Below are 125624 nucleotides of genomic sequence, written 5' to 3' on the forward strand. Positions count from 1 at the left end.
AAATAAAGTAAAGGTGCCCAATTTCAAAAGAGCTAACTTCGTAGAAATCCGACAAAAACTAACAGAAATACAACTATCAGATGACGGCAACGTAGAGGAAGCCTGGCTAAGCCTTAAAAATCACTTACTCACTCAGCAGAACACATTCGTCCCCTTGTGCGAGAAGCGAATTAACACTAATAAAAGCCCACCGTGGTTTAATAGCGAAATTAAACAATCAGTCAGTGAGAGAAAATTGTTTTACAGGTTAAAGAAAGAACAAAGCACGCCCGAAAACATTAGACTTTATAATGATGCCAGGCGACGAGTAAAAAGACTAGTAGGTCAGGCAAAGCGTAGATATGAAGAAAATATTGCAGCCAACTGTAAAAATAATCCGAAATCTTTCTTCAGTTACATAAACAACAGAAAGGCGATCAAAAGTGGTATTGGACCTTTAACAAACAGCGACGGTGCACTAGTGACTGACAGCCAACACATTGCAAACCTCTTAAACAATTACTTTTCCTCGGTGTTTAATACTAACAGTCTTCCTCTCGCTACCACCAACACCAGTACTATTGTAAATCTCGAGCATGCATTGCCTAATTTTGAAATAACAACCGATGAAGTCCTTAAAGCTCTCCATTCACTTAAAACAAATAAAAGTCCTGGACCTGACAAAGTATATCCAACTCTGCTTAAAGAAACAAAGAGCGAAATACTCTCCTCCCTCACAACCGTATTCAATATGTCCTTGCGACAAGGCATCGTCCCTTCAGATTGGAAAAAGGCTAACGTGACACCAATTTTCAAGAAAGGAGATAAAAAAGTACCAGGTAATTACAGGCCCATTAGTCTAACTTCGGTTGTAGGTAAGCTACTTGAGGGCATAATTAGAGACAAAATTGTGAGTTACCTTGAAAGCCACTCATTGATTGGGGACTCACAACATGGCTTCCGAAACAAAAGATCCTGCCTATCAAACCTATTAACCTCTTATAACGACCTCTTCACTGTTTATGACGTAACCAAATCACTGGACGTAGTCTATCTTGATTTCCAGAAAGCGTTTGATAAAGTCCCGCATCATAAATTACTTTACAAATTAAAGCAAATAGGTATTGACGGTCAAGTAAACCAATGGATCGCGAATTGGTTGAGCAACAGACAACAAAGAGTAGTGATTGACGGATTTAACTCAGAGTGGGCGCCTGTCACTAGTGGCGTCCCTCAGGGCTCGGTCCTTGGCCCAGTGCTCTTCATTATTTACATCAACGACGTGGATGTTGGACTCAATAACCGCATTAGTAAATTTGCAGACGACACAAAGATTGGTAACTTGGTTCTCACTGACGAAGACAGGCAAAGCCTCCAAGAGGATTTGCACAAAATTTCAGCTTGGTCGGATAGATGGGAGATGCCCTTTAACGTAGATAAGGGATCTTTTCCGTTTGGCGTACAGCGCTAAAATTAATTTTAATATAGATTTTCTTATGTATTTTTGTCCGTAGAATCCGAATATGACAACCGTTTTATGGAGAAACGAACAGTTTTTAAGTTATTTTCCTTTGAAGTTATTTTCTCCCTTTTTTTTACTCTTGAAAATAGGGGATAATGTTTACGAAAGTGCGTCGCCTCCTCTGCTGGCCGCGGCAACGCTGCAGCCGCCGCAGCCTCAAAATAGCTCGCAGAGGGCTTAGGGTCGGGGAGCATATTTAAACTACTCCAACCGAACTTTACGACCTACTAACGGGGGGGCTGCGCCCCCCTCGACCCCCCCTAATAACCAGGGGGGGCTACGCCCCTCCCTGGACCCCCCCCTCATGTATATGTGACTTATTTCAGCGAGGAGGTATTTCTCGCAACACCCGCTGCAGCCTCGCCGCGGCCAGCACCAGAGGCGACGCGCTTTCGTAAACATTATCCCATATTTTCAAGAGTAAAAAAAAAGTCCTTGAATTGGATTTTCAAAGCGTTTCCATGACTGCTGAAGGTTTGCAAACGGAAAAGATCCATAAATTGTATATAATACTGAATATTACGACTTTTTAAAGTTTGAATTCCTTCAGTAATAGATAGGAAGAAAATAACTTTAAAGGCAAATAACTCAAAAACTGTTAATTTCTCCAAAAAAATAATGTGATATTCTGATTCTACGGACAAAAATACATAGAAAAATCTATATTAAAATTACTTTTAGCGCTGTACGCCAAACGGAAAAGACCCTAGATAAGTGCCAGGTCCTTCAAGTTGGAACGAGGAATAAGAAGTTCGAATACGAAATGCGCGGCGTTAAACTCAAAAGCGTTCAATGCGTCAAAGACTTGGGGGTCAAAATCGCGTCAAACCTCAAATTCTCACAGCAATGCATCGATGCAGCAAATAAAGCGAACAGAATGTTGGGCTTCATTTAAAGAAACTTTGTATTCAAGAATAAAGATGTAATACTCCCGCTCTACAACAGTTTAGTCAGACCCCACTTGGAATATGCGGTACAGTTTTGGTCCCCCCACCATGCAAAGGATATTGCTAAATTAGAAGGTGTTCAGCGTCGGACAACGAAAATGATCCCTTCCTTGCGCAACAAATCCTACGAAGAAAGGCTTTCTACCCTTAACATGTTCTCTCTTGAGAAACGTCGCCTCCGAGGAAAACTGATCGAATGTTTTAAAATACTTAATGGTTTCACGAATGTAGACAGATCAACATTGTTTATGATCGATGACACTCTGCGCACGAGGAACAATGGCGTAAAACTCAGATGTAGACAAGTAAATTCAGACTGCACCAAATTTTTCTTCACCAACGTTGTAGTGCGAGAATGGAATAAGCTTCCACCGTCAGTGGTCCAGTGTAACACGATTGACTCCTTCAAAAATAAGTTCGACCGTCACTTCCTTCAACTTAATATCAACTAGAGTAGAAATGCAACGTTTTGGAGTCTTCTGATTAATGTAAAATCACTTAGGTTTAAGGACAGACCACCAAGTCTGGACCATGGGGTCTGTGTGGTCTGATTTTCTATGTAAATCTATGTAAATCTCTCTCTCTCTCTCTCTCTCTCTCTCTCTCTCTCTCTCTCTCTCTCTCTCTCTCTCTCTCTCTCTCTCTCTCTCTCTCTCTCTCTCTCTCTCTCTCTCTCTCTCTCTCTCTCTCTCCCCCCTCCCCCCGCCTAACGACCTTGTTTTATACTCCAGTAGTGAGGTAGTTAGATATACTTTTTGATGGTCACTTTGCATTTTGAGTAACTTATTTCAGTGATGTAACCTCATTTATATGCTTGTATCTTCGTAATTTTACTCCAACTTGAGAAAAATATGTTTGTCAAGTTTCCTTCGTATTCTTCAGGCAGAGGATTCGAATGCTTCACATGGAGGACTCGAACACGGTGCACGCGGTTCATCAGCTTCGCCTGGTACTACTGCATTTGGACGCTGGCTGCAGTGGAGGTGAGTCACGTGAACCAAACTCTCCTCATTTTCCTGTGTCCTTAATGTTATCAGGTGTCGCAGGTTGATTAGAGTACACTACATGGTGATATTGTTCGTTCAAGGAAATGACAATACTCTCTAGATAAGATATTAGTAAGGACGACAATTAAATAATGAGAAAGTATACGTAACTTCTTAATGTGGCTCAACAAGCATTAATCTCCTTGTAGTACTAATATCCCATTCTTTCTTCGTCAGCCCTGAGAGGAGTAGGCCTGCAGGGTATTCAAGGCAGCCACTGATCTTCCGTCTTGTAAGTGGGGCCAAGCAAGCAGCGGATGAGCAGTGCAGGTTCAAGGATCGTGTGGAGCTTTGCGGCTGGTAAGATAACGCTTGAAATACTTTTGCCATTTTTTGTGTGTGTGAAACGAGGAACCGTGTTAAGAGTCATCAGCCTAGTTAAGTGCATTACCTGCATTTGTGGTTAAATGTGATGTGCGGTGTTTTTTTTTTTTTTTTTATTGGAACACATCGGTTGCCTCTTTGGGTTAAGATTCGTATTAGGTCCGTGCCAGTATCTCATGATCTACTTTATGAAACATCACTATCTCTTCATATATCTTTTCTACAAACCTTCAACAGTCATGGAAACGCTTTGAAGATCCAATTCAAGGACTTTTTTTTTTACTCTTGAAAATAGCCCCCCCTGGTTAGAAGGGGGGGTCGAGGGGGGCGCAGCCCCCCCGTTAGTAGGTCGTAAAGTTCGGTTGGAGTAGTTTAAATATGCTCCCCGACCCTAAGTCCTCTGCGAGCTATTTTGCGGCTGCGGCGGCTGCAGCGTCGCTAGAGGAGGCGACGCGCTTTCGTAAACATTATCCCCTATTTTCAAGAGTAAAAAAAAAGTCCTTGAATTGGATTTTCAAAGCGTTTCCATGACTGTTGAAGGTTTGTAGAAAAGATATATGAAGAGATAGTGATGTTTCATAAAGTAGATCATGAGATACTGGCACGGACCTAATACGAATCTTTACCTCTCTTTGTAACATCTTTTGGGGAAGCCACGCAAATTAGGTCGCAAGGAAACAATCCAGAGCCCTAAGCCATCATAAGGGGAATGTTGGTGAAATTGAAGTTTAAGGCAATAGTGCTCCTTATCTTTTTTTCCCCTATCCACAACAAACTAGGGGTCCTGGTGGCAAAGTGGATTTGAGCGACGTTATTATTAATTTCTGACGGGAGATGTAGAGGTTAGATATACTGGAAATGATCGGACCTTTTATATGAGGACGACTTTAACTACGTGCCTTGTATTGTCTGAAACAGCAATTATACCTCTCTCTCTCTCTCTCTCTCTCTCTCTCTCTCTCTCTCTCTCTCTCTCTCTCTCTCTCTTCCCCCCACCCACCCACCCCGACCATACGACCTTGTATTTTTATGGAGTCCGATAGTGAAACAGTTAAAATACTTCTTGATGATGACTCCTTGCGTTCAGTGAGGTTAATTTTATAGTGGTCCCATCTGTGCTTGTCTTTTCTGATTTTAATCCAGCTTGAAAAAAAAACGGTAATCGTTTCCTTCGCATGCCTCACGAAGGGGGATTCCTATGCTTCACATGGACGAGTCCAACGCGGCGCTCGGTTCATATGGTATTGCATTTGGACGCTGGCGGCGGTGGAGTCTCGCAAACTTGGCTCGTTTTCATATATTGTTGAAACCGTGTCGTAGCTTTACTTAATATTACATGAAGATATTGTTCTTGTAAGGAAATAGTAGTTTTGTTGAGGCAAGGTATTGGTAAGGGTGAAAAAAGGAGGCTTTTTAACTCAACGTGGCTGTTCAGGGCAAACGGTGGGTAGTCTGCCTGGGCTCACCCGGTGATACTTATCACCTCCTCCCATTACTTCGTGAGTCCTGAGAGAAGTTGGTCTTCTTGGTACCCTAGCCAGCCACTGATCTTCCGTCTCTAGGATTATCTTGCACGTGGGGCCCGGCAGGTGGTGGATGTGAAGTGCTGGGTCAAGGGTTGTGTGGAGCTTTGTGACAGGAAATGTAACTCGCCTAATCAAACAAACGGGAAGCACACGCCAAGAGGCGCCTCGCTTCACTCACCCACCGACGCCACCCCAGACGGTCATAAGCTATACCTTCAATATCATCATAAGTTCAATATTTTTTTTTAAATCTTCATTGCTGTATTAATATTTCCTCAACAGCTGCTTTTTGGATTGTAAAGTCACACCCAGCAGACTACTGACACTGTCATCTTGGGGGCGCGTCGCCTCGCCCACCTTACGCCGGTCGATTTTAATGTCCTATTCATCACTCTGGTAGCCATTTCCTTCACAAATTGCTCTTTTCAGACATTTCAATTGCTAACTGGATGGATTTAGAGATACATTACTATTATTTGGTTCACTACATGGGTCTGTTTATGTATTGCCAAGTTCCTCATAGCTTGGGCCTTCACCTAAATTTAATGTTATATTTTCATATAATTCTGTACACTAATTGGGCTAAGAAATACCCATTCGTGGAATTTTAGATTAGCAATATTTGCTTCTACTGTAGCCTGATATATTGTTTGGATTAAAATTACACAATTGCATGAAAGGTTTTAGTTGGCTTAGTCCGCACACCAAACTTGTAAAAGACATCTTAATTTATTGTGAAAAAAAAAGTCACATGAGGAGGCTGATGGCAGACCCATGTCCCTTGAGGAAATGCATTTGAATACAAGCTCAGACAAGGTATTGTTAATTACATAGATACTACAGGCTACATACCAGAAAGTGTAGCATATTATCAGATCTTCTTGACATAGTATTTTAGTGTCTCTAAAAGGCTCAGTTATAGCCTACTTAATTGCCAGCACTTGATGCAATTTAAGTACTAAAATTTGGATAATATCATCAGATCTTTCTGAGTGTGATTAATGACCTTGTAAGCTGTAGCAACCTTTGTTGCAATGTGTACATGCTAGATATTGTAACTTTTTATCCGAATTCTCTGAAAGACAGTGTCCAATGACCTTGTAAGTTGTATCAACATTTATTGCATGTCCTAGTATCGTGTTGAGCTCGGTTCACTGGCTCATTGGATTTGTAGGGTTTTTTTTCTCAACCGAGCAGTGATAATTTTTTTTTTTATTCTATAACAATCTAAATGGACAGAAATAGCAGTTTTTACTTATTTGTACATGTTTGTGGTTAAATCTAGTACATTATATTGCTGGCACTCAGGTGAGTAATGTCACTTACACCTTCCTTGCAAGCCTGGTGTGCAGCAAAGTTAATACTAGTGCAGAGCCAAATTTAAAGTAGTACACACTATGAAGAGCGGGTGGTAATAATTGTACTCGATTCTTTTATCCAGCTGCTGCTTCTGACCATATAGATGTGAAGTAATAGTAACATGGCATGATGAAAACACTATTTTCAGACTGGACAAACGGGTACCTGAAGCTGAGAGTTCATCCCTCAATTCCCCAAGTCCCCACTTAAGCCAAGTTATCACCCTGGTGCCATGAACCACATCAATATGAACCTCAAGTGCTAAATGCTGATGGAGTCTCCAGATGGAATCACAGGTCTGTTGCCTGCATATGTCAGCTGAGTTACATGATAATGTCTAGCAGCTAATTGAAGTGATGCCCTGTTCCCTCTGGAATTCCCTGTGGCTGTGGCAGGAAGGCAATCAATTCTTCCTTTTCCTCTGAAACATTGACTCATCCCCATTTCTTTCTCAGGTAATAAGTGTCTACTCAGAATCGAGGCACAATGTAATCTATGGCAGTGCTCTTTATCTTTCTCCACCGCAGACATGTAGACATTGAAAAAGGTATCTACTTCAGATGGTCACCCCAGCTTCATTCTTTTGACGAAATCAAAGCTTGTTAAATTTAGAAGACTAAAGTAGATTCACTTTTCTTTACCAAACAACCTAGCCTGTGATTCCCTATAATCACCTTCAGCCATTACGAGTCTTCTGCAGGACGAAGACCTCTCCCAATGTTAGTGTACTCCATCCTGTTGCAGTAAATGCTTTAATTTCATCTCCACCTCATCCTTTGCCTGTTCTTACCTTTTTTAGAATTTAGCTACCACTCATTTACTTTCATCGTCCATCTGTTAACAGTTCTAAGCATAATATGACCTTCCCAAGTCTATTTCTTATTCCTGAGTCATTAAAATTTCAACCTCTGCCTGTTCTCTAATCCATGATGCTCGCTTACTCACTGTTATACCCAGTATTTTTCTCTGTTCCTTATCTACAAACAACAGTATAAGTCCAATAATCCCAGTGGCAGTAGACAGAAGCTGGAAGGTCATTCAGATTCATCATTAATTGGGTTATCTCCTTAAAACTTATTGTACTTGTCACTTTGTCATCATTCTCAATGCTTGTCTTGAGACTACCACTTGTAAAGCCGTGGGAGCTATCTTTCCAGTGATATAGGGCTCTATGCAGTTTGAAAAGCTCCTTTATTGCAACATATTAACAAAGCATGTCATAAGGGATAACAGAAAATGTAATTCAAGTATTTTACCTTCTAGAGTCTAGACTGCAGCAATGCTAAGAAGGATATTATTTGAGGGATAATTTAATAAATAAATGTCAACAAAAAATGTATATCATAATTATATAAATTTATTTAACCGGCACCAGGAGTACCTTACTAATTTGAGCATACAGATGCACCACCAAAGACATGATGCGTCTGGGTTGCCACTGGTGCCAACCTAACTCTCACACCATGTCTATTGGTTCCAAGGACCCATGGGTGTTCAATAGTTTCTTGCTGAATGTACTTTTTTGGAGGCATAATAGATGGTAGAGGGAGTTGCTGTGTCCATATTGGTATTTGACTGCTGCTTTTTTTTCAGGTATGGTGCAATGTGGACCCTGCCAGGAGTCAGCTGTACTGGCAAGGATCTTAAAAATGGTACTACAATACACCACTCCCTGTAGCTCCAATGGGGAAATTGTGTAATCAGTTGATGGTGGCATTGCCAAATGATTGTGAGGAAGACTTTCCCCTTCCTCCCTTGGTGGATATTGTAACTCTTCTGGAGGTTATTATTACCCTGCTAATACTACTATTGGGATTTTTAAGAAAAGCATTCACATGAGTGTGTGTGGCAGGAGTAGAGTGGGAGACCGTGACAATCTGTGAGTGGTAAAGAAGTGAGCACAGTGGAGGTGGCACCCAGTGATGGTCCGTGTGCGGCTGCCGCCCTCACCACCAGCTGAAACTTCTCCCTCATGTTCTATTTGCCTGAAACTACAATGTGAGACTTTCCTTGGTGCTGCATAGTGAAGGGCAGACCAGTAGCCTTCTTCCTCCATACATCCTCCTGCTTCAGTACTCCTAAGAGGAGGTTATGGCCACTTGCATTCAGCACACACACATGCACAGCTGACATGGTCAGCTGGCTGCATCACCTGTGAATATACATGTGTATGTGTGTGTGCATGGGTGCTGGATTCAAGTGACCATAGCCTCCTCTTAGGAGGACTGAAGCAGGAGGATGTGTGAAGGAAGAAGGCTACTGGCCTGCCCTTCACTATGCAGCCCCAAGTAAAGTCTCACATTGTAGTTTCAAGTAAATATAATATGAGGAATAGACTTCATTTGGTGGTGAGTCGGCAGCCACACACAAGTCTCCACTGTGCCACCCACGGACTGTCACGGTGTCACTCTACTCCCACCACAACAGAGACTATCTCACGTGAGTACTTTTCATCAAAATCCCCAATGACTGCTGGATCAACAGGGTAATAAACATCTCCGGGAGACAAGAGTTACCATGTTCACCAAGGAAGGATGAGGAAAATTCTTCATCACAGCCATTTGGCAGCGCCATTATCAATCGGATACAAAATCCCAATCAGACCTCTACGGCAAGTGGTGTATCTTCTTACCATTTTCATAAGATCTGTTTGGTATTTGGCCTGGATGGAGAAGACGTCTGGCACATTGTGGTGGGACAAATCTGCAAGGCAAACTTCTGAAGCTGAGCATTTTAAGAATATATTTAATATTCTTTAAAATAGTTTCATTTAAAACAACCACATGCTTGCAGTGGTCTTCTGGAGGGTCTTTGAAGTATTTGACTAATACTGCCAAAAACGGCAGGAAATGCATTTTACTGGACCAGTAACAAGAATTGTAAAATCATATCTACTATATAGCCTATGACTGAGACAGTACTACAATAATAGAAGAGGAAGAGTAAAGGTGCCACACCGTATCATCTACAATAGTTGTCCATTCACTTGAAGTTGGATACCTTAGTTACTAGTTGGCAGGCAGGGTAGGTTCACAAAATATTTGTTAAATCATCAGTTACAGAAAATAGGTAAATTTTGTTAATATTATTAGATAAAGCAGTGATTGTATAGCTATAAAATTATCATCAAACATGACGAGGTGAGAAAACAGTAATTAACGTGAGTAGAAATCTGAGAATAACCATTACTGTTTATACCACCTTTTATTTATCCAAATTCGCAGCAATTATGGAATCCATTTTAAAATATAACATTTGGTCTCTTACATAAAATTATTCTGAATATGATGGTAGTTTCATATTTTAGACAAGGAAGGTTTTGTATAAGGTGGTATTAACATTGTTATTCTCTTAACTTCTCACCAGAATTATTTCATTACTTCTCACCAGAATTATTTCATTTTTCCACCCTATCAAGTTTGAAATAAATTTATAGCTGCACAACCACTGCTTTAATAATAACAAAATTTACCTACTCGTATCTTGTATAACATGAGCTACGTAATATATATTTTGTGCACCTACCCCGCCTTCCTACAGGCAGTTAGCAGCATCCTTACTTACTTGCCTAGGAAATAATGGATCTAGCTGTAAGTGAATGAACAACTACAGTAGATGATACGGTTTGTTACTTCTGTACTCTTCCTGTTCTATTACTGTTACTGCTCTCAGTGATTATGGACCATAGTCGACATGACTTTGTATTCTTCCTGCTCTGTTCTCCACTCAGTTGTTGACAGGAGTGGTATTTCACTACACAGACATGATGAAGAATACACAACAATAGTATAGGTAAAGCAGGGGGCAAACTTATAAAATGGTGAGAAATGTAGGATTAGCATTCCACTACATGGATAAGGATATGATGAAAAAGTTAATAACCACTATGATTAGACCAAAATTGAAATATGCAGAGGTGGTTTGGTCTCCTTATATGAAGAAACACAAAAAATCTAGAAAGAATACAAAGGATGGGAACAAAAATGGTTCCGAAACTGGAGGGATTGACATATGAAGAAAAATTAAAGGAAATTGACCTACGAACACTGGAACAAAGAAGAGAAAGGGGAGACCTAATACAAATTTATAAATTATTCAGTAAAATGGAAGAAGAAGATAATGAGGAGTTACTACTAAAAGAAGGAATAAACACCAGGAACACAAGAGGACACAGTAAAAAATTGAGAAATTGATGAATGGAAGATGTTTGAGAGACAAAAAGAAATATAGAGGTTTGGAACAGACTAAGTGAGGATGTAGTATCGGCAAAGAGTGTGCAAATCTTTAAGGAAAAGTTGGACAAACACAGATACGGAGATGGGACCACACGAGCGTAAGCCCAGGCCCTGTAAAACTACAACTAGGTAAATACACACTACCCTTTCTTACACTGGAACAAAGAAGGGAGAGAGGTGATCTTATCATGCTGTATAGGTAAGTTGGTAAATAAGTTTGATGAGGTGGATGGAGATGACCTCTTCTTAACTGCAAGAACACAGGGGCTGAGAGGACATAGGAAGAAACTTAATAAAGAAACCTGTTTGAGTGACTTAAAAAGTATAGTTTTCCACATTGAAGTGTTGACTTAAAAAGTATAGTTTTCCACATTGAAGTGTTAACACATGGAACAGCTTGCGGGAAGAGGTGGTGGAGGCTAGCAGTGTCCAACAAACGAAGGAAAGGCTGGATAAATGTAGATATGGAGACAGGACTATTAAAGCTTAGCTCAGGCTTGGTAGACTACAAATAGGTAAATACACACACACACACACACCCACCCACACACACACACACACTACCCTTACTTTACTTATTTTCTCTCTTTCCCACATTTCATCTCTTTGCATCCTTGAGCCTTACATCTTTCTTCTCCTCTTGCTCCTATACATCACTTTTTGCCTTCTTGCTTAGTTTGCTTTCTTTGCCTGATTCCTTCACCAGTCTTACCCATCTCTTGTCATCCATCCCTTTCTTTATTCTTGCTACCTTATCCATCTCTTTTGGACACCTCTGGTATCACTTCCATTATTCCAATTACCATTTTCACAGTAGGCTAGCTTTCAACCAATCTTAAATTATCCATTAATGTTCTCATGCTTTAAAGTTATTCTGTGCTACTTTCCTTTCATCTCTCTCTCTCTCTCTCTCTCTCTCTCTCTCTCTCTCTCTCTCTCTCTCTCTCTCTCTCTCTCCTACAACTACTACTGTTACTACTACAATCCCAAAAGGAACCCACCCACCCACTAGCATCCCAGTGCTGATGGCTAGACTCACCTCTATGAGGGCCAGACTGAGATGCTGATGTCTACATATCGAGAGATGCATTCAGGAGATATTAGAAGCCTGGTTGGAGGCTGCAGTGGTGCAGGCTACCTCCGGGGTTGGTAGGGTTCTGGAAGGTCATGCATGGTGATGGCTGTTCATCCTCCTGCAAGACCAGAATGTCTTAATTGGGGATTAACATTGTGCGCGCGCGCATGTGTGTGTGTGTACCTTATTGTAGTTTTATGTAAAAATGTTGCTTTTATTAACTTGTAGTTTTCTATAATCTACATAGGCCTTCCATTTTTTTTCAATCTAGTAGGGAATTTTAACCATATATGCAAAAGGGGGTATGGAGGGAAGAATCAATTCCTATATATAGAAGGGTGGTGGTGGTAGTAAAAAGGTAAAGAGCTACAGCTCTAAGCTTTCCGCACACGCACGTAGAGTTGTAGTGCGGCGACTATGCCTGATGAACGAGCCTCCCATAACCCACTTAGCCAGTGGGGTGTCTCTTTGGCCGACTCGGTAAAGGAGTGGCCGCGGGTTCAATCCCAGGCAGCCGGCGAATACCCTCACTTTGTCTTGATTAATTTCTCGTGTGTTTCGATACACGCAGAGGACGTGTAGGAAAATAGAAAAACAGAAAAATAAAATCCCGGGGCATGACAGAGTGACCTCGAGTGTGTCTAGAATATAAAAATTAGTGACTACACTGACTGTTCGAAATCTTCGTCTTAAAAATACCACAATACAGCATTGTAGTGACTGCAGTACTTTGGATGTCTCTATGCAGATGAAACAAGACAAAAAAAAAAAAAAAACGGTAGGCCACATCATAAAATCTGGTGCTACCTTCGAACCTCGAGGCTAGACAATTAAGGCAAAAACCAGCCCTTTTAGTAATGCACATTAAATACTATTCAGTTAATTGAATTAGTTTACAGCTGTGAAGTTAATAACAGCACACTGAGGGTGTGAAACGTATACCATCAACTATTATTACACTTACCAACATAAGGAGGGTTTAAGCGTCCCGAAAACGGTACCTCGATCTGCAGCTCATATGGAAGCTCGCGAGACGAACATGCGGATTTATCAACTATCTCAAACGTAAAACAGTGTGGCAAGGGGTAATACCAGCACCATCATTGGGTGCTGCGTGGAGGCCATACGGGTTGAAAAGCGTCCACGGAAAATAAACAACAGGTAGGAAGATACCGCTATTCATTCGACCCAGGCTAGTTCGAACCACTTCCTGGACGGTTCGAGCCAATGGCGGATTCGGACCTCATTGTGTTTTACTTACTAGTTTGATAAGCACGGAACGAGCTATGCCCTTGTTAGGCGTACATTATATGGCGAGTTTAATATGTCAGGGTCAGCCAAGTCATTAGTTCGAATCGGTCATAATGAGCTTGCATAAAGACGATGAAGGTGTAGGAGGGAAAGAAAAAATATGCGACAACCAGCACCGGACACTCCACAGCCACGCACATCACCTCGCCCAGCCTCCTCCAGCCCGTGACGCCCAACGATACACCTTACATTACAGGAGTATGATAAAAAGCTGCATACTCACCGCCATGATGACAAATCTCTGCGCTTCGTCGTCAGGGATGCGTTGAAGAGCGTCCGGCCCGTGCTCGCCATGCCTCTGGTCCGAGTGGCCTCCTCAGTGTTCAACCCTCACTGCGCAGGCGTTGGTTCAGTTCAGTTCACTTGTGCAGTTTCCACACTTCTTGTCGTACACAGCACAATGTATTTTCCGGTTTGTGACACATAACGACTGCCAAAACTAAAACACATTAACGATTAACGGTCCTGACAATATATAACGAATTGAATATCGTAAGTTGTGTGGGTATGACATTTTTTGGTATGAAACCGAGAAGTACAATGTTATGAGTACGACAATCTGTTAACTTATGACTATGGGAGGTATTTTTAAACATTTCGGCGTAGGAGTTATGGGCATTTCTAGGGGTAGTTTAGTGATCCTAGTGGTAGTTTAACCTTTCTTTTCTGTGCCATGGACCTACAAAAACTCTCACTAGAACCCGACTGATCTCCTTTTCGACCTCTGGAGATAGTTATGTGAGCAAAAGCGTCTAAGAACACCACTATCTATATATATATATATATATATATATATATATATATATATATATATATATATATATATATATATATATATATATATATATATATATATATATATATATATATATATATATATATATATATATATATATATATATATATATATATATATATATATATATATATATATATATATATATATATATATAAAGAATCAAGCACCCCATGCCCCCCCTCTGCCTGCTTTACTGATTGGCGGAATAGGTAGAGCGCTGACTTTCTCGCATCAGAACATTAATTTGTGCTACTGCTTCAGTTATGCCTCATCCTCTGTTCTGAGATAAAAAATAAAAAAATTGGAAATTACCTGGCCATGCTAAAGCTGATTAAACCAAATGCACTAGGCTAAAACAAAGAGAGGCTGTAGTTCAGTATTGCTCCTGCTATGTTCTGAAGCGATTCGAATAGAGGTTGGGGTAACTGAAAAACAAATTCACAAAATTCTTGTATTTTCACCAACATCGTTAGAACAAATCTACCTTTTACCTGAAGAAAGGGTATTACAGAGGTGAGCCTGAACACCACAGCCCCTCCAGAGCAGAAAATTTCAATCTTATAGATAAGAAAATCAAACTAATATACCACACTATCCATATAAATTTCTGAGCTTAAATCTTTCCTGAAACACCTTCAGATGACAATAATAGAATAATCCTTTAATCACTATCATTTCATTTACATTATTCTAGTAGGTTAACTTGTTTCAAATTATATTTGAGGCATAGATAATGCAAGAAGCCATAAATAATACCACTGGTCAAATATAAGAGTTCATTTCTTTTTCTCTAATGTGAAAAATCGTGTTACTAGCCATTTATGGGTCCCTTTGATCTACTTAACATAGAGACCTAAAATACTAGATTTAATCAAAATTATTTCTACTGGCTTGCTTTTCAACCACTTTAAATAGCTATCTTTGTCTTGGCAATATCATTGGGAGGTTGGACAACATTCTACAGTATTTGTGCTTCTGAAGTTGAACTACATTCATCAGCAGCGTTGTTACCAAGTTGTTTTAGCCAGTGAATGGCTTTTAGACCCAATTTTTTTTGTTTTATGTAAGTGTGTGTTGTAATGCAACTTTTTTTTCTTGTTTATTTTAAGTAAGTACTTTTGCATTCCAGCCATCCTAATGACCTGGGACTGAGTCTTCAAGTTGCCAGTGGCCCTCTACATGGGAAGAGAACATGCAATACCAGACAGTGTGGAAGAATTTTCTAGTAAGGGTAGGAGGTGCAAATTCTTAAGGTGAGTTCTTCCAATGTGAATGAAATAGAGGATGAGAATGAGTGAAGAGAGACAAATGAAAGTTTCAAAAGAGGAAGGTTGGATGTAATGGTTATTACAGTACTGAGAATGAAAAGGTCAGGGGTAAAAGTATGTTGGTGAGCCTGTGATCAAGTTGTAGGAAGGCAATTAAGGGACAAGATTTAAGAGAAGAAAGAAAGAGATTACCTGATATGGAGAGGTGTAGATGAGCAAGACTGGTGGGACTCTTAGGAGTAGTAAGACAAGGACAGGAAAGACAGTGACTAATAAGTAAGGATGTGTGTGTGTGTGTGTGTGTGTGTGTGTGTGTCCATAATCTCCAGTATATGATGACAGTAAAAAAGGCAAACATGAAACTGATAAATTTTGTTAGGAGATATATGATTGAATGATGGCTGTTCAAAACTACAGGGTTGCGTGAGAGCCCAGAGTGACTCATGATACACTGAAACAAATACCCTCTTGAAATCTGTCATTAGCTGCAAACATCCTGTCAAAACTCATGCTAGCATCTGGCTTGAGTGGCATGACATCTTGCACTTCATGGGTTGTATACTATATCATAGTATGTAATTATGAGAACTCAAATATTCTTCCAGATTTCCCTACATCACTCATAATTAAGAGGAACTAGCAGGCAGTATTTATCAACACACTGAGGGAAACTCCCAAGAAAGAACAGGAGTGAAGTTGGGTAAAGTTTGTTACTGAGAGAAGCCACTGTAGTTGGCAACAAAAGCAAACCAATATCTCAATAAGTAAAATAAAACAACATTTAAATGAATGGTTATGGAGCCCTGTATAAAAATGAATTAAATGTGTTAACAAGTTAATGAATTAGAACTGAGTGGAAGGGACAAGTAAATGTAAAATGACAATATCATGGCTCCAACATGTAGGCTATAACTGGCAAACTGTATATTATTGGCAATAAAACATTGACCAATTTATTTCTTTAACCCGGTAGCAGCGACGGGCCAAATTTGTGGCTTTACCGTGTAGCAGCAATGGGCCAAATTTGTGGCTTTACTGTGTTGCAGTGACGGGCCAAATTTGTCCCATGATATAAACCCCAAAAAATAGATGATGCATAAGCTGATCACAAATGCTTTGATATATATTATGAAATGGTTTGTGTGAGTGATGATTTTTTCTCATTTTTCTCGCTTAGAGGGACCTTAAGAAACATAATCCCCGCTGCTACCAGGTTAAACTACTTTCATTCTAACTTTTCCCCCATATTAGGGCTTCATGTATGTACTTTCACAAAAGTTTCCCCAATAAACTTAACAACACCTTATTCATGATTTGTTTAGCTCTGTGTAGAATGATAATAATTAATTAAATATTACACTGGACAACAACAAATTTATCATCTAAATTTTTTAGCTAATTTAGGATAATTTTGATGTGCTGAATCCAAAAATCACATTGGTTTTGCTCAATCAGATCAACTTTTTTTATCTATCACCTCATGATGTTTTTTCCGTTATTTTACACGCACAGGTATTTTCTATTTATATAAGGCAAAATTCTTTCTTATTTCTTTAAATAAACGAATTCTGAAGAGTTTACATGCGCCAATTTTTGAGTAACTGATATTTTTTGTATTATGTTGGGACAACAGTCCGGGTTCACCAAGTACCCGTGCTTTCTGTGCATGTTGGGATAGTAGGGATAAAGCTCAGCATTACACGAAGAAGGACTGGCCTGTATGGGAGGAACTGCTGCCTTGCAGGGCAGGGAACGTCATAAACAACCCTCTGGTGGACAGAGACAGGATGTTCTTCCCACCGCTGCACATTAAGCTTGGCTTGATCAAACAGTTCACCAAAGCTCTGGACAAGGATGGTGGCTGCTTCACTTACTTGTGCCACGCTTTTCCAGGATTGACCATGGAGAAGTTGAAAGCTGGCATCTTTGACGGTCCTCAACTCCATCAGCTCATCAGAGATCCAGAGTTTAAAACTCAATGAACGAAGTGGAACTGGAAGCATGGAAGGCTTTTGTTCTTGTCGTGAAGAACTTTATTGGCAACAAGAAGGCCAGGAACTACGCAGAACTTGTCACCAATATGCTGACTGCTTTCAGAAACCTCGGATGCAACATGAGCATCAAAATACATTACTTATTCTCACATATGGATTGGTTTCCTGAGAATCTGGGATCAATGAGCGACGAACAGGGGGAGAGATTCCATCAGTACATGAAAGAGATGGAAACCAGGTATCAGGGATGCAGTCATGATGGCTGATTACTGTTGGACTCTGAAGAGAGACATCCCTACCGCTGAGCATTCTAGGAGTTCGAAGAAACGGAAGTTCATTACCTGAATTTTGAACAATGACCACCTAATATCCAATTTACATGTACTTACCTTTATCAGTGTCTACTATTCAATGTATACTTATCAATTTTTGTAACATTTAATTAATGAATTGTATTAGAGAACGATATTTTATCAAAAAAACTATTTCGGATGAGAAATATTAACAAAAATCAACCGAAAATGTCACAAAAATGTAATCGATTTAGTTAAAAGATTGGATTTTTTTAAATCGACTTAGCACAAAAACCTAACCTGATCGAGAGAAACGGGTGTCATTTTCGGATTCAGTGGTGCAAATTTGTCCTAAATCAGTTGAAAAAACTTGCTTTTTTTTTTTTTTTGTAATCCCGTGTTATGCATTCCTTCTCTTAGTTAAAAAAATATTTAATTCATGGCACTTCATTGCTAGGTGCTCAAAAGGGAAGGTCAAGGCTCAAATTATGTCTGCAAGGCAGACTTATGGTTTCTCCTTTTATCTCCTCCAGCATGTTGATTATTTGTCACCTAATGCTTATTACTGTGAATCTTCCACCTTTGTACAGCACTGTAAAAAGAGTATTGGTCCAGAACATAATCCCAGAGTAGGGAAATTGTGAATCCAATGGGTTCCTTTTTATAAAACCCTCTGTTAAACATCTTCAATGTGCCTTAGAGCATTGTCTTGAAATGGGGTCAAAGGATAGAATCTTCTATCTTGCATTAGATGATGTGGTTTGATACGGATATACTTTCCCTCCCTGATCTTTACAAATCAAAAGATTACTTAGACTACCTTTATAGTACCTGCTCTACATTTTTGCATAGGTATTAACTTCATAGGAAGACCATTACTTAATGATGACCTTTACCCAATACACCCCACAATTTTTTTCACTGTATATATAATACGTAGTACAGTAAAAATGTTAATCTGAATTCTACTTGTTCAAAAATCCCAACAGTCTGAATTTTGAAAGCAGATTATAAGCACCCCCCAAAGTGTCAGAATTTTTAAAGGCAATAAAATATAACCCCCACAAAAAATCTGAATTTTGGAGTGAAGAAATTATACAAAATAATTCAAATCTTGATAAAAGCAAAATATAATAAAGAAATTCAATGAATATAATTTTGAAAATACATGAAGGTAAGCAGGTGATTACTTTTGTTTTGGCTGTGGCATCCCCGAGATGCATGATAATGATGTATAAAATTGATCTTATTTTGTGCAGTAACTAGGAAACCCAAGGAGGGCAAGAAAAAATACAAGTAACTAATTATGCAATAATATAAGTCATTTAGTAACTGCTAAGTGGCATGAGTCTGGAATATCACATAACAGATTATAGTCTACTGGGTCAAAACTGCAATCAAAAAAGAAGTTTTGTGTAATTAAAGTTAGGTCAACAAACGACTATACTGTGTGTAATTCACCTCTTGGTCCGCTGCGGGTCTCTCTCGAGACAGCCAGCCGTTCCCCTACGTGTGTATTTACCTAGTTGTAATTTTACAGGGCCTGGGCTTACACTCGTGTGGTTCCGTCTCCGTATCTATAATTATCCAACTTTTCCTTGAAGCTCTGCACACTTTTCGCCAATACTATTTCTTCACTTAGTCTGTTCCAAATTTCTATATTTCTTTGTGGGAAGCCATATTTCTTTATGTCTCTTGAGCATCTTCCCTTCCTCAACTTTTTACTATGTCCTCTAGTATTCCTGCTGGAAGGTTCTTCATTTAGTAGCAATTTCTCATTATCCACTTCTTCCATTTTACTCAATAGCCTATATATTTGTATAAGGTCTCCTCTTTCTCTTCTTTGTTCTAGTGTTGGTAAGTCCATTTCCTTTAGTCTCTCTTCATATGTCAGTCCCTCCAGCTCTGGAACCATTTTTGTTGCCATCCTCTATATTCTTTCTAGTTCTTTTATGTGTTTCTTCATATGTGGAGACCACACTGTTTCTGCGTATTCTAGTTTAGGTCTGATCATAGAAGTAATGAATTTTTTCATCATTTCTTTGTCCATGTAGTGGAATGCTATACCTATATTTCTCACCATGTTATATGTATCACCGAAGATCTGATTTATATGACTTTCTGGTTACATATAATCTTGCATTATTACTCCCAGGTCTCTCTCTTCATTTACTTTCTTTAATATTTCACCATCTCCCATTTTATATGAACATTTTGGTCTTTCTACACTTTTTCCCATTTCCATAACATGACATTTCTTCACGTTGAATTTCATCTCCCATTTCTGACTTCATTTCCAAATCTTGTTTAGGTCTTCTTGCAGCTCCTTGCAGTCTTCACTGTTTCTTATATGTCTTTGCAGTTTAGCATCATCTGCGAACAGGCTCATGTAGCTGTTTATTCCCTCGGGCATATCATTAATATAGACTAGGAAGAGTACTGGTACTAAAACCGACCCCTGGGGCACTCCACTTTCCACTGTTCTCCATTCCGATCTAGTGTCCTTAACCACGGTTCTCATCTCTCTTCCTCTTAAGTAGCTGTCCATCTAGCACTTCATTTTCCCTCTCAATCCTCCTTTATTTTCAAGTTTCCACAGCAGTCTTGAATGTGGAACTTTGTCAAATGCCTTCCTTAAGTCTAGGTAAATGCAATCCACCCATCCGTCTCTTTCCTGTAATTTGTCCGTCACTCTTGAGTAAAAGCTCAGCAAGTTTGTCACACATGAGCGGCCTTTCCTAAACCCATTTTGATTGTTTGTGATTAGATTATGTTCTTCTAGTGTGTGTGTGTGTGTGTGTGTGTGTGTGTGTGTGTGTGTGTGTGTGTGTATTTACCTAGTTGTAGTTTTACAGGGCCTGGGCTTACGCTCGTGTGGTCCCATCTCCGTATCTGTATTTGTCCAACTTTTCCTTAAAGTTTTGCACATTCTTCGCTGATACTACATCCTCACTTAGTCTGTTCCAAACCTCTATATTTCTTTGCAGGAAGCTTTACTTTGTCTTTGTCTCTCAAACATCTTCCCTTCCTCTATTTTTTACCGTGTCCTCTTGTGTTCCTGGCGTTTATTCCTTCTCTTAGTAGTACCTCCTCATTATATCTACTTTCATTTTACTCAACAATTTATATATTTGTATTAGGTCTCCTTTTTCTCTTCTTTGTTCTAGTGTTGGTTAATCTTTCTTCATATGTCAATCCCTCCAGTTCTGGAACCATTTTTGTTGCCAGGGTGTGTGTGTGTGTGTGTGTGTGTGTGTGTGTGTGTGTAATTCACCTCTTTGTCTGCTGCGGGTCTCTCTCGAGACAGCCAGCCGTTCCCCTACGGAAGAGCACAGAGCTCGTAGTACCAATTTTTGGGTAGGACTGAGACCACTCCGTGTGTGTGTGTGTGTGTGTGTGTGTGTGTGTGTGTGTGTGTGTGTGTGTACATATATTATGAATGATATTGCACATTTTTGTACTTACTATTTGTGCCATACAATTTAAAAGCAAGATGATTCACAAGATGCCATCTATCTAATGTTAAAGCAATACACCTTAACTGACCCTGATGACATAAAATACTCAATTTTTGACACACATTTTGTCCTGTTGATAAGCAAAATATTTTTTTCTAGATAACCCTGACACTTCATTATGCAAGGTATCTAAATCAATCACTCAGATATGAAATCAGTTTGTTTGCATGTAAAATCAAACTAAGTAATAAAGAGTATTATGTACCAATGATGTTGATTCTCCCAGTCTGCAAGGTCCCATTTCTAAAGAAATGTCAAAATGATCTATTATAATGCACCAACAAAGAAACTTACATGTAATCCTGTACCTCTAAACTCTAAAAAAATGACAATGAATACATATAATACATTATATTTGTGAATGAATATGAATGAAATGCTGGAGGTCGACAGTTTTCATAAAAATCAGATCTTTCTCTATGAAATGACTAAATTTAAAACAACTGGACTGTACATTCCAAAATAAGAATTTTATTACTTTCTAAAATTCATTACCACTGTAGGTCATCATAATACTGCAGTAGCTCACCCTATTCGAGAGCTTCATACTTCATCACACACCAAAACCAGCAGAGAAGCCTCCAGAGAGCCATATTTAAAGACAGAGGACAGACCATCCACTGTATTGAACTGCAGTGAGCAGTAATTTCTCCTCTGACATTAAATTGATAAATACACATTATCATATTGGTTGTACATCACATTAACACCTACTTCATTTAACAATGTATACCTGCAAAGATATCTGGTGAAGCATCAGACTAAGAGGTCATGGCAAAGATGGAAAATTATTAATAAGAAGAAATGTGGGAAAAGGTACTGACTGATTCAGTTGAATTTCTAAACATAATAATTTTGTAATTAAGTAAATAGTGCTTAGTCATATTGTATCATTATGATTTGGTTATTGAATTAAAGTTCAAACTGAACCTTTGATTGAAATTTTAAATAATATAACGAGACATAATTTTTTACTGCAGCAAATTAAATCATTCATAGGCAATTGATATGAAGTATAAGTATGATTAGCTAATTAAGGTCAAATGTGCCTATGGTAAAACATAAGTAGGAGATGCAGTACAAATTGTCTCTTAAACAAAACACAAGTTTCACAGGTAAGAAGCTGTAGCAAAAGCCCCTCTTGACATCTGATTCAACAGTTGCAATAAAAAAGTTGTACATTCAAATATATTGATTTTTTGCAGTGCAATGCCTGTGGACGGGTTGTGTGTTGCTGCCTCAAGAAATGTATTTGTTTTAATTATGTAGAAATGTTATGAATGAAAAATATGAAAAAACAATTAAAAATGGCTATACTAAATACTTCCCCTTATTCTTCCTTAAAAGTAGAACTAATAACTAAAATGTAAAGCTGAAATAATATCAATTAGATTTCAAAATTCTAAACAATATGAAGAACTTAAAGCTATGTATGTATGTCTAGATGTATCTGACAGGAAAAACATGTGATGTAGCTTCAATAAACCACAGGCTCATAACTTAAATGTCCAGAAGCAGACTAAAAACATCTTAAAATTATGAAGCATTGCACTAAAAAAAGTCTGAAACGGATTGATTTATTACTTGTTTGTTTTCTCGGTCTAAGAAAATTCTCTCATCTGTTGCTTCATATATGAATGCAAAGTCTGTTCAGGAGTGTTCAGATCAAAAAATATAAGTTACAACCATTCCAAATATAAGCAGCAGCATTTTCTTTTATATATAGTAGATCTTTCATATGTATTGAGCACAAAGCATTGCAAAATATAACTCAAAGTTGCTACACTTGCAGATGATAGAAGTGAATGACATCAACTAGTTTAACCTGGCACATTTTTTAACCAAATACCTAAATGAAAACTATTCATCTTGGCAGAGCATTTATAATGCATCTTGAAACTGTTGCTACAATTTGTTGGGGACTGCAGAGTTAATCAAACAAAAACAGCCAAGAGACTGCTCCATCATCACACTTACGAATCATTATATATATTTTTTTTTCTTCTTCTTTGTTTTAGTTCTCAAGGTGTGACCAGAGCCTGATAAAGTCCAGCACCTCTTAGCCAATGTTCTTCCTGAGTCTGTACATTTAGAAATATTTTCATTCATTCATGCATTCAAGGTCCACTTTAATGCTTTTCAACTCTGACCTCCTTATATAATAAGTACTGCACTCTTTTCTTTACTCTAAAGTCATTACTGCAATGTGTTAGACACTCATGCTTACTCAGTACTCTTTGTCAATCTTACGGAAAGCCAACAAACTATCAGTTTACAATTAAGTACCACAATGTTCTCATTTCCCTACTTTTATACTTGTCAACTGTACACAATAATAATATTCTTAAACAAATATGATCTGCAATCAATATCTTCCTTAATACCAAACTATCACTCAAAATGGCATCTAAATTTCATGAAATGCACCATCTCAATAAAGGCTTTGATAACACAAAAATACATACTATTAATAACTCATCTTAAATACTAACACTTTCACTGACTGCTTTCCAAGGTACACATTCAGTAACTAGTTTTGTCTTCAAAACTTACGGGGAAAATATCTTAAAACACTACTAGGATTCATGCCAGGGATAACTTCCTACTTTGGCCCACCACATTTTAAAGCTATAATTATGTATCACAAACATAAAAACTTGAAAAGGTATTTAAGAACATAAACTATTAGCAAATTAATAAATAACTATAAAATAAGACTACAATACAAATTAATCTGTTAAACTTGGGAGAGGCTGCAGCACAGTTCAATTATGAGATCATTTAATGAGCACACAGGGTCAGGCATCATGTGTTCTGCCACATGTCTATAAAGCCTTCAAGGAAAGGACTCTTTCAATTTTATAAATTACAAACTTGTTAGAGAAAACTGTAAAAAATGTATTAAATAATTCTGTAAAGGTAAAAGCCTAGTATCACATCATCTGGCCCTTTGGATGCCAACTGAGCACCTTGTGAACACGAAGCTGTCTGCACCTACGGCAGATGTATCAAGTTTTTTTTCAACATCTCGTTTCTTCCTACAAACCACACAAGCCAAATTAGATATATATTATTATATTACATCGGTTATTATCTAGATACACTTTACACAATAGAATAAAAAAAATACTACAATTGTTATCTACACATACTGAAGCAACACATATCACAGGACACTGAAGGTCATAAGTCTTTCCACCTTCCCCAAATGACAAACTAATTTCTAACAAAATGCTAAGTGCAGCACATGAACAGAGTCAAGTGCAACCCTCCATACAAATGCTGTTTGAGATATCAGCTATGATAATATGACAAGAAAAATAAATAAACATGGCAGTACCATGGTGTGCACCTTTTGCGCACTTCACTGATTACAAAAATGGGGTTGGATTCTACATTATCAAACAATAGTGTAGAATGTTTATATGTACCTGATTACCTGTCTCCAAAGACATCTATTCTTTAATGACTTCCTCAGACTTGACAATAAGAAATTTTACATTTTTAACCTATGACCAAGCTTGCTTTATAGTTGAGACAAGATTTATAGACCTTTCATTACAGTTTCATAATTCAAGACATTCTTAGAATTAATGAAAGTGAATTTCCCTGCTAAGCAGGGAACTACATCTCAACATCAGACTTTGATAGTTATTTTAGAGATTTCAGAAGGACTATAAGGACTCTGTATATTCTAAAAGACCATGACAAAATTGAAGATATCAGTAAAGAATGACAACTGATAAATGTGGAATGGTAGTTTTAAGTAATGAGTCTGGAAAATTATAAACTGCAATGGCAAATTTTACATGATTAGGCAGATATAAAAAAAAACTGCCTATTTCTGAATATTAGCAATATCATAGTGATTATGATAACCTCACCTATACTATAATAACAAAAACAAAAACAAAAAAAACAAAAAATCTGTAATGTCCACTGAGCAAAGCAATATATTTTTTTTCAGAACTAAGTATATCTCCTATCTGCAGAATTTAATTAATTTTCATTTGTTTTATTATATTCTGGGAATATATCTAAAACATTGTGAAAAAATGGCTTCCATATTTGGTTTTTGATTCAAATTAATATTAATTTGTTACAAACCAAGGTACTGCCATTACTATATAAGTAGTCAATCAAACTTCATTAATGTCAAAATAAATAATGACTTGAGGTAAAGAGAGCACAAATATAATCTTAGGGTAAAATACCCAACACCCTTAATTGTTCACTTGTTCAAAGAAACTGTCCTTTCCTTCATTTAGCTAAATATCATTCTATTTAAACAACTTTCTTTTACATAATTGGAAAGGTGAACTAAACTGCTCCAAAATGAACAAGTTCTTGAATGTATAAACATTTACAAAGTCTGACTGCTGAACATCACAGCCTCTTATCTTACCTACATATTTAACAAAGTTTCTTATTGCTTGACACTGATAATTTATGATAACCGTTGATCATCTGCCCTCTTGTCTCCTTCAGAAGCAATTTTCTGATATTCTTAAGTTAATGTGGAGAAGTGAATAAAAGAATTAAATTCCTCAAAATAATATAAATAATTTGAAGTGAATTCAACATTTTAGCAGTTAGTAATATTAATGCAGAGCTGAGTATGTGTCTGCAAAATACATATTAACTACTGCTTACAGATGAGTAATGAAAAGTTCTGCATTTCAAGCAAAAATGGTAATTATTCATATTATTCAAACATGAAACTTCTGCCCCAAACCTTTTGTATTTACTACTTATTGATAAAAAAAATTGTTTATTCTGATAATTTGACAAAACAAAAACCTCTTTTGTCATATTTTCAACCTCTTCCACCACTTAAACTATTCCTCTTTTTTACATGAGCTGTTTAGCTCATGTTTTGTTCCTTATACAGTTTACATAGTGCATCACACAGAACAGTTCTCAAGTAATCCATTTTGTATATATATATATATATATATATATATATATGTGTATATGTGTGTGTGTGTGTGTATGTGTGTGTGTGTGTGTGTATATATATATATATATATATATATATATATATATATATATATATATATATATATATATATATATATATATATATATATATATATATATATATATATATATATATATATATATATATATATATATATATATATAGTTTCCAATAGATAGTTTTCGGTTTTATACAGATTGTCAAGGAAGATCTTGTAGGATTTTTAAATTTCCTGCTCATTGGGATATTTAACAATCCTTAATTATCTTCTCAGAAACTGCACTTAAAACCAAAACTGACCTATTGGAAACCGTACTAGTTGTGGGTTGACTGTATATATATATATATATATATATAGATCTATATATATATATATATATATATATATATATATATATATATATATATATATATATATATATATATATATATCATTACTGTTCCATGAACATAAAAAAAAATAATCGAGTAAAGATATGATAGAAGAACTGTGTAGTACCAATAAGATTAGTGGTCGAGGAGAGTGAATACAGAGGAGCAGACATGATATTGTGAGGGTTGCCAAACACTTTAGTGATGGAGGCACCCTTACTCTTGGGGCAGTAAATGGTGATGATTCCTACTTACAACTTATTTAGGAATCCTTATTGCTTTTTATAATGACTATGATAGTATGATGCAAAACAAGACCCAAAATTAAATCTGACAGTCTTTTTGTTTAATGTAAACAATAATGATCAAACAGAATACAGACTGTAATAACTCAGCTCACAAAGAAAAGGATATCATTGTGTCACTCCATGACTGTAAAAAGGTTTTCTTAAATTTTTGTGGGCAGAAAACCAAGGGTTAATTTCATCAGTAATGTAATAGTTTTATTCATGTGTAATGTTCTTAATGCAGTTTTAATCCTATACTCAGTATGCAAGTGAATTAAAAGAATGCATGCCTAATGTAAATTTTCAGCACTCATTACAAGCCTACCGTACTGAGAACTAAGACATCTGTAATCAACCCTCCCAGCAACAACAGCAACAACAACAACAACAAAAATACAAGACACATTTAAGTACTTACAGTATCTTTGAGAACTTACTAAGCCTCTGATGAGCATTGATGGCTCTCGCCCACCTCTGGTGAACAAGATTATTTGAAAAAATTGTTTGACCTTGTAAATCACTTGATTCTTCTGGTCTTGTGCTTCTTGGACTCTACATGTTGAGCAAACTGACTCTCAGAGTTTAGTGTGAGGTCACACGGGGAACAGTAGTATTTTCCTGAAGAGAAAAGACAAATTGTCTCCTTAGATCACTCAAGAATATATATTACATCTGGAAAGTGAAGCAAAATGTATTTTTCTATATTTTTTTCCAGATAAAGCCAATACAGAACAATAAAAGCTTCTGGAAAAAAGAAAAGTATATTATATAGGTGTTGAAGTGCTATATAAAGAAAATTACTGTAATTAGAAATTCAGAAAAAAAATTGACTAATCCTGTAAAATACTACTGGGTAAGAATATAGCAACACCCTGCCCCCTATATATTCCTATCCAAAACTATCTATATGTATGTATCTATTGATCTATCCATCAATCCATTCATCTACCATTTTGGATCTCTTTCGAAGGAACAAGCACATAAAAAAAATCACAGTTCTCTCACATTATGAAGCCCTTTTTACAACACCAATACCACTGCCCTCCTACCACTCACATACCTCTAGACCAGACCAATCCATTCAGCCGTCGTCACTCAACGCATCTTCTACTTGGCTTTGATGCACATTACCCTCTTCACAAACTCTATTCTGCATCTTCATCATGTACCCAAACCACCTCAGTTGTATCATACTATCACTATAATATGCTGCCCTTATTTTTTCATCCATACCATGTCTTCTGTACACATACTCTTTTCTCTCACCATCCCACTTCATCAGCCAAAATGTTGTTCTATGGTAGTTTATCTCATGCTGTATTTCATTCCATACCAATCTTTAAGGAGCATAGGTAGCATAGGTAAAGGTCCACTGAACTGAATTATTCCTCTATCCCCTCATTTCCTTAATTATTCCATCTTTACCTCTCATAATTCAAATGATTAAAAAGTGCAGAATCCCCCCAAACCATTTAGCTAAACCATACAGCTCTGCTAGGGTTGCAAGAGAGCACTACCTCTTCCATTGAGAAGCGGCTGTGAGCTGGGATTGAACTCGCAACCTTTAGAAATCCAGCCAACCACCACATCCACTGAGCCACCTGGACCTCAATGCAAATGATGCCAATACCTTAAGTGATTTCATATTTTCTCTATACACTCATCCCCCAACAATTGCTGATTCAACATGTCTGGACTAGCAAATTCGCAGGGTATCCTGCAAACATCTTCATTACATCAAGATGATATGCACTTTTAAGATTGTTATCTATTAAAGTGCTGGATATAGTTCTGATGGAAAATTTTGGTATCACATCCCTTTAGTGCATTAAAAGGGGAATAGGCCTGCCACAACTGGCATAAGCCAGTGAGGTATACACCATGGGTGAGGGGGTGTTGCAAACCTATCAAAGACCCTCCACTTTGTCTCAAGCAACACTGGAGAGTAGTTAAGCATTCCCTCTATGTACAAATTCATTTACTTTGCACACCAAACTACATGCACATAATACACACTATTTCCTAAAAAAAATGTTTCAAAATTGTTAAATTATGGTGGAGAATAAAGACCAGCCTTGGAGTCCTCATCTCTGGAGGGCACCATAGATGTCCCAAAGTTGAACCTCATACTGAGTTTCACCTCAATCAGTGAGAAGACCTGTAAATGTACTTTTCTGATTTCCCGTGGAATGGTCACTGCTTCCAGATGAGAGACCCCTCTGTGTGTGCTTTGCGCATTATGAAGGTGATTGTCCCTGGATGGAGCACACATTCCACATTCCTAATGCTAAAAAGTCCTGGTTCAATCACATAATTATGTTCTTGTGCTACTGGAGATAGAGACTGCTCAGAAATGTACCTGAGCCTTCACATTAAGCATTTTGTATTGTACAGCAACAGCTGCCCAGGCTGGGATTTGAACCCAGGTCTGCAGATTTGTAGCTACATGTGCTAACAACTGCAGCATGAAAGCAAAGTGTGCAAGATCTAAAATTTCTTGAATTGGTGGCTATATCCCAATTATTTCATATTCATACATACAACTGAGACTTGCAAGTAAACAATGTAAATGCCACAAAAAATACATCTGTAACAGTATCTGATAAGTTAATAAAATAGCCGATAAATTTAGCACATTTTGAGCATGGAACTGTAAGTGTAGATTGGGTATCAGAGACAGAGGGTCAGATCTATAACCTTAGACACTAAACATATTTTCTACATTTTCAGACTGTACTCTAAAGAATGAGGATTAAAAATGATGAAGTCTTATGAAATACATCAACTACAAAATACATATAAAGAAAATACTGAAAATGTATTAAGAGAGGTTACACCAATACCCCAATAACAGATGCATTTGCAAATTTTCTGACTAGACATGCATTACACTTCTTAAGAGGTGCTGAATGAGAACTATTGTGCACTGTATACCTGAGGGTGTCCGGTATATGGACAAATCTTTGGATTTGGTCTTCTTGGCTTCATCAGCTTTTATTACACTTGCCAAGATGCTATCACTAGGACCTGAAAAGAGTTTTACAGAAGTGAATGCTTTTCTTTCAACACAAAATTAAACTAATTTCTAGCAAAACCAATTTTAAATTATTTAAGTTCTAATTACACTTACGCAGAAGGTACCACCAGTTTCCTATAAAGGGTTTGAACTGAATTTACAATTTCATTGAGTAATGTTCTATATAATCACATCTATATCAACTTAAGAAAGCCACTCCATAACTAATTGATTTATCAGCTACACAACTGATCAATATTTCCATAACTAGCAGACTGACTTCCATGTTCTCTGTGCCAACTCTGACCTAGTCACCCCTGAGAGGAACTTCACATGAGATATAAGGCATTAGATGTAATCAATCATTCAGTCAATGGGAGCATACATTTCAGGAGTCCCCTCAAGAAAGTCACCATGCAGGTGCCTTTACCATACCAAGTATCTCCAAGCAGGATCCATTGACTTTCTCTAGCCGAGAGATTTAAGGGTACCGCATTGGCCTCCTCTACTCAGGGTAGTCTCTTACAAAGACAACCCTGTGAGCAGAGTTGACTTCTGGGTAGTGTACAACATAGCCTCGATCAGAGCCTCAACCTTCAATTTTGTATTGGGCAGGGTTGATTTTAAGGGGGAGTTGCAGCCCTCATTCCAACCAATTCATATCAGGGACAGGGCTGACTGCTAGCCATGGGCAGAGACAGAACCCCTAAGAGATAGAATCCAAAGGCCAACACAGCTCAGCATTCCAGCATACATAATATGTATACATACATTTTTTTTTTTTTTTACTTTTTTACACGCAACAAATGTAGCATTCACGTTCTTTCTCCTCCATAGCCATGTGTAAGTTTGTTTGCATATGAGTAAGTGACACTCTATTAAAGCCAAAAAAAAAAATCAATGAAGTCAAGCTTAATAGTAATTATAATTGAACAAGCTGCATTCTTTATTCTTTGAAAGGTGAAGGATTAGAATCTTCTATTTTCAATAGCTAGCTTATTTATTTCCAATAAACACCAGCATTAAACTAAACAAATAAATGAAAGTCTCATAAACAAGCTTAAAAATCTTCAAAGCAAGAACTAAGGGATGAGACAAAGTTGATTGAACTGACAAAGTTTATCAGCAACAGGAAAGTTAGTGATATCTGTAAATTCTATATGGGCAAGATCAAAGAAACTCTAAAAAATGTAAGAAACAGAACATCGACAGAGAAGATTGGGCACTGGCAGAAATCAGTTGTATCCTTTAAGACAGCGGTTCCCAAACTTTTCAGGCCACGCACCACCTCCCAGGCTGTGACCGAGTCCACGCACCCCCGTTAAGATTTGAGCAGTACTAAAGTCCCGTCAATTTCCTGAAATTTCGTCCATTTTTTACGAATTTTGTGCTCGCAGAGTATGAGGCTCTAAACAATGGCTATCAAAACTGAACGAAAATGTACCTGGGGGGGTGGATGAATGTGCTCAGAGTCCGGTTAAGTTTCAAACAAAGAACAGACAACTCCGCTGAAGCGTAGAGCATACGTTAGTTTTAAAACAATGGCAGTTAATGATGTGTTTGAAATTTTAATGAGACATAAAATCCGCCATTACATATTTTTTTCCTTATGCACCCCTCGTGATCGACTCACGCACCCCCATGGGTGTGACCACCACACTTTGGGAACCGCTGCTTTAAGAGATGCAAATGCCAATGTCACAAATGAAATAAAAGTGGTAACTGAAGTTGCAGAAAAATACTACATTGAAATGTACAGTAATCAGCGAGCAGGAGGATGGTGGTGAGGAAAATGAAGTTTCCAAACTTGAAAATTCTTAATGTAACCATAGATGAAGTAAAGAAAACTTTGAAAAGAATGAGTTGGGGTAAAGCAGGGGATGGTCTAACTGTACTTGAAGATACAGACAATTTGATAATTAATAAACTAGCTTAAATATATAGGAAATACTTGCAGAGTCACAGAGTCCCTAGAGCCTGGAAAAATGCCACCATTACATCAATTAAAATAAGGCAACATGAAAGACTTAAACAACTACTGACCAGATAGTCTTCCCACTGTACTCTATAAACTTTCCACTACAATCATAACAAACAGAATGTGTGCAACAGTGAACTTAAAGTAGCCATGATTAATAAACACTTTCTCTATTGCCACACTCAGCTTCTTATCCAAACACAGGTGTAGTAGGTAGGAACAGTTTTAATCTGAGTGGATGTAATGTTGCCACTACTGACTAGTACCTACAACTCCTGTGCACGGATAATGAAGTTGTGGGGGTCTAGTATTAACTGAAAATTTAGGTGACCGAGAGGCTCAGATTAATATATGACTGCTGTGAATGACTCATTTTAGGTTATTTTTTAATTTTATTTTTCTATGTTGAGATGTTATATTCCAATACTACAATGAGCTGTAGAATATATATATATATATATATATATATATATATATATATATATATATATATATATATATATATATATATATATATATATATATATATATATATATATATATATATATATATATATATATATATATATATATATATATATATATATATATATATATATATATATATATATATATATATATATATATATATATATATATATATATATATATATATATATATATATATATATATATATATATATTTAGAAAGATATGGTTTTATCTTGAAATATGAGATAGTAGAACTTTTTTCTAAATAGCGACCCAATTGAAAACAACCTTATTCATGTGATGCTTGGAGCTAATCATCTGTGAGTACTTAACTAAAGGGAACGGTCTGATCTGGTGTGCAGGTGTGGCAGAACAATATGATGGGGAAGCATCAAAACTAAGTTTTCAATATCCACAATATATATATAGATGTATATAAATAGTATTGGTTCAAATACATAAAAACTGCATATATAATAAATAAATAAATGATTATGATTTCTCATAGTCATATGATTATATAATTATTAACTTAATTACCATCCATAAATCAATGCTCTCAATAATATTCAAAGTGCACCAAAATATCTGAATTCTCTGGCATAGGAAACATTAATTTCCTTGTATATATAACAAATATTTCTTAGTTCCAATGACAACAGTAATCAGTGGCAGTTGTTTTAATACACTCTATCCCGCAATGTATTTGGTGACTCTAGGATGCTCTCATAGGGCAGTCACAAGGAATCATCATCTTCTATGGGTCCTTCGTTTTCCCAACTGAAAAAAAATTAAAAATCTAGCTCTAAAGCTATCCATGACATTATACCACTGCACTTAGCTGCTGATCCCAGAAACTACTATGCAATGTTTATAGTGGAACCAAAGTCACACTCATAGTACTAAAAATTAGGTTGCCATAAGACTCTTTTGGAGTAGGAAAGAATAATTTCATTATGGCAAAATATGAAAGTACCTTTTCCCCTCTATATTAAATAAAATCTGTAATAATTATGAATGATGTGTAAGACAAATTATGCTAAATGCATTGAAAGGAAACTAATTTTAAAAAATAAACACCCTGAGTGTACTGTACCTCTGATGATTACATCATGCAAAACAAAAGTTTTAAAGCAGCAACACAATCTGGTTACAAAATATATGCCAATACTAATGATTGCTTCTCTTCTTTCCACTTAACTGTCTTACATTTCAATCTAGTAAACTTCCACTTTTATACAGTTACACACATGCATGCACACACACACACACACACACACACACACACAAAAGGAAAAGTTGGATAATTATAGATACGGAGACGGGACCACACGAGCGTAAGCCCAGGCCCTGTAAAAAAAAAAATTACAACTAGGTAAATACACACACAAGAACGCACACACACACATACACCTGTACACTACACTACACTACAGACCTGTATCATTGACCAGTGTAGTATGTAAAATATGTGAGAAAGTGATAAAGAACCAATGGACAAGATTTCTAGAAGAGCATAATATAATCACAAGTACACAATATGACTTCAGAAAAGGGCGCTAATATGTAACAAACTTACTGAGCTTTTATTCAAGAGTAACAGATGAAATACAGGAAAGGGACGGATGGGTTGATTGCATTTACTTGGACCTGAAGAAGGCGTTCGACAAAGTTCCACATACAAGACTGCTATGGAAGCTGGAGAATAGAGGAGGATTGAAAGGGAAAATGATGAACTGGATGGAAAGCTACTTAATGGGAAGAGAGATGAGAACAGTGGTAAAGGACATAAAATCAGAATGGAGAATTGTAGAGAGTGGAGTGCCTCAGGGATCAGTATTGGCACCAGTACTTTTCCTAGTATATGTAAATGATATGACAGAGGGAGTAAACAGTTATATGAGCCTGTTTGCAGATGATGCAAAACTGCTAAGACATATAAGAAACAGTAAAGACTGTGAAATTCTGCAAGATTACCTGAACAAGATTTAGAAATGGAGTATTGAATGGGAGATGGAATTCAATGTGAAGAAATGTCATGCAATGGAAATGGGAAAGAGTGAAGAGAGACCAAAATGGACATATAAAATGGGAAATGGAGAAATATTAAAGAAAGTTCAAGAAAAGAGAGATCTGGGAGTGACAATACAAGATAATCAACAGCCTGAGTCATGTTAATCGGATATTCGGTGATACGTATGAATAAGGATATGATGAAAAAATTAATAACCACTATGATTAGGACAAAATTGGAATATGCAGAGGCAGTATGGTCTCCCCATAAGAAGAAACACATAAAAAAGCTAGAAAGAATACAAAGGATGGCAACAAAAATGGTTCCAGAGCTGGAAGGATTGACATATGAAGAAAGATTAAAGGAAATGGACCTACCAACACTAGAACAAAGAAGAGAAAGGGGAGACCTAATACAAATTTATAAATTATTGAGCAAAATGGAAGAAGTAGATAATGAGGAGTTACTACTAAAAGAAGGAATAAACACCAGGAACACAAGAGGACACAGTAAATTTTTTTTTTTTTTTTTTTTTTTTTTACAGCTACGGAGACAGCTCAAGGGCACAATGGGGGAAAAAAAAAAAAAAGTAAAGGAAGATGCTTGAGAGACACAAAGAAATATAGAGGTTTGGAACAGACTAAGTGAGGATGTAGTATCAGCGAAGAGTGTGCAAAGGTTTAAGGAAAAATTGGACAAATACAGATATGGAGACAGGACCACACAAGCGTAACCCAGGCCCTGTAAAACTACAACTAGGTAAATACACACACACACACACACACACACACATACACACACACACGCACTTGTTACTCTCCACCAATCAGCCAGAAGTATGGTGCGATGCCAACCAATAATATGAGCAGGGGTAGTCACATGATGCACACAACTGCATTTTTTGCCTAAATCTGAGTTCCTTGGGTAGACCAGTGTGCTTGACCCCACCCCACTTAAGCATGTAAGGATATTTATTGTACTTTGTATGGTATGCTTGACCCTTGATTTCCCAGCCTACTGGGGGGGAGCACCTGTACTGAAACCACAAAAGTCTGAGAATCGGAAAGCACCAGTTTGGGGAAACGGCCTACTCACAGATGTTTGTAATGCTCTGTCTGGCAGTCATCAAAATTCAGTACCTGCCCTGGACTTTTACCACACTCTGTCCAGCACATGAAGCAGCACATCTAAGAGGTTAACTAAATAAATTATATGAAGACTTGCATTACACGGCAACGAAGAACGCACTGTTGGCGGCGGTCATGAGCTGTCTGCCATTTTGTTTCTCAATATTAGGCGCTTAACCCTTCAGCATTTTATACCATGTGAATTATTTATTAATACATCCTTCTTTCAATAAAAATCAGGTAATAAAAATATGAAACGGATAATAAAAATTATCATAACTACAAGTTGCTGCTCAGCTGATAACTGCAAACACAGATAAGAATGCATGTCACAAGAAGCAGCAGCTTACTGAACCGATTGTGAACACTTCATTGGAGACACAGACAAACTTATCGCGAGCGTGTAGTACTAATATACAAATAGCAAATAAAACTAAAGGAATTGAACAACTCTGAACAAGATTATGAAGATCACTGCCACCACCACAACAAGTGGCCACCAAGCAGGTGTTGCAGACAGTGACCAGGGGAAGGAATCTGTTGTATGGACTGGATTCTATTTTATTTAGGGACTTGACCGGGCACATGTCCAACAATTGCCGGACCCCAGATTTGGTCCAGGAAATCTGATGTCAAGGATATCAAGGTTTGGGAAATTGAGGGTCGTGTATTTTCAAAAAATTTCTGAAAAAATTATTTTTTCTCCATAAGTTCTTTTGTTTATCCTATGCTAATTTTGTCCAACATGATGCAATCTCTGACCAAATTTCTGTGTTGGATGCGAAGTAACTGCATTTAAAGGAAAATTTAGGGGTCCCATCTTTGTGTTACTATTTTCTTCTTTTGAAATATATGCCATTAAGAAAAGTTAACACCTTAAATAATCTTAACACCATTTAGCGTCAAGCATTAACTTTTCGAAAATTGCCCATTAACAGTGTTTTTGCAAAAAACTTGAATGCCATTAATGAAATTAATTATTCAAAATCGTCTGTGCCCAACACTGCCTGCCAATCCTAAAATATTGCTAAGAAATTTGGCATCTCAAAGAGGAGTTAGAGAAAAAACAGAGGCACATAAAGAGGAGTTAAGAGGAACCTGTTGGCAATAACATGGAGAGACAAGAAGCAAGCATTATATATTAAAGAAAAGACAAAGATTGAAGATATCTTAATGACTATATTAAAAATAAAAAATGGCCCTGAGCAGGTCATATCATGTGCAGAACTGATAACAAAATAACAGAGTGGCAACCTAGAAAATGTAGAAGTCAGGGGACACAAAGGACCAGGAGGAAGGATGAAATTTGAGCATTTGCCTTTTCAGGGTGGAGAACATCAACATCAGAGAGAGAGAAGTGAACACTTGTAAAGCTTTTATTCTGTAATGGACTAGTAATGAAACAGGATGATGATATGAATATTATTACCTGGACAGAAAATTGACATAGCAAGTGTGTTCAGAGACAGCAAACCTCCGCCAAGGCTGAGAAACTCATCATTCTACTTACAACGTTCCTTATTCAGATGAAGATCTCTACCAAAATCTAATCAATTGTTACCCGACCAGCCCCTACAAAACAAGAAACTTTGGTGCCCATTTGAAGTACTCATGGCATGAGCTGGACCACCTCCCATCTCGATGCAGCACCCACAGGAAGCACTCACGGTCTGGACCAGACCACCTTGCACCTTCTGACTCTTTTTCATACCCAATGGAAAAACTCATAGTTTACTCTTAAAATAGAGGTGGGATTTCCCATATGGTTCCTCTGTCATTCATTATTTTATTTTTAATAATTCACATGCCATCATTCAGTCAGCTGGACACATCTTACAATTAAATGGTTCTTTTTTTCCCATGCTACACTTTTCTACCATATTTCCTGAAAATTTGGGTGGTGGCTTTTGTGCTATCTCGCAAAAATCTGACATATAGATAAATGAACAACCAATAAAATAACCTCCTTGATGTTTCAACATCACATATATTAACAGCATTTAGTGATCAAGAAAAGTTGTCAAACTATAATTATTTTCTTGTAATGAGTGGGAGGGTCAAACAACATTCACAGCAACACTACCACTGAGGAACCAAGAAAGTCCCCACCCACCTGTTGCTGTGGCTGAGGTCTTCTTCGCATGGAGTCTTACAGCCTTAAGGTGCCGCTGGCCTGTTATGTGGCCATCAAGCTGATCCTGGGAGGTGGCTGACACATTGCATAGCTCACAGAAAAATCTGAAACAAAATGTTGGTCCTTATCATCACTATCATCTCCTTTCCTGAAAACTAGAAGATTAGATTTGAGGTTATGCAGAGAGATCATTTTCCTCCACAGGGTAATAGTGGCTTAAAAAAAATAAAGTTCTCAAACCTCTAAAAACCTGACATGATTATGAAAAATATCAGACTCAGCCATAAGGGAAAATAAGGTTGTTAAATGAAGAAAAGAAGACATCACAGAGCTCCCTGTCTACTACCCCATGCCACCTGCCTCTCATTTTCTGGCCAGCCAACTTAGACAGGGTGAACAATGTGAACATAGAACAAACACATCCCCACTTACACATAGCTCCAGTCTTGGAGAGAAACATTGCCAAACAAACACCACATTCTGCATTATTGGTGGGTTTAAAACATACTTTATTTGAAGGAGGAAGAGATTTGAAACATAACCCCTTCCCATAGTGCACCAATGTTTATTGGAAAACTTCTGTTAATCATAAAATTGCCATCTGAGAAGGTCTTCAGGAACCTAATCCATATACACAACGAGGATTGCCTCTATACTTTTGCATAAACAATCTTTAAACTAAATCCCAGTACAGCTGACCTTCCTCTTTCCTTGACACAGTCAGGATCAATTGGCTTTCTGGGAGTCTCGCCACTTTCATCCTCTGAAGTGGGTTCCATGTTGAGTCCGAGTCTCTCTACAGACACTCGGGGATCTGGAGGCCTGTAACAGTGTCAACAGGGAAGAAAGTTGGGGACATGAAAAACATGATGCAGGCATATCATAAGACTTTCTACAGTGAATCATCTATGGCTGCTACCTTACCGCTATACAAATGACAACAAATGCCACAGGAAGCTAAGAGTATAGCTATGAGCAGTGCCTTCTTCCTGTCTTAATATGACTAAGGTATAAGTCAGTATGAACCAAAACTTGGCTCTGAATGATATTCAGGACAGTTAGAGGAAAACAGAATGACAACATACAACTATTTCCTTACAAAGAACAGTTACCTATGGGACAACTTACATTCTCTGCCACTTTCCAGTCTCTTTATTGTAGTACCCTGCCTTCAGTGGCTTGAGCCCATGCAAGACACGCTGGTGATTGCGTCCCATATAGTGTTGCTGTGCATGTTGCTCAGAGGTGAAACTCAAGTCACAGCACTTGCAATAAAGTTGGCTTACATCCAAGGGCTCCAATTTCTGAAAAAAAAAAAAAAAAAAAAAAAATGCCATTCATTTATACAAGTTAACTTGAAGCTATATAGGCTACTCTAGTTTCTGAACAATGGAATACAAAATAATGATAAAGCTTCAATCAGCCTACTGTATCTGTAGGCTTACCACCTAGAGATTCAACCTTCAGGCTTACCACCTAAAGATTCAATCTTCCATAGATTGAAAGTATCTGGAAAAAATTCACACTTACAAAAAAGATTACTTGAATTTGCCAGGTGCCAAATACTGCTGAATCCACATGAATGCAGTGGTGTGTGGATCTGCAGCTCCTTTAAGCTTATGACCAAACCAATGAACCAATGAAATTTCTGAGAGGTTGGTATACATATTGTCATTAAATTAATCTCTAGAATATTTTTGTGGATTCCATATGGATTACCATGAATGTGACTCCCTCTGTCAGCAATGCTGTAGAGTGAATCATGTTTTTGTTTTAATTCTATTAAAGTACGTGGTCGAACTTTAAGGTAATTGTTCTTTTCCACCCCAAGTGACTAGTCCCTTGGGGGGGGTCAAGCAGGGGTCAGTGGGTGGGGGGGGGGGGGGGGCCAATGTTGCAGGAACTATCCCGCTTGATATGGTCAAGCGTCGGTAGGACCCAGGCGGAACTCCAAGCAGCATCCTGATGGGGACTGCTAGTGATGCAATATTGCCACTAGTGTCGTCCTGCCAGGGACTGCTGGCAATGCCATGTTGCCGCATGGGGTGCACAGACAGGGGCTCCCCCCCCACCTGGTGGTATCTGACCCCGCCTGACAGCGTTCTGATCCCATTCTATGCTGATTTCTGACAACTGTCCCATCTGGTTACAACATGCCCAAAATTTTTTAAACATTATAAAAAACCAGCCCACTTCCCGCCTATTACCACTTGGTGGTGACCCCACACGCCTGCAGCACTTACCACCAGCCATAGCCAATTTCACATAATGAGATTAGAAGTTTGTGTTAATATTGATATTAAAGTCCATGGCCTAACTTTAAGGTAAATTGTTTTTTTCACCCGAGGTGACTAGTCACTTGGGATGAAAAAAATATAGGAGACATTGTGGTTCCCTCCCCAGATGGGGATTCCAAAGTGTTTTTTCATTTTAACAATCAATTTATTAACTAATTTAAATAAAATAAAAATTGGGGGAAATGGTGTGATGGTGTGCATGTCATGTGCATTATTCTTGAGAGGTCTTGAGTAAGGTTCAAAAGCATGACGGAGTAATTCAGGGAATAGCAAACAACTACTAATATAAATCCTTATGCTACTGGACTGAGGAGGTACAAACCTTTTTAGATGTTGATATATCTAATTTTGCTATTTTTGCTGGTGGCTGACCATCCTTCCGAGCATTCTCAACCACATAATTTTTTACTTTTTTTCGGTGCTGCTTGCCTTCATAGTGATTTTTTGCTTGAATGCGAGAATTTAGCTGAAACACCAAGTGAACATAAAAATATAACTTATTTCTAAGTTTTGGAATAAAAACTATTTCAATAGAGAGTATACAACATGTAGCAATAAAAGGTAAATTAGAACAAGACGAACAGGTAAAAAAACAAACTCCCAACTTACTTTAACCTCACATAACTCGCATGAATTGTTGTGGAACTTTGCAACGAGCTCTTCTGGGAGGTTTGGATCAAGCTCCACTGGTACTGAGGAATAAAATTAACATTATTTTCCATGTCATATTATTAAACAAGTTGCACGCAAAGAATTGTGTTGGATACATATATTGAATCATCTCAATCAATCATCTAAAGTAGGGTATGCTTTTGTAGCACTTTTATAAGTTGTTCACATACCACAAAATTTCAATTTTTATTTTTTTGTATATATGACAAAATAAGATACAAAAATACAAAAAAATGTGCATTGTTAAGGAACAGGAAGTGCTTTTAGTAACGAAAAATTCAGAAACAAAGAAGCATTAGCAAATTACAGCATTAATTTTTAGAAATTGGTTAAACAGGAAACAAATGGAATGGGGAACAGAAGAGCTTTGGAGATAGATTTATTGTAATATATGGTGCCCTTACATAATGACAAGACTATTAGACTGTTGCACCTAATATCATGGTAGTTATGAAATGCAAAATTTTGTCTTAGTCACCTCTTGGAGGAGTCACATGAAACATAATAAACTATGAAAAGGTGAGCATAGCTTCAGAATAAAGTCCATCTACAACTGCACAATCAAGAAGTATCCTAGATATGCTGCAACAATCTAGATCCCAATCATGTAGGTAATACTCACATGGTCTCTTATTGTTGGGGGGGGAAGATTTATTTGTGGGAGATGATGGAGGTGGCTCAGGTTCTTTGTTTCTTGAGACAAGGGGAGAGCCGACAGTGGGCTCTTCTGGCTTGCTTGGAGCAGGCTCGGAGTCTGGTTTCTCTGACTGGTGCCCAAACTCACCACCTCTTCGTGGGGGAAGGCTGCCGTTGCTGTGTCTTAGCCGTGAGTATGGCTGGTTTGATGGGTGGTCAGGGGGAGGAGGACGGTGGGGGGGTGGCATGGACATCTTCCTGTCCTGCCGGTAGTGTGGCTGGCGGGAGGGTGGGTGTTGGTGGGGGTACGGCTGCTGCTGAGGAGGGCGGGGCAGCCGTATTGGAGGCGGAGGAGGAGGGGGACGAAGAGCGTGGGGAGGTGGTCTCATGGGACGGAAGTGAGGAGGAGGTGGTGGCGGTGGATGGAAGGTTGGTGGCTCATGAGGTGGCATGGGTGGAGGAGGAGGAGGGTGGGGAGGGCGACTGTAACCCCCCCAATAATTGCCATAGTTGCCATAAGGTGATCTGCTGGGCCCATACATACCTGAAAACAATAAAATTCATACCTGATTATATATCACAAGTTAAGCATAAAACTCAAATACATTCATGTTGAAGCTGGCTTTCACCTTTTGACAATAAGACCAAGTCTACTTCCCCTCATACAATAACAAAATGAGTCTGCTATAGAATGCTCTGCAAATGAGGATAACTGAATATAAAAATTGGGGCAAAATTTGGTATATATTTGAGATGTCCAATCTTGAAATTTCGAAACGCAGTGTTGTGAAAATAAGGAGGGTAAAGATTTCAGAGCTTACCAGTGAGAGAGATGAAGAAGTGAAGATACTGGCTAACTCTTGCATTAGTAAGATGGACAGAATGGTGAAATTAAGTAGAAAGTCTTGTGAAGCAGGACTGTGGAAGTGAGGAAAGATATGCAGTTAGCAAGCTGAGATGGCAGGAAAACCATGCATGCCTTTTTTTCAACCAATCATAAATGATACAAGAATGAAGAAGTACACACAGTAAACCTCTTGGGGGCAGACTCCTTGCTGATTTAAGCATATAGCCAACTTATGGAACTGGCTTCCCCTCCTTCCCAAAAAGTTACCACGGAGGCATACAGGAAAAAGGTGACTTATTGATGCATTTTTTTTTCTGTAAAAATATGGTATGGAAAATATCAAATGGGTAATAAAATCTGGAACAAAACTACTAGTAATTGGTTAGCTAGCACATGTAAACAAAAGATATGCAGCATAAGTGGTGGCAACGCAGCATCCACCATTAACATTTTTAATTCATTTCCGTTGCTCCATCTTCCCTCAGTCCCCATAATCACCGGATGTAGTTGTTGCATAATGTCTGGGTTGCACAGTGTCATATTTAACAGAATGAATTTTGGACATTACATGACATATGACAAAAATATTGTTTAAACTTTATCTACAGTACTCATCAAAAGTTCATAAGTGGTGCCTTGAGGAGGGGGCCACATACATATGGCAAAAAAAGAATTCTAGTCTTGTGGGTTACAGATTTTAGACAGTCGTACGCAGTGGCTACATGACATGATTGCATCCACTAGCTTTTGGCAGCCACCTCAAAGCTGGGTGCTCGTCTCCTTCAGGCTATCAAAGTGATCGATAAACTACCGTGTCTTACTCTGCAACCATGCCTCATTTTTTGCATTTACAGTATATATACCCTTGCTTTTATGGACCTTGTTATAATGAATTTCAGTTTTAATTAACTTTTTTAGCCAGTCCATTATATGTGAGGATTTACTGAACAAGTTTGGTAAGTGCAAGATTAGGTTCAGTGGTGGGGCAGCTGAACATGTACACGCATGTTGGTCAGTTGCATTTGGTGGTGGTGTTTAATAAATATAGTGTCCAGCATGAAAGTGAAGGAATATTGTGCACATTTTATAGAGGAAAACAGAGGTGAGACACCATTACAGATACCTCAGTCTGGTCATTCCAGGAAGATTTCAAAGTAGGTGAATGTTCTAAAACGTTAATTGGAGAATACCCTTCGTGTAATAATTTGAGACCTTGAAGATGTCTTCCTGGGACGTCTAGACTGAGGTATCTGTGATTGTATCTTACCACTGCACTTTTTCATTGTCGACTTTGCCAAGGCCACCAACTCATTATTTCCTTAGTCTGGTGGCCTGCCTCCTCTAAAAGCAATGATTTGAGAAATGGTTTCTTTGCTTAGTTCCTTGGTAGATGCCATAATAACAATGTACTAATATGACAATCACCATCAATAAGTGCAAAAAGCAAGGCATGGTTGTCAAGCAAGACACAGCAGATCACCAATCACTATCACAACAGCCCAGAGGTGACCAGCACCACCTTTGAGATCGATGCAGGCAGCTAACGGATACAGTTATGTCATGTAGCTGTTGTCGCATACTTCTTTCTAAAATCTCTCACCTACATGACCATCATGTTTTTGTTCACCATAAGTATGTGGCACCTCAAGGAAAGCACTCCTTCCTTTTGGCGAGTACTGTACACCCTCCAGAGCCAATTGAGGGCATGAGATTGCTTCAACAGATTGCCTTGGCAAAGGTGCACTTTAACTCCTTCAGTGCCTTGTTCATATATACGGACAACCTGATACATCCCCTTAGTGCCATGTCCGTATACATACAGACCGGTTTAAAAAATCACAGCGCAATAAGCAGTGTAGCCAGCATGCCCAAACTTGCTTGGCTTGTAGGCCTGCCTTTGTTCTGCCATTTCTCCCCCCCTCATCCCTGTCCCTTGACCCAAGCTGCACTCCTGGGGCACCAAGTCAGTCTGTAGTGCCAGACCCACCTGATGGGCGAGCCTCCCTTATCTCACTCTGCAAGTGGGGTACCTCTTTGGCCGACTGGTTAAGGAGTGGCTTTCCCATCTCACTTGGCTCAGGTTCAATCCCTGGCGCTGGTAAAACCCTTCCCTGGTCTGGATTAATTTCTCATGTGTTTCATGACATGCTGCGATTGTGTGGGTTTGTAGTGAAGTGCATGCCTGCGCCACGTCCAGGAGCTCCAAGAGGGACACGGGTTCGAATCCTGGCTGCCGCACAGCTGGGATTTTTCAGTCACCGCCAAGTAGCCAAGGACTATCCACATGTTGCCCCAAACACCGCTTATCAACCCGGACTCTAGATTACCTCCCAAAAAAGAGGTTCAAAGCTGAGCTCCAGGGGGCAGCATGAGCCAAAACAAGATGGCGCCACTATAAACACTCGCCTGCGCCAGAACGGGCTGGGCCGACCATCAGGCCTCACCAGGGAAAAAGCCAACGGAGCAGTAGGCCGGGACGTAAAAAAAAAAAATAAATAAATAAATAAATAAATAAAAATACATGTGGTGGCAATGCGGTGGGATCCTCTCCTTGGTACTGTTGTGTCTCCCCTGTGTGGGTAACAGGAAAATGGATGGCCCATGCTCTCTGAAGAGTTCATAGAAAACAGGAGGTTTCAGTGACAAACACACAGAAATTAATCTAGATGGGGAAGGGAAGTCGTGTAGTGCCAGACCTGCCTTAATGTGTGAGCCTCCCATAACCCACTCTGCGAGCGGGATACCTCTTTGTCTGACTGGTTAAGGAGTGAGGTTCCCATCTCGCTGGTCGTGGGTTCAATTCCCAGTGCCAGTATGTGAGGGGATTTATCGAATAAATTTGGTAACTGTAAGGTCATGTTCAGTGGTGGTCTGGCTGAGCATGTACACGCACCTCTGTCAGCATAACATACTACTAGTGTCCAATGAGTAATTATTGTTTTGATTTCCCTGACTGGGTGTAGTATTTGTGATGACTGAATGTATGTAAGTATACAAACTTTCATCTAATATGCTGAACAGGCTTTGTTATATACAAAAATGGTCAGAAATAGCAAACTTTCAACTCATATAACAAAATTTGACAAATACCCTAAGTTCAGAGCCCTCAGATATAACAGATTTTTAGATATAATGTCACCCCCTTACTCCCAATAGGTTCATTAAAGTGAGAGTTTACTGCACATGTTCCTCCATGCATCTTTTCTGTGTTATCCTTTTTTTTTCTTTCTAACAGATTATTTTCAGTATGTCATTATAAAGCTCTCTGTTTTGTTATTTTCTGAATGAAAACAGTTATCATCAGATATATTATTCCTAGATTTGTGGTTTCACTAGAAATTTAAATGATGGCAGGATATTTTGATTACTCTCAAGTTTGTTGACAAACGTGTCAAGATACTGTTTTTCAAGTTCTTCCTGTCAGGGCACCAAATTTATTTTCACTGCTGTATATCTTTAGAAATATTGATCTTGCTTGCAATAAAGCAGTTTCTTACATTTTTAAGATCACAACTTCAAAAATCTAAGCCCATATCCATGCCAGTATTTACACTACGTATATTTGAAATGGTAAGATAATGGGGGTTGGGGGGTCATACACAACAGCTGCATATGGCCTTGGTCCTCATCCCTGTCGCACTGGCCCATGAGTCTGTGGTGGGTAATAACCCATTATATACCCCATGACACAGGGCAGGTGTGACATTCAGGTTACCACAGTTTACCTTCCCCAGGTACCAATTTATCAACCAGTCCAAAAGGGAGGGAGGATAAACAGTTAGGTGACCTACAGACAAACTGCCCAGGCAGGGATTCGAACCCAGGCCCGCAAATTCATAGCAAGGCATGCTAACCACTGCACCACGGAAGCAGTGGTGGAAAAAAATTTATGTCTGCTGATGAAACACAACTGCCTCACTATGGGCTGGCATACCACCTGTTCTGATCCCTTAACCCCTTCAGGACACATTTCATGTCAGTCACAAAATGTTGTCTTGAGACACCAAAGACTCCTAAAGCATTACTGGCCTTGGCAGAACAATAAATCTTCTAAAATATCGTGAAATGACACTATCTGGGTCATTTTGGGGCAAGTTGTGAGTGAGATGATCAATTTGAAAGGTAAGTGTCTAGCAACGCTCAATGACAATTATTTCCACAGCGCGGCCGTTAGATTTGGTAGTTACTTCCTTCAACCTTGCTCACTCCCTGCCACTGGAATGAATGAACAAAATATATCTCCAGGTCTGAGGGGGTTAATAAGTGTTAAGCTGTCTGCTCGACAATGGCCATTTACCGTAGTTCATGTCTTGGGGCGGCCAGCCAGGTGAAGGCTCCTTGCTCAGGTAACTTGTGCCGCTGGGGCACAGACGGGCCCCAAGCGTTGTGTGTGGCCAGCGACCTTATGTAGCAGTTTGAATTTTTCATTAGGCCATTATGAAGCAGCCTCAGTCACCTAGATAAGCTGGTAAAGGCATTCAACATCACCGTTCATGGGTTTTAGATCGGCGTTTAATAAGACACGGGTCATATTCAAAGGGTTTCATAGGAGTTCTGGGCCTTTGTAGGGATAGTTTTATGGCCCTGGTGATAGTCTGATCATTCTTCTGTACTATGAACCTAAAAGAACACTCATCAGAACCCAATCAACCTCCTGTTTGGCCTTTGGAATCAGTTGATGTGAGAGGCGAAAACGTCTGAGAATAGCGAGTCAGGAGGGAGCCCTTTGTCGGCAGGACGCTCGTGCCGGCCAACCCCTCCCCCTCCTCATTACCGAGATTTCTAATGACTCGGTGATTAAACTATGCTGCTAATGATCCAGTCTAGCCCATGACAGCCACCCCTCAGGCCGGGCAGTGCCACGAGCCTCGCCTCACCTGGCATCCCTCGCCCCTCGCCGCCTCAGCTGATCGAACAGTAAACAAACAGCCGCCGCGTCTCTCGGCCCCCCACTAGAGAAAGAATAGCCTCAAATGCGGACACGCAAAATTGTATAGAATAATGGCATATAATAAATAACTAATTGATATTAATTAATTTGTTTGAAGAGACAATTTAATGGGGAGGCGACGGCCGAGTGGTTAGCGTGCCGGCGTGCGTGGTGAACCCGAGGATCTGGCGTGCACTACGTAGGTTCGAGTCCCACCAACCCACGATGATTTTTCAAACCATCGCCGAGTGGCGGAATATTACCCACATGAACCCAAACTTCAGCGACTTCGATTAAGAAGAGCACCGGGGAACAGCATGGGCCAAGCAAGAGTCAATGGGGAGGCGTTGCGTGCTTAGCGTGCGGGCGCGGCGTCCAGGAGGACGTGGGTTCGCGTCCCGCCCGCCACCACAAGATGGGAATTTTCAGTCACCGCCGAGTGGCCTAAGACTACCCACATGCTGTCCAGCAGACCACCTGTCAACCCGGACTCTATTCTCTCTCTAAAATAAGGATCAAAGATCCGGGGGGGGGGGGGGCGGCATGAGCCAAGCAAGATGGCGCTACTATAAACACTTGCTTGCACCACAACGAGCCGGGTCCGATCACCAGGCCCCAACAAGAAGGCCTACCGGCGCCATAGGTGGAACGCCAAAAAAAAAAAAAAAATAGAATACATCACGGAGGCCACTATAATTAAAATTAACCTGCGTCACTAACGGGCTGGGGCAGTCGGGGAGGCCCCTGATGGCAGCCTACTGGCGCTACAGGCAGCACCTAAAAAAAAAAAAAAAAAAAAAAAAAAAAAAAAAATAAAATAAAAATACAGATTACACACTGGGCTTCATCTAGTCTCTCATTGCAGTGAACGCTCCTACCGAGATGTGTGAGAATGGGATATCGCTGGAATAACTGTGTCAAACCGGAGACTATCCCGTGAGACAGATTCGACATTTTTTATATTTTTTATTACCCGCATAGTCTGTCAACGCCAACTCTGGCTATACGAGCAGTGGCAGTGGGCACACGCCCAGAGGCCAACCTTGTTCATCGGGTTGTTTCTGTTAGACACTCCCGGAGGAGGCCAAGGAGACGCCCACAGAGTTTCATAGAGTTCGTGGCTTAAGCAAGTTGATAGATTTTGTCAGGAAGTGCTAAGGATGAGAAGGGGGCCTGCATCCATGGAGACCTGCCCGGAAGAACCGGACTTGGGGTCGTAGGGTGGGTGAAGCGACGCGCCTCCCGGCGTATGCCCCCGATGATGGACTGATTAATTTCTCTATTTTCAGTGCCCCTTACTCACCTGGTTTACTCATCTGTTTGGACCATCCATTCTCTATAGAACGACAAGGAAATATAGCATAAAAAAGTTAGGTGGGCCAAAAAACTGCTGGCACGGCAGCCCATAAGTTGATAAACCATTGTGCTACGTGTGACTATATGGGCTGGAACAGTGACATCTCAAGTAATGGACGGCTTACTCGCTCTCGACAGGGTTTACGTTTCGAGCTCAAGCGACAAAACTACTGGGAGTAGGGAAATGTTATGCACCATATTGGAAAGCACATTGGTAGGGCTAAATCCTTTGTTAAATAAGTCTAGAAATTCTATAAAAAAATGAGCGGGTTTCAAGGTTGGGAACTCAAAAATAGTTTTTTTTCCGAGTCGTTTTTTGAGAGTTTATTCGATTTTTTACCCTTTCGAGTCGGTTTTCGAGCCCAGTCACTAATTAAAAAATAAAGCCCTTTCATTTTGCCGTCGACTGATACCAAAAACATTCTGTAGCCCCAGAAATAAGGGAGTTTTGGCAATTCGCACCGAAGCGGTTGATTTTCCAAAATTCGCGGCTTAATGACAAGGGTGGGATATGTGTCCGTTCCATAGTGTAGGGTTCATTGGCTGGAAGGATACGTCATAAGCAATGTGCTTGTGTTCAGTATTGAGACTCATAAAGCAGATTATATAAGTGAGTGTGTATAGGGCGGACTTGAAAATGGCAATGATATGTTTTGGCTTGACCACCACAGGATTTTTTTTATATTGTTGTGGTGGTGGTGAAGATAGTGGTAGGAAATGCATGATAACTAAATAGAGACGGAAGGGGAAAATGTCCAGGGAAACTCCTTTAAAAACAAATTAATGCAAATATGATGCACAGAAACAGTAAGTAGCACAGCCAGGCCTGCCCCCGGAAGATTAGTGAATAATTTAGCTTTGCATCAACGGGCATGGTGAGGTACAGAGTTTAATTTCTCTTAGTTGGTAATTCCCCCCCCCCCCCATCCCCCCGTGCACATAAAACACGCACATACACATATATTATTTGCATGTACTATATTTGTATGTAGTCCATGTATGTGTATATGTATGAATGTAAGTCTGTCTATTTGTGTGCACTTACTGCGGTATGAATGTATGAATATAATGCCTAATACGTAAGTAGCCTATATATGAGTGTATGGGAGCAACACGGCAAAATTCATACAAATGCTACACTTTTTTTTTCTTTCTCGATGATTTACTCTGGGCTCATTACTGCTCCCGTGTAATACAACGCTTATTTTACCTGAAGCTGTTATTCTCTGCGCCATAATTTTCCCTTCCACTTAATTGTTTTTCCCCGGGTAATTTAGCGGCGCTGATGAGACTCCGAGGGCGGTCGTTAGCTCCTCCTAATTGACTCCGCGGTCGTGTGGTTTGTGTGTTGTCGTCGTTCTTTGGGGCACTGTAGTTGTTCCTGCGCGTTGTGGTTTGGACCATTACTGATACTGGTGTACAGTTCCTTTTTATTTTCCATGCGGCCCCTGATTAAATAGTCTTGTATGGCCTTCTATAGACATATAATTTCAACGAGTTCCATGTGATTAACGAATATATTTTCTTTTATCCGAGCAATGATACGAAAGAAGCAGCGATTAACGGACTTTTTTTTTCATTTTTGTTTCCTTTTTTTTTTTGCCCTTGAGCTGTTTCCTTTGCTGTAAAAAAAAAAAAAGATAAAAACAGGAAATTTATCGACTCCATTGGCCTCGAGAACACCAAACTCGAGCTGTCACACACGGAGACAAGATATGGCAGCGTCGGTCCTCTCACCCAGGTCCCCTACCTAGGTCACTTTCTTCCTCAATCCCTCCTTCCTTCCCTCCTTTCCTTCCCTTCTTCTTATCTTTCCCTCCGTCACTCCAGTTCTCCTTTCCTTCCTTCCTTCTCTCCTCTCTCCCATACTTATGGCTTTTCTCTCTCTCTCTCTCTCTCTCTCTCTCTCTCTCTCTCTCTCTCTCTCTCTCTCTCTCTCTCTCTCTTTTCCGTTGCTATGTGTGACAAAGTGGGCAGGTAGGTATTGAGAGATCTTCATTCCCGGCAATTAGGTGTAGACGGGAAAATGATTTTTCATTTCCATCCCAATAATTCACACCTCGCAGCAGGAGCGAGAGAGTGCATTATTCCCGGTAATTAGGTGTGGGCGGAAAAGTGATCCCTAACACCTCCCTGTCACACACACACACACACACACACATACACACACGCGCGCGCACACACACACACACACACACACACACACACACACACACACACACAATATTAATAATAATCATAATAAAAATTAGAGAGAGAGAGAGAGAGAGAGAGAGAGAGAGAGAGAGAGAGAGAGAGAGAGAGAGAGAGAGAGAGAGAGAGAGAGAGAGAGAGAGAGAGAGAGAGAGAGAGAGAGAGAGAGAGAGAGAGAGAGAGAGAATTACATAGAATTACATAGAAAATCAGACCACACAGACCCCATGGTCCAGACTAGGTGGTTTGTCCTTAAACCTAAGTGAATCTACATTAATCAGATGGCTCCAAAACGTTGCTTTTCTACTCTAGTTAATATTAAGTTCATGGAAGTGACGGTCGAGCTTGTTTTTAAAGGAGTCAATCGTGTTACACTGGACCACTGACGGTGGGAGCTTATTCCATTCTCGCACTACAACGTTGGTGAAGAAAAATTTGGTGCAGTTTGAATTTACTTGTCTACATTTGAGTTTTATGCCATTGTTCCTCGTTCGCAAAGTGTCATCGATCATAAACAATTTTGTTCTGTCTACATTCGTGAAACCATTAAGTATTTTAAAACATTCGATCAGTTTTCCTCGGAGGCGACGTTTCTCAAGAGAGAACATGTTAAGGGTAGAAAGCCTTTCTTCGTAGGATTTGTTGCGCAAGGAAGGGATCATTTTTGTTGCCCGACGCTGAACACCTTCTAATCTAGCAATGTCCTTTGCATGGTGAGGAGACCAAAACTGTACCGCATATACCAAGTGGGGTCTGACTAAACTATTGTAGAGCAGAAGTATCACATCTTTATTCTTGAATAAAAAGTTTCTTTTAATGAAGCCCAACATTATGTTCGCTTCATTTGCTGCATCGATGCATTGATGTGAGAATTTGAGGTTTGACGCGATTTTGACCCCCAGGTCCTTAACGCATTGAATGCTTGTGAGTTTAACGCTGCGCATTTCGTAATCGAACCTCTTATTACTTGTTCCAACTTGAAGGACCTGGCACTTGTCTACGTTAAAGGGCATCTCCCATCTATCCGACCAAGCTGAAATTTTGTGCAAATCCTCTTGGAGGCTTTGCCTGTCTTCGTCAGTGAGAACCGAGTTACCAATCTTTGTGTCGTCTACAAATTTACTAATGCGATTATTGAGTCCAACATCCATGTCGTTGATGTAAATAATGAAGAGCACTGGGCCAAGAACCGAGCCCTGAGGGACGCCACTAGTGACCGGCGCCCATTCTGAGTTAAATCCGTCAATCACCACTCTTTGCTGTCTGTTGCTCAACCAATTCGCGATCCATTGGTTTACTTGACCGTCAATACCTATTTGCTTTAATTTGTAAAGTAATTTATGATGTGGGACTTTATCAAACGCTTTCTGGAAATCAAGATAGACCACGTCCAATTATTTGGTTACGTCATAAACTGAGAAGAGGGTCGTTATAAAAAGTCAATAGGATTGATAGGCAGGATCTTTTGTTACGGAAGCTATGTTGTGAATCCCCAATTAATGAGTGGCTTTCGAGGTAACTCACAATTTTGTCTCTAATTATGCTCTCAAGTAGCTTACCTACAATTGAAGTTAGACTAATGGGTCGGTAGTTACCTGGTATTTTTTTGTCTCCTTTCTTAAAAAACGGTGTCACGTTAGCCTTTTTCCAAACCGAAGGGACGATGCCTTGTCGCAAGAACATATTGAATACGGTTGTTAGGGGGGAAACTATTTCGCCCTTTGTTTTTTCAAGCAGTATAGGATATACTTTATCGGGTCCGGGACTTTTATTTGTTTTAAGTGAATGGAGAGCTTAAGGACTTCATCGGTTGTTATTTAAAAATTTGGCAATGCATGCTCGAGATTCACATTAGTACTGGTGCTGGTGGTAGTGGGAGGAAGACTGTTAGTATTAAACACCGAGGAAAAGTAACTGTTTAAGAGGTTTGCAATGTGTTGGCTGTCAGTCACTAGTGCACCGTCGCTGTTTGTTAAAGGTCCAATTCCACTTCTGATCGCCTTTCTGTTGTTTATGTAACTGAAGAAAGATTTCGGATTATTTTTACAGTTGGCTGCAATATTTTCTTCATATCTACGCTTTGCCTGACATACTAATCTTTTTACTCGTCGCCTGGCATCGTTATAAAGTCTAATGTTTTCGGGCGTGCTTTGTTCTTTCTTTAACCTGTAAAACAATTTTCTCTCCTTGACTGAGTGTTTAATTTCGCTATTAAACCAAGGTGGGCTTTTATTAGTGTTAATTCGCTTCTCGCACAAGGGGACGAATGTGTTTTGCTGAGTGAGTAAGTGATTTTTAAAGCTTAGCCAGGCTTCCTCTACATTGCCGTCATCTGATAGTTGTATTTCTGTTAGTTTTTGTCGGATTTTTACGAAGTTAGCTCTTTTGAAATTGGGCACCTTTACTTTATTTTCAGTCACTGATGTTTGAGCTCTAATGTCGACGCGCACTAATTTATGATCGCAAGAACCGAGGTGTTCTCCTTCCGTGACATTACTGACTAGGTTATCTTGGGTCGTTATAACAAGGTCGAGTATGTTATTTTGTCGAGTTGGTTCAGAAACCATTTGGCTTAGATAATTTTCTTCTAGAAACTCGATCATTCTATGTGACTCGCCTTCTGTACCTGACAGTGTCGCCCAGTCGATATGGGGGAGGTTAAAGTCTTCTAATATCAGTGAGTCGTTGTTATTAAGTGACTGCCTTAAAACGCTGTACATTTCAAGGTCGTCATCGAGTGATTGCCCGAGAGGCCTGTAGGTGACATATATATTTAGATTGACTTTTGCAATGTTTACTCGCACGCACAAATGTTCAATGTTACTGTCTCTTGGTGTTTTGTCAGTGGGTTGCAAATATCTTTTGACAAAAAGCGAGAGAGAGAGAGAGAGAGAGAGAGAGAGAGAGAGAGAGAGAGAGAGAGAGAGAGAGAGAGAGTGTGTGTGTGTGTGTGTGTGTGTGTGTGTGTGTGTGTGTGTGTGTGTGTGTGTGTGTGATTTTCTCTCTCTCTCTCTCTCTCTCTCTCTCTCGATAGGAAAATGGACGTTGTAATAACGAGTTTGCTAAATATAACGTAACAACTATTTACATGCTTATTTTTTTTTATTATTATTATTTGGCATTGTGATCTGATGGCACCTTTTTGTGTTTGTACATGTGTGTGTGTGTGTGTGTGTGTGTGTGTGTGTGTGTGTGTGTGTGTGTGTGTGTGCGCGTCAGTCAACAAGTCATTCATCCATTTTTGTGCCTATCTGACAAATATTGCTAAATTGGTGGAGCGCTGCGTTGCTAAAAAAAAAGGAAAAAAATGAAAATAAAAGGAAGAAGCAAACGCAAGGCTCTTTTTATTTATTTTCTGTGCATCTTTGAAGGATTGTCGTCTCCAGGATTGTAACAATATTTTTTTTTTCATTATTATGTTAATCTTCATTATTATTATTATTATTATTATTATTATTATTATTATTATTATTATTATTATTATTATTATTATTATTATTATTATTATTATTATTATTATTATTATTATTATTATTATTATTATTATTATTATTATTATTATTATTATTATTATTGTTGTTATTATTATTATTATTATTATTATTATTATTATTATTATTATTATTATTATTATTATTATTATTATTATTATTATTATTATTATTATTATTATTACTTTATTTTATTTTATTATTATTAATTATTATTATTATTATTATTATTATTATTATTATTAATATTATTATTATTATTATTATTATTATTATTATTATTATTATTATTATTATTATTATTATTATTATTATTTTTATTATTATTATTATTATTATTATTATTATTATTATTATTATTATTATTATTATTATTATTATTATTATTATTATTATTATTATTATTATTATTATTATTATTATTATTATTATTATTCTTCTTCTTCTTCTTCTTCTTCTTCTTCTTCTTCTTCTTCTTCTTCTTCTTCTTCTTCTTCTTCTTCTTCTTCTTCTTCTTCTTCTTCTTCTTCTTCTTCTTCTTCTTCTTCTTCTTCTCCTTTTTTTTTTCTTCTTCTTCTTCTTCTTCTTCTTCTTCTTATTATTATTATTATTATTATTATTATTATTATTATTATTATTATTATTATTATTATTATTATTATTATTATTATTATTATTATTATTATTGTAGTTGTTGTTGTAGTTTTTTTTTATTATTGATATTATCATAATTATTATTATTATTATTATCATTATTATTACTATTAAATATTATTATCATTATTATAGCTATTTCTGCTGATACTACTGATACTACTACTACTACTATTACTACTACTACTTTTTTTTTTTTACGTCCCAGCCTATAGCGCCGGTAGGCTATCTTAAGGGGCCTGGATGGTAGTCGGCCCCAGCCCGTCATGGCGCAGGCAAGTGTTTTATAGTGGCGCCATCTTTCCTTGGCTCATGCTGCCCCCCGGAGCTCGTTCTTGATTCACTTGGACGGTTTCCTCTAGAGTTCGAGTTGATGGGTGGTCTTCCGGACAGCATGTGGGTAATCTTACGCCACTCGGCGGTGACTGAAAAATCCCAGGTGGTAGCGGCGGATTCGAACCCGCGTCGTCCATCACGCGGTGAATGCGGAGCCCGCACGCTAACCACTCAGCCGCCGCCTACCCACCGCCTACTACTACTACTACTACTACTACATAAATAACATCATTATCATCACCACCATCGATAGCTCACACTGTAGGCTGTGCTAACGTATGTTCACCAACGCAGAAGGATTAGTTAAGCGCTCACTGTTATACACCCCAGGGCAGTGAACGGTTCCTTGCCAGGCCTCCTACCGGGCTGCTGAGAGGCCTTGAAGGGCAGGCCACTCCGCTCCTCGGCCATCCGCCTCCGCCTCCGCGTCTCGGGTCATTGAATAAGACAACACCCTTACATAGCTGCTTCTGCCAAGGCAAGCACTGGACGGCAAAAATGGAACCTCATTGCTTTAGTGTGTTAATCTTCCGCTTTGATCGAATCGCACAAAGGGAAAGGCAAGGACGACAGTCTATACTTAGGGAAAAAATAAACATGTTAGTAGTTGTTACGTTATATTTAGCAAACTCATTATTACAACGTCCATTTTCTTCTTTAATGTAATCGCTGGAGGAGTATACATATTAGTTACGTTATGATTTGTAAATATTATTATTCAGTTAATTTCCCTCTTTGATATCATTGCCCGGGTGAAAAAGATATATATTCGTTAAAAAGAACATGTAACTCGTTGAAATTATATGTCTATTTATATAAAGTCATACACGACCGTTTAATTAAGGGCCACCTCCGAAATAAAGAGGAACGTTACATCAACTACGGGGAACATTCAATTATCCATTTTTTGTTTACTTTATGTGTTGACTTTTGCGTATTCCAGCGTTTACCTTGAACTATATACGCAGCAGGAAACTAAACTAGGCCAAGAGAACGTCAGTGTGTGTGTGTGTGTGTGTGTGTGTGTGTGTGTGTGTGTGTGTGTGTGTGTGTGTGTGTGTCGTCTGCCATTAGAGTACGGACTGAAAAAGGGCGCACGAACCAGCCTTGAATCACCATCAATTGAAATTTTCCTGTTAATAAGTTAGCTCGAAGTCAATCAACCACAGTCTGAAAGCCCCCCCATCTGTTTCTTTTCTCCTACATTTCTTTCCCTTTCCCGTTGTTGTCTCGTTCCCCTTTTATCCTTTTAATGGCGATCTCTCTCCTCCTCTTTGGGTGAATTAGTGTGTTTGTGTTTCTGTCTGTCGAGTTGGCTGGTTCCGCGTTTTATCTGTTCACTCTTCTTACTCTCTCTCTCTCTCTCTCTCTCTCTCTCTCTCTCTCTCTCTCTCTCTCTCTCTCTCTCTCTCTCTCTCTCAAACACCCACACTCCCAGACGCTATAGTTTTAGATCTCTGTTGTATTGTTAATTCGTGTTGTCTTACTCGGTAGTGAATGAAAAATAAACACAATGGATTATTCTATATCCTTGGAGCTCTGCCAGACGTAAACAGTTGGTCCAGCTGAGGAGTGCGTGGGCGGCAAGGAAGTGAGAGGAAACAGCATAAGAAGGGATGGGAATGGAGGATGAGGTGAAAGTGGAATGGACAAGTGGGATGGAAAAAGGGGAAAAGGAGGACAAGAGGGCAAGAAAGAAGAGAGAGGAGAAAATGGAGTGAAGGAATCAGGGAGGCAGGATGAGGAAAACGTGGGAAGAGGCAAGATGAGAAGAGAAGCAAAAGACGGAAGAGGAGGGAATGTACTGGAGAAGGGATAATGAAGAAATGAGAGAGGAAGATGAAACGAAAGAAAAATAGAAAAGAAGAGAAAGAATTAGCCATTTTTTGATTACTCTATGTGTTGACTCGCGTATCCCAGCGTTTCCCTTGAACTATATGTGCAACAGGAAAGTAAACTAGGCCAAGAGAACGACAACGACTCTACCATGTGGGCGTGTGTTGTGTGTGTGTGTGTGTGTGTGTGTGTGTGTGTGTGTGTGTGTGAATTTAAGAAGTAAAAAAGTGGAAGGAAACTGAATTATGTAATATGTAAGTGCATAAAAGAACGAGATCGATGGATAGAGAGGAAGAAAGTATATAGAAAGGGAAATAACCGACGAAAAAAAAGTATGGTTAGGAGGGAAAAAAGGAGACTTATGACCCATTGTAGCTGAAAGGAAAAAATAAAGGATAGATATACATCAGCGTTATGGAAATGGTGGTGCGTGCCTGTTGTAAAAACGAGCGCCTTGACGTAGGTCCTCGCCTCCGCCTACCCGCCGCCACACTGCAAGGGGCGTGGCTGTGCTGGATGTGTTTCTTAGCTGAGTGGACGAAAAGGTTAAGGACACAGAGGGAATGCTATGAAAATAAAAGAAAGGGAATAAATATAGGAGAGTAAATTATACAGAAAGGGGAATGTGTTGGGTGTGTTTCTTAGCTGAGTGGACGAAAGGATAAGGACGCAGAAGGAATACTATGAAAAAAAAAGAATAAATATAGGAAAATAACAGATACAGAAAGGGGGATGTGCTGGGTGTGTATTTTAGCTGGGTAGACGAAAAGGATAAGGACGCAGAAGGAATAGTATGGAAATAAAAGAAAGGAATAAATATTGGAAAAGAATTGATAGATACAGAAAAAATAATGGAAGAAAATAAATGAAAAATGGAAGACTACGAAGATGCAAGGAAGTAAAAAATCGCATTTAAGGAAGTATTAAGGAAGAGGATACAGAGGGATTACTATGAAAATACAAGAAATTAACAAATATAGGAAAATAAATAACACACAGGAAAAACATACGAAAGAAAGATAAAAAAAATAAAACTGGAAGACTACAAAAAAGTAATAAAGTAAAAAAAAAACAGAGAGCGTCACCAGACAAAAAACTAGAGTCTGTATTTGACAGGAATAATACTGAATAATATATGAGTATATGGACAAAAAATACACACAAACAGCATATGGATAAAAAAAAATAAGCGACGGGAAAGAAAAATAGGGGGAACACACACACACACACACACACACACACACACACACACACACACACACACACGGAAGGGGGTAGGGGAGTCAGCATCAAAAGGTTTTTCATATTGGTTTTGTGTTTGTCAGTGTTTCAAGAGCGCAGCAGTCCGTGTTTGAAGTGATATCGAATTTTCCTCCGAGTGTTTTTCTTCACAGGTAGACTCTTCAAATTATCGCACCTGTGTACCTACCTACCTATCTGTTCTGCTCTCCCTCTCCTCTGCCCTACACACACGTCACCCACACGCTGCGCCCTATTGTATTGTGTGTGTGTGTGTGTGTGTGTGTGTGTGTGTGTGTGTGTATAGGTGGCCGCGTGTGCTTTCTTTTTCCCTTCCAAGGCTTAGTAAGAGACAAAGTGATAATTTTATTGATCATTGTTTATTAATTATACACCAATATATTTTTTTCTCCACGCGACACACACACACACACACACACACACACACACACACACACACACACACACACACACACACACACACACACACACACACACACACCGAACGACTTATATCTATACAAAGAGGATAGAAGTATGTAGGCCTATGTATGCTTCATAATACTTCACATTCGACATAGTGATTTCTCGGTAAATTTATAATGGTGATAATGGAACTGACGGTGAAGGAGGTGTTGTTGGTGATAGTGGTTATGGAGGTGGCGGTGGTGGTGTTGGTGGAGGTGGAGGTGGTGGAGGTGGTGGTGGTGGTGTTTACGATTGGGAGGATGGTGGTGACAAGGGAATCATCACACACACACACACACACACACACACACACACACACACACACACATGAAGGCTACCACATATACAAACACATCAGTAGGCTATATATAGAACTGAGGAAGGTTTATGGGGTCAATACTGTGTGTGTGTGTGTGTGTGTGTGTGTGTGTGTGTTAGAAAAATGAGGGTTGCAGAAAACAATGAGGGAGTAATGAGGGATAAACTGTATAATGGGGATGGGGTGGAGGTAAGATGCGTAAAAAGTGGATGAATGGATGCAATACAGTAACAAGGTGAGTTGCTGGAAGGGATAATAAGGTCAGGAGGAAAAAATGTAGGTATAAAAAGGAGAAACAGGAAGAGAGCATTATGGAACCGACAGCGATTTCAGACATTTTAGTGACGATTAAAAATAAAAATAAATCGATTTGGCCAGGTCATAATATGCGTAGAACGGAAGATAAATAGACAATCAAAGTAGGAGAAAGGGAACCCAGGAATTATAGGAGTCAAGGCAAACGGAGGACCAGGTGGAGCTATAAAATTGGAGCGTTTGTCAGAGCAGGATCGAGTACACTAACACCAGATAAAAAGGTGAAGAACGCTGGCTAAAAATGGCTGTTGGTGCTGCCGCTGATGATGGTGGTGATGGGGAAGGCGATGATGATGATATGGTAAGAGGTAAGAGAATGTCTGATGTGTGTGTGTGTGTTTGTGTGTATTGGGTGATTGGTGAGGAGGTGGAGGAGGTGGTTTGAAGGTGTATGTAGGAGTGATGGAAGCAGAGATAAGGGGAGCGTCTGGTCTGAGTGGAGTGGAGTTGGTGGAGAGGCGGGATGGGGGGAGGTGAGCTGTATGGACTATAATTATCACAAAGCTAAATGGCTCAAATGGGCGCGTGTTGCCGATGAGATTGTCGGCTGAAATGTGTTAATAAAAAATAAAACGTGAAAGGGTAATTGTACGCGCAGATTCATGAGCATGAGATTCATGAGCATTTTTTTTTGTCAGAATAAACCTGCAGTTGAAATAATGCTTGAAAAATATATGATAGTCATGAAATAAACCCACCATTTTTGTTTCTCTCAATTTCATGGAGCTCATCTACGCACGGCTGTCCATGGAAAAGATATCAGTACGACTAATTGCAGTAAAATTATGAAGCTCGAAATATTATAATAATCACGAAAACATTTATCTTTTTTACCCTAAAAAAGTAAAGAGGGATGAAAGTGGACGCCATGGCAAGGAATACTTAATTGTTATTGTTCCACATGGTATTTTTGAAGCACCATAATTCTCTTGGATCTTTTTTATGTATATTTAATTCTTGTTTTCATCGGAGGGCGTGTGCGTCGGCGGGGTGGGGTGAGGGGGGGTGGGGGGTTGTGATGGGTGGCGTGGCGGGGCGCTAAATGTACACACAATGATGTATCGCTATTTCTTCACGGGTATCAAAAATAACTTAGACCTTAGATTTTTTTTTTTTAATCATGAAGAAGCGACGCTTTCCATAGAAAAAGAATGTGTTACTGACTAGTGTAAATTCATGGCAGACAGAAAACGAAGCTGAACACACACATTTTCTCCTCCATAAAAATGATACAAATTTTCATGAAGCCATTACGATATGATTGTGTTAGACTTCTCACAAGTAAAAGAGAAGTGACTACAGCTTCTATCAAACGTCATACACTAAAACCCTTATCGCAACACCCACGATAGCATGTAAAGGACAGCGGCCACGTGAATGCGAGGAGGCGAAGGACATACACGATTGGCGATTCAGAGAGCGAGCAGATTACATAACATCCTTTATATAAGACAGCGGATCCATCTGCGTGTAGGTCCCTTCGGCGGCACACAGTCCAAATGACGAACGGCATGCGTAGGAGAGAGCGAGAGGCCCCGATGCCTTGCCGGGGATTCAACGTAAATAAATTGTTTACCGAGCACAACTCATCGATCGGGGTGAGACAGAGGGGCGGGTGGGAGATGTAGAGGGTGTGAGGAACGCAGATGAGGGATATTAGTGAAGGATGCTGGTAGGTGAGGAGATGTAAAGAGAAAGTAATGAAGAGAGGGAAGCAGTGAGATTGTGGGAGGGGCAAAGGAATGGTGAGGATGCTGTATATACAAAGGTGAGAAAAGGGAGGATGGGATGGCAATAAACCAGGGATATATAGAACGGAGATAAGCGATGAGGGAAAGAAAGGGAAACTGGGAAATAAGGTAGGGAGAAGAGGAGCAACGGTTAAGGACTTGGACCGAGAGCAGAGTTGGGATATGAGAGTTGTTGAAAATATGGAAAGGGAAGAGCTTTGGACGGTGGGCGTTGTATGGGTGGATGGGAGTGAGAAAAAATAAATGATGCTGGGGTGAGGCACAAGGTGGGGAGATGAGGAAGGAACTCCGAAAGCTAGAAGCAGGATTGCCATAGCTTTTTTAACGCCAAATCTCTTATATCCTTCATTAAAACGATGGCAAGAACCAGAGGGCTGTTGAATTTTCTTGATGCCATTGTGGGAATCATGGCAGAATCATTGTTTTCCAGCAGCGAGTAGCGGGCTTTTTTTTTATTAATGTTTACTTTTTTGTGCCCTTGAGCTGTCTCCTTTGCTGTAAAAAAAAAAAAAAAAAAAATGTTGTAAGGCTTCACTGTATCTCACGGAATGCTAAATAACTTGACATCGGACGAGATTTATGCCGCATGTCCAACCATTCCAGTGGGAGGAGACTAATGACCTGTGTCTCCAATTTCTCATTATGTGTAACAACATATGAAAAAAAAATGTTCGACTTTTCTCTGACTTTTTCCTAGTACTGCTCGGCTTTAAATCAAAATTTCACTTTGGAAACACTGGCTAGAGGGAGTGAAAAAAAAAAAAAGGAGAGGAGGAAGAGGAGGAGGAGGAGGAGGAAGGGAATGAGGACGATGGTGAAGATAATGATGATGATGATGATGATGATGATGATAATGACGATGGGGAGAAGGTGTAGGGGGATGAAGAAAGGAAAATTATGTAAGGAAAAAGAGTTAGTCTGAAGATAACACAACTCACAGGTACAAGAACTTGGATAGGGAAGAGGGAGAAGAGAAAGTGGGGCGGAAAATGATATTTAATGCAAAATAGTTATCAGTTATCATGTCTCTTCCTACACGCAGGTTTTGATAGATTACTGTACAATGATGTCCTTTCCTGTACGAAAGGAAACACTAACACGAGATCGCAGGTTATGCAGTGAGCGTCGCGAAGCAGCACGAGCGTATGTGGACATTCAAAATATGCACATTCAAATATCTGAAAAAAATAAGAGAGAAAGAAGTGAAGCAGAATCCACAGCAGGACAACAGAGGCCGAACAGTAAGTTGTTCTTTGTACAATTCACATTATTCCGTTCACTAACCTATTAATCATGTTCCACATCGCATAATTCTTTTTTGTCTCTTTAATACAAATATACATCATCATTTCAATAGCACACGCGTAATACAAAAAGATATAGAGTTCTTCTCGGCTTGAGAATAGAGTAGTATATACGTACACCAAGACAACATATAACATGAGTTTCCGTGAACAAAAACAGTTCCCGGAAGAAATTCTGGAATAGCTTACGTAAAGTGTTTTTTTTCCCTACAGTAAACATCGACACCAACAATGCCTTTCACCAGCCTCCCCCTCCCCCAACACTCCCTGGGGCTCGCCGCGCCAGGGTCAGCCACTCCAGGAACTTGGGTCATGAGCTCCTCGCACCAACTCCACTCACGTGTCTCTGACCAAGAAAAACAACAACAACTTAGGGTTAAGGGAAAAAATACTAGTTTGAGCACCCTGGTTATTCCCTGATGAAATTCGTTAAAGCAAAATTTGTGTTGGAGTTAGTGCAAAAGGGGCTCAGTTAGAGGTATACTGGTGTTGGGCGGCAAAGGCGGAGGTTGGGGAAAGCACAAACACTCCAACAGTACGAGCAGTACATGTGTGTTATTTTTTTTCATGAAATAATATTACTAGACACGATATAATAGTCACTTTGTGTTACGATCAAAGGTGGGAACCCTAGTTCAACCAATCGTGTCGCGAGAAAACTCACGAAATAGATTCACTGTACAAAACTGAATGATATCCACATAACGTTGCTACATTATTGACTCAGACGAAGCTGAAACACCACCGTCATACATGAGAATAACGGAATTAGCATGGCTGAGCCACGCTTCCAGAACACCACTACTGGCCCCCCGTGTGTCTTGGAGGAAACTATCCTGAGGGAGGGGGGTTGCACAAACATGAAGCTTTTTGAATCTCTGCTTCACAAACATTCCATTGGTGCAACAGCCATGGTCACCAATCATAGTAGTAACCCTGACACAAAACAGCGCTGCTTCCCAGAGAGTTGGGCCGCGCCAGAGACCATCTTGGCACAGTAAAGCACGGCCCACAGCCTCCACCGCTGCGCCGCGTATCCCTCTTAGCAAGAGACACATTACTCTCTTGAAGATAAAATTATGTACAAACACTACCAACACCGATGCCAAAAATATGCATCAATCTTTAGTATATAAAATAAATATACGTATTCTCGATATATATCATAATGTTCTCGAAAAGTGTTGACTGTTCAAAATCTACACACTGGTACAGGTACTCTTGTGCAATAAATTATTACAGTATTATATCATATATATCTGACACCTAATAGTTGAATAAATAGTCTATAGATAAAAATATAGATAAATACAATAGAAAAGAAAATATTTCATGGCATTATACAAGAAAACATATCGGTGTACTCAACATGGCTTTAAAACAAACAAATAAATACATATGCACCTCAAACCGCCACAAGGACAAGGTGGTAAAAATAAAATAGCATTCTATCTTATTTTTGTTTACCTTTGACCTCTTCAATTTTTAGACTAAAACGCACAGCGAACTAATATTATGCTCTTAGGCAGGTCAGACCGCTCTACACAACTGAACGCACAGGTAAACGCCCTCTAAGCAGGTCAGACCGCGCTACACAACTAAACGCACAGGTAAACACCCTCTAGGCAGGTCAGACCGCGCTACACAACTGAACGCACAGGTAAACACCCTCTAGGCAGGTCAGACCGCGCTACACAACTGAACGCACAGGTAAACACCCTCTAGGCAGGTCAGACCGCGCTACACAACTGAACGCACAGGTAAACGCCCCCCGATGTCTCCAGGGCGAGGGCCACGCGGGCGCGGCGCCCCACCACCTGGTAAACACAAATGTGCAATTTATGCGCTCATGTGGCAACACAGAAAAGGGTTAACTTGGTGACTGTGTGCTGGCAAGAAGACGGACGCTGGGATGGGCAATAAAAAGAGGAAGAGGAGGAAGAGAGAGAGAGAGAGAGAGAGAGAGAGAGAGAGAGAGAGAGAGAGAGAGAGAGAGAGAGAGAGAGAGAGAGAGAGAGAGAGAGAGAGAGAGAGAGAGAGAGAGAGAGAGAGAGAGAGAGAGAGAGAGAGAGAGAGAGAGAGAGAGAGAGAGAGAGAGAGAGAGAGAGAGAGAGAGAGAGAGTAGGACTAACGATAAGGGGCGGGGTATAAGGACAGACAGTTAGAAATCGTAGTGTATTCAGGACTAGAAAAATATACACCTTTTATTTTAGCTATGTACACCTCCAAGAATAATGAGAAACGCTAATACTACCTCACATTTATGCTTAATTTTTCTCCCTTACTCTTTCTGTGGCCCAGTCTTGGAATGTTGTATATAAAGCTTTGTTTGCGAAATACTGAAATTTATAAAGTTTGCAAATACGAGAAATGTTTGGAGTACGTATATATTAACACGTCTACGTACATATGCAATAACACACACACACACACACACACACACACACACACACACACACACACATTAAGAGAAGTGCATTTCCTAGCTTTTCAAAATGATGACGACGATATGCATTTCAAGAGCTAGTGTAGGATCCGTGGGGCCAACAAAATTTGAGTCTATGTCCAGGCGAGGAGCTGGCGACAGGGAGGGACAAACACCCAAGCTTCATCATTAATTGAAGCTACATTAAGCCCGAGACGAGGTAATATAGGCCTCCCCGGGATGCAGCAGTGCTCATAAAATATGATAGCATAATTTTCTTGTCACACTGTCCTTCAGCGGGGCACGGGTGTTTGTTGCTGGGGTTACCTCGGAGCCTAGCTGGTATAAAATTAATCACCGATGCAGCACGGCTCATAAAACACAGGCATAATTTTTTTCTTACAAACTGTTGTTTATCGTGTCGCAGCAGCGCAGGTGATGTCTTGTGTGATGTTTGCTGGGGATGCCTGGGAACCTCCACTCACGCTGGACTCATCTCGTCACTCTGTTGCACGATTCCCTGGCAGGAGTCTTCAGGTTGCCACACTGTAAACACACGCCAAAGAAAGGTTCTGCAGAGCTCCTCGAACTACTGAACAAGTGTGAGGGCCGAAAGCCTGCAGTAAAAACACTGACAACTCACTCAGTGCATTTTTTCTGCGTCCTCATCTTTTTTCCCTTAAACACTTCATCAATCTGTTATCAGTTCTTCCTTACAGGTGGGTATTTCCTGTCAATTTGCAGTCACTAAGCACCCGATGAGTATATATCACCATCACAATGACGGCGGAGAGTTCATTGATCCTCTTCTCTCAAAAGATATAGTTAATCACACTGTCATCACACCATATATACATAAACCTTTCGATCTGTCACTCCCATCAGCGAGCAACAGCCACCTGGCGGACAAACAGCGGAGTCACAACACGGCAACAAGGCGGCCAATGATGCCAAAAGTCTCTGAAAACCATGAAATCCACCACATTATCCTTTTTGACCACGTGGAAAGCGAAGGTAGAATAGTTCAACAGACAACCTCTCACCTCCTCCTCCTCCTCCTCCTCCTCCTCCTCCACCTCGCCCTCCTCCTACTACGTGCAAGTCATACAGGTTGGATGTTTGTCGCGCCATAAATTTAATCAAGCCAACATCCTCCCCCTTTACGGTGGAGGTGGCGTGCCCCAAGGAAGAGTGCGGAGCATTAGTTGTTATCCTTGACGCTGATGGGCTGAGGGTGCGTGGAGGGGCTTGGGGTGTGGCCATTCAGGTCCAGAAAAGACGTGTTTGCCAGGTCGTAGCCAACACCTGGAGGATGAGAGAGTGAGGATGAGGGAGTGTGAGGATGTGATGGGAGAGAGAGAGAGAGAGAGAGAGAGAGAGAGAGAGAGAGAGAGAGAGAGAGAGAGAGAGAGAGAGAGAGAGAGAGAGAGAGAGAGAGAGAGAGAGAGAGAGAGAGAGAGAGAGAGAGAGAGAGAGAGAGAGAGAGAGAGAGAGAGAGAGATTAACATAACATTAATCTACCTCAATACCCCAATAAATTTATTGCCAGTTGGTGTCTCAGCAAATAATAACAACGATGAATTATTTTTCTGTGTTATGGAAACTTTATGAGCAGGAAAATGTAGAGTTGTCAGACAAGGTTTAAAATGTTGAAAGACATTTGACGTAGCTTATAAAACATGGTAAGATGTAGTTACCCAGCAACCAGCAAATGCTATAAAGTATTACTAAAGACAAGAAAGAGAACATTCTGCACGTGGCGCAATTAGCCAAGCTTGTGTTAGTAAAGAAATGTTAGTACAAACATCAGTGTATGAAAATAATGAACAAAAGCAAACAAATGAAAAAGAAAAGGAAAACACGAGCCCAAAATGTGACTCACATAGTAAACAAGGAAGGAAACGAGGAGTCGAGAGAACGGTGACGAAACAACCCTGAGAAGACAAGGAAACAGCCTTAAAAGCAGGCAGAGGATGGTCTTAGGGGAGCACCGGGACCGTGGGTATAGAGTCTGAGAGCCTTACCATTCTCGAGGTATAGGGGCTCTGAGGGGATGGTGGGCGGGGTGGGCGGCACGGCCAGGAGCACCCCAGGCGGGTTGTCAACTTCGGGGTCTAGTTGACGACACAGAACAATGAGCAATGAGTGAAAGTGCCTTGTGGTGGGGGTTAGGAGGGAGGGGCAGGGGCATGGGACTACAGCCACTTAAATGACGATAGAGTAGATATAAAAAAAAGTTAAAGTGATGCATGAGTTAGTTTTACTTTGTTTTGAAAACATATAAAAGAGTTAGTTGAGTTAGTTGAACCATTCAAACACGTTTAATCGGAAAATTCATAATTTGAGAAAACTATCTGAAAATGTTATTCATTATGCGAAATTCAGGGCAGCGTGCTATGTTTTGGAAGAGGTTTATATAAGTTAAATGGAAATCAGAAGAAAATAAAATGAGCGCCAGAGATTCCTGAGGGTCAATAGTGAAGGAAGGAAGGAATGAGGGAGGCAAAAAGGAGAAAGGAAGGGAGGCAGGGAACGGAAGGGAGAGGGAGGAGGGAGAGAAGCAGCCGTGTGGGAGGGATCCAAGAGGCAAACAAAATATATTCTTTTACAATTAGACAAGAAAATACAGGGAGTTAAAAGGAAAAACTAAAGGGAAACGAAAAAACAACCGAAAATAAAGATCTGAAAGGCTTAGCAGAATCATTGCTGAGAAAAGGATATTATTTCATGCTGAGAAAAAGCGCAGCCTCCGACTTATAATAAAGAGAAAAATAACTTAAGGGATGCTCTTGCTCTCAGTGGCTTGCACACACACACGGAAATTATGTAGCTTTTATGAGGCACAAGGAAAATGCATGCAGGGCGACATTAATCTAGAGGAGGAGGAGGAGGAGGAGGAGGAGGAGGAGGAGAGGGCAGGGGCAGAGGCGGAGCAGGAAGAAGAAGAAGAAGAAGAAGAAGAAGACAAAAGAAAGAAAGGAAAAAAGAAAAAGAAAGAAAGAAAGAAAGGAAGAAAGAAACGAGAGATATGGCATCGTCGACAGGCGAAAAAGTATTAAGAAAAAGGGAAAGGAGGAGGAGGAGGAGGACGGGCAAGATATTCATAAATGCTGATGAAAATAAAGGGAAGACACCATCATAACAAAATTTTGAGGGTAGACTTTGAGTAGAACGAGATTAAAAGCCTTAAGAGGAAGGGCCGTGATATGAATAGACTAGAAAGACCTTGGGAGGCGGCTGTCGTGGTGGTGGCGGCGGGGGGTGGGCGAGGAGGTGGAGGAGAAAGGAGAGAGAGATGATGTTAAGGGAGCAACAAACGACGCAAAAAAAAAAATCAAAACCTAATCTTCATGCTGACAAAGACGAAGCCACAAAAGGGAGAAGGAAAAATATCACAAAGGAGCCGCACAAGACGCAGACCAGATCCATAATAACACAAAGCAATATCAGTAATAGTCAACGTAAAATACAATGGTGGGAACAGAGAAAGTAATATCTCAGACCCACGTAAAACGAAACTACGTTATTGTGAATGCGAAAAATATAGTTTAAAGAATGCAAATCAACGTGCCGTGAGAATAAAATGTATATGATGCGAGATACGAAGAAAGGAGAGGAATTATGGAACGTGCATTAACAGCGATCTGGAAAAGTACGAATACATAATGTTTGAGAAATGCACAGAGAGAGAGAGAGAGAGAGAGAGAGAGAGAGAGAGAGAGAGAGAGAGAGAGAGAGAGAGACATAGACAGAAACAAAGACAGAGAGAGCCAGAGAGACAGAAGAAAGACAGACAGACAGAGAGACAGACAGACAGCAGAAACAATAAGAAACAAAGCAGGCAGCACATCACCCAAACTCCTCCCCCCCCAAAAAAAAAAAAAAAAAAACACACACACGAGAAGGCAGGGGAGCAGGCAGAGAAGGGTGGGAGTAGGTGACAGGGCGGAGCAGGGCGGAGCAGCATGCGGCCAGGTTACTGCACACACGCGGGGGTCGAGTGGAGGCAAGCCGAGCCGGGGAGCTGCCCTTGTGTACGCCTCCTTACCTTCCGTCCTGTGCCTGTACCTGGTGGCACCGAGACACAGGTTGTTCAGCAGCGTCGAGCAGTTCTCTCGGGCACACGACCGCCGCATCATCCGCCCAAAGTTCGTGGACATGAAACTGTTGGGAAGGAGAAAGAAAAAAATGTTGCAACTATACTAGGGTCATTAGAAAATATAATAAAAAGTGTGACGTGTGTGTATATGGGGGGGGGGGGGTGAGGTACATACTGGGGAGGTATAAAAAAAGACCCAAGGGAAGGCCGTTCATGAGGCGGTGAGACGAAGTTATGAAATATGTGGAAAGTTTACATCGAAACCGAAAACTAGGCGCGGAAGACAGCAATGAAACGAAACATTGAGGAGATGTCAATATCCTCCAGAGGAATGATACGGACTGACGAAAATGAAGATGATGATGATGGTATTTAATCGCATATTTAGTGAATAGATAATAATTGTTAAAGTTGTATATAGTATTATTTTTTGTAACTCTAAAAGAAAATGCCTGAAGAAAATTTTAAGTTTAATAAAAGCACCATGAAAAAATAAAATAATGATGATAAAATAAAGGCCTTTGGGTGTCTGTCATTTTTTGGGGGGCTGTATTTTCCTATTTTTATTCCTTATCCGTTTTTTCGATCCTGTGTTTTCTCATATTTTTCTTCTTTCTCTTCTTCTTTTTTTTTTCTTCTTCTTCTTGATCTTATATTACAGCTTTTACTTCCGTCTTTCTCGATTTCCATCTTAGCTCCCATTTTCATTTAATATTTCTCCCTATCGGCCTAATTTTTCCAACTGTATTCCATTTTCCTTCATTTAAATCCTCTCACCATTATATTGTTACACACGCACACGCAAACGCACACGCACACACCCTCACACTCACACTCACACACACACACACACACACACACACACCTGCTATCGTTGAAGCGGAGGTCGTCAATTGAGTGGTGCCTGACCATGAATTAGCTGACACACACACACACACACACACACACACACACACACACACACACACACACACACACACACACACACACACACACACAAACACACAGGCACAAAAGTTCCCTCGGCCACTGTTCTGCCCACTTAGAGACAGACGAGAAGCAACTTTCCTTAGTACGTCTATTAATAAAGTTTCTGGTGTTACGCTCTGTAATCACAAACACTCAAAGATACGGTGTGCGTGTGTGCGTGTGTGTGTGTGTGTGTGTGTGTGTGTGTGTGTGTGTGTGTGTGTGTGTGTCTCGCTGGCTGGAACAACACTCATTACGACCCGAACCTCTCTCTCCTTCGTTAATTCTACTTTCCTCGCTTCCCGTCACCCGGTGTTCGGTCTGCATCGCGTAACCTGATATCTTGTTGCCCTTCCACGCCCCGATGAAGCTCACTCTCCCAATTCCACCTTCGGGATGTAATTCTGCCGGTGCGAAAATACGTGCCAATTGTCTTCCACCTTCCCGTCGCGTGTAAGCTTCTTCCGACGCCGAGACAAACACACTAAGGGAGTTTCCATTAGACACCCCAAAATTCATCGGTTTTTCTGCCATTTTCTCTTCCCAAACGCTATGTCTCCTGCTGTTCCTCTTCGTCTAATGCACTCATGCTCCCCCTCTCCTTCTCTTCCCATTACTCTCATTCCTCCTGCCTTCCTCGTGCCGTAATACAAATTCCCTCTCCTCTCCCTCTCCCTCACTCTCCACCACATGCTCTCACACCCTCTTGCCAGCCTCCTTCTCTTATCCATCGTCCCCTTCCCCTCCTTCCCGCCTACCTCTCTCCGCTCTTGTTTCTCCTCCATTAGCACCACAGCATAGTTGACTCTTCGTTGCCACACATTATATTACACTAAGTAAGTAGCGGGAGTCTGACAGGCAAAGAAGATCCAAGGAGGTGCCCCTTCTGGAACGGTAACTTGATTTTCCTGCGTAAAGACTGAGGGGAAGTAGTCGTTCAACATTTTACTCATTCCTTCTCGGTTGTCAATAACCTCACCTGTATCTTTTTTTATGAGTCCTTATCTCCTGAATTTAGTGCAATACAGTTTGTAGAATCTCTTGGGACCACTTTCGGCCTCATTCGCTACCCTTATTTCATGCTTACTTGTTTGCCATACGTGTACTCTTCACCGGTCTAGCTAATTTAACATAACTCTTTCTAAGGTATATGTTTCACCATTCTTTTTTTCTTTATGAATTTCCCTCTATAAGCTTATTTCGTGTTTAGGCTCCTTACGATCCCTATTAGCTATTTTAGTGTGCGGCAAAGAACATGTTGCTCCAGCTCCTGTCTATTTCCTGGACTAAATTATTATAGGTCATCATGTCAAGTTCCCCCAAGACATCGAATTCCAGTCCTAAATCCCGGCCCTCATCTATCCCTAATGATCAGTAACCCTAATGATCTCTAATTATCTTATCTTCCTCGAGGTGTATTTCAAGTCCCCCATAGTAAGTTCCTCTAAAGTTAGGCACCAACACGAGGCTGATGTCGTGGGTTAACTATCGCCCTATCCAAGTTTAACCTAATTTCCTTGTGATCACTACAACCTAAGGGACTCCCATCTTGAACCTCAGTCGTTATATTACAATTATTAATTCAGACTAAGTTTAAAATTTCAGCATCGTAGTGACTGAGAAAGCTATTCAGGCCCTGACAAGAATGAAAATCCACTGATTCTAGATCACTTACATTATTACCCGGCTCGGATATTACTCCGTCCTAATCTATGTTCCTATAAATGAAGTTTTCCACGCGGACATCTGTATTTTTGCTCACCCTACCAATCTCCTGCAGTCATGAATTTAATGCAAACAAGGAATAGCAGCCAACAGAAAGCCTGTTGTCCTGTAACGAGCCTGGCGCTTAAGTAATTTAATCAAATTTATCATTCATGTTCTTAATTTGCGGAACATATTAAAGCATTTGCTGCATGAATGCGCGAGACCATTCCTTCAACATCTGTCGCAACAAAGTGGCGGTTATTGCGATTTTTGAATGAGTAATCGTTCTCCGTCGCCTGGTGACTCGGTTCGAGAAAAACTCCTGCCGATGCCTGTACTGCATCACCTTTATTCATTGGTAGACGGATAGTTCTCGATCTTAGGTAAGTTTGAAACTCAACGCAACATGAAGTTTTTACCTCACTGAACTTATTCCAGTACTGGAAGAACTGTAGTCGTCTCTTTTCTAACGTAAAAAGATTGCGTCACTTAAGTCATTCTTCAAACAGCTGTGCCCTCAACGATTGTATAGCTTTCGTAGTGTTCGCGAGTAATGTGACGTACTTTTCTTTACTAGCGAACCAGAATCGTATTGTGTATTTCAGGTGAGGCATTACTCTCGGCAGCTTACGCTTGCAGTCCCTCACTATGAACCCGAGCACGGTATTATCTAGCTATTTTTACAGGCAGCTGCTTTGTACCTTTTACGTCACAGCTAAGAGTGTGCCAGTGATCCGATTCTCAAGTACGACCTGCAGAGCCTTCCTACCCATTATTAACCCAAAGTACCTAAAGGGGATGAGGATGAGGAGGAAGAGGAGGAGGAGGGGGAACAGGATGAGGAGGATGAGACGGAGGAGAAGACGAAAATGATAATGATGAGGAATAGGGGGAAAGGGAAAACGAAGAAGAGGAGGAAACATGGATAGGAAGGCTTATGGCAGCATGGACGGGAGGAGACGCCGGAAATACTTTTGAAAGAAGGCTTAGCGGGCGGCGGATAGAGGAGGCTTGTGAAAGACGAGACGAGACATGAAAGAGGGGACAGAAGGCAGGGAAATGACGCTTGGGATGAAGGAGGAAGTAAATCGAGACATGAAGGGACGTGGCGGAAAGATAAGGAAAGGGAGGGGAAAGGAAGAGCAGAGAAGGGAAGGGAAGGGAAGGAAAAAAAAGGAATGCGAGGGATGGAAAGGAACAAGACAAAAAGGAAAGGGTGGGATGGAAAGGAAAAGAAGGGGAAGAAGTGGAAGGAAAGGGATGAAAAGGAAGAAGAAGGGAGATGATGGGAAGCGGATGAGGGGAAAGAGAGGAAGGAGAAGGGAAGGAAAAGGGAAGGAAAGGAAGGAGTATGGAGAGGAAGAGGAAGGGAGTTGATGGGAAAGGAAGAGAAGGAAAGGATGGAAAAAGAAGGAGGGGTGGGAAAAGTGAAGGAAAGGAAGTGCAAATCAGTGATAGGAAAGGAAATGAAGGGAAGAAAGGAAAAGGGAAAATGGGAAAGGAGGAGAATGGAAGGTAAATAAAGGGAAAGGAAGGGGAGTAAAGGGAAGGGAAGGGAAGGAAAGAAAAAGAAAGAGAAAGGGAACGGAATGGAAGGGACGAAAAGGAAAGGAACGGAAAGAGATGGGAGGGAAAGGAAAATTCTTGAAAGGGAAGGAAAGGGAAGAAAAAGTGAAGTGATATGAAAAGTAAGGAAGAGATGGAAAAGGAAGCTTGAGAAGGTGAAGGAAGGGAGAAAAGCAGAGCTGCGGGGAAAGAGGGAAGGAGGGTGTAGGGTAGGGTAGGGTAGGGTAGGGTAGGGAAGGGAAGGGAAGGGAAGGGAAGGGAAGGAAAGGAAAGGAAGTAAAGTGAAGGGACGAGGGAGAAGGAGATTTAAGGGAGGGTGGCACGGGAAAGGCAGGCGGTGAGATGCTTCCCAGGATGAAAAATTTACAGTAGGACGAGGGAGGAACAGGCGGGCAGAGGAGAGTGTGTGTGATGGAGAGAGAGAGAGAGAGAGAGAGAGAGAGAGAGAGAGAGAGAGAGAGAGAGAGAGAGAGAGAGAGAGAGAGAGAGAGAGAGAGAGAGAGAGAGAGAGAGAGAGAGAGAGAGAGAGAGAGAGAGAGAGAGAGAGAGAGAGAGAGAGAGAGAGAGAGAGAGAGAGAGAGAGAGAGAGAGAGAGAGAGAGAGAGAGAGAGAGAGAGAGAGAGAGAGAGAGAGAGAGAGAGAGAGAGAGAGAGAGAGAGAGAGAGAGAGAGAGAGAGAGAGAGAGAGAGAGAGAGAGAGAGAGAGAGAGAGAGAGAGAGAGAGAGAGAGAGAGAGAGAGAGAGAGAGAGGCAAGGCTAGGTTAGTAATTGAAAAGGAAAAGAACGGAAGGAAGAAGGAAAGAAGAGCTAATATGTAAGCGAGACGGTAAGGAACAGAGAAGAGAAGGTAAGCAATGGAGAAGGTAAAGAAGAGAAGAGAAGGTAAAGAGGAGAAGAGAGGGTAAAGAAGAGGAAGAGAAGGTAAGCAAGCGAGAAAGTAAGGGAGAGAGGGAATGAGGGACATGTTTACACTACAGAAAGGTGTGTGTTGAGGCGTCACCACCGGCTGCTTCAAGGGTGTGTGTATAAGGGAGGAGGGGACGATTGGAGTGGCTGAGGGTCTAGAGAGTACCGTACTGGAGGTGCTGAAAACGATAGCTCGAAAAAAAACAAAAAAAAAGAAAATGTGTCGTACCCTGCACCAGAGCCTCTCAGAATTCGATCCTTTCAAGTGACACATAGCTCTTTACATCCCTCTAGGTTCACCATTAAATAAAAGTAAACAAAGAAAGCTCTGAATCAGGTAAACATAAAATTCAATCAAAACTCTCTTCTCCTTTAACACAACAAAACTAACTAGTGAAGAAATAAGGCGAAGAACGGACTTGAAAAAGAGCCCTGCCATATTTTCTTCTTTTAACATCGAAACAAACAACGCAATGGAGTCGTGACAAAGAGACAGCGACCGTGGGACAGAGGGAAAGGTCCTTCGCAGCCTCCCTTTCAACGCGATGGGTTTCCGGGTATTGAAGGCGCCAAATGCTTCCAACTTCGGGAATGCTATTGATGCACGCGTTCAATATACACGACCAGTGCCTCGTTGCTCCCCTCTCACGCTGAAGAGAACCGTCGATGAAGAAAGGAAAAAAGTGAGAAAGAAAGAGATAAAAAACAGACAGACAGACAGACAGACAGACAGACAGACGGACAATAGTAATGGGCTTTCGCGTTTTACAGTTCAGTGACCGCCACGAGCCACCGGGCGAAAACAGGGACAAGTATGCAATTAGCGGTTGATATCTTGATCCCTTCCCCTCGCAGCCTGCAGCCCCACCCGATCCCGTCCTCGGAAACTATCTTCACCGAGGATTTGGCGGAGGAATTTTAAGTGATTTCCCAACGCCGCTTGTTGACCATTTTTATCGATTCCTTGTGAACCTGCAGGCTATTCATTAGTTGAGCCAATACGTCTCCGGAACAAGTAAGACAAATGAATGGTTATAAGTGAGAGCGAGTGGAAAGAAAGTAAGGTTTGTCGATGAAAACGGAACAGAAGAGCAATTGCAGAGTTAACAAGGAGGTAGGAAGGAAAGAAGAAATGAAGAAAGAAAGCTGAGAGACAGGGTGGATGAAAAGAAAATTAGGAAAGAAGGAAGAAGAGCAAGCAAGGTAAAAGAAAAAAAGAAAAGAAAAAAGGAGAAGGAGGAGGAGGAAGTTTCAAGGAAAAAAGGCAGGAGGAAGAAAGAAGGTAGGAAAAAAGATGGAAGAAAGGAGAGCTGGAAGAAAATAAAGTAAAGAGAGAGAGAGAGAGAGAGAGAGAGAGAGAGAGAGAGAGAGAGAGAGAGAGAGAGAGAGAGAGAGAGAGAGAGAGAGAGAGAGAGAGAGAGAGAGAGAGAGAGAGAGAGAGAGAGAGAGAGAGAGAGAGAGAGAGAGAGAGAGAGAGAGAGAGAGAGAAATACAAAAGAACGAAAAGAAAAAAGAGAAAAAAAAGAGCGAGACAGGAAGGAGAGACGCCAGAAAACCGGATTTTGATCACTGACGAAGAAAAGGACACGTGAGACGCAGCATCCGGGCGGCATACAAAATGTTGCTTCCTTGTAAAACTTGATGCTGGGAGGCGGCGGAGAGGCTGAAGAGGAGAATGCGTAAAGTGATGAAGAGGTTCGAGAGGGTAAAACAAAAAGGTTGCAAAAAATGATGAACAATAAAGAATCTAAGATGAGAAGGAAAAAAATACATGTGTAGGGGCGGCAAGAAGACCCAATGAAAATAAAACAATGAGGATAAAAAGAAAGGAAAATGAAAAGAAGCTATAACTGAAGTGAAAAGACGAAACCTAATAAGGACCAGGATGAGGACAAAAAGGAAGACGAAGGTGAGGAGAAAGAGGAGGAGCAGGAGGAGCTGAAGGAGTAGGAATGAGAGGACAGGAGGAGTACGAAGATGACGACAATGACAGCAAAAAGGAGTAATAAAAGGAAGAGGAGTAAGAAGGAAAAGAGGAGAAAGAGAATAACATGAATGAAAAAATAATAAAAAATAATGATGACAATAATAACAGTATACACATCAATAAAATAAAAATAATAATAATTCAAAATAAACCAGGAAATGAAAAAGAGCAATTGCAGAGTTAACAAGGAGGTAGGAAGGAAAGAAAAAATGAAGAAAGAAAGCTGAGAGAGAGGGTGGATGAAAATAAAATTAGGAAAGAAGGAAGAAGAACAGAGTTTTTTTTTTCACTTACCTGTAGATGATCGGGTTGAGGCAGCAGTGGACGAAGGGGAGGAGGCCCAAACAGATCCTAATGTTGTAGACGAGAGGCTTGAAAGACTCCTGCGAGAAACCGTTCTTCTGAAAGACGTAGAAGACGATCTTGGGGCCCCAGCACGCCATGAACAAGATGATCACCAGAATCAGCATCTTGATCACCTGGAGGAGAGGGAGAGAAAGATGGAGTGTGAGAGAGGAAGAGAGATAATTAGAAAGAGGCGTATTGGTTCAGGACGGAAGGGGGAGGGAAAAAGTGACGTGAGTTATTTGGTGACAATGAATTTCCTTCTTCTACTTAATTGGTACACGGCGAGGGATGGATAAGATCTTCGCTTGTTAGTTAGATAGATCGATATAGTGATAGATATTTATATAGATAGACAGAAAGATTCACTATGCTAAGTACTGGATATAATAATGAAAAACTGCGTATCTATCACGAAAAGGAAAAGGAAGATAACTGATTGGCTCACTAAGTCTCCCCATGCCATGCTTTTACCACACTCAACTCCTCTAAAGTCTCCCATTTCATCCCATCGGCACTACATACACATGCACTCACCTGTTTCCTGGCCTGCTTCACTTCCTCTCCGGACCTCTGGCGGTGCACGCAACGTCTGACAGGGCAGGAGGCGTGGAGTGCTGTGAGGCCTGACACTACCGAGGGCGAGGAGTGCACGAGACCTGTGGTGACGGAGCACGAGGCCAGCGAGTGGTGGGAAGAGATGCTGTGGCGAGAATCAAAACGGGAGCTGTGAGGGGAGAGGGAGAGGGACAAAGGTGAATACAAATGAAGGGAGGGAGATGACAGGGGTGCGTGTGACGGGGATAGATAGATAGATACAGATAGATAGATAGACAGATAGATAGAGAAAAAAATATGAAAGTTTGATGAGAGAGGAAGGAGACAGTGTGTGTGAATGGAATAGTGGCAAGAGGAAATAGGACAGCTGGAAAGGGAGAGAAGCAGGTCTGAGGGGACGCGTAAAGAAAAATATGTTGCAGGACGAGGAGACGAGAACGAGAGAAGAGACGGAAGAAAGAGACAGGGAGGGATGAAAGACTTGTCGTGCAAAATGAAATGGAAAGAAAGGAAAGAGGAACAGGTATATAGTGAAAAGTTGAATGTGTGTGTAGAATATCAATGAGGGGACCAATATTATCTCTCTCTCTCTCTCTCTCTCTCTCTCTCCTCATATGAATTTCGGAACAAAGAGATTTCAAGCCCAAAATATCCCCGTCTCTTTGTCTGGTTCGTCTGAGTTGCTGCGAGATGAATGCCAAACAGTCGTCGTATTTCACACACTAGCAGAAGTTCTCACGTCTATAAAATAAACAAAACAAAACTGCGATATGTTTTCTCACATTATCAAAATAAGCCACACTAAGCAGTCTCAACTAATGGCTGAACTTGAGTCTAGACTTTTGTTGCTGTGCACATTAAAATATTATCACCGGATTCTGCGTTCCTGATTTCTCCAAACATATCAAATACAATACAGGAAGTTTGTTGCTGCAGATACTATAAGCTTCTTACAGGCTTAGCCTCTCCTAGTTTTCAAAACACACATAAACACAAAAGGTAGAATCATTTTTAACTAGGTCAGGTGTCTGTACTGCGTCACCTTCGCTTCTTCTACTCACAAGTCGTACGGAAGTGGCCACAACGAAGTGAGGAGTAAAACTGAGCGTGCACTCACCACGCTAGAGTCCATCGGGTCATTGCCCCAAGCATGCACCAAGGCCATCATCGTCAACATCACGCTCAGTATTACTCAAATATTGTGTTTCCCGGGTGACTTAAGTAAGTAATAACTCAAGTAAGTGATTCCAAAATGCCTTGGTAACTACATCGATGACAAATACAAGAGAATATGAAGATAAACAAATATACTGATATGAAAAATATGATTGGATATATCGATGCAAATGAAAATATGAAAAGCCAGAAAAAGTTGATTGCTTTGCGTGTTTCTGACGCCGCCTCGCTCGGGCTAGCAGTCAATCACACTCGTGAAATGAATGACTATTTGATGGATAACTCAACGTCAATCAAACAACGGCTGTCGTGCCTCAAAGTCAACTAAAGGCTACAAACAATTACAATATCGACATCGACCATGCTGCTGGATGAAAGGGAACGTGTGTGTGTGTGTGTGTGTGTGTGTGTGTGTGTGTGTGTGTGTGTGTGTGTGTGTGTGTGTGTGTGTGTGTGTGTGTGTGTGCACTGGAGTGAAATTGGAATGGATCTGTTAAAGAACTTTGCAAGTAAATAAGGTTATGAGAGAGAGAGAGAGAGAGAGAGAGAGAGAGAGAGAGAGAGAGAGAGAGAGAGAGAGAGAGAGAGAGAGAGAGAGAGAGAGAGAGAGAGAGAGAGAGAGAGAGAGAGAGAGAGAGAGAGAGAGAGAGAGAGAGAGAGAGAGAGAGAGAGAGAGAGACAGTGAAAACATGACTAGATGACGTTGGAAGACGAAAGACAGATGAAAGATAACGAAAGAATGAATGAATGAAGGAAGGAAGAGAGGTATCAAGGAAGGAAGAAGGGAAGAAGGAAGGAAAGAAAAATGAAAGAAAAAAAGTAAGAAAGGATGTTGAAAAAAAATATAAGGATAAAGAAGAGACGGCAGATGGGAAATGAAGGTGATACAAGGAGTCAGGAAAAAATAGTTAAGTGCTTGCTGCAGAACTCCGCGGGGAAAAGGAGGAAGGAAAAAAGGAAGAAAGAAAAGGAGGAGGGAAAGTATTCATAAAAGGCAGGAGGGCGTGAGAGATGGATTACAGGATTAGCGGTAAAGGAAAGAGAGAATAATGATGAGTAAAAGAAAAAAACACAAAAAGAAGGAAAAGAGGCGGGAAAGATACAGTAAACGATGAAAACAGTGCAGGGAAAGACAAGGGAAGAAGACAGGAGGAGGTCAGAAGACAATTACACGAGTCCTTGAGGAACGAAACACGAAGAAGCAAAGGAGGAAAACAAGAAACGAAGAAAAAAAGGGTGTGAACGAACAAAGAATGAATGGATGAAGAGAAGGAGGACCAAATTAGACAATAAGTGGAAAAAGATGAAGGAAGGAAGGTTGCTGGAAAGGAACGAACAAGAAACAAGGAAAAGAAGTAAGGAAGTTGATAAGAGGGAGAGAGGAGAGCGTGAGTGGAAAATGAGAGCGTGGAGAAAGTAAAAGAAAAGAAGAGAGAGAAGATGAATCAAAGGAAAAAGGGAAAGAAACCAAAAAAGGTGGAGAAAACAAAAAAAAAAGAGAGGGAAATGGAATGAAGGCAGAAGAGAAGAAAACCTGAGAGCACCGGTTGATAAAATAAAAGGAGAAAAAAAGTAAATGTAATGAAGGAATGAGGGAAGAAATGTAAAAAACAAGGAAGCAAGAAACAAAGGAAATAATGAAGAAAAAGTTGATAAAGGAAAACAGGAAGGTGTGAGGAGTCGAAAAAATGTGAAGGTGGAGAATATAAAAGAAAATAGAAGAGAAGAAAATGGAATAAAGGAAGAAGAGAAGGAAGCCAGAGAGGAAGGGAGAAATACAAACTATAAGAGAGAGAAAATTAAATAAAGAAAGACGAGAAGGAACCCAGAAAGAAAAGAGTGGAGAAAAGAAAAGTAAAGAAAAGAGAGAATAACGGAATGAAAGAAGAAAGGACGGAAGCCAGATGACGAACAAGGAGGAAACAAAGGAAAGAAGGAGGAACGTTGATGAAGGATGCCAGGAAGGTGAGAGGAGTGGAAAAAAAGGAATTCGTGAGTCACCGTAACTTGGCGGAAAGACTTGGTGATGCCTCATTGGACGGCCATCATGTGCCTTCCTCAGCCCCCTGGTGGCCACCCGGTTAACTTTACACCTTATCCGCCCTTACCAGCCTTCTCTTCAGCAATGAGCCTCACCAAGGACGCCCATCACTACCACTCTCACAAGCCTCGTCATGAGCACCACCAAGACTGTATCACTTTTACCACTGTAATTTTACCACCATATCCGTCATCACCATTTTCACCACTTTCTGCTTCTTTTTTTCTTCTTGTCGTCACCATCTTTACTATCGTCATCATCGTCATCACCATCTTCACCACCTTCTGCTTCCTTCTTTCTTCTTTTCATCATCATCTTCAGCATCTTCATCATCGTCATCACCATCTTCACCACTTTCTGCTTCCTTCTTTCTTCTTGTCATCACCATCTTCACTATCTTCATCATCGTTATCAACATCTTCACCATTTTCTGCTTCCTTTTTCCTTCTTGTCATCACTATCTTCACTATCTTCATTATCGTCATCAGTATCTTCACCATCTGCTTCCTTCTTTCTTCTTTTTCAACACCTATGACGCCCATCACCACCATCACAACCACCACCACCATCACCACCACCAACATAACCTTACCTCACCTTCACATCCATCATCATCATCATCATTTATTGTTTTCTCCTTCCTTCCCGCCCATCACCACCACCACCACCACCACCAGCACCAACATAACCTCACCATCACATCCATCATCATCATCATTTATTGTTTTCTCCTTCCTTCCCGCCCATCACCACCACCACCAACAACACCATCACCACCATCCATCATCATCATCATTAATTGTTTTCTCCTTCCTTCCCGCCCATCACCACCACCACCACCGCAAGGGCTTCCATATTACTATTATCATCACTACCTCACCATAACCACATCACCATCACATACATCATCATCTCACTCACCAGCTTCCTTCATCTCCAACCCCTAACACAAATGACGCCTATCAACATCACCACCACCATTACAACACCACTACCACAATGTTCCCCTATCATCACTATCACCATCCCTGTTTTTTTGCGTTTTTACGGTAATGGAAGCAGCTCAAGGGCAAAAATTATAGACAAAAATAGCCCGCTCATCATTGCACCCATAAAGACATATTCCCATCACTATTCTCTCGACACCACCACATCATCACAACACAATCAGGCTTCGTCGTAAGGATCATCATCACCATTATCGTTCCATCATAATCACCGGTCATTATCACGTGAATGCGACTCATTATCATCAGTATTGTGAGTGCTTCGCTACTACCAACATCACCACCACCACCACATACGTCACCACCGCTATCACTGCCATCACCACAACAACCACCGCCATTACCTACATCACCAACACCATAAAAGAGAACTACCACTACAACGACCACAACCAACACTCTAACCATACAACCTCACCACTACCATAAGCACCACCATTACCACTACCATAGCCACCACCACCACCACCACCAACAACAACAACAACAATAAAAATACTCTCCCAACCACCACAGCAACTAACAATACCAACACCACCAACAACGACAGAACCACCAAAATCAATACCACCACTAGGATCACCACCAGCACACAACATTCACAATCCCAAGTACTACCGCCACAATCACAATCGCCATCATCACCATCTCATTCCCGTTTCCGCCACCGTCACCTCCACCATCACCACTACCCCCCTCCGCCAGCAACACCAAAATCCCTGCCATCACCACCACCATCACCACCACCTCGTAAGGGCAGCGGCGTCAGGTGATGGAGCAGACCAGGTGACGCCCAAGAGGAAGTTTCAGTTTTATCTTTTTCTTTTATCCCCCCCAAAAAAGAGTGTATTCTTCTCCACCTTGAGCCCTATAGCTATTTCGACATTTTTTTTCTTTTCTCTTCCTCCTCATCCGCCTCCTCCTCCTCCTCCTCCTTCTCCTCCTTCTCTTTCTCCTCTTCTTCCTCTTCCCTTTCTTCTATTATATTTTTTTTCATTATGATCACAATCTCCATAACATCCTTTCCATCCTACAAACGCATATTTTTTTTTACTTCACGTATATAACATGTTTGCCAATATACGGTTGCAGACCAATGAGATTCAAGTAACTATATAACTGACATAACAGGCGATAACTTTTTTTTTGTACTGTAAAGAAGGCAGGCCAGGAAAAAAACGATACCATAACAACACATCTTAGACAGCACATCTTTCAATGATTGTATAAAAGTCAATGCTTTCGTGAAACACTAAGACCATATGATAGATAGATATCACATTAACATCCACAAACACAAACACACCTACACCCACACCAACCCCCTCCCCCCTACACGCGAACACAAACAGATGCACAAACATAAATAGAATGCTCAAAAACACATCAAATATTCTGGTGTGTTTATTTTTGTCTTTTATGCTAATGTTTTCCACGTGCTTGGATTTTTTTGAGTGTTTGTGTGTGTGTGTGTGACGCGAGGCAATATGTAACTCACTCCGCGCAGGTAAACAACACATGCCACATTTTTCGTGTTTGCGGATAATGTTTGTGCGAGCGTTTGATATGTATGAGATGATTCCTCGTGTTATGTACTAGCACATATAATTTTCTCTCTCTCTCTCTCTCTCTCTCTCTCTCTATGTAAATGTAGATAGATTTTTTTTACAGCAGATAGATAGGTAGATAGATAGACAGATAGATAGATAGATAGATATAGACAGATAGATAGATAGAAAGTTAGATAGATAGATAAATAGATAGACAAACAGACAGATAGATAGATAGATAGATAGATAGATAGATAGATATGACAGATGTAGTGCCGAAGTTTAGTTCTTTTTGATATTTAGGCAATGTGTCTAAATTCTCTAGATTAATTAAAATAAGCAAGATTTCAAAACTTTCTATAAATGAAAGAGTTTTTGCTCAGTCGATGATCCCGGCCCCCCTATAAAAAGAGCATGACTGGAGAGAGTTTGAAGGCTCAGATAGCTTTCGTGGAATGATTCTCTACCTCCAATAGCACAAAAACAAGAACGCATAAACCAGGGATCTTAAGCACGAAGAGTAGAAAAGGTGCGTGGGATGTGTGGCCCCAATAACATTTTTTTTTAACTCTTTTTGCATATTTAATCCTTCTCCTTCTTCTCTTCCTCTTCCTCCTTCTCTTTTTCCTCTTCTTCCTCCTACACCTACAGGCACACTCAAGCACACATCTCCTCACCTGTATACGCGCGTCATGGCGGACATGGTCCTGGTGGACACCCAGAGCGCCTTGATGACCCGCGCGTAGAAGAAGGACATGAAGAGGGCGGGCAGCAGGAACACGATGACCAGGCGGTAGACGGCGAAGGTCAGGTCGTGGTCGCCGCCCGTGTCGCAATGGTACACTGTCACGTTGTGCGTCACGTTACAGTAGGTCACTGAATACACGTCCTGGGGGAGAAAAGAACCGGAAATATGAAGACTGTGAAGTGAAACGAGTGAATAGAGGATTGGAGAAATAAAATACACGAGGCACTTGAGTGAAGGGTTTGAGGGACGGAAATGGGAAAACAGATCGGGAGTGAACGCTGTATTGGAAAATTGATAGCGAAATATTAGACTTTGGAAGAGGAAAGAGGAGAGAATAACAGCTTTCCATTAGTGTTGTGATTGAGGAGTAAATAAGAAATAAAGAGAACGTCATAAGGGCTGAGAGAAATGTAGCGTTCTAGAAAATATTTTGGGAGGAGAGAGAGAAAAACAACGAGGGTGAAGATATAGAATAAAGGACAAATGTTAAATTAAACAAAAAATAAATAAAAAATGAACAGAAAAGAAAAAAAAGCTCAAATGAACGATACGAGAGGAAGAGAAGATAAATGCAACGTTCCTGACGAGATGATTGAGGTGATGAGAGGAGGGTGGAACATGAGAGAGTAAATACGGAAAGGGGAGAGAGGACAAAGCAAGTAGTAGTAGTAGTAGTAGTAGTAGTAGTAGAAGCAGTAGTAGTAGTAGTATCCTCCTCCTCCCCTTTTCCTTTCTACTACTACTACTACTACTACCACTACTACTACTACTACTACTACTACTACTACAGAGGAGAAGGAGGAGGAAGAGGAGGAGAAGCTAGAGATGCGGGTATAGATGGGTATGAAAGTGTAGAAAATGCAGGAATTCAGCAATAAAATCTTTCGAGTTTGTATCAGTTTACCCACGTTTGCAGCCATCTCAAACAGCCAACTTTCTCAGGAAAATAAACAGTGAAGTAACAAAAGCCCACACGAAGAATAACTCGCCAAACAACTCTCGAGGGAAACAAACAAACCCGAAAGAAAGACCGACAAAGGGATACACTTTCCCACACAGTCTCCCAATCACACACCCCTCCCCCCCACACACAGACATACGTTAAAAGAAAAACAGTCTAATAATAATACAAAGATGCTTCCACCATTCCAGTATGCATGCAACAAAAGCCTTCTGCGCTGGAAAGCCGGCGTGTTAGTGTTTCAGCAGCGTCCGACGTTTTACAGCGACGCAACTTTACGAGGAGACATTCACGGTGTCTTGTCTCGCCTCGCCTCGCCTCAATTTACTTCAGTTTGTCTAGTCTCTTCTCCGTCGCTTCCTGTATGTCGTTTCCCGAGTTGGCCATTTCAAGGACCGTGTGTGTGTGTGTGTGTGTGTGTGTGTGTGTGTGTGTGTGTGTGTGTGTGTGTGTGTGTGTGTGTGTGTGTGTGTGTGTGTGTGTGTGTGTGTGTGTGTGTGTGTGTGTGTGTGTGTGTGTGTGTGTGTGTGTGTTTTCTGTTGGGCTCGGTGGCAGCGGTGTGTGGTAGTGAAAAAATGCGATGAGAGACTCGACACTTATATTTCTGCTTGATAAATTCCTACAAATAGTTTTAGTATGAGTGACAAGTGCGTCTGGGCATTAAGTATCACTATCTTTAACTCCAAATTAGATTATTTCTACCAGGAGTGCTATCGCTTATCACAAACATTTCTTATCAAGTGAAACCTTTATTTTCTTAGTTGTATAAATTTTAGAACAAACTATTAACTTGCTCACTATTAAAGGTATTTGCATGGTTTTCAATTCACCTACAGTTCTTTTAGTTTTCTGTGATTCAGCTTTGCATTTTTTGGAATTACATTTCAGGTTATGGAATTATGAATTTACATTTAGCTTAAATTTATACCATGTAGGGCGGAATATTTGCATCTAATAATATCAATGTGTAACTGTATAAAACTGTGGTCTTCTTTTTGTCAGATTTTATATGTTAAAGTTACCAACAAATAAAAAGGAGCGGCAATGCACTCATATCGGAGAAAGTAAAATATGACAAGACAGCACCGTAGAGTTTTGCACGGTGATAGCCCGCATGGGTAAAAATATGTAAAGAAGGTAAACTGTTATTAATGATGTTAAGAATACGTTACCGTTTTCAATTAATTTTAATTAAGATATAGAAATAAAGAAGAAAAATAAAAAAGAAAAAGGTTGCGAGGGGAGAAATTAATGATCTAAAAAAGAGGAAGAGGACAATTAAGCTAAAGTTGAGGAGAGAGGGGAAGAGTGTGAGTATGTGTAAAAGGAAAGGAGAATGAACAAAGATTATGTACAAATTCGTATGTCATTACACAGCTTATGACTCGAGGATTAGAGAGACCTGCTTTGGGTGGAGCAAATGCTTAAAGGGACATTATTATTTCACTCCTAGAGGCTTTTCTGTATTAATCTATTCCATACCCATATCCTTTAAAGCCTATTATCCATTTCTACTTTTGAATTCACATTACAAACAAGCTTTCAGTGACATTAGCTCCATTTATGATCTCTCTTCTGGCCTCTTTCTTTCTTTTGTAGGAGGAACGTCTGGCGAGCCATTTTGTTCCTGTTATATGGTTCCTCTTGAGCTGCCTCCCTTGATGTAAACAAAATTGTGACTACTTTTTTTCCCCTCTCCGTGTCCTTTCATTTTTCTAGATTCCATTCCTGTCTCCATTAAGACGGTCTGCAGCGGGAGGAGACTCGGTCAATCCTTTCTTTCCACGTCTCTGAGCGGCCGTGGGAGTTTTGTGGAAATAGCCGCAGGAGAAGGTTTACCGCGGCACTTGGCACTGGGAGTAAAGCTTACAGGAGCTAAACGAAATCCGGTCATTAAACGGCTTCAGGTGTGAGAGAGAGAGAGAGAGAGAGAGAGAGAGAGAGAGAGAGAGAGAGAGAGAGAGAGAGAGAGAGAGAGAGAGAGAGAGAGAGAGAGAGAGAGAGCGAGAGAGAGAGAGAGAGAGAGAGAGAGAGAGAGAGAGAGAGAGAGAGAGAGACCTCAAACCATTTCCTTTTTGACATAATAGAGTATTGAAAGCCACAGTAGAAAAGATAGAAGAGACGAAGTCCAAGAGCAGTCCTATAAAGTAGAATATCATCACTATCTTTTTATGGCGTTTGGTGTTATGGGCAGTAATCTTGTGAAAGTGATGAAAGTTCCTATATTTATGAACCTCAAAAGGAGAGCATCAACAAAAATCATCAAGATCATTATCGGGGATCATGGCCATAGCGGTACGGCGGCGGCTCTTTTCTTTGCTGGCTCATCTCCAAGGTAATCTGCATATATATTTTCGAAAGCGTAGGCGGAGGAAGAGGAGAAGGAGGAAGAGGAGGAAGAGGATAACTACAAAGACGAAAAATAGGACACAGATAAGGAAGGCAAAGGCAAGGAAGAGAGACACTAGGACTTGCAGGCGGGTGTGGTGGGGAAGGAAGGAGCACATTAGGAGGATGGATAGGAGGACAAAGGAAAGAAGCGGGATATAAGGAAACGGAGGGACGCGAATATCCCTTGATGGGCATGGGATAATCAATGTTGGGGGAAGGCATCCATACAGGTGAGGTCGGAGGCAGATTAATAACAGGGGCAATCAGGGAACGGAAAAAGGATGTCAGGCGAAATCAATAGCGGGGGAGGACAAAAAGGTAGAGAATGAGGAGGATAACAAATAAGATTAATGAAGGAATACAATGGGAAAGATCAGGAAGAGGAAGAGTTAATAGAGGAAGATAACTATGAAGAGAATGTTAAGAAAGACAAAAAAAATATAACAGGATAACGATGTAGAGGATGAGGAAGAGGTAAATAAGGAAGAACCAACAGAGGAAGAGGTAGAGAACAAAGAAGTGAGATTAATGAAAGGAGAACAAAGAGACGAAGAGGAAGAAGACGAAAAAAAAAAAGAAAAGGACGGAAGATCAGGAGGCAAGAAAGCTAGAAGAAAAGAGGGTGAAAAAGAGAGGAGGATAAAGAAATCAAAGACAAGGAAGTGAAACTGGAGATGGGAAAACAGAGTGACGAAGAAGTAGAGATCGAGGCCGAACAGTTGAAGGCGTAAGGACAAGTGAGAGTTGGTAGTTATGTTGTGTAAAAAAGCTTCAGACTGGACGTGAGCGGGAGCATCATGCAGAATCAGGCAGAGAGGAGAAAGCAGGTACACAGGTGAGACAGAAGGGATGAAGGTGAAGGGGTACGAGTGGAAGTGAGGTAAGGTAAGGAAGACTGGGCGAAAATTGAGAAGTAAGAGGAGGTGAAACAGGTAGAAAGATGTTTAAAAAGTTAGGCAAGGTGAAAAAAATGAAAAGCAGGGAAAAAAGTGAGGCAAGATGAGAGTGTAAAGAATGTGCGGCAGGTATAAGGAAGGTGAGGGTCGGTGAAAGGTGAGGCGAAGTGAGGAGAGGCGAGGAGGAGGCAGGTATAGAGGAGGCAAGGCTTAATGTAATGGAAGGGTTGGGTGGGAAGGATGGATCAGCGGGAGGAGCTTCTGAGGATATTATATTGCTGAGCTAACTTTTGCAGCGTTAGTTTGTGGGACATTAATTAAGGCCAAAATGAGATCATAGAGTGGGGGATGGACTATAAATACACGTTTACGGGTATACAAGCACCACTTAAAATGTATGTACACAAAGTAGGTTAAGAAATGTTGGAAAAATCTAAAAAAATAGAAAGGATCATTAATAAAGAGAAGGCAAACCACACACATACGCACACACATTCATTAAATATATCACATCTCACCCCAAAACAAATTTGTTGGATAAAATAATGCACGATGGTCTTCCACGGCCTCTTGTCGTGTGGGCATATAGATTGCTTGGAAGGTATAGTTACGCGGAGCAAACGAAGAATATATTTGATATTAATATGCCTTTACTGCGTCCCACTTCATGGAAGGGGAGCGGCACCGACCGGTGAGGAAAGCTATGCACGAAGAACAACAAAACGCCGTGACCAGGAACAACACGAGACTTCCAACCCTGCCTCCCCGCCCCGCGAGCAGCGTGCACGGCCATGTAAAAAGGAAAGGCAAGAATTCCAGTGTTTGTTTAGACTGCTGTTATTCTGTTGATGAATGCAGTAAACATAATATTGTTTAAACGAGAAAGCTGAATACAGTGTTCATGTTATGCAAACATAAGCAACACACCAGTTTACACGTAAAGTTCAGCTGACAGCCTCAACGCTAAATTGTTTATACGTGCTGCAGTGTCTGTTTACACCATTACCGTAATGCAGAGCTCAACAGTACAGCACTATACACTTCGCTCTTTCTAAGAAAAAAATATCGGAGAATTGGTGTCATATTTTTCATTATGATTACACACACACACACACACACACATACACACACACACACACACACACACACACACACACACACACACACACACACACACACACACACACACACACACACACACACACAAACACCGGATGTTCAGCTTTACTGAGGCTTGAGAAGGCAAAGTGAAAGGGGTGAAAGTTATGGGTGGATGGGGAGATGGGAGAGAGGAGGTTGTGGGAAAAAAGGGAGAGGAGCAGGGCCCACTTCTGAGGCTCCGTGACCTTTTTCTGGGCCCGACTGAGGGAAGGACACGTCCTCGGCCTAACTCTAGTCCCATGCATTACGAGGCGCCTTACTTCATGGACTGAGCGACGGGCAGTGTGGCTGGCGAAGGGGGACAACGGGTAAAGTGTCCAATTTACGTGGAAAAAAAATGAAAAACTGGGACATAATTTTCCAATGCTTTTAACAGGTAAGGCCAGAAGCTCCACTCTCAGCTGTGTACGAGGTAAGCACTTTATGGGTTCCATAAACTTTGACTTATAACGCCATTAGCCTCTCGTCCTATTTACCAAGGAATGATTTATATCTTTTATATTTGGAGCACTAAAGTAGCAGACTCTTAAAAGGCTTGTATTGAGACGCATCACGGAGGTAGAATCGATAAAGGTAAAAGCATTACAAACATAACAGAAAGATTCCTGCTAATGACGCACCAACGAATAAGTGACAGAGGGTCACTGATAAATAGGCGGTAATGATACTGTAACTCTGAGCAGGAAGCCTCATAACCTAACTTTCATAAAATGTGTGTGTGTGTGTGTGTGTGTGTGTGTGTGTGTGTGTGTGTGTGTGTGTGTGTGTGTGTGTGTGTGTGTGTGTGTGTGTGTGTGTGTGTGTGTGTGTGTGTGTGTGTGCGTGTGTGTGTTTCTATAATAGCAGGTATATATGTCTGTGTCTATGCAGATCTCTTCCTTGGTATTCTCTCTCTCTCTCTCTCTCTGTCTATCAACACCCCCTCACCTGCGTGTAGCCGGCGGGCACGGAGAGCACGAGGGAGATGCACCACACGCCCAGGATGGCCCGGCGACAGTTGCTCAAGGTACAGAAGGAGCGGGACCTCATGGGGTATACGATCACCAGGTACCTGTAGAGGGGGGAAGCGGAGGGGTGACAGGTAATTATACATGTACAGGTAAAAGTATGCGAGTGATGACACAGGAAACATGAGAATAAGTTGGCATATGAAGACAGAAAAAAAAAAGAGGTCATGCTGACGTGTTTATGTTCTCTGGTAAACGAACGTGATGTACCTGCAGGGTGAGAAACACTGGATAAGAGTACAAAATGAAAAAAATAGTATAGCCCACGTGCACGCGTAAGAAAACATTTAATTGAAGATGAACCGAGGAACACGCCTACCTACGTACGTCTTCAGCCTCTATCACACTGTTCAGGTAATCAGTGTGTAAAATGTTATTCTTCGACAGAGACGTGTATTCAAAGAGCTTATGCCAAACAAGAGCAAAACAAGCCAACACTGAGGCATATAAGCGTTCTGAACCTACGAATACACCGCTCAAGTATTAAAGGTTATATGTGCTGGAGTGTTTGTCAAAAGAAAGAGAATTATAAGAGATTACGGGAAGTCAAAACAAACTAGTTATAATTAATTGAAGGTAAACATCCATCTGCGCAGTTCACTATCGTTATCTTCATTGTCCTTGCTCGGGTATTAAAAAGAAGGAAGGAGATGGTTTGTTTGTCTAGGAATATGGATCAGAGAAGTTTACGCCTAAAACTAACAAGGACCTTCATCATAACAAGCGATTAGGTAACTGAGCCAATTTACGGGGCGTTTCAGGAAGACTTTGTTTGCACTCGACAATAGAACGGCCATCTAAATATAACTTGCTGCCTCCATAAACAGACACGTGTATAATGGAGGAAAAAAACCCATGAAAATAAGAGAGAGAGAGAGAGAGAGAGAGAGAGAGAGAGAGAGAGAGAGAGAGAGAGAGAGAGAGAGAGAGAGAGAGAGAGAGATATATATATATATATATATATATATATATATATATATATATATATATATATATATATATATATATATATATATATATATATATATATATATAGTAGATTAAAAAAGCAGGAATGAAAAGTGTAAGAGAGGGAAATGAGAAAGATAAATAAAGGAAAAATTAATATAAAAGTCGAAAAGATAAGCGCTGTGAAGAAGCGAAGAGATGAAAATAATAGAGAAGCAAAGAAGAAAAGGCGAAGTGATTAAGAAGAAAGAACGATGCGAGCTAAACTATAAAGCAAAAAAACAACATTATTTACCAGGAAGAGGGGAAAAAAATGAACGAGAGAAGATAGACATTACTGGGAAATGGCTAACTTTTATTATTATTTGCACATTTCAAAAAGAAGGAATGGGCTATATCAAGTTACCAACCGTTTCCGCTACACTTTCTTCGTAAAAAGGCGATGGAGGCGGAAAAGACGGACGGAGGGAAAAAGAGACAGAGAGAGAATGGGAAGGAGAGGAAAGAGGGAGTGAGAGTGAAGCGCAGAAGTGAGGTGGAGAACGTGCATAAAAAGGAAGAGCAATAGAGGAATGAATAAAACCATAAAGGGGAACGAGGATGGGCAGTAAAGCGGAAATTTCATGATCTTAATGGATGTGTGAGAGAGAGAGAGAGAGAGAGAGAGAGAGAGAGAGAGAGAGAGAGAGAGAGAGAGAGAGAGAGAGAGAGAGAGAGAGAGAGAGAGAGAGAGAGAGAGAGAGAGAGAGAGAGAGAGAGAGAGAGAGAGAGAGAGAGAGAGAGAGAGAGAGAGAGAGATTCGCTTATCACTTACATATGAAAAGGAAAGAGAGAGAAGAGGAGAGGATAAAAATGGAAGAGAAAAAAAAAGGGAACAAAGAGGACACATTAAGAAAAGCGAATTATTCCTTTTTTCTCTATAAAAGTTGAACATCTGATCTATCTCAAAGGGCGAACGTTCCCAAAACACGAGTTAAATTTTCATGTTGCGAAGATCCCTAAACGAGTGTTACTTAAGGAGAATGACAGGCAGGATAACGACGAAGAGAAGGAGGAGGAGGTGAAGTAGTAGAAGGAGGAGGAGGAGGAGGAGGAGGAATAAAAAAAAAAGAGTAACGAGTGTCCTCCATTCTTTGACATGATAGTGGGGGAATCAGTCAGCCAGTCATTTAGTCAATCACTCACTCAGCCATTTAATTTGTGGGCCAGTCTCTCCTTTATGCTTCTAGTCACTCATGTACGTCACCAGCGGCTCTTCAAAGGCCTCAAATCACCCTGATCAACGCGATGGAACGTTGCTGAGCCTCCGAGAACACGACTTTCCATTCCCATGCCTCGGTTTTGTCATTTTTACGTCCGGCTGTAAAGGCTGTAAAGAGGAGGATAGGGGAGAAGACTAGATAAGACAAGACCAGGTGGAAGAGTGGAGAGGAGAGGAGATGAGAGGAGAGAGAGGAGGAGAGATCAGATAGGAAAGGACAGGGAAAATATAGAAAAAATGAGAGGTGAGAAGAGAAATATGAGAGGAATTGGCGTGCGTGGATTCTATGTGAAATAAGACAATAGAGAATGGGAGACGAGGAGAGAGGAGATGAAACAGGAGGAGAAAAAAGGAAAGTATAGGCGTAGACACTAAATGAGATAAAAACAAGATGAGAGAAGAGAAGAGGGGAAGATAGGAGAGAAGAGGAGACGATAAGACAGGAGAGGAGAGAAGAGGTGAAGAGAGGAAAGAGAGGATAGATAGGATAGGCGTGGAGACCAAATGAGACGAGACATGAAAAAATAAAGAAGAGAGAGAGGAGATGAAAGAAGAGATAAGAGAGGAGAAGGATGCCACTGATACGTGTCCAACGAGGGTACCATGAACATCAAAATGATCATATCTTCCACCACCACCACCGCCACCACTACCATCACCACCACCACCCCCACATTGTTCGGAACTATCATTATCATCTGCACAACAAAGCAGTCCACTATCATAATCACATCCACTCGGCTCTGCATTACAATGACACTTTTCACTATCACCAGCATTATTATTACCCTGACCTTCACCTCCATCACCATCCTCCCCACCACTACCACCATATCACCAGGATCATTACCCTGACCTTCATCTCTTCCACCATCCTCCCCACCACCACCACCATTACCGTTACCACCATCAACAACAACAACGTTACCACAACTGTTGCAACCACTTACCTCTCTCTCTCTGAAACCTCCTTGTACGGGCGAATGTAATGAAGATCAAACCGTACACCCTGAAACCCTATAAACCACGGCCTGCTCCACCACTAACGTATTTAAACTACAAAGAAGAACTGACTTTGAGCCGAAAGGGAGTGCACGTCACCCCGCCAGCTAATCGAAGCTAACAAGGATAAGGTTGAACCCAAAGTATGAGCACTATCCACCATAACAAATCTAGCATCAACAACCCTCACTAACCTTTCTTAAACTGACGGCGGTGAGGTTGGGCATATCGTCTGAACACCCTGACATCCCCCAACCCCATTAACAATCACAACTAACCTCTCCAGGCTGACGGCGGTGAGGTTGAGCACGGAGGCCACGGCGGAGAGCAGCTCGAAGTAGGAGGACAGCTTGCAAACCGGCAGCGTGTAGTTGGGCGTCCACAGGAAGTACTGCAGCGTCTCCAGCGGCACGCACAGCAGCAGCAGCAGCAGGTCCGCCACCGCCAAGGACACCAGGAACCAGCTGCGAGGAAACAACAGGGCACATGTGTTGTAGCTTAACTATTGCACAGAGGCGCCCACACATTATAATACACACACACACACACACACACACACACACACACACACACACACACGCACGCACACATGGAGGCTGCTCAGAATGCTAAAGTGAAATTATGGTGTTTGTTATTGTTTTCGTGTTGCCAGTGATTCATTCTCTCTCTCTCTATCTATCTATCTATCTCCCCCCCAGTAAAGGAAGCAGCTCGGGGGCAAAATCGAAAAAATAAAACAAAAGAAGCTCCACAAACGTTCTTCCTGTAAAAGTAATTAAAGTTGAGTACAGCTACGTCAGTGAGTCTGAATAAAATACTAAAATTCAATAAAATATGTATTTGCTATTGAAAAAAAACTGTATAAACCTTTGCACGGAAGTAACTGTGAAGCTTCTCCGTGAAAAAATCAAAGCAATAAACTCTGTATCCAAACGGTGACTCAAGTAAACAAATCTGCTGCCATACCATAGAAATTAGAAAAAGGTCAAAGTCGCTTAAGAAAGAGACAAAAGTCACTCCTTAATAACAGTAATGGACGGAAGAAAACGCCTCTCAAAACCCGATATTCTGGACAATCAAGCATCAGACGGCCTTTATGTGGAGATCCTGAGTACGAATATAACGTAAACGAGCGCGTGTCCGGCGGGCGGCTGATTGATGCGTTCTCACAATGGTCCTTCATCGCGCCTGGTTGTTATGGTCAGTCCCGTCCGCCGCAGAGAGCCGCCTCCCCCTTGCAACTCCCATCCCCCAATGTTCCTTATTTGCCTACCCGCCCTCAGAAGCCCCTCTCATCACTCTTCATCCCGTGTTCTTCCTTCTCATCAAGTCTCTTTTGCTCCTCGCCTTTCTTTGTTACTTTCCCTTCTATTACTCTTTTTCTGCTCCCTTTCCTTCTCATCAATCCTACTCATCTGCCGTCTTTTTTGTTACCCTCCCACTTCCTTCCTCCCCGTCTCTCTCATCCCTCTCCCCCTTCCCTCCTCCTTTTCATCACTCAAAGCGCTCCTTCCTGTCTCACTTATCATCCTTCCCCACCGGCTTTATCCCTCTTATCAGCCCTATTCTAGTCCTCTCTCGTCTATTCCTATACACTATCCTCTCTGTCCATCGTACCTTCCATTTTCTCCTCTCATTCCCTCCTCCTCTCCTCTCAATGCCTCGTTTTTTGTTCTTCCTTTCCCTCTCATCTCCCTTCCTTCTCCCTCTCACAACTCCTGTTTCCCCTCCTCCTCTTCATAGATTCTCCCCATTCTTCTAATCACACTTCATCCCTCCCATCCTCCCTCATCGCCCCTCATCACGAGCCTCAACCTTGTAAGTCTTGCGTGGCAGTGCCATTTGTCAGCCTCATACCAACGTCAGTGTGTTCATCCTCCTCGATGCCAATGACCCCGAGCAGCTGTGGGAAAGCAAGTTTGTGTTACGTTAGACTACTTACTGTGTGGGTAGGTGGTTTGTTTTGAGTCAGCCCTCTTTCTCTTGTGATGTGGTGGTATTAACTATTTGTAATCGTTTATGGTTGTGTTATTACCGACAATGTTGTGTTGAAACTATAAATCTTGTGTTGTTTTGTGATTTCCCTGTCACTGTTGTGTGGTGTCGTGTCCGTATTCGCTAACTTGTGTAGTAGTGGTACTCGTTCAGCTGTGTTGCTTCTGAACTAAGTGGGTCAGCATTAATTTGCCTTTTTGGTCAAAGTTTGTCAGTATTTGGTCAGTGTACTCCTGTTAACTGCAAGGATCTGTGTGTGTGTGTGTGTGTGTGTGTGTGTGTGTGTGTGTGTGTGTGTGTGTGTGTGTGTGTGTGTGTGTGTGCGCGCGCACGTGTTTTTTGTGTAATTGTGCGCGCAAGCGCCTTTTCGAGTTAAATTAAAATGGGTTATGTTCTAGTGTGCTCATATCCATAACCCGGTTGTTCTGTCTGCTAAACCGTACTACATTGTTGGTTTAGTATTATGCATCGCATATTTCGCTAGCATATATAATGCCACGGAGGGCAGCAAGCCGTGACCGTTTGGTTTTGGATATGCTGACGGTGCTATGTTTCTCTTACATTCCATGAATCCAATGCCAGATATACGAATATGAGCTGGCAGGGCAATCTTACCCGGTAGGCAGGTTTGGAATATATCAGAGTATAGTGTAGTCTCAACGTTGCGTGATATCGAGATATTATTTTAAAAAATCCACAGCATGTTCCCCGAATTAATGTTAGAGATAAGGTCACGGCACCGCCTATCGCTTATCATCGCCTCCACCATCACGACCCGCCACCATCACCTTCCTGAACACCATCACCATCACCACTTCTACTATTCATTGGCCACAGCACCATTACTGCCACCCATATCCCCACCCCCCCCTCTACTATCCATTACTATACACTAGATTCCCCACCACCTAGACTACCCATTATCCTCAGTCCCATTACCACCCACCAAGTCCCCTATGATCACTGTCACTACAGCCACCGTTCACCAGCGCCACTTGAACCCCCATAACCACCACTACTCCGTCCCACCACCAATGTTTACTTCACACGACCCGCCCAGTGGAAGACAAGGTATTACATTCGGCCGCACCCACGTCGAGATAAAACAATGTTCACTACCCATACGCAACCGGTAACAGGAATAAAGCTTTTCGAAGATGATGATGATAAAAAAAAAAAGAATCCACCGAGTTTACCGGCTAATGGAACGTCTCGGAAATAAGTCCAGTTACGATACAATGCTACGACCTAACAGTAGAAACAAGAAGAGAACCACTTCTAATTTCAAACCATTGTGAACAAAATTAATCATACCTGTAAGCTCTGAGACTCTTGTGACGGAGATTGTGCCACCATGTTAGAGGAGATTGCTACGACGCTATTACACGAAAATATTACAACTCTAGTACTAAATAACGCTGGAACTGTGCTGCAAGGGAAAGTTCCGGGCCTATTATTAAAGGAGAAATACCCTGTTACACGAGAGCGCAGCGGCCAGAGTACACAGCTGCGATAATGTGGGGTGTTCCGCGGGATTATTACGTGAGGGTGAGTGACCTTTTTAATGTAACACTGCAACTTTTGAAGGAAATATTTATGGCTTTACATTCCAATAACTTTATAACCCCCCAAGTAAGGACGACAGTAGTGGGGAGAGAGAGAGAGAGAGAGAGAGAGAGAGAGAGAGAGAGAGAGAGAGAGAGAGAGAGAGAGAGAGAGAGAGAGAGAGAGAGAGAGAGAGAGAGAGAGAGAGAGAGAGTGTGTGTGTGTGTGTGTGTGTGTGTGTGTGTGTGTGCGTCTGTGTGTGTGTGTGTGTGTGTGTGTATGTGTGTGTGTGTGTGTGTGTGTCTGTGACTGTGACTTGGGATACACGCTGCATCATCCTTGAACACAGTAACAAGAAATATCATGTGAGCACTCTTTTAATGGTGAAAAATCAAAACCATCGCAACACCTAATTAACACAAACGATACTTAAAATTCAAAGGTCAAAACAAATTGACGTTGTTACCTGTTCCTGACATTTAAAAAAATAGTTTATACACGAAACATAAAAAATATATATAAAAAAAAAACACCGGCTCACATAAAAAAAAACAGCGGCTCATATAAAAAAACAGCATCTTATATAAAAACAGTGGCTCATATATATATATATATATATATATATATATATATATATATATATATATATATATATATATATATATATATATATATATATATATATATATATATAAAACTTAATACTCACCTAAATTAAATCTTTATTGCCAAAAAACAGGGACTACGTGATAATTAGAAGGTCCTCGACTGCCCAACATAATTAACACTAAAGCAGCTTACAGGTTTCTCACACACCACACGATACAGGCCGCCTAAGATAGAGGATCAGGGCCCATGTGTTATTCATCAGTGGCGGCTCAGTCCTCACGTAAGGTGAACGCAGCAAGACAAGTATAAACAGAAACGTGGTATTGAGGCGGTGTTTGTATGCAAATCCCAAGATGAAGCGCTCTATCCTCCTTTATCCATAGATGCAAGATGAACCCCAATTCGAGGAGTCAACGTCTTGGTCCATTCACCTCAAGAACTTAATATTTAGCACTTTTAAAGATAGTCTGTCTGCCTGTCTGTTTGCCTGTCTACCTGTTTGCCAGTCTGTCTGTCTGTCTATCTGTCTTCCTTTGTGTGTGTGTGTGTGTGTATCAGTTGCTCTCCGTCTGTCTCTCAAACATATACAAAAACAAACAAACAAAGGCACACACAGACACATCCCGGGTGCAGATCCTTTTCACAGTTTATTTATCCCCTCGGGAAGGGGAGGAAGGGGGACGGGAAGGTAAAGGATGGTCTCAGACCCATAAAAAGATATAAAAATAGAACGAATATAAAAAATGAAAGCAGCTTTTTATTTGTAAAGCTGAGTAAGAATTGTCAACACAGCCAGCAGGGGAAATAAGTAAGTAAGTAAGTAAGTAAGTAAGTAAGGAAGGAAGGAAGGAAGGAAGGAAGGGAGGTACGAAGAAAGAAAGGAAAGAAGGAAGGAAGGAAGGAAGGAAGGAAATGGAGGGAGGGAAGGAAGGAAGGCAGGCAGAAAGGAAGAAAGGAAGGAAGGAAGAAAGGAAGGAAGGAAGGAAGGAAGGAAGGAAGGAAGAAAGGAAAGAAGGAAGGAAGGAAGGAAGGGAGGAAGGAACGAAGAAAGGAAGGAAGGAAGGAAGGAAGGAAGGAAGGAAGGAAGGAAGGAAAGAAGGACGGGAGGAAAGAAGGGTGTGTGTGTGGCTGTGATGTGAAGGTCTTAACTGCATCCATACATCCGTCGCTATGCCTCATCACCTTTCAGAGTGGGTAGTGGCTGACAATCGCGAGTCCAGGACGTGATCCGACCGTATAGGTAAATGACACACACGCACCCAAAAAATCAGCTGACCCCGATGAAGGAGACGCCCTTTGAGGTGGATATGGTGGTGGAGGGACAAACTATTTTCCTGACACTCCTCTCCCTCTCCCTATACTCCCTCTACACTCTACACACTCTGTGAATACACAATCCACTTACCCGCGACCCGCCCCGCCGTTCCCCGCCCCGCAGCGCCCCGCCCCGCCTGAGGCCACCGTGCTGTTGACACTGGGCGGCAAGCTTCACTGGGTCTAATTTAGTGATTGGATCTTGTCCAGGTACACACGCACCTGTATACACATTTCGGCGTCAGGTGACCCTACACACAACAAAACACTTTTTTCCTCTTCGTGCTCCGGTGCTTCCTGCTAATTTCCCTTGCGTGTGTGGCTAATGAAGGACGAGCGCCTGCACCGGACTCATTTTTATCACAGAGCGGAATGTGGGAACGGCAGGGAAGTAGGGAGGATGGCACTAAAAAGTCACCTGTGTTCTCTTTTCTCTCTCTCTCTCTCTCTCTCTCTCTCTCTCTCTCTCTTTCTAATTTTGCTCTAATCCATTTTCCCTCCCCTTTTAATCCCTAATTTCCAAATCTTGTTCAGTCTTTTCTCACACTAACTTTTTTCACTTTCCTGAAAGTTTATTCATTTGTATTTCTTTTTATTTATTTTTTCTATTACCTTATGGAGTATTATAACGTTTCCAGAATCTCTCTCTCTCTCTCTCTCTCTCCCCGTCTATTTGCCTCCATTCAAACGTTAATTGCTCTGTCTTTCATGCTTTTCCTTTTGCTTTGTATCCTTCCTTTGCCAATCAAGCCATTTATTTACTTCTGATATGTCTGTCTGTTTCTGTCTTCCTTTGTGTGTGTCTTTCTACCTTACATGGCTTTGTGACTCCCTGTTTGTGTCTGCTTGTCTTTCTAAACAGTTCTCTATCGGCCACTCTGTTTGTGTGCTTGTGTGCCTCTCAGCCTATTTCTGTGTGTTTGTTTGTATGTCTATCTGAACCTCTTTATCTGCCTTTATTTGTTTGTCTTGTCTATCCGTGTCTGTTTTTTCTTTGCGCCTGTCTATTTGTGACTGTCCCTGTCTGTTTATCTGTCTGTCACACACATTGGCATGATTACGGTGGCCGTGAACACGTAGAAGAATATTTAATTTCCCAACTTTCTTCTCAAACTCCATGGCAAGTGAAATTACAGTCCAGTGGCATATCTCTCTCTCTCTCTCTCTCTCTCTCTCTCTCACACACACACACACACACACACACACACACACACACACACACACACACACACAAAGACTAATAATGGCTGAGGGAGCAAACTCTACCTTCTTTTCCGTGTTTATTTTCTTCCTTGATGCAACACGCGTGTTTGGTGACCTTAAACTTTAAAAAATTCAGGCGGGTAAGTGGAGTGCGCGGCAAGTGTGTGTGTGTGTGTGTGTGTGTGTGTGTGTGTGTGTGTGTGTGTGTGTGTGTGTGTGTGTGTGTGTGTTTGCCGGAGGTGGAGTTTAAAAGGTGTGGTGCGTAATTTTATAAGTGGAATGGATGGGTGTGGGTGGGGTGTGAGGGGCGGGGTGATAGGCGTTAGGCGGGAGTACTGGAGGAAGGGGAGTGGCAGCGCGTGTGTTTGGGGATTAAAGATGGGATGCAAACTATACAGCGTGGAGGTAAGGAAGCATTCCGTAGTATAAGAGGCGTGGGCGACCGTAAGCGGGGTGTAAAAGGTGCGGTGTGTTGAAGTTGCCAGGGTGTAGGTGGTTAGGTACAGCAAGAGGAGGGAGGGCGATGATGGAGTGGGTGGCGGAGATATGGACGCGGCAAGTGTGGGAGGTGTTTGGAAGGGAGGATGATTGGCCTTTTAGCGGGGATGTGGGTGTGGGTGGAGTGTGGGTGGAGTGTTGGTGCTATTGGGAAGAAGGGTTACGAGAGGTGGGAGTGGGCGTGTGTGGGGGTATTGCTGGGGATGGGGGTGAAAGGGAGGGGGTTTCGGGAGTATTAGAAAGCAGGGCAGGTAAATGGAAGGTGTGAGTGGATTGTTTAGCTATGAGGGACATGTTTTTGTGCTCTAAGCGTTACAAAGAACATTTTTTTTTTCTTTCTCAGTGTACACATTATATTATGAAGCACGTATCCCTTGCATTTTCATCTCTCTTTTTTTTTTTTTGCAAAGTTCATATCCTCCTAATCTTCTTCATAACTTTCACCGTTTCCACCTCTCCCTGTTCATATTTTTCCTAGTTCATACGTTTCCATAAGCTTCTTCATCCTTTCCAACTCCTCCTCCTCCTCCTCCTGTTCCTGCTTCTCATTCTTTTATCCTCTCTCTTTCCTCTTCCACTTTCCTCTCCTCTTCCTCCCTCGTACGCTTTTTCCTCGATTTTCTTCCCAAGAGTATCGATCTTCCGGCTGATAGGAAGGATAGCATCACATTTGTCCAACTTTATCGTGGACTTTTAAAACATCCAGCGTGCGGACCGAGGCCTCTTTGCTCGAGTGGACTGGCTAAGAGTGGTATTCTGAGAAGATGACTTTACATTACATTTCTTTTATTCCACAAAATATTACCCGTTTTCTTCATTCCCATTTTCTTCAATTCTCTATTCCTATCAAACCCATTTTTTTTTATTGGAACTAAAACTCTTCCCCTCTTCACTCTGATCACCTCCGCGGCTGGAAACTCGTCGCAGCGTAATGGCCACTTAACCGTCTCTGATCCCATAGCTTGTCCGAACCCCGAAGTCTAATCTTGGTTCCAATAACATTAGGAATGTAGGGCGAGATCGAATGTAGCAGAGAACACATGGCTTCGCATACCTGGACGGCGTGTTGACCTTTCTTTGAGCGACTAAGTGAGACGTGTTTGACTTGATTGGACTCTGGTGCGCGACTCCCCGAAATGTTTAATTGTTCTACCTTTTTCAGTGTCGGTTTCTGTATGTGTGGGAGGGAGGGAGGAATGCGTGGATGTGCGTGCGTTAGAGATATAGACAGAAAGATAGAAAGGGGGAGAAGGGAAGAAAATTGAGAAAGAGAGAATCTAGACGTACAAACATATCAAGCCGAGATAAAGCAAGGTTTCCGTTTCCACTTTCGGCTCTCTCGCAAAGGGCAGACAATTTCCCCAAGTATTCCGGCACTCACATGTTTCGGTTTTGAGGGGGAGAATCGGGCTGCTCCTAGATGGCTATCGTTACTCACAAAATACGGTCCGTTTGGGTGTCCTATTTCAGGCTCACTAAAGGGGAAAGAGGGAAGGCCTATACGCTTACGAATGCATCTGGTGGAATTAGATTTTTCAGAATGATTAGTATAAAGGTTTGGGTGTTATAGTAGTTAACATGAGGAGAGATAGATAGATATAGGGATAGATAGATGGACAGCGAGAGAGAAAGAAAGAAAAAGAGATAGAGTGTGAAAGAAAGTTTGTTTGCACCTGCCTCTGCTGACGACACCCTGCCACACTCCTCTCACTCTGCCCTTCACCATCCCGCCCCGTCACGTCCATTCCACCAAGAATAGTCCAATCAGGTAAATACCAGGTAACACGCACACACACACACACACACACACACACACACACACACACACACACACACACACACACACACACACACACACACACACACACACGTGAGCGAAATCGGAATGCTTGAGTTAAAAGCGAAAGGGTTGGATAAATTATGACAGCTGGCTAGTCTATCAAACCTTCCTCTCGCTTTTCTTCCTCAGTCTGTGTTCCTTTTGTTTCCTGGTCTACATCCGTCAACGTAAGAGCGTTTAATTAAGCCTTACTTTGTCTGTTTTTTGGTGGGTCTCTTTGTTTCTGTTTTGAATTGTGTCTTTGTGTGTATGCTTCTCAACCTTTTCATGTAAATATTTGTCTGTCTGTTCGTCTGTCTGAATGCCTACCTGCCTGTTGGTCTATTTATCTATCGGAATCTCTCTCTCTCTCTCTCTCTCTCTCTCCACACTATACACCCACACACCCACACGACGCCTGCCTACGTGTGCCCGGAGTATTTTCGCCAAGCTGGTCTAATTTCCAAGGATAGGAAGAAAACAAGTCAGGTTCTCTGGACTTTCCGCGACACTTGACCTTGACCTTGAGACTCAGCCCTCCTCCATCCTTTTTCTTTCCACGAACCGAAAAGCTTGTGTAGTCTTCACGCCTTTCACTCTATTTCTGTTCCTCGTTCGTCTGATCCCCCAATCACTCAGCCTATGGGAGATGAAGGGCAGGTATACAATTTTTCTTTTCCATGCCGATCCAAGTTCTCTGTCGTGTTGTTTTCCTACGATACCGATCAATGTTTTTCATGTCTACTCTGCAGGGAATAGTTTTAATAGGAGGGATGGTGGTGTTAGCCCGTTGCGGCACGTGTCTGACATGCTTTCCCCAGACAATATCAAGTGCATGTCGAAATCACGCGTAAAATACGATTCAAGATTTCTAGGACGGTACCAAATATTACGATCCTACCTTCCTTCTTTCTGTTCTTCGTTACACACAAGCACACGCACACGCACACATCCACACACACACACACACACACACACACACACACACACACACACACACACACACACACGCGTAGTAATCTCACTTTTTTCGCCAAGGACACGGGATTCACCTATTAATTAACCGTCTTTGTGTCTGCCGTCAAGCGCCTCGTCGACCCTTGGAAGTTTTCGATTTTCCTATTTTGTCGGATCATCAAAGGCACCCGACGAGCAGGGGAAAGGCAGATAAGCGAAGGCAAGGGAAGGTAAAGGATGGGAAGGGAAGGGAAAGGAAGGAGAGGAAAGTTAAGGGAAGGAAAGGAAAGGATAAGAATAGAAAGGTAAGGAAAGGGAAGCTAAGGTAAGGGAAAGGAAGGAATGAAATAGGAAGAGTAAAAAAAAAGGCAAGGCAAGGTAAGGGAAGGGAAGGAAAGGAAGGAGAGGAAAGTTAAAGGAAGGAAAGGAAAGGATAAGAATCGAAAGGTAAGGAAAAGGAAGCTAAGGTAAGGGGAAAGAAGGAATGAAATAGGAAGAGTAAAAAATAGACAAGGCAAGGTAAGGGAAGGGAAGGAAAGGAAGGAGAGGAAAGTTAAAGGAAGGAAAGGAAAGGATAAGAATAGAAAGGTAAGGAAAGGGAAGCTAAGGTAAGGGAAAGGAAGGTATGAAATAGGAAGAGTAAATAAGGAGAAGAGAAATACCGAACTGAAAGTGAAGGATGGGAATGTTTGGAAAGAAAACAAATTAGCCGGAGAGAAGTGAGGTGTAGAGCATGGAAATTGAGGATAATGAACAGGAGAGAAGAATAGATAAAAGAAACAGAATAGAAGTGAGGAGAAGGGAAGAAAAGGGAAGCAAAAAATGGAAGGAAGAAATAAATCAAAGCGAATGAAAGGGAGAGGAAAACCAATACAAAAAATGTGAGGGGAAGGAATGAGAAGAGGAGGTATGGCAAAGGAAAGATGAGAACGGAATGAAAAAGAGTGAAAAGTAAGGAGGAAACTAATAAGAGAAGGGAAAACCAAAAAAATGGTGAAGAAAAAAAACAAACAAGTAATTATAGGGTTAAGGAACAGACACACCGCGCCCCTCCCCCCTCCCCCCACTCTCTTGAACCTAATTAGAGTCCTTTAATTTATAGCCTTGTTTACTTTTGGCCTTAGGGTATAATTTAAAACCCCCTACACCGCGCCCATTGACACACACACACACACACACACACACACACACACACACACACACACACACACACACACACACACACACCTTTTTTTACAGCAAAGGAAGTAATTCAAGAGCAAAAACAGAAAAATAAGACGAAAAAAAGCCCGCTAATCCCTGCTCCTATAAAAAGAAGTATAGAGGAGTTGCTTAAAAAGAGGTCAGTTTCGGAAGGAGAGGTGCTTTGATATATACGTACATATTAAGTTAACGAAATGGAGCACTAATAAGAAATGTGATGTGGAGGGACGGAAATCGAGCGCCAGGACGATGAACCACCCGTTGATTGGACTCTGGGCATCATTCAGAGAGGTACGGCCACGTCTTTAACGGCCCCTCCTTTTCATGTCGGCGAGCACTGATACCTGTCGGGCCCGCTAATTAAAAATATCTTCAAAACTAATTGGCCGTCATATTTAGGCGTACCAGGATATGTGCGCAGATGTGACCCCTTGGATGCGACAGGGTTCAGATGAAAGTTTAAAGGCGAGGGATTGCGAGAAAGAAAAAAATGTTAAGGAGATAAGATGAAAGAGCTTGGAATTAGAGAGGAGAGGAGAAGTGAAAGAAGAGGAGCTTGACGGAAAAAGAGGGAGTACGCAAGGAAAATCGTGATGGTACTCGTAAATGAGGGTCGCGGACGTGTGAAAAAAAAATAGTATGTTGATGAAAGTAAGAATCAATGGGAGAAAATTAGGAGCAATAGACGGGAAAGCTCATTAGGCCATGTTTCGATGAATGAAACTGACGTACAAAGGAGTACAAAGGAAAAACAAACAGCAACAGACCTCTTGGTCCTAACTAGGCTGTTTGTTGTTGCTACCATCTACTCTAATCTACGAGTCAGACACACAGGACAGCAAAGGCGAAGGCTCCGTGAACGTGAATGAAGCAAACGTGAATGAAGCTTACGAGAGTGCTATGAGAAACTGATGCATAAAGAAAATAATAAACAAAAAAAGGAAAACAAGGTGCGAGAGAAAACCGTGACAAATTTGTATATTGAAGCTTATATGTACAAAAAATACAGAAAAGGAATATTGGATTAATATCTATATATATATATATATATATATATATATATATATATATATATATATATATATATATATATATATATATATAAACGAGATACAAATAATATGAACAGTGGATAAAGTTCTCTAGCTGTCTGCCATTGTGTGTGTGTGTGTGTGTGTGTGTGTGTGTTTGTGTGTGTGTTTCCCTTGGTATGTAATCGTCTCTCTCAGCTGTCCTCTGCAGATATATATATATATATATATATATATATATATATATATATATATATATATATATATATATATATATATATATATATATATATATATATATATATATATATATATATATATATATATATATATATATATATATATATATATATATATATATATATATATATATATATATATATATATATATATATATATATATCTCTCTCTTTCTGTCTCTCTTATTTTTATATTTACTTGTTTTAATTACATCGCCGGGTCGTCAATCTGGGGCGGCGGAGTTATTGCATTAGTGAGCGGCGTCAGTCTTTGTCCCCAGCCAAGGCCGCCTCGCAAACACATTCTAGCTCAAGGTTGCCTGCATTTAACGACTTTTTTTTCTCTCTCCTACACGAAGATTTTTTCTTACACGAATCCAAACAAAGAATTTTAATCAACTGCATTTCTCTCTCTCTCTCTCTCTCTCTCTTGTTTTTTTCATTCCTTGGCCTTGTGTTTCTCTTTCCCCCAATCCCCTCTGTTTTTTTTATTCCTCAGTCTTGTTTCTTGAGCTTATGTTTAATAGCATCAGCCAGGGTCATAGCTCCCTGCTCCGCTCATTTATTCCTCTCTCGCGCCTTTTGTTAATTCGTTTATTCGTTTTCGTTTATTCCGGCTCTTCATTACCTTTATTACCTTGATCTCATTTACCCGTGTTTATTGCTCCTCCCACAATCCTCTCCTTTATTCCCTTATTACTTCCCGTCCGCCTTGATCTCTCTCTCCCTCTAATCCTTGGGGACTCGCGTAGCTAACTTACGCTCTACTTTTTCTTTTTTCGTTGTCTGTATTCACCCGAGTATAAGACGTAAAGCGAAGACACAGACTAATAAAATACGTGTTACCATAATTACTAAGGATGGTATTCTCAAACACTTCAGCCTCCCACTGAGTCCCACACCAACTCCTTCCAAAGGCCGAAAAGTAGATCAGTCGGGTTCTAATGGGTGTGTCTTTTGGTCCAGGTAACAGAGAAAGGGTCAAACTACCATCAGGGTCATAAAACTACCCCTGGAAATGCCCAAAACTACTACGAAAGCCTTATTGAAAGTGTGGGCTTGGGCGATGACATGTTTAAGAATACGGCCCTAAGACGGAAATCACAAATGAAAGAAATTGGTAGAAAGGAGGAAAGGGCATCGTTAACCCCTCTTGATCGAAGGTACGACATATGATGCTACAAAAAAAAAAAAGGGGGGGGATTAAAAAAGTGAAAGAAAAACCTAAAAGTAACGACACAAACAATAGTTGCTGCAATACAGGATTCACTTTACACAATTACTGAAAAAAAAATCCGCGCCACTAATTAGAATAAAAGAAAGAAAAAGGAAACCCGAAAGCGTCTAATTTGCAATGTTGAAAGAAAAAATGAGGACAAACGAAATTTTATCACAACTTAAAAAAATAAGAACTAGAGGCGATGAAGAAAAGGAATAATGAAAAGACTCTCCGTCTGAAAATCACACACACACACACACACACACACACACACACACACACACACACACACACACACACACACACACACACACACACACACACACAAACAAACAAACACAAGCAAAAGTACTCTCCTCGGTCCAAAACTTATAAAAAAAACACCCGTGACCAAAATGCAACTAAACGCACCAAATAGTCTTGAGAAATTATAGTAGAACATAAGTAAAAGGCTTCAGAATTAGGATAAGCCGTCGAAGGGGCAAAAACTAAAAGTAACTTTAGTAATCAAAAGTCAAAACAAACTAACTCGACTCACCTGGTGACGTTCCTGGTGCCCTTGTCCTTGGCCATGGAGAAGACGATGACGCTGTTCCCGGACACGCCGAGCAGGAAGGTGAGGGCGTGAGTCACAACGATGGGCACGAAGCTCGGGTTGGCCTTGTGGGGCTTAAGCATCTCCATGGGGTTGTCGAGGCGCAGGCAGTTGGTCAGGAAGGACGTGATGTTCTCCAAGTTCGCTGAGGCCCCGAAGAACGACACATTGTCATCGAAACTCCCTTCTCCCATGAAGCTCTCCGGCACCAACTCTGTGAAGAGAACGGTCGGGGCCATGGCGGTGGCCATGCTGTCTTGTTTGTTCGTGTAGGAACAATTTTATAGCACTGGATGTGTTATTGAGTTGCTTCGGTCATGCACTTTTCCCAGACACCAGCTCCGTGAAGGGGGCAGACGGAGCCAAGGTGGTAGTTCTGTTGTGTTGTTTTACCGCCATCGAACAGCTTGATAGCACTACAGGATGTGCATGAGTTTTCTCTTGTTTCAGTTATTCACTTTTCGCGCCTCACCACACCTCGCAACACCTGCCTCGCCTCGCCGCTCAGGTTACAAAGGCAGCGAGGGATGCACACCTGCGGCATTCAGGTGAGTGTGTCCCTAAAGTGTCCTTTTACGACTTGTCACTTCCATCGTCCTTGTGCTTCATTCTGACTCCGTTTTCTTGAATCTTTCTTACCTTTACGGTTAGAGAAACCAGGACGGATACCAGACGTCTCCTGAAATACAGTACAACAATAGATTATAGTCAGAACACACTAATAATACGAGCACATAGTATAAAAATAAACATTTAAATGCACAAGGAAATACCAGAAAGAAAGAGCAGCAGAGACAGAAATGACAGGTTTACGAAGTGAAATGCTTGGGATGTTTTAATATCCACGATATTTTTTGAGAAAACTAGAAGAGTACAAATATTAAAAGTAGAGATGCAAGGACACAAGAAGCAAACCAGAAGGACTTTAATGGAGACAAGACCTTCATTGAAGCTAACTGGCAACGGTGGAGTCCATACTTTTTGGAAATGTCATCATTATATTAAATCACAAAAAATGGCGACATAAAAGATTTAAAGAACTACAGACCAATTAGTGTTCTCCCCTTAGACTACACACTTTTCACTTAGATAATTACAGAGTAAGTGAAACACTCGGCTCAAATCAATCAGGAAAACAATCTGGATTTTTAAGTAGCAGATTTTCATTGTCATGATTTCATTATTCAGGGAGTGGCCCGTGGAAAAATATCGCGGGAGTCCCCGCCATTTTGATTGAGAGAGCGGGAGTAGTCACAGATCAGGCGGGAAAACTACAAGGCGGGAGCAGCGCGCTTTTCAAATCATTTCGTTAATACTGCCAAAGCTGAGCTATGTGTGGGATGCATGAACCACTATTTACCTAGTGCATGTGTTAGGTTATTAATAAATAACAATCCATAGCCGTAGGGCGTTTAGTGTAAGTGTTGCACAGAAAACGAGATGTCAGTATGGCGAGAGCTGGCATCTTGACCGCGGCCGGGGAGCGGAGCATTGTGGGTCCGCCGCCATCTTCCATCCATCTTCCTCCGAGACTCCACCGCGAGCATTCGTCCCTCACCTCCTCCCGCGCCACGCTGTTCATCGTGGTGGTTTACCTGCTTTGTAGTATTCACAAGTCCAGAGTGACTGTGTGCTGCTAGCGAGGGTAGACGTGGGAGGTAAGGAGGGCACGGCGTGTTGCAGAGAGGACTGAAGAAGGATTCCAGGGCTCCAGACTCACGAGGTAGATCAGGTGTGGCTCCCTCTTCGCCTACTCACAGCTAAGTACATATTTTGCATAGGATGTTTTAAGATAGCTAGCTAGGTTGCTGTGTGCCTGGGATTAATTAATTATTCTTAATTTCCAGCGAGTTTCTTTGTTGCTTTCAATAAACTTAAGAGAAGGCTTTATCTGGCTTTTGCTTACCCTATGAGAGATGTGACTGGTCAGATATTTAAATAATAAAGGACTAGGAGGGGCTGTGAGTCTGATAACTCAATTTTCAGATATTTTATTTTGCATTTTTTATTGCTGAGAATTTACGGGATTTTCGGAAGTCCAGACCTTTCAAGAACCCCACATTCATCAACTGACCACATCCACGTCATCAACCATCTAGAACATTAAACCAACATGCAAGCATTTGACTCAGTCATTACATCAAGTCATGCAGGCGCTCAGGAGGCAGGACGTAGATGAACCATACCTAGAGGTGTGGAAAACATAAAGACAACACGGCAATCTTTCATCTGAACAGAAAAAAAACGAGAAAATTCCACTAAAGCAAGGTGTACAGCATTGTATCGTGTCAGTCCTAACAACCGGCTAAGACACTAAGCCCCGTGCAAGAGATCTAGAGAGAAAGGTAAGCAGCGCACACAGAGAAATACAGAGACAGGTGCCGGGCATAATATGGAGGCAGGAAGCGAACATAAACACTGCGCTGCACACAAAACAACAAACTAACCCCGCCCCTCTTTCTCCCTCCTAACTGATTGCCAACAAGACCTCAGCTGTCCCTGGCACCTTTTTTATTAATTAATAAACTCTTGCCTTAAAATGTTTAGTTACCCCATGTTGCTAGTTTTAGATGAATTATTTGTGGCATCAGAGGTTGGGACTGACTGAGTACAGCTGCCTTACTTCACGCGTGTTAATTAAGGGAGCAGTTAACGTTGGTTTGTTAATTCGGAAGCTAATTTTCCTGTGAGTGGATGTTGAATGATGTGTGCTTATGATTTCAAATTAAATAAATAAATCTATATTCTAGAATGAGAGAGAGAGAGAGAGAGAGAGAGAGAGAGAGAGAGAGAGAGAGAGAGAGAGAGAGAGAGAGAGAGAGAGAGAGAGAGAGAGAGAGAGAGAGAGAGAGAGAGAGAGAGAGAGAGATAAACAGACATATACAGAAAACAAATCCACAAAACGACTAAATAAATAAATACAATAGGGAAGCAAACGATTTTCAGTGTTGCCAAGTCAGCGGAGTGAGTGAGAGACGTGTGGGCAATTACGACGACCAGAGACTTAACGAGAGAGAGAAAAGACAGAGAAGTGAGAGAGCTGAAAGGGCCTGTTATAAGAGCATTAAGGCGAAGCAAAAAAGAAAACAAAAACGAGAAAAAGGTTGCAACAGGAGAAAACGTAGGATCACAGGCATCATTAAATTTTCTTCCGTCTTTCCTTCACTTTTTTTTTCTTTTGTTCCTTTCTTCCATTCATTGATTTAATCCTCACTATTGCATTTTTTCCATATATTTTTATGTTTTTTTTCTGGCATTCTTTGTTTTTGTTTCTTTCGATTCGTCTATCTTTATGGTTTTTATTATTTCCTCGCCCTACTGACTTTGACTTTGTAATTAACTATCTCTCTCTCTCTCTCTCTCTCTCTCTCTCTCTCTCTCTCTCTCTCTCTCTCGTTCATAAAACGAGTGATCCCTTCCAGAGAACGTGTTACCCGGCACTTGATCGCATCCTCATTATAAGAACCTCCTCTTCTCGGCCTTAATGGGATCGGTACGAAATAGAGGATCGTATCTTCTCTCTATTCGATATAAACTGATTTCTCTTCTAATTTCCCCCTATGTGTGTGTGTGTGTGTGTGGGTGGGTGGGGGGGGGGGGTGAAGGACAAGGTGATCGGAGCGCATAATATTTTTTTTCATTATCGTCTGTCTGTCTGTCTGCCTGTCGGTCTGTCTTTGTCTCGTGCCAGGCGACTCATCAGCATTTGCCAAGATTTTCGTCATTACTCGATTCCATTTCTTCCTGCTTTCGTCTCCACCTCCTACTACCCCTTTGTCCCCGAATCTGATTTCTTGTCTTCCTCCTCCTTCTCCTCCTCCTGTCCTCTTCATGTCCTTCCTAGTGTCGTCTCTTCGTCTTCCTTATAATCGAATTTCATCGTATCACCTTTTAATTTTCTTCTTTCCTTGTTCATCCACCTCCTCTTCTTCATCCAATTATATCCGTCTTCATTTTCTTCCTCCTTTTTTGCATGCTCTTCCTACTCCTTGGCTGCTTATTTTCAACCTTCTTCTCCCCTCGTTTTATCACCTCTGTATTTTCTTTTCAATTTTCATTTAAGTCTCCTCCTCTCTCTCTCTCTCTCTCTCTCTCTCTCTCTCTCTCTCTCTCTCTCTCTCTCTCTCTCTCCATTAGTCATTTTCTTCTCTTTTTCTCATAACTTTGAACTCGATTTTTTCTCGTTCGTCTCCGTTAATCTCTTCTTTATTGATTTCCATCTTCATTTGCACCAATTCATTTATCTATTAAGCCTCTATACTTGCTTCACCTTCGATTCCAATACCTTGCTGCTGCACCACACACACACACACACACACACACACACTGAAGCCCGCCTAACACCTGCTTTGTCTCCCAGGTAAGTTGATCACACCTGCAAATCTCCACACCTTGCGTCTTAATTACGGATATCTCGCTGCGCCTCGTGGAAGTGGGCTCTGGCGAAACACCTTCAATGTCTGAGTCATTAGCGGAAACTTCACATCTCTCTCTCTCTCTCTTTTTGTGTGTTTTCGAATATTTTCAGTTTCGTTTTTCTTTTTCCCTTTTATGCCCTAATTTGCGTGCGTGTTCCATTTGACTGCCCTTGAACTTGTTTTTATATGTATATTTTTTTGCATCCAGGTCGGTCGGGCTCTTCCAGCTCGGTTCAAAATATTATACGGTACGTTTTTTGGGAGCGGAAAGTTGTTTATTTCTGGATGTCTTACTTCGTTAACCGCGGAAAACATTCGTATTTTCATCACGCGTTTTCACTATTTTTTCGTCTGAATGTTGGTGAGGTGAGTGCGGGGGCGACGTGGAAGCGCTATAAACAGTTTGCACAGAATCACTGACTGACTGGCTGGCTGGCTGACTGACTGACTGACTGACTGACTGATTAACTGACAGACTGACTGGATGACTGACTGATTAACTGACTGACTGGCTGGCTGGCTGACTGACTGACTGACTGACTGACTGGCTGCGGAACGTATTATTGTCTCTGGGCGCGTTAACGTAGGTAATATGGCGAAGATGAACAGCAAATTGGACACAACCTTCATTATCGCCACCACTACATGCGCTATTGTTTCCTCGCTAACTGCAATATCTCCCATCATCACTCCTACCATTACTACCTCTACTACCCCACCACCACCACTACAACCACTACCGACGGAGGTACTGCGTTACATAGCAAAATCAAGGTGGGGCAGGTGCTCTCGTGGGGACTCCTCAAGGCCGTGGTGAGGACATGAAGGAGACAGGTCACCTTGAGTAGGAGGTAGAAGTCCCTGAAGGTGTCCGAAGTGGAAAGAAAGGTTAGAAGGTAAGAAGAGAACGGAGGAAGAAAAGTGGGAGAAAAAAGTGAAAGAAAGGAGGAAAGTAAAGAGGGGGACGGGAAAGAAAAGTGAAGGGGACGGATGGAGTAGGGAAGGAAGAGAGATGAGGAGAAATGAGAAGAAACGCAAGAAGGAAAGGAAGGGTGAGAGTAATGGGAAGGAAAGGAGGAGGTAACGAGAGGGAACGTAGGGATAATGGAGAGAAACGGAGGAAAGAAAATGGCAGGAAGAGAAGATGGAAAGAAAGAATAAAGGGGAAAAGAACAAAGTAATGGAGGAAATGAAGGAAAGAGAATGGAAGAAAGGCAGAGAAACGGAGAGGAAGGGAGGAGGAAAAGATGGGAGGAAATGGAAAAGAACAGAAGGTAAGGACAGGAAGGTAAGAGAGGGAATAACGAAGAAAATTAAATTGAAAGAAGGAAAGGGAAGAGAAAGGAAGGGTTATGGAAGAGAGATGAACAGGAGATAATGGAAGTGAAGCAAAGGGAGGAAGTGCAACAGAGGAGGAGAACAGAGACAAATTAAAAAATAAGGAATCACGGAAGAGGAGGGAGGGAGATTGAAGGATGGGTAGAATTAGGCGAGGGGAATAAGGAAAGCAGAGATCAAAGGCAGGAAAAAAAAAAGGTGGAATATGGAGTCTGATTAAAAACGTGAGAAGAAAATTTGGTGGAAGGCTGAAAATATTAAAGGGAATGAGAAAAAAAAGTGGGACAAGCATAAGGGGATAAAGGAGAAAAGAGGAAGGAAAGAAGAAGGGTAGAAGATGGATAACAAGGAACGAGATAAAAGGTGAGAAGAAAGGGTGTGAAGCAGATGGGATGTAAAATTTGTTAAAGGAAGAGAGGTGGCAGGAAAAAAGAAGAGAGAAGCAAGGAAACAAGCAAGAAAGAAAGGTATTAAAGTAAAAGGACAAAGGTGAGAGGACAGCAACATATACGAAAAGACGGAAGGAAAAATGGAAAAAAGAGAGGATGGTGAAGGAAAGAACGATAGTGAAAAAATATTAGTAAGTAAGATGGTAACAGAGGATGGAAGAGACGGAACAAATAAAAAAAGAAGGAAGGCAGGTGAAGAATATATAAGAAAAATGAGGCAGAGGAGGAGGAATAAATCAAGGAGGAGGAGGAGCGGAAGGAGGAAGAGGAAGAAGGACGAAACAAAGAAAACGGAAGGTAAGAAAGAAGAAATGGATGGAAGGAAAAATCTGGCAGGTTGCGTACGAAAGACGGAAGGGAGATAATGAAGAATAAGTAAGTAAAACAAGAGATAAGAAAGAGATCACTGACTAAAGGAAGTAAAAATAATAAAAGAAACGAGGAAAGGGAGGAAAAAGTGAAGGAAAAGGAAAACGAAGGAGGAAAACACGAAAGAATTAAAGAGAGAGAGAGCACGCATAAAATAAACGGGAAGGAAATAAAACCAGGAAAGAAAATAGAAGGAAATTATTTAAAGGAAGAAAAGGAAGAATAATAAACTAATGCCAGCAAGGAAGAATGGAAGAGTGAACTGCAGAAAGGGGAAGAAGAAGGCAGAGAAGCAGAAAGAAAGGAAGAAGTGAAGAAAAAGAAAAATGACGAAAGACGAAACCACGAAATAATAAAAGAAAGAGAGAACATGCATAAAACAAATAGAAAGGGAAGGAAGACAACAACAACAAAAAAAGGTGGAGGAAGAAAATAACGAGAGGGAAGGAAAACAGAAAGGAAAAAATAAATAATCCGTGACAAGAAGGAGGAAGGGAAGAGAAAACTGCAGAGGAGGAGGAGAAGGAAGAAACGAGGAGGCAGGGAAGCACAAAGGAAGGAATAAAGAGTGGATGGCTAAAAGGAGGAAATAAGGAATGGAGGCGGAAGGAGAGGCGAGCAGGAAGAGAAGGAGAGGAAAGAGCGGTTATGTAAGGAGTGACGGAAGGAGGATAATGATGGAGGAAGACATAATGGTCACTGTGTGGGGGGGAGGAGGACGCTAGAGGAGACAGGATGCGGCGTGAGGCTGGCAGGGAAGAGGCGATCCATGAGAGGGAGAGGAGAGGAGCTGAAGATGACGATAGGGAGAAACGAAAGAAAGGTAGGAAGAAAAGGGAAAAAGAGAGGGAAGAAGAGGAACTAGAGGTGACAATAGGAGTAGGAAAAAGTGTGAAGAGGAAAAATAGAGGGGAAAGGAGCTAAGGTGACAATAGGAAGCCACAAAAGAAAGGTAGGAAGAAAACGGAAAGAAGGAAAGGAGAGGGGAAAGGAAATGAAAAAGACAATAGGGAGCAATAATAGAGAGGAAAGAGAAAGGGGAAAGGAACTGGAGGTGACAAAAAGGAGTAAGGAAAGAAAGGAAGGGAGAAAACGGAGAAAAAGGGAAAAGAGAGGGAAAAAGAGGAGCTGGAGGTGACAAGAGGAAATAACAAGAGTAGTAGGAAAAAGTGGGAAAAGGGAAAATAGAGGGGAAAGGAGCTAAGGTGAGAATAGGGAGTAAGGGAAGAAAGGAAGGGAGAAAATGGAAAGGGAAAACAGAGGGAAGAAGAGGAACAGGAGGTGATAATATATGGAGTTTATAATGAAAGAGAGAAGGGGAAAAAGTGGGAAGAGGAAAAGAGAGAGAAAGGAACTCAAGATATCAGGAAAAAGAGAATGAGAGAACGAGGATGTGAAAGCGTAAAAGAAAAAGGAAAAGAGGAAAGGAGCCAACTGGGAGTAATAAAAAAAAGTAGGAAAAGGCTGGGAAAAAAATGCCAGAAGAGAGGGATTAGTAAAGGAGGTATCAGGAAAATAGGGAAGGAGATAAAGGAAAATATTAATGAGGAAAGGTGAGAGTAGGGAGTAATGCAAGAGAAGTAAAGAAAAACTGGGAAAAGAGAAGGAAAGGCAAGAGATGAGAGGAGAAAGAGAATGCAAGTGTGAGAGAGGGAGAGACATAAGGGGAGATGAAAGGTGAGAAGGAAAGGAACTCGAGAGGCCGGTGGAGAGGGAATGAGAGGCGCGGAGAAGTTGGCAGAGAGAGGGAAGGACAGAAGGAAGGAACTCAAAGTCTTGGGAGAGGAAGGGTTGCAGTGGGCATGTGGGAGGAAGAAAGGTCGAAGTTTGAAAATAGAACCAGAAGGATGAGAGATGGCGGGAGGGAGGGAACAAAGGCGAGGAGAAAGAAAGAAAAGAAAAAAGGAGAGGTAAGGATAGACTAGAGAGAAGGAGGCAGTTGAAAAGCCGAACAAAGGCGTAAGATGAGTATGAATCGAGCGTGAAGAGAAGGGAATAAATGAGAGGGAAGGCGCGTGAGAAGGAGAGATGAGGGATGGAGAGGAAAACAAAGAGATGCTAAAATACGGATGCTGCATAATGAAAAATGGTAAGTAACGCATCGTAGAGGTGAAGAAACTCTGTGAGGTGAGACAGATAAACAGAGAGAGAGACAGAGAGGGAGAAAGAGAGAGAGGTGGAGAGATTGAGACCGAAAAAGCATAGTAAAAAGGGAAGGAAAGGGAAAGGAAAGAAGGAGAAAAGATTGTACCAAGGAAGAAACCAACACAAATATATAAATGGAAAAATAAAGAAAGAAAGGAAGAAAGGATGGAAGGAAAAACGAAATATAGGAAGAAAAAAGAAAGGAAAGGATCGTTAAAAAAGAAAGAAAAGACGAATTAACGAAGGCAAAAAATAAATGAAAGGAAACGAATATGAAGGAGGGGAGGAAAAGGAAGGAAGGAAGGAAAAATATGTAGGAGGCGAGGAGGTAATGAGACTGAAGGGGAAGGACTTCAAATGAACGAAGGCAGGGAGTATAAAGAAGAGATGAAAGACCGTGACATGAAGAAGAAGAGAAAAAGAAGCGAGGCATGAGCGAGGGATTGAGGACTGGTGAATGAATGCATGGAAGGAGGAAAGGAAGGAAGGGGCGAAGTTTCTATGACGGGGAATGGAGAGAAGGAGAGATGGAAAGGAAGAGGCGGAATACAGGAGGCTAGGGCTGTGTGTGTTTGTTATATTGTATGACCTAGAGCTGACAAATAAAATTAAGCAGCTGGAGGATCCTTAATTTCGTATTCAGGGCACGGACTGAAGAAATAAAAGAGGATAAACCACAATAAAGTAACTTTACAGCAAATCCCTCCCTGAGAATTTAATAAATTCTTTAGCGAATAGGATTTCTGAGCGAATGTGGAAGTCTCCCTCTGGGGCAACCAAAGAGATTGATTTTCTTTTCACAAAGAGGCGTGAAATAGTGAAAAATGTGGCAGTCATCCACCAAGTTGATGTTGGCAACAACCACAAAATATATAAAAATCGGGGTAACTAAACAGACAATGCAGACACGTTGAAACATGAAATAGATTCAGCCAGAAGCCTGATGAGGTACGGGGACAATGGAGGAGGAGGAGGAGGAGGAGGAGGAAGAAGAGAAGGAGGAGGACAAGGCGAGGAGAGAGAATGTTCCCGATACTGTGCTCCTCCTCCTCCACCTCCTCCCCCTCCTTTACTCTTCTTTTCCACGTCTTCTGTTTTCCCTCCCACTCCTCCTCCTCGTCCTCCTCCTCTTCCTCCTCCTCTCCTCCATCAACATATGGAAATACTGGGTTTGATCTACAACTTGAGTGCATTATCTCATCTCTCTCTCATGTGTGTGTGTGTGTGTGTGTGTGTGTGTGTGTGTGTGTGTGTGTGTGTGTGTGTGTGTGTGTGTGTGTGTGTGTGTGTGTGTGTGTGTGTGTGTGTGTGTGTGTGTGTGTGTGTGTGTGTGTGCGTGTATGTGTGTCAAAACTTGCAATTTCTTATGAGCATTAATCATAAACAACCAGGGAAGAACTTTTTTTGCCAGGAAGAAAATATGAGGGAATAAAGTACGGAGAGAGATAAGATAAAGGGAAGGGAGGAGGGAGGAAGGGAGGGAAAAAGATGAAGGAAAAGATGGCGGAAGGGAGGCGAAGGAAGGTTAACAGGAAGGGAGAGGGTAGGAGGGAAAGAGGAAGGAAAGCAAGTAAAGAAGGATGGAGGTCGGTGGATATAATGAAGAGAAGGAGGGAAGGATGACTTGTGGAAAGGACAAGGAATAGAAAGAAAATAAGGAGATAAGAAATGGATATAAGAGACGGGAGTGTAGGAAGGAGAGAGAGCGAGTAGTAAAGGAGGAAGAAGGGAAAGGGAGAAGGAAGGATGGATGATGGATAGAAGAAGAGGGAATGTAAGAAGAAGGGAGGAAGGGAGCCATGTCAGCTGTCTTGAAGCATGCAGAGTAATTGCTTCCTATTAGGCTGGCCGGCTGTGACATCTCTCTCTCTCTCTCTCCCCCCCCCCCTGCCGTGGTTCAATCAGTTCTCCCTCGACGGACACGCTTCCTTTCGCTCGAGTCGTTCTCAAAGGCACGCCTTTCATTCCACCCGCCCTGCCTGTTCCAGCCCGCCCGTGGCCTTCATGTGCTATAGACTTCCCGTAGGTTAGCAAAGGCCACGCACGTTCAGCAGTTTGTCATGAAGGGAAAATCTCCACATCCTTAAAAATCAATTAAAACGCCCTTGATGCATGAAGTAGCTGTGACATCTACCTCCTCTTTTTACTAATGCAGTTCATGGTTCGTATCAAAGATTTTCAGAGGCATAAGGTCAAAGGCTTTCCTGGAGTAGCGATTATTTTTCATTTTCGTAATAATATGTCTGGCTTTCTATATTAACAACCTTAATTGGCGCCTGATCCTTTCTTCATCTTTAAAGTTGAGAGCAAGTTTGTTTCCTTCGCTCAATGACTTTTCTTCTCAGTGTTCCTCATTCTCTTAGATCTTAAGTTAATGCCACCAAAGTACGGAATATTTGTACTTGTGAAACACTCAAATCGCCTGGAAAGTTATGAGTCGACTTGAAAACAAGAAAACGGGGAAGCGTTTCTAAATTCTCTCTCTCTCTCTCTCTACACACACACACACACACACACACACACACACACACACACACACACACACACACACACACACACACACACACACACACATACACACACACACACACACACACACCCATAACATCAACAACAACAACAACAACAACAACAATAAGGCCGCATTATTTCGTTCTGTGCGCATCTTCACGGCTGCTGTGTTGGGTCGACAGAGAAATGTATGCAAGACATGTGGCAGCACAGGCAGACCGGATGACTGTATAAGGACAAGACCCTTCCTCCCCCCCCCCCCTACACACACACCTCAATATAATAGAAAATGTTATTCGTTTCATATCAGAAGTGCAAACTCAAAATATGCAAAACTCGCAATGGTATATATAAAGAGCATAGCAAATACGTAGAAAGAGCAATCATCTCTGTAATAAGGGCGCTGTATGTTTTTGTTTTTTTTATACTCAAACTGTTACGGTGAGGCAGAATCAGAGTTAAAGATATCAAATGCTGGAAAGAAGCGGACGGAAAGGATGCGTTCTCAACTTCTCCCAGCAAAATTCTGCCAGAACAAGTTGCAGCAGCACGGCAGAGTTAGAAATATCATACATTCATATTCATATGATAAATAAATTCACATCGAAATGGGAGGCGGTAGGCATGATGCAGTTCTGTGAAATTCGAGTTCCAGAATTATGAGTCCGCACGTTAAATTATTTTCAACTTTGGATTTAAGAAACTATAAGGCTTTCAGTTACAACGACTCAGTCTTATTCATCCCCCTCCGGAACAGACGAATGCAGTAGGTAACTTTCTAATAAACTGCTAATTAATACTTTGTTTCGTACGATTAATTAACATGCTTGAGCAAAGATAATAAAAATGAAGATGAACTTGTGAAGCATGTAAACCGCGACGCAACATACTTGAAAAAAAAAAAAAATAGCAACAACCTCACTAGAAATGCAGAAAACCAGCTAGGTGCACAGCGTGGTAACAGAATGTGCTTGAGTTGCATTAGGTGACCCTGAACGTTGAAGGCATGCTTACATAACCCATCAAACGTTAATTTAGTGTTTGTTTGCGGCCTTTGGATTGTTGTTTAGTCATGAGTATATAACAGAAGTACTCAAGTTATTCCTAGTATTTGTGGGGCATGACCTTCGTCACATTTTGCCGCTCTAATTCTCTTATAGAAAGGCCATTAATTAGTCAGTCTGCGTAGAGAAGAATTTAAAAAATGATTGACTGAAAAAATCACCTTCGCTCAATAGCTCACAACATTTCCAAGGAAGGCGAAGGGTGTGTGGCGAAGTGGTTGCGATAATAAGTGGATAAAAGTCTAGATTCCGCCGCGATGTTGCCTCTCTTTCTATCTTCTATCGATATTTCCACGCTGACTGCTCTTCTGAACTTGCTAACTGCATGCCCCCCCCCCTCCAACGGCCCCGCTGCACACGACTTTCTACTCATGCTCATCCCTATACTGTCCAAACCCCTTATGCAAGAGTTAACCAGCATCTTCACTCTTTCATCCCTCACACTGGTAAACTCTGGAACAATCTTCCTTCATCTGTATTTCCTCCTGCCTACGACTTGAACTCTTTCAAGAGGAGGGTATCAGGACACCTCTCCTCCCGAATTTGATCTTGCTTTTGGCCACCTCGAGCAGCGATTAGCGGGCTTTTTTTTATTATTGTTTTTTTTTCTGTGCCCTTGAGCTGCCTCCTTTGCTGTAAAAAAAAAAAAGATGAAAAGGTCAAGCTGATGAGATTAACATGGTAACAAAAACAAAATACACGACTCTCAACAATTGTTTTAAATTTGAAAGATTCATATTGATGATAATGATTCACAGAATAGCGTCTGTGCGAAAAGACTCAAAGTCAGGGTGCGTACAAGCACGATGGGAGGGAAGACAGATGGAGATAAGTTATGTGAACTGTCATGTTTTAGGTCCACTGAGCCCTTGCAGACTGTGTTCTTGTGTGTTATTTGATCTCTTAGGTTTAGTCCAATCACCTTACGGCAAGCAAGTGATTGCCCCAAGAAGCCCAAGGAAAGAACCCCCCTCGCCCCCCCGCCCCCAAGGTGCCTGGCTCCTGCCCGTGTTACTCAAGAGATTCAAAGGAACTTAGTCACCAGGTGCAACAATCTCGCGGCCAAGGCCATCAAGGGTAGCTCAGGTTCTCTGGCATGTGTTACCGCCTCGCTACCACCCCGCGAGGCCTCAGGGGTCCTCGGTGACTTACTGTGGTTTTGGCGAGGCTGTGAGGCACGGCGATAAGAGTGACTCTTCCAGCACGAAGAAAGTGTCACAAACCTGTCGAGAAAGGCCGAGGTTGTTTGTCGAAGGTGATATATCCTGTTTGTTTAGTCATTAAAACATCTCGAGTGGTGAACGGAGGCTGCACTCACTTGAAAAGTTTCCACTGATCAGAAGAGCCTAACGCATGACTATTCTTACCAACAGCAAGAGAATCACTGACTGCCTTGGCGGGAGCAGAGGAGGAGCAACGAGGAGGAGGAGCCAGCTGGTCACGCCTACTCCTCCCACCACACCTGTCACGCCTCTCGCTCCCCGGCCGTCTTCATCCTCATATATTTACGCCCAAAAATAAGCTACTTCGTCATTACAGTATACTTAGGGTACATTAGTTTTACGCCACCTGAGCCCAAGGAGGCAAGGAAACCACTACTACTACTATTAGTACTACTACTACTACTACTACTACTACTACTACTACTACTACTACTACTACTACTACTACTACTACTACTACTACTACTACTACTACTAATAATAATAATAATAATAATAATAATAATAATAATAATAATAATAATAATAATAATAATAATACAATTACTACTACAACTCCTTCTGCTACTACTGCTACTACTACCACTACTTATGTTACTACTACTGTTAACAACAACAGCATCGTTACAAGAGAGTTATATCAGATCGTGTCTCTCTCTCTCTCTCTCTCTCTCTCAACTTCCCCCACCCCAGGCGCCCACTTCACTCGGCGCCTTCCTGGTAACGGAGTGGTTATCTGTTTCTTGCAGACCTGAGCGGGATGAGTTCTTCGTAAAATGACCGCTAGGAAAACAGATCGAGTATCCTAACCCTTATTGAAGAGCCACATAAGGGTGCTCCAGATCTGTTTTCATACCTGCTGCTCGAACAGAACGCCAGCAACAGGAATGAATGTACTATACGTGACTTTCCACCATACACGTCGAGGATTTCTAATTGGGAAGAAAAGAAAGTGGAAGGTAGAAGAGGTGTTTGTGTGCCATCCCTTTCTCCCTCATGGATGTGTAGGCTGTAGAAATGGTGTGTTCTGGTGTCCAAAACCAACGTGTCGTTTTTCCGGTAATTAGTACCATATAAAGTTTTCCAAAGAGAAGAAAGTAAAGATATGTTAGTTTTTACATGCTCTTTTTTGTTTAGACGAGAGAGAGAGAGAGAGAGAGAGAGAGAGAGAGAGAGAGAGAGAGAGAGAGAGAGAGAGAGAGAGAGAGAGAGAGAGAGAGAGAGAGAGAGAGAGAGAGAGAGAGAGAGAGAGAGAGAGAGAGAGAGAGAGAGAGAGAGAGAGAGAGAGAGAGAGAGAGAGAGAGAGAGAGACAACGACGACGACGACGACGACCCAGCAGTTTCTAAAATGTTCTGGTGCTGGACACACCCATTCCCTTGGAGCTTGAAGTGATCGTGCGTAATTAGAGACGGAGGTCGCGGGGAAGGTACGCGGGAGACTTTTCTTCTTATGGGTTGCACTGTTCCTCCCTGGGTCGAGTGTGACCTGGATCAATGCCTGACTCAACAGGACTGGGATAGGCCTCGAACCGGCCTCAGTTTGTAGCACAATGTCATGCCACCTCAAATGATATGTACCGGGCTTGGCGCACCTATCAGCGCCGCCCTGTGTGGCGAGATAAAGAATTACACGCGGAAGCCGCCACTCACATGAAAGCTGACAATACCTGGTCTCGGGAGCAATGAGTGGACAGAAAGATGAGGAAGCTGAGGAGTGTTCACATCGGTACCAAACAGTCGTGGGGTAGTATAAGGTGGGGGAGAACAAAACTGTACAGCGTACTCCAGGTGAGGTCTGACAAAACTATTGAATAATGATAGTATAAAGTCTATCACTGAAAGTTACTTTCTATTCATGAAGTACATACAACCTTTCGTTCGCTTTATTCATTCCTTGAATGCAGTTTTGGGAAACGCAATTTAGTTTGACCCAATTTCGACAGAAAGATTGTTAACTGAATGTACATTTCTGAGCCTTACACAGCACTCACACAATGAAAGACACTGAAATACACACGGACCAGCGGAAAGAGACAAAAGCAAGGAAGGAGAAAGAAACATTAGGGGAGGAAGGGAGGAAGGGAAGGAAAAAGAAAGGGAGGAAGGAAGGAGGGACGCTTCCTAACCCATCGGATGGTGAGGAAGGGAGGCAGGGCTTAGACAGGAAGGCTGGAGGAAAGAATGGAGAAAAGTTATTTTATAGAAGAGAGAAGAAGTGAGGAAAAGAAGAGGGAGGAAGAAGGGAGGGGATGTTGAATGAAACGAATGGAAGAGGGCTGAGAGGGAAAGGGTAGAGAAAGAAAGACCGCACTGAAAAGATTAAAAGGAAAATTGTCATAAAAAGAAGAGCCACGAAGGAAAGATTAATGATGGGAGATAGAGGAAAAATAAAGGGTACAGACCACGGGATGAGGAGGGAGGGAAGATAAGGGGGGAGAGGAGAGATAAGGGATGGGAGTGGCCGGCGGGTGCAATAATAAGTATAAAAGAAAGAAAAATATAGGAAGGGAAGGATGGACGTAGAAAAAACGGACCAAGGCAAGGGAAAAAGAGCGAGTTACCGAAAAAAAAGTGATTAGAGACGAAGGAAGGGGAGAGAGGGTAAGGAAATGAGAAGAAGAGAAGAAGAACCAGAAGGGGAAGCGAGGGAAGGGGAGGTGTAAACAAATGAACAGCGAGGAGTAGAGTATGGCGGAGGACAGGAAGGGAAGAGAATATAAAGGAAATGGCAATAAAAGCGTACAAAGAAGTGGAACGAGATGAGAAAGGAAAGATCGGAAAGTGGAGAAGCAAAAGAGGAACAGTGAGAGGGAGAAAAGCGGGGAGGGGAAACGAGGGGAATGAGCCGAAGAGGGGAAAAGGAATAAAAAAAAAAAAAAAATCTGAGACGTGTTTGCAGAGGTGTGAATTATGAGGTGTGGCCTGATATTGACGAAAAATTTCAGCGAGTGGAGGGAGAAGACAAACGAGGTGGGCCAGTTACAGGTGGGAAAAGGAAGGGAGGACAAAATGAAAAAAGCAGGTGAGCTGAGTATCTGTCTGTCTGTCTGTATCCCTCTCTCTGTACACGTCCTACCCACCTGTCTATCCTACCTTCACTAACCTTGGGCAATATTTATAGTGTTGGAGGTAAGGGGAGTATTTCTTGGTAGGCCAGGTGTGTGTGTGTGTGTGTGTGTGTGTGTGTGTGTGTGTATGTGTGTGTGTGTGTATTGATTTGTCTGTAGTCTGTATCCCTCCCTCCGCACACCTGTCTACACACCTGCCACCTGTGTTTGTTACGTTTACTAACCTCGGGCACTGTCTTTCATCTTCCTATAAGGTGTGTGTGTGTGTGTGTGTGTGTGTGTGTGTGTGTGTGTTAAAAGTAAACAAATTTTATAATAGAATGATAAAATAACAATAATTTACATGTTTTAATAATAACGGCAGGTGTCATTATACTTTAATCACTAAACTGCGCCTTTTATCACGAGGGAAGCCATGCATAATTAATTTCCATGGAACTGTATTGTACGAAATAAAATGTACTGCGATTCCATCAGAAGACAACAAGTAACTCTTTTACACAATACACAGTAATTTATGTGTCGATGTAGGGCACCTTTATTATAGATTTGTCCGTTATGAGCGTGTGAAATACTCGGCAGGTGTGTTGTTACCTGACTGAGTTTGGCAATCAGTGTGTAGAGAGTGGTTCCAACGCACAATATTGCTACCTGGTCCAACCTAAGGCTCACTTCAGGACGGCCGCCATCCACTCCCCTCCACCAACCTACACGGAATCCATTCACCTCTGCTACCACCACCACCTTAGTCCACCTCCTCTCCTGCCGAGACTTCCACACACCTCCACACAACCTCCCGACCGCCCTCACCTGTACCTCCATTCATCTCCTCCAGCGCCACCGCCTGCACGCCCACCCACATTCATCACCACCTCCATCCATTACTATCTCAATATCCACCCACCTCTCCCTCGACCTCAATTTCCATTCCCCTCCGCCACCCCCTCACGCCTGCACCTCGCCTTCACCTTTACCCTTATCCGCCTCGGCTCGGTTCCTCTCTAATTTCGTCTTCACTCGCCTCCCTCTGCCTTAAACTTCGCCCCTTTTTGCCTTCATCCTCACCCACGCCAACCCACACTTAAACCTTTAATCAGCTAGAGTGGTGAAGAGAACACAAAGAGGAGCAGCCACTGACAGATTGATTGCAGAAATAATTACGTGTGTGTGTGTGTGTGTGTGTGTGTGTGTGTGTGTGTGTGTGTGTGTGTGTGTGTGTGTGTGTGTGTGTGTGTGTGTGTGTGTGTGTGTGTGTGTGTGTGTGTGTGTGTGTGTGTGTGTGTGTGTGTGTGTGTGTGTGTGTGTGTGTGTGTGTGTGTGTGTGTGTGTGTTGCTGGAGAGTGCTGAAGCGGAGAATATCACATTAACTGTTTTCCTGGATATGCCTGAAGGCGCCATCAATCTACCTACGCGTTGCCTCATTGCATTCTGGAAACGCTAAGTGCATCACGGCCATTGTTTTTAGATTCAAAATGATGAAAAAAATAATACTGGAGAGCAGAACCCAATTCATTACACTATATATTGCGCTTTATACACGTCACTCGCATGCAAACTGGAAACTACTTACATTTAGACTCGTTACTTATATATGACCTATTTCAACACCCCCCCCTCCACACACACACATACACACACACTCTCTCATCATCTCTAACAAGGCACACAGACAACACCGCTCTGGGTCAGTCTTCTATACAGCAAACTCTCCTTCTTCTACCCACGCCACCTGCCCTCCCTTGCCCCTTCCTTTGCCGCGGCGGTCATCGTTAAGAAGTTGAGACCCGTCACCACCTATTTCGTGTTCTTATTCTTCGACTTCCTTCTCCTACTTTTATCTCTTTGTCTTCTCTTCCTTTTCTTCTTTTTCCTCTTTTTCTTT

General features: G+C 41.3%; 2 protein-coding genes and 2 long non-coding RNA genes across 12 annotated transcripts; 1 reads left to right on the plus strand and 3 right to left on the minus strand.

The window, feature by feature from the left end:
• The first annotated feature begins 3466 nt into the window (after positions 1–3466).
• LOC127004497 (uncharacterized) lies at positions 3467–9464 on the plus strand. 4 transcript variants are annotated; one of them, XR_007757855.1, is made up of 4 exons: positions 3467–3485; positions 3672–3794; positions 6852–6999; positions 8297–9464. It is a non-coding gene; the product is annotated as an uncharacterized LOC127004497 (long non-coding RNA). The 4 variants fall into 4 exon arrangements; XR_007757854.1 differs by having other exon boundaries at positions 3476–3494; XR_007757856.1 differs by lacking the exon at positions 3467–3485 and adding an exon at positions 3506–3524.
• On the minus strand, positions 9258–13874 carry LOC127004498 (uncharacterized). The gene is made up of 3 exons (XR_007757857.1): positions 13548–13874; positions 11978–12131; positions 9258–9406 (listed from the first exon to the last, which is right to left on the minus strand). It is a non-coding gene; the product is annotated as an uncharacterized LOC127004498 (long non-coding RNA).
• Positions 13875–26622: 12748 nt separating this feature from the next.
• LOC127004499 (zinc finger matrin-type protein 3-like) lies at positions 26623–47038 on the minus strand. Of its 5 annotated transcripts, XM_050872275.1 has the most exons (10): positions 46906–46970; positions 42003–42099; positions 41168–41725; positions 40483–40565; positions 40196–40339; positions 38705–38880; positions 38276–38398; positions 37556–37680; positions 29771–29863; positions 26623–27454 (listed from the first exon to the last, which is right to left on the minus strand). In XM_050872275.1, the coding sequence occupies exons 3-10, from the start codon at positions 41721–41723 to the stop codon at positions 27354–27356; spliced, it is 1401 nt and encodes a 466-aa protein (XP_050728232.1). In that variant the 5' UTR covers positions 41724–41725; positions 42003–42099; positions 46906–46970; the 3' UTR covers positions 26623–27353. The 5 variants fall into 5 exon arrangements, with proteins under 5 accessions (XP_050728232.1, XP_050728231.1, XP_050728230.1 ...); XM_050872274.1 differs by lacking the exon at positions 42003–42099 and having other exon boundaries at positions 46906–47038; XM_050872273.1 differs by lacking the exons at positions 42003–42099; positions 46906–46970 and adding an exon at positions 46326–46881.
• Positions 47039–64323: 17285 nt separating this feature from the next.
• Positions 64324–120812, minus strand: LOC127004500 (cholecystokinin receptor type A-like). Of its 2 annotated transcripts, XM_050872278.1 has the most exons (10): positions 120604–120812; positions 107101–107836; positions 93209–93394; positions 89640–89763; positions 83233–83444; positions 76761–76950; positions 76173–76357; positions 68694–68809; positions 66670–66759; positions 64324–65950 (listed from the first exon to the last, which is right to left on the minus strand). In XM_050872278.1, exons 2-10 carry the CDS (start codon positions 107406–107408, stop codon positions 65847–65849), a joined length of 1515 nt encoding a protein of 504 aa, XP_050728235.1. In that variant the 5' UTR covers positions 107409–107836; positions 120604–120812; the 3' UTR covers positions 64324–65846. The 2 variants fall into 2 exon arrangements, with proteins under 2 accessions (XP_050728235.1, XP_050728236.1); XM_050872279.1 differs by lacking the exon at positions 66670–66759.
• Between the last annotated feature and the right edge of the window lie 4812 nt (positions 120813–125624).

Source organism: Eriocheir sinensis, chromosome 28 (genome assembly GCF_024679095.1).
Source record: "Eriocheir sinensis breed Jianghai 21 chromosome 28, ASM2467909v1, whole genome shotgun sequence".
Classification (NCBI taxonomy): domain Eukaryota; kingdom Metazoa; phylum Arthropoda; class Malacostraca; order Decapoda; family Varunidae; genus Eriocheir; species Eriocheir sinensis.

Excerpts from the sequence above, each read along its gene's own strand:
- LOC127004499 (XM_050872273.1), bottom strand. Across the intron at positions 40,566-41,167 it reads CCCCAACAATAAGAGACCAT|TACCAGTGGAGCTTGATCCA; the intron begins GTGAGTATTACC and ends TTTATTCCTCAG. Across the intron at positions 37,681-38,275 it reads TGTGTCAAGGAAAGAGGAAG|ATTTTTCTGTGAGCTATGCA; the intron begins GTCAGCTGTACT and ends ATTTTGTTTCAG.
- LOC127004500 (XM_050872278.1), bottom strand. The coding sequence starts at position 107,408 with ATGGCCACCGCCATGGCCCCGACCGTTCTCTTCACAGAGTTGGTGCCG. Across the intron at positions 83,445-89,639 it reads TGCCCGCCGGCTACACGCAG|GACGTGTATTCAGTGACCTA; the intron begins GTGAGGGGGTGT and ends TTTCTCCCCCAG. Across the intron at positions 68,810-76,172 it reads CTCAACCCGATCATCTACAG|TTTCATGTCCACGAACTTTG; the intron begins GTAAGTGAAAAA and ends CCTTCCCAACAG.